This window comes from Oryx dammah, unplaced genomic scaffold, assembly GCF_014754425.2.
Source record: "Oryx dammah isolate SB20612 unplaced genomic scaffold, SCBI_Odam_1.1 HiC_scaffold_13, whole genome shotgun sequence".
Classification (NCBI taxonomy): Eukaryota; Metazoa; Chordata; class Mammalia; order Artiodactyla; family Bovidae; genus Oryx; species Oryx dammah.
In genome coordinates, this window is record NW_024070197.1 from 19,933,744 (window position 1) to 20,064,157 (window position 130,414).

Consider the following 130,414-nt stretch of genomic DNA (forward strand, 5'->3'; position numbering starts at 1 on the left):
TTGGCAAAACTCTATTAGTCTCTGCCCTGCTTCATTCCACATTCCAACGCCAAATTTGCCTGTTACTCCAGGTGTTTCTTTTTTTTTTTTTAAGATTTATTTATTTATTTTGGTGGCTGTGCTGGGTCTTCGTTGCGGTGCTTAGTCGCCCCGTGGCATGTGGGATCTTCCTGAACCAGGAATTGAACCAGTGTCCCCTGCGTTGCAAGGCGGACTCCTAACCACTGGACCAGCAGGGAAGCCCACTCCAGGTGTTTCTTGACTTCTTACTTTTGCATTCCAGTCCCTATAATGAAAAGGACATCTTTTGGGGGTGTTAGTTCTAAAAGGTCTTGTAGGTCTTCATAAAACCGTTCAACTTCAGTTTCTTCAGTGTTACTGGTTGGGGCATAGACTTGGATAACTGTGATACTGAATGGTGTGCCTTGGAAACGAACAGAGATCATTCTGTCATTTTTGAGATTGCATCCAAGTACTGCATTTCAGACTCTTTTGTTGACCATGATGGCTACTCCATTTCTTCTGAGGTATTCCTGCCCGCAGTAGTAGATATAATGGTCATCTGAGTTAGATTCACCCATTCCAGTCCATTTTAGTTTGCCGATTTCTAGAATGTCAATGTTCACTGTTGCCATCTCTTGTTTGACCACTTCCAATTTGCCTTGATTCATGGACCTGACATTCAAGGTTCCTATGCAATATTGCTCTTTACAGCATTGGATCTTGCTTCTATCACCAGTCACATCCACAGCTGGGTATTGTTTTTGCTTTGGCTCCATCCCTTCATTCTTTCTGGAGTTATTTCTCCACTGATCTTCAGTAGCATATTGGGCACCTACTGACCTGGGGAGTTCCTCTTTCAGTATCCTATCATTTTGCCTTTTCATACTGTTCATGGCATTCTCAAGGCATGAATACTGAAGTGGCTTGCCATTCCCTTCTCCAGTAGACCACATTCTGTCAGATATGCTACTGGAGATCAGTGGAGAAATAACTCCAGAAAGAATGAAGAAATAGAGCCAAAGCAAAAACAACACCCAGTTGTGGATGTGACTGGTGATGGAAGCAAGTTCTGATCCTGTAAGAGCAATATTGCATAGGAACCTGGAATGTTAGGTCTATGAATCAAGGCAAAATGGAAGTGGTCAGACAGGAGATGGCAAGAGTGAGTGTCAACATTTTAGGAATCAGCGAACTGAAATGGATTGGAATGGGTGGAATTTAACTGAGATGACCATTATATCTACTACTGTGGGCAAGAATACCTTTGAAGAAATGGAGTAGCCATCATGGTCAACAGAAGAGTCCAAAATGCAGTACTTGGATGTAATCTCAAAAACGACAGAATGATCTCTGTGCATTTCCAAGGCAAGCCATTCAATATCACAGTAATCCAAGTCTATGCCCCAACCAATAATGCTAGAGAAGCTGAACAGTTCTATGAAGACCTACAATACCTTCTAGAACTAACACACAAAAAATATGTCCTTTGCATTACAGGGGACTGGAATGTAAAAGTAGGAAGTCAAGAAACACCTGGAGTAACAGGCAAATTTGTCCTTGGAGTACATAATGAAGCAGGGCAAAAGCTAATAGAGTTTTGCCAAGAGAACGCACTGGTCATAGCAAACACCTCCTTCCAACAACACAAGAGAAGACTTTACACATGGACATCACCAGTTCGTCAACACCAAAATCAGACTGATTATATTCTTTGCAGCCAAAGATGGAAAAGCTCTATACAGTCAGCAAAAACAAGACTGAGAGCTGACTGCAGCTCAGATCATGAACTACTTATTGCCACATTCAGACTTAAACTGAAGATAGTAGGGAACACCACTAGAACATTCAGGTATGACCTATATAAAATCCCTTACGATTTACAGTGGAAGTGAGAAAAAGATTCAAGGGACTAGATCTGATACACAGAGTGCCTGAAGAACTATGGAATGAGGTTCATGACATTGTACAGGAGACAGGGATCAAGATCATCCCCAAGAAAAATAAATGCAAAAAAGCAAAATGGCTGTCTGAGGAGGCCTTACAAATAGCTGTGATAAGAAGAGAAGCAAAAAGAAAAGGAGAAAAGGAAAAATATACCCATTTGAATGCAGAGTTCCAAAGAATAGCAAGGAGACATAAGAAAGCCTTCCTCGGTGATCAGTGCAAAGAAATAGAGGAAAACAATAGAATGGGAAAGATTAGAGATCTCTTCAAGAAAACTAGAGATACCAAGGGAACATTTCATGCAAAAAATGGACATAATAAAGGACAGAAATGGTACAGACCTAACAGAAGCAGAAGATATTAAGAAGAAGTGGCAAGAATACACAGAACTATACAAAAGAGATCTTCACAATCCAAATAACCATGATGGTGTGATCACTGGACTAGAGCCAGACATCCTTGAATGCAAAGTCAAGTGGGCCTTAGGAAGCATCACTGTGAACAAAGCTCGTGGAGGTGAGGGAATTCCAGTTGAGCTATTTCAAATCCTAACAGATGATGCTGTAAAAGTGCTACACGCAATATGCCAGCAAATTTGGAAAACTCAGCAGTGGCCACAGGACTGGAAAAGGTCAGTTTTCATTCCAACCCCAAAGAAAAGCAATGCCAAAGAATTCTTAAACTACTGCACAGTTGCACTCATCTCACATGCTAGTGTTGTAGCCATGCGTTCCTGGCCAATGCACCAAATGTTGTAGCCACGTGTTCCGGGAAACAAACTCACTCAGAAGGACAAAGCAGATAGCGGAGTGCAGTTTATTATACAGGTGGGCCCATGGCAGAGTCTCCTCTTAGCCAAGGACCCCGACCGGTTTTTATGAAAACATTATACACCCTAAGTGTACGTGCTCAAACCCACCTCCGCAAATTCTCTGAAACTAGTCTGAGCAAAGGAAAAGAAAGATACAATCAAAGTTAAACTATGATTCGTATGCCTTAAACCTGTGATTCATATGCCTTAAGCCCAGGTAGTTAACAGTGGACAATTATCAATAGGCCTGTGGTCATACCCTAATAAGCATAATAGAATTTATGATTCTATTTGGTTACACAGATAATTGAGGTATTCTTTTAGGCAACAGAGAGTCTAGGTATGAGTCCTGGGGCTCTTCCATGGGCGGGGGTGGTGGGGTGGAGTCTGGTTTTCCAGTTGGTATGTCGTTTCCATAGATAGGGGCATAAAGTTCAAGGTCCACAGTCTGGCCCAACATGGAGTCTTGCTATCAAGATGGAGATCTTGTCTGTTTCTGTTCTGTTTCCACCATTTCCCTCTCTGATGCTCTTAACTCGTAGTATGAGCATCAGTCCTAGGGATATATTACACCCTGGCTCTCCAACCACCAATGTGGGAGAACGACACCAACTTTTGGGTTACAAAGTTCATAATACATTGTAAAATGCAGGGTCCACAAAGCAGAACTATCAAGGCAACTGTAACAATGGTAAATATAGTTTTCCACCAATCACCCTTCACCCAAGATAGGACCGAAGTCCAGAAAGGAATGTTTTCACTTGACATTGCTTTTACCTGGTTTTTCATGTCATCTAAAACAGCTGATACATTGCCAGATAAATCAGGAATATATACACAATATTCAACCTTAATTATAACATGGGTCCCCCCCTTGAGCAGCTGTGAGCATGTCCAAAGTCATTCTATTCTGAATTGCTGCTTTTCTCATTGAGATTTGTTCTTCATTTAAGGCTTGGATGGCTTTAGCACCATCTAGGAGGGCCTATTTTGTGAAATTAGTCAATGCCTCTACTTTAATCATTATATCTCTTGTCCCTATAGAAGGGTACGAATAAGGCAGCAGAAAAAGTTGGCTTAAAGCTCAACATTCAGAAAATGAAGATCATGGCATCCGGTCCCATCACTTCATGGGAAATAGATGAGGAAACAGTGGAAACAGTGTCAGACTTTATTTTGGGGGGCTCCAAAATCACTGCAGATGGTGATTGCAGCCATGAAATTAAAAGACACTTACTCCTTGGAAGGAAAGTTATGACCAACCTAGATAGCATATTCAAAAGCAGGGACATTACTTTGCCGACTAAGGTCCGTCTACTCAAGGCTATTGTTTTTCCTGTGGTCATGTATGGATGTGAGAGTTGGACAGTGAAGAAGGCTGAGCGTGAAAGAATTGATGCTTTTGAACTGTGGTGTTGGAGAAGACTCTTGAGAGTCCCTTGGACTGCAAGGACATCCAACCAGCCCATTCTGAGGGAGATCAGTCCTGAGTGTTCTTTGGAAGGAATGATGCTAAAGCTGAAACTCCAGTATTTTGGCCACCTCATGCGAAGAGCTGACTCATTGGAAAAGACTCTGATGCTGTGAGGGATTGGGGGCAGGAGGAGAAGGGGACGACAGAGGATGAGATGGCTGGATGGCATCACGGACTCGATGGACATGAGTCTGAGTGAACTCCGGGAGATGGTGATGGACACAGAGGCCTGGCGTGCTGCAATTCACGGGGTCGCAAAGAGTCGGACACGACTGAGCGACTGAACTGAACTGAATACTCATACCATTGAAACACAGACCTTGTCCAACTAGCATGTAAATAAGGTAGATTTACCATGGCTTGTTGCAGGTTAGGCTTTATGGTGCCATGGGCAAAAGTGAATCCCAGTGTGCAGCGGCCTACCCAGCTGATTGGTAGCCAAGGCCAAAGTTTAGGCCCACAAATCTATTGGGTTCCATTGGGTGCTATCCAGAGGATTCCAGGGTTATATTTCCGATCAGAGCCTGGTCAACTGATAGACTGGTTGGGGTGGTATGTGACCTCAAATGTTCATTTACATTGTTTGGGGGACAGGTACCCCATATATTTTAGTTCTTTTCAGTCTAATGGATGGTCACCAAACCTTACCCTTTGTTCTTTTTGTACCCAGCATATAGTGGTGGGAGTAATTACTTGACCCTTTTATGGGGTCATCTAGAAATATTCATCCCAGACTTGGTAGAATTGTTCAACATAACTACAGGCATGTCGTCCCTTGCTGGACAGGGAGCTTTTTTCCTTTAGTTCTTTAAATATGAGGTATAGGCTTTTGGAACCTGGAATGTTAGGTCCATGAATCAAGGCAAATTGGAAGTGGTCAAACAGGAGATGGCAAGAGTGAACGTCGACATTCTAGGAATCAGCAAACTAAAATGGACTGGAATGGGTGAATTTAACTCAGATGACCATTATATCTACTATTGCAGGCAGGAATCCCTTAGAAGAAATGGAGTAGCCATCATGGTCAACAAAAAAGTCCAAAACAGTACTTGGATGCAATCTCAAAAGCGACAGAATGATCTCTGTTCGTTTCCAATGCAAACCATTCAATACCACAGTTATCAGAGTCTATGCCCCAACCAGTAACGCTGAAGAAGCTGAAGTTGAACGGTTCTATGAAGATCTACAATACCTTCTAGAACTAACACCCCAAAAAAGATGTCCTTTGCATTATAGGGGACTGGAATGCAAAAGTAGGAAGTCAAGAAACACCTGGAGTAACAGGTAAATTTGCCCTTGGAATACGGAATGAAGCAGGGCAAAGGCTAATAGAGTTTTGCCAAGAGAACGCACTGGTCATAGCAAACACATTCTTCCAACAACACAAGAGAAGACTCTACACGTGGACATCACCATATGGTCAACACCGAAATCAGATTGATTATATTCTTTGCAGCCAAAGATGGAGAAGCTCTATACAGTTAGCAAAAACAAGACCGGGAGCTGACTGTGGCTCAGATCATGAACAAATTCAGACTTAAATTGAAGAGTAGGGAAAACCACTAGACCATTCAGGTATGACCTAAATCAAATCCCTTATAATTATACAGTGGAAGTGAGAAATAGATTTAAGGGCCTGGATCTGATAGATAGAGTGCCTGATGAACTATGGACAGAGGTTTGTGACATTGTACAGGAGACAGGGATCAAGAACATTCCCATGGAAAAGAAATGCAAAAAAAACAAAATGGCTGTCTGGGGAAGCCTTACAAATAGCTGTGAAAAGAAGAGAAGCCAAAAGCAAAGGAGAGAAGGAAAGATATAAGCATCTGAATGCAGAGTTCCAAAGAATAGCAAGAAGAGATAAGAAAGCCTTCCTCAGCAATCAGTGCAAACAAATAGAGGAAAACAACAGAATGGGAAAGACTGGAGATCTCTTCAAGAAAATTAGAGATACCAAGGGAACATTTCATGCAAAGATGTGCTTGATAAAGGACAGAAATGGTATGGACCTAACAGAAGCAGAAGATAATAAGAAGAGGTGGCAAGAATTCACAGAATAACTGTACAAAAAAGATCTTCAAGACCAAGATAATCACAATAGTGTGATCACTCACCCAGAGCCAGACATCCTGGAATGTGAAGTCAAGTGGGCCTTAGAAAGCATCACTACGAACAAAGCTCCTGGAGGTGATGGAAATCCAGTTGAGCTATTTCAAATCCTGAAAGATGATGTTGTGAAAGTGCTGCACTCAATATGCCAGCAAATTTGGAAAACTCAGTGGCCACAGGACTGGCAAAGGTCAGTTTTCATTCCAATTCCAAAGAAAGGCAATGCCAAAGAATGCTCAAACTACCACACAATTCCACTCATCTCACACACTAGTAAAGTAATGCTCAAAATTCTCCAAGCCAGGCTTCAGCAATACGTGAACCGTGAACTTCCAGATGTTCAAGCTGGTTTTAGAAAAGGCAGAGGAACCAGAGATGAAATTGCCAACATCTGCTGGGTCATTGAAAAGGCAAGAGGGTTCCAGAAAAACATCTATTTCTGCTTTATTGACTATGCCAAAGCCTTTGACTGTGTGGATCACAATAAACTGTGGAAAATTCTGAAAGGGATGGGCATACCAGACCACCTAACCTGCCTCTTGAGAAACCTATATGCAGGTCAGGAAGCAATAGTTAGAACTGGACATGGAACAGACTGGTTCCAAATAGGAAAAGGAGTACATCAAGGCTGTATATTGTCACCCTGCTTATTTAACTTCTATGCAGAGTACATCATGAGAAACACTGGGCTGGAAGAAGCCCACGCTGTTATCAAGATTGCTGGGAGAAATATCAATAACCTCAGGTATGCAGATGACACCACCCTTATGGCAGAAAGTGAAGAGGGAGTAAAAAGCCTCTTGATGAAAGTGAAAGAGGAGAGTGAAAAAGTTGGCTTAAAGTTTAACATTCAGAAAACGAAGGTCATGGCATCTTGTCCCATCACTTCATGGGAAATAGATGGGGAAACAGTGGAAACCGTGTCAGACTTTATTTTGGGGGGCTCCAAAATCACTGCAGATGCTGACTGCAGCCATGAAATTAAAAGACGCTTACTCCTTGGAAGGAAAGTTATGACCAACCTAGACAGCATATTCAAAAGCAGACACATTACCTTGCCAACGAAGTTCCATCTAGTCAAGGCTATGGTTTTTCCACTAGTCATGTATGGATGTGAGATTTGGACTGTGAAGAAAGCTGAGCACCAAAGAATTGATGCTTTTGAACTGTGGTGTTGGAGAAGACTCCTGAGAGTCCCCTGGACTGCAAGGAGATCCAACCAGTCCATTCTAAAGGAGATCAGTCCTGGGTGTTCTTTGGAAGGAATGATGCTAAAGCTGAGACTCCAGTACTTTGGCCACCTCATGCAGAGAGTTGACTCATTGGAAAAGACTCTGATGCTGGGAGGTATTGGGGTCAGGAGGAGAAGGGTACAACAGAGGATGAGATGGCTGGAGGGACGTATGTTTGAGTGAACTCAGGGAGTTGGTGATAGACAGGGTGGCCTGGCGTGCTGCGCTTCGTGGCATTGCAGAGTCGGACATGACTGAGTGACTGAACTGAACTGATAGGCTTTTGTTACTCCTATGAAACTGGTGTTTACATCAAATGTAACCCCACGACTCGAGTCTATTGACTGTAGGTCTTTCTTAGACCAAGAGAGCAGGGAGAGATTATGATGGACAAGAGAAAGGAAAGTCTCTTTTTGTCATTCCAGAAAAGAGCAGAGTGGTTTAAAATCTCCTTGGCAGAGCAGTGACACCCACCATGGAAGTCCATCCATCACAGACAGAGGCATAGCCCCATATACCCAGCAGCTGGAGTGTGGAAGTCCACGTAGGAATGTGCCCATGAGGTGAAAACATTGTCCTGAGTTGAAACAGAAGTTAAATTCAAAATCACGTTGATGAGGCCAAGCAGCAGGAGTTGATTATGTGGCTTCATCCTGAAGGGGCTTGTCTGGGATCTTCTTTTCCTTCTTCTTCTTAAGGATGATCTTAGTATCTCGAGGGTCAGTGAGGTCCCTCTTCGCAGTCCACTCAGCAGTTTCTGGGTCTGCATGGTATGTTCTCTTTATCCTCATGTGGTGGATCCAAGGAGTGACACCTGCAACTTTAACTGCTGTAAGGGTGGTTAGAACAACAGTATATGGACCCTTCCAATCCAGGGCCAATGAGTCATGTTTCCAGTCCTTGACCCACAACTGATCCCCAGGCACAAATTCGTGAATCTGTTCCCCAAGGGGGAACGACACCGTTTCTTGTACAAACTTAGTTACCTGATTTATTACCTTACCCAGTTGTTCCATCTGCTGTGAAATGTCATCTCCCTTACCTGAGGCAAATTTGTTGACATCAGTTTTATTATGGGAGGGGGCCTCCCATACACAATTTCATACAGAGAATAGCCATGGGACTGTGGGGTCATCCTGAGTCTGAGCAGAGCCATCGGAAACAAGCCCACCCAGGAACAGTCAATCTCTATGATCCACTTGGAGAGTGTCTCTTTTAAGCATCCAGTTGGTTCCTTCCACCATCCCAGAACTCTGGGGCCTATATACTGTATGTAATTTCCACTTGATGTTTAAAGTTTTGCTTACTTGTTATACTAAATCAGCTATGAAAGCCAGGCCATTGTCCAATCCAATGCTGGCAGGAAATCCAAATCTGGGAACTCCTCCCTAAGCAGGCACCGGGCTACTTTTAATGCTCTTTCAGTCTGGGTAGGAGAAGCTTCTACTCATCCCGAGAACATACATACCATGACCAGCAGGTAATGGTACTGTCGGTGAGGTTTCATTTCAGTGAAGTCCACTTCAAGGTGTTCAAAGGGCAGCGTGCCTTTTAGCAGAATCCCTGGAGGTTTCTATCTGTGCCGAGAGGCAGCATTGACCTGTGAGCAGGCAGTGCAGTGCTTAGATTTTGTCCTGCATAGGGAAGTGAGGCGGGGAACCAAGAAATATTTTCAAATTAGTTCTTCCAATTTATTATGGCCTAGGTGGGTCGCTAGATGTGTTTGGGTTACCAGAGTGGGTGCCAGCTCCTTGGTACCAATAATTTGCCACTTGGCAATTCCCACCATCCTTTTTCAGTCTTGATGGCCCCTTCTGCTTTGGCTAGTTGGTTTGGGGCTTCAGTATATTTTGGAGAGTCCAGCATTAGCTCAGGCAGCTCCACCAATATGAGAGCTTTAATAGGGGCTTCACTTGTCACCCCCAAGCCCTCGGGTGCTTGTTTAGTGGTCTTATCTGCCAGTCTGTTCCTCAAGCCCGGGGGGTATCCTCTTTTTGACGTCCTCAGCAGTGTATGACTGCAACCCTTTCTGGTTCCCAGGCAGCATCTAATAGGGTCTTAATTTCTTCCTTATTTTTAATATCTTTTTCACTAGTTGTCAAAAGACCTCTCTCCTTATACAAACCCTGTGTACATGTAGTGTGGCAAAAACATACCTGGAGTCCGTGTAAATGTTTGTCTTCTTACCTTTTGAGAGCTGGAGGGCCTGGATTACAGCATATAGTTCGGCCTGTTGAGCAGACCAGTTCTTCCATAACTACTGCATATCCTGACAGTCATTGTCTTTGTTTCACCAGGCTGGTGCCATTGGTGTACAGGACTAAATCTGGGTCTAGGATTGGCTGGTCTCTCAAGTCAGGTCTGCTGACATATTTCCTTGCAATTATGTGAGAGCCCACCTTCTCCCAAAGGAAGGAGAGTGGCCGGATTCAGGGCCTGATAAGGCTCAATAGTAACATGGGGATTCTCACATAATAGTCCCTGGTATTGAGTAATCCAGGATGTTGACAGCCATTTATGGGGTTCCCCTCGCAGGAGAGTGTTGACTTCATGCAGGACTTTTACAATCAAATCTTGGCCAAAAGTCACCTTGGTTGCCTCCTGGACCAGTAGGGCAACTACAACAACTGTCCATAAGCATCCCAGCCACCCAGTGGCAACACTGTCCAGTGGTTTTGGGAGATGAGCCATGGGTCTGTCCCATGTCCCCATAGTCTGGGACAACACTCCCATAGCCACCTTGTCCTTTTCAGTCACGTAAAGAATTAACGGCTTAGCAAGGTCTGGAAGGCCCAAGGCAGTGCTGACAATTGTACTGAGTTTGAGTTCTATTACCAGTGGGACTTGTTTTGCACGCCTGGGGGGTATTGCCTTCCGCCCAGACCTCAGGGACTTACTGAGTTAACTCTCTCTCTCCACTGTGTAGCCTGCCCAGGTTTCCCTTCCAGGAGATTGTGCAACCTCCATTCATCTTGAGGGGTTACCGAGAGGAAGAATAAGTAGGTGGTTGAGCGCACTCAAAGAATGGGTCTTTCATGGGGGGAAAGGCCATTGGTGCCCCCAAGTTAGACAGCAAGTCTCTTCCCAACAAAGGTACTGGGCATTCAGGGATGTATAAAAATTCATGAGTCACTTGGTGTCCCCCATCTGACATTTTTGAGGTAGGCTTGAGACACAAAGGCTGCATTTACCACCATCTGAGACCCAGCAGCCTCTGGATCTATTGGTGTATAAAGTCTGTAGGCTTCACACAGTCTTTCAGTGAACTCAGAGGGTGATTTGGTTTCCCTTTGAATCACTTCAGAGGGTTTTTCCATACTCATAGACTTTCAGACCCTCCTCTTAAGGCCTTGTCAAATAGCCCCCTGATATCTCTTCAGGTGGCCCCTCCCTTCGTCTGTGTTACAGTCCAATTGGGCCTCTAACCGGGGGTGGCTAGTTCTGCCCACCACTGCAGTACCCTCAGGTGACATTTCTCTTAACCATTTTCTGGCCTCAATTAGGATCCCATGTCTTTTCTCAGTGCTGAAAAGGGAGACTAGTACTTGGATTATGTCATCCCATGTAGGGTGATGGGTTCAAAAAATGGTCTCCATTAGCCTAATCATGGCTTGTGGCTCCCCCAAGTATGGTGGAGTATGTCTCTGCCAGTTTAATATATATCCGTAGAGGAAAATGGCTGGTAATAATAGGCTAGAGGAGGCTGATGGTAGTGCCCACATGCGTCCTGAACCGGAGGCTGTGGTAGCTCTCTGAGAGACATCTGTAGTGGGGTTCTTTCCGCTGTTCCTTGGTGGAGCACAGCCTTTGTCTAATTCCTGTTTTCTTCCCCCTTCCCATCACTACTCACCTGGAGAGGTGGATAAAATCTAGGAGGTCTGGCTGAGGTGGAATTCTGGGGGTGTTGACCAGAGGTCTCCATTGCTGGGGTCGGGGCCTGCTGAAACGGGGGCTCTACAATCTCTGGGAGAGCTGGCAAAGAGCAGCGGCTGCTGCAGGAACTTCACTTGGCCCTGGATCGGGCATTAAGGCAGCCTCTGATCCTGGTGGAGCACTGGGAAGCAGGCGCGTCATTATCCAGTATGGGGGAGGGGTCAGGTCATCCCCGTCCAAATCCTGTAGAATTTCTTTTTTTATCATCAGTCTATTTTTGTGCTATTAATATTTTTCCCTTTTCCTTCTGGATACAGAAGCTTGTCCAAGTAGGAGGGTGTTGAGCTAACCCTAGCCATGAGTCAATATATAGATTTTGATCCGGGTGTCCTGGCTCTCCTGTGACTACTGTATACATTGCTTTCACTAATTTTAAGTTCATGGTGTCCTCTGGTGGCCATCCTACTCCCATAGGGGGCCATTCGACCTCACAGAGTATGTAGGGGTGGTTAGGCATGATGTTCACCTCATAGTCTCCTCCAAATCCCTTCTTTAAATGTTTAATCATGCATTCCAATAGAGTTGCCTTAGATTCACTGCCCCCTATCTTGCTTACCTTCTCAGACCTTCTTAAACTTTTCCTTTTCTGTCTAAGAAATTCTCAGTACCCTATGTACTTTTGATATTTCCATTCAGTGAAACATTTAGATTGCCATTCCACCTCTTTCCTAATCAGGGTGAGAAGAGCTTTACCTGCCAGACCCCAGAGGGAGAAGGGGAATCGGCGTGTCTTCACCTGCTGTCAGCACAGCCAAACCAGAACACCACGTGGTCCAAGACTGTTTCTCCCTTAACTTTTAAAGTCCATTCTGCCTTGGTGGGCTTGATCAGGTGTGGATGAAAACACAAATGGGTTAAATATCCCACATGCCAGGCCATCTCAGGAAAAGCCAATTTGTACTCACTTATGTATCCCCCTCCTTCTAGCCTGACAATTCCAAGGGGGTCAAGAATTTCACAGCAGATGGGACACCTTCTTGGGAAGGGCAGAATACGAGCACCCAAAGACCAAGTTTCTTCTCCTAAAAATCCCCTGGCGATTGCTTGGTAATAATTTTCCCCAAGATGGCGTGGACACCACCTCCTAAATGACCTTCACAAATTTCCTTCCTAAGCCCTAACATGCTCGTCAACCTGTGTACCAAGCAAACGCTGCCACCTGCCTATTCCAGGCTCGTGTGGGTCCTTCTAGTCCCTTCCAGGGGGGTGATCAGGACCCCTCTTCCACCCTGTCAGGTGGGTTCCTCCTCACCTGAGCACTCAGTTCCCCTGCTGCCATCCACTACCTGCTAAAGTGAAAAGTCCAAGCATTGAGAAGCAGAATCCTTCCAGAAGGGCAAGGCATCTTCCCCCCTCTAGAAGATTCAAGCTGCAAGGCCTCAGAGTAGTCCCAACTGGGACTTGTCTCCTCAAAGTGAGTTTCCTGGCCAATGCACCAAATGTTGTAGCCACATGTTCTGGGAAACAAACTCACTCAGAAGGACAATGCAGATAGTGGAGTGCAGTTTATTACACTGGCAGGCCCAAGGCAGAGTCTCCTCTTAGCTAAGGACCCTGACCAGTTTTTATGAAAACTTTATATACCCTAAAGTGTACGTGCTCAAACCCACTCCCCAAATTCTCTGAAACTAGTCTGAACAAAGGAAAAGAAAGATCCAATCAAAGTTAACCCATGATTCATATGCCTTAAGCCTAGGCAGTTAACAGTGGACTGTTAGGACCAAACTGAAGCCAGGACAGGCACAAAGGGGCAAGCTAGGCCTGAAAAAAAGCTGAGGCTCTGGGAACTCCTGCAGGCAGTGTAACTCGACCAATCAGTATACTCCCTGTAGCCTGGTCCAAGCTTATCAGGACAAGGACGAAAACACCCCCCCTCCACCCCTGAGAAAGCCCGCACGCACGAAAATCTAGCCAATTAGCAGATGCTAAGGAACCCTTGCAACCAATCCGCCCCCTGCCAACTCCCTGTCTTTGTCTTAACCCTATAAATACTGTTGTGATTCAGGGCTCGGGGCCTTTGTTCCACTCCACTGCGTTGGATGAAACTTGGGTCCTGGCTCGAGCTAGCAATAAATTCCCTTTTTGCGTTTGCATTGCTGTGGACGTCTTATTCTCTCAGTTTTAGGGACTCGGACTCTGGGCATAACATGGACAATTATCAATAGGCCTGTGGTCATACCCCAATAAGCATAATAGAATTTATGATTCTATTTGGTTACACAGATAATTAGGGTATTCTTGTAGGTGATGGAGAGTCTAGGTATGAGCCCTGGGGCTCTTCCATGGTGGATGGGGGGTGGGTTCTGGTTTTCCACTTGGTATGTTGTTTCCATAGATACTGGGCATACAGCTCAAAGTCCACAGTCTGGCCCAAGATGGAGTCCTGCTTTCAAGATGGAGTCTGTTCTGTTTCCTCCTTCACTAGTAAAGTAACGCTTAAAATTCTCCAAGCTAGACTTCAACAATACATGAACCATGAAATTCCAGATATTCAAGCTGGATTTAGAAAAGGCAGAGGAACCAGAGATCAAACTGCTAACATCCACTGGATCACTGAAAAAGCAAAAGAACTCCGAGAGGGAGTTAGTTTTCTATTGCTCTGAGAGGGAGCAATAGAAAAACATCTACTTCTGCTTTATTGACTATGCCAAAGCCTTTGACTGTGTGGATTGCAGGGGTCCGGCCCCCACAGGATCCAGGGGAAGCCGAAGGAGAAACGGCATTGGTGAATGAATGAATGAGAGAGGAATAGAGAAAGAGGCTGATATTCCTTGGTTTACACAGAAAGCCAATAAAGCCCTGAGACAAGGAGCTTGCTCTGTTCACAGAGGCCACAGGAGCCCTCCCAGTCTCCCCAGGGAGTAAAGATGCAGAACGTCTTCCCGTTCAGGTCTTAGAAACCCAGGCAGATAAGTGAACACAGAGAGCCTCTATGCTCCAAGGGGTCAACCTGAAAAAGAGTAAGAGAGAGAAAAAAAGAAAAAAAAAAGACACAGGGTGACGAAGCTTCTTCGGTGAGCGAGGCCCATTACTTTAATTTCAAAAGGGACTTTTATACCTTAATTTGTACATAGAGGGAAATGAAAGATACAAGGTCATACAGAGTCAGCCCAAACATTCCAGCAGTTTTGCCCTTATTGAAACCAGGATTTTTTCTGCATACCTTTCCCACAAATAATGTTGTGTACATTATCTTCTGGCCTTGGAGGCCTGTGAACATTTTATGACCCTCTTTTGATAAAGGCTGTTCAACCAGAAAACTTATTTTCCCTCAAAGTGTTTTTTCTTTATATTTCTAATCTATGTCAGCCTCAGAAAATGCTAAACAGTTACATTTCTCACAGAGCAAAGGTGCAGTGAGTTACAAGAAAGAACCAATTAGCTCAAAGGTCTGATGTGGTTAATTTCAAGGCTACACTTGTTTTTCTTACATTGCAACTATGTTAACTAATGCACTCCCAGGTGCACAGTGGATAAGAGATATGGGAACTTAGCAACAAACATTGGCCCAATAATGAAATCCTACACCAGCACTACTCTAATAGCTTTTAACTCTTTGAAAGGCTGTATGTTTTAGGCTTCCCTTGCCTCTCACAGCTGGGAGGCTGTGAACAATCATATGCGTAGCTGCAAGAGTCTGGATAAAGCTGCCAAGCAAGCTAGAATGCTAACGGCGGGGGGTGGGGGGTGGGGTTGATTTGAAATATTCCTCTCATGTCCAGGAGACTTATTAGCTAGAGCCCTAAGTTGATTTTTCCAGAGAAAGGTGGTCGGGGATAACCCCGTGTTAATGTCAGAAGAGTTGGTGAAAGGCACAAAATAGTAAGACAGACAGATTCTGGTTTTGGGGTAGATGCTCGAGCAGGTCTAGGGAGCCCCTCGAGTCCTGAAACCTTGCTTAACAGTTCTCTTCCACAGGATCTCCCGTGCTGGCTCCCGGCAGTGGATCACCACAAATGTGGAAAATATTGAAAGAAATGGGAATACCAGACCACCTGACCTGCCTCTTGAGAAATGTGTATGCAGATCAGGAAGCAACAATTAGAACTGGACATGGAACAACAGATTGGTTCCAAATTGGGAAAGGAGTATGTCAAGGCTGTATATTGTCAATATTGTCACCCTGCTTATTTAAATTATATGCAGAGTACATCATGGCAAATGTTGGGCTGGATGAAGCACAAGCTGGAATCAAGATTGCCAGGAGAAATATCAATAACCTCAGACATGCAGATGACACCACCCTTATGGCAGAAAGTGAAGAAGAACTGAAGAGCCTCTTGATGAAAGTGAAAGAGGAGAGTGAAAAAGTTGACTTAAAGCTCAACATTCAGAAAACGAAGATCATGGCATCTGGTCCCATCACTTCATGGCAAATAGATGGGGAAACAGTAAAAACAGTGGCAGACTTTATTTTGGGGGACTCCAAAATCACTGTAGATGGTGACAGCAGCCATGAAATTAGAAGACACTTACTCCTTGGAAGAACAATTATGATCAACCTAGACAGCATATTCAAAAGCAGAGACATTACTTTGCCAACAAAGATCCACCTTGTCAAGGCTATGGTTTTTCCAGTAGTCATGTATGGATGTGAGAGTTGAACCATAAAGAAACCTGAGCTCCGAAGAATTGATGCTTTTGAACTGTGGTGTTGGAGAAGACTCTTGAGAGTCCCTTGGGCTGCAAGGAGATCCTACCAGTCCATCCTAAAGATCAATCCTGAATATTCATTGGAAGGATTGATGTTGAAGCTGAAACTCCAATTCTTTGGCCACCTGATTCGAAGAACTGACTCATTTGACAAGACCTGATGCTGGGAAAGATTCAAGGTGGGAGGAGAATGGGACAACAGAGGATGAGATGGTTGGATAATGAGAGGGTAATAGGCAGGAAGGCCAGGGGTCTCCAAACGGATGAAACAGGCTGCAAGGGTCAGACATTTTTTTATCTTTTAAGCGGCAGGAGAAAACAAACTAGTGTTAGATTTTTTTTTCCCCTTCTATATACAAATTTTAAAAGAGGTTTCTCTTAAAATTCTGTGTTGCCATAACAGACACCTGATTCCATCTGAACTTAACTTTTCTCAAACCTTGAGCTAACTGATGCATTTTTCTTATGGAAATGTTTGTCTTAAGCTATGTTAATGTACTAGGCATTTACCCTAGACTCTATCTTCAAGTCGGTTCCAGTTCCGCCTAAAAGCTCAGGTTTAGGCTCAGAATTAACTTGACAAACCAGTATGTTATACTCATACATTGTTCTCCTAATCTATGTTAATGAAACCATATATTTGTATGGAAATCTGCCTTTCTTCAAGATTCATGTCAATTGTTTTACGGCCTGGGATGATTCACCTGGTGCCATTCTCTGAGTTTTGAGACATTTCCTTTCTTTAATTAGCAGATTGCTAGTAGCTATATAACATCTAGCTAAAGACTAGCAGGGGGCTACTCTTTCTGCCCCCTTCTGATGTCTATGTCAGAAGCTTTCTCTATCTCTTTTGTACTGTAATGAAACTTTATTACACAAAAGCTCTGAGCAATCAAGCCTCATCTCTAGCCCCGGATTGAATTCTTCCCCTCTGGAGGCCAAGAATCCCGGTGTCTTTCGTGGTTTAGCAACAACCTTTCAATGGCATCACAAACTAAATGGACATGAGTTTGAGTAAACTCCCTAAGCTGTCCATAGGGTCTCAAAGAGTCGGACACAACTGAGCAACTGAACTGAACTGACCTAAACTGAATAAAGACACAGGCTCTATGAGAACAAATGTATATACACCAAGGCAGGGTGGGATGAATTGGGAGATTCATTGACATAAATTACACTACTGATACTATGTATACAATGGATAACTAATAAGAACCTACTGGGTAGCACAGGGAACTCTACTCAAGGCTCTGTTGTGACCTAAATGTGAAGGAAATAAAAAAATGTAGGGGATACATGTAAATATCCCCTGATATTTACAGGGGATAAAATCAGATACCTGATTCACTTTGCTGTATAGCAGAAACTAACACAGCATTGTAAAGCAACTATACCTCAATAAATAAAAAATGACACTCTCTCCTGGCACTGCTAAGGATTTCTCTTGATGCCCAGAAGGCTGGCTAATATCCCACCCAAGCAACCTCATGTTTGCTGGCTTTGCTGGCACAGTCCAGTCTAGGTATTACCAGAGGATTGCCCTTTTACCTTCCAAGGAGATCTCTGAGGGTCCTTTGCTTTGGCCATGTCTCTTAGGTCCCTCCAGCCAGAGCCATCCTTGAGACAAGTACAGCAGAAAGCAACACAAGCAGCAGCGGTGGCCACCCAGTGTACTGAGGCCAGCATCCACGCTGACCTACTCCACGCCAACAGCTGGGGGCTCACACACTGCAGCTTCTGCTCCCTGAGAGTCCGCCTGCCAGTCAGCTCTAGGCAGGAGACAGGATTCCTACTGGTAATTTCAGTATCTACTTACAGAGGGTCTTTTCACTGTGTCCCATATTACATCTTACACACTTTTTCTTTTTTTTTTTACATTTTTTGTCTCTCTGCTTTTATATGGTATTTTAGCTAAATTGCATTTACTAATTTTCCTGATCTTAAATGTAGTATGTGAAAACTTTAAGAGAATCCACTGTGAAAGTATTGAAGGAGGAAACAGAACAGGCTCCATCTTGAAAGCAGGACTCCATCTTGGGCCAGACTGTGGACTTTGAGCTATATGCCCAGTATCTATGAAAACGACATACCAACTGGAAAACCAGACCCCCCATCACCCCCCACCCCCACCATGGAAGAGCCCCAGGGCTCACACCTAGACTGTCTGTCACCTACAAGAATACCCTAATTATCTGTGTAACCAAATAGAATCATAAATCCTATTATGCTTATTGGGGTGTGACCACAGACCTATTGATAATTGTTCACTGTTAACTACCTAGGCTTAAGGCATATGAATCACGGGTTAACTTTGACTGGATCTTTCTTTTCCTTTGTTCAGACTAGTTTCAGAGAATTTGGGGAGGTGGGTTTGAGCACGTTCACTTAGTGTATACAAGGTTTTCACAAAAACTGGTCGGGGTCCTTAGCTAACAGGAGACTCTGCCTTGGGCCCACCAGTTTAATAAACTGCACTCCATTATCTGCACTGTCCTTCTGAGTAAGTTTTTTTCCCAGAACACGTGGCTACAACAGTATAAAATTCTCTATATATTAGGGATAAAGATACAGATATAGAGAGGTATGGATACATATTCTCAGACTGACAATTCTCCTTGTACTCCTTTCCGCTAGTACAGTTTTAGATTTCCATCTTGTACCACATCTGTCCCTCCTGCAGGCATTCCTATAGTGCGGGTATGCTAGTGATTAATCCTTTAAGCTTTTGTATATGTGGAAGTTTCTTTTTCCTTTATTTCTAAAAGATCGTTTCATCAGGTGGAGAATTAGAGATTCATAATATTTTTTCTTCTAATACCTTCAATACTTCACTAAACTGCATTGTTTCCCAAGAGCAGTGTGCTGTCATTCTTATCCTTATTCCTCTGTTCCTCTTACTACTTTGAAGATTTCCTCTTTATCACATTTAAGAAAGCTGATTACAATGTGCCTAGTACAGTTTTCTTTGTGTTTCTTGTGTTTCTTAAAGTTAACTAAGTGTTGTTCATGATTTTTATCAAATATGGGAAGTCTGCATATTATTAGTTAATGGTTAATAACCATTAATTAATGGTTCCTCGTTATTCCTTAAGAGATTCCATTAATTATGTATTACCCCTCCCCCAGGTTGTCTCATAGCTCACTGATCTGCTTTTGATCATTTATCTGTTTTTCATTTCATTTCATTTTCATTTTTAGTTTCAGTCATTGTCTACTTCAAACTCATCAATGTTTTCTTTAACAGTGCCTAGTCATTGTTAATTCCAGCCAGTGGAACATATTTTTTAACTATTCAAGTTTAATTTGGGTTTTCTAAATATATCTATGCTACCAGCTTACATGTCTAAGTGGTCCCCTCCCTTCTTAAACATTTGGAATAGTTTTACTAACAGTAACATTATGTCTATCAACTGTATCATGTATGTATTTTCTGGGTTTTATATTTTTTTTAATATTGATTTCTGCAGTTTATATTGATTCTATTCCTCAATTGTTTATATTGCTATCTTTGTTTATATTGATTACTTCTGATAACAGTTCATATTTTTCTGCTGCTTTGCATGGCTGATAGTTTTTGAAAGTCAAATATTCTAAAATTTAAATTGTTAGGTGTTAGATACCTCTGTAGTTCTATAGATATTCTTGAGCTTTGTTTCTTTTATTTGGAAATAAGTTGATTCATTTGAAGCTTCTTTGAAGCATTATTAAGATGGCACAATGTGGCTCAGTGGTAAAGAAATCTACCTGCAATGCAGGAGATATGGGTTTGATCAGTGGGTCAGAAAGATCCCCTATAGAAGGAAATGGGAATGACTCCAGTATTCTTGCCTGGAAAATCCCATGGAAAGGAGAGCCTGGCAGGCTGAAATCCATAGGGTCACAAAGAGTTAGTGACTAAACAATAACAACAAAATGATACAAAAGCATCCATATGAAAAGGCAAATTTTATAACCACTGCTAAGATACCTTTCTGAATAAACTACTTGTCTTCCCACAAATAACCACATATTCCTCTAAGGCTGTTAGAAATACAAACCATTTCCAGATCTGTGTAAATTTCAGATATTGTTTCCTCTGTCCCTTTCAGATCGTTATTTCCTCACTTTGGGCAGTTTTCTTACATGCATACACTGAGCAGTATATAGCGAAGACTTGATGGGGACTTTTTTGCAGAACCCTGGAGTCTTACTTCTGTGCAACTCTTTCCTCTCCAGTATTCTGCCTTGCAAATGTAACCACACTGGCTACCTGGGACTCCCAACTCTTTCTCATGAACTCGGAGAGACTGCTCTTTTCCCTTCTCTAACTCCTACCTCCCGCTGTGCCATCTGGGTACTCTGTCCAGGAGTAAAGCGGGACAATCATAGAACACATCTTCATTTCCCCTTTCCCAGAGACCACTCCCCTGTGCTACCTGAAGTTCAATTTTTAAATATCATTCTTTGCTATATTTTGTCGAGTTTTAGTTGTTTCAGGTGGAAGGGTAAATCCATTTCCTGCCCAGAACACAGTAATATTGTTTTTTGTCTTAATAGCTTAGGATATTCCATTGACTACAGTTTGGGAAAGGCATTGCTTTTAATATAAATGCCACACTGAAGTACACAGAACATTACGGAACATAGATTAAGAGTGTCTCTGGTAAACTTCCCTGGTAGTACAGTGGTTAAGAAACTACCTGCCAATGCAAGGGACATGTGATGGATCCCTGGTCTGGGAAGATTCCGCATGTCTTGAAGGAACAAAGCCCAGGTGCCACAACTATTAAGCCTGCATGCTATAACTATTGAAGCCTGCATGTTTTAGGGCCCACAAGCCACAATGACGGAGCCCACATGCTGCAGCTACTGCAGTCTTTATGCCTAGAGTCTGTGTTCTGCAACAAGAGAACCCACCACAATGAGAAGCCCCTGTAATACAACAAAGAGTAGCCTCTGCTTGCCACAGCAGAGAAAGCCCACATGCAACAATGAAGACCCACTGCAGCCAAAAATAAATAAACAAGCAAACAAACAAACAAAGAGTATCTATGAGACTTGGGGGAGAGGAGATAAAAGATAAGTAATTTCCAAATATAGAATATTTCTTTAATGACTAAAATTTCATCTATCTAACTTACATATGATAGTGGTAGAAAAACAATAAATAAGAAAGCTTGGTAAATATATAGCACATTAAAAGAGAAACTAAAGGAAAGAGACAGGAAATGCAGAGGACGGGGTGGGGAGGGGGAGGAAGAGATGTGTTGGAATTCAAACAGAATGAGTGAAGACTCAATGAAGTAACATTTGAGTGATGTCCTGAAAAAAGTGTATGCAGTGCATTTTGCCACACAGTAACATTTTATTTTTTATGCAGTCAAAATTATCACTCTGGTTTTCTTTCATCTTTAGAAAGGCCTTCTTTACCCTGAAGTTAAAACAGATTCTCTCATAATTATTTTCTAAGAATTTTATGACATTTTCTATCCCAGTCTTTGTGTAAACCTTTAACTTATCTGCAATTACTACTGAAGGCAGCTGTGAGACACAGATGCAACATTTTTATTTCCACAAATGTTCAGTTAGTTATTCAGCACCATTTCATCTATGAAGTCGAGCAGATTTCCTGACTGGGAAATTACCTTTATCATAAAATGATTTATATCTATTTCTGGCATTCCTTTAACAGCCGATTTATCTGCCGATGATAAAAGTGTGTGTGTTTCAGCATCTCCTGGGTTTCCTGGCCCTAATTACTTAACATATTTTTTGCAGCTATTCTTGCTTAGTTTTCCAAATATGGTACAATAAATAGCATATAAATAAACCATATGATTGTAGTCTTTAAGTTCCGATTCTTTCACTCATCATAATATGCTTGAGAATCACCCATGTTGCTGCATGTGCCAATGGTTCTTTCATTTTCATTGCTAAAGTAGAATTCAGTTGTAGAAGTGTAACATACTTTGTTTTACCTTCAGTACTTGAGGGACACATAGGTAGTTTCCCAGTTTTAATAAACTTATCTGAACAAAGCTGTTATAAACATCAGTGGGCAGGTTTTTATATGAATGCAAATTTTCATTTCTTTTGAGTATAAACCTAGAAAAGGGATTTCTAGATCATATGACAACTGTAAGATCAATTTTATAAAAATAAAAAAAAAACATATAATATAAGAAATGAATCGCCAGCCAGTCCAGGTTTGATGGCAGGATACAGGATGCTTGGGGCTGGTGCACTGGGATGACCCAGAGGGATGGGATGGGGAGGGAGGTGGGAGGGGGATTCAAGGTGGGGAACACGTGTACACCAGTGGCAGATTCATGTTGATGTATGGCAAAACCAATACAATATTGCAAAGTAATTAGCCTCCAATTAAAATAAATAAATTTAAATTTTTTAAAAAAGAGGGAGAGAGAAAAAAAAAAAGAATAAAGTACCTTTCAAAAAAAATCCTGGGACTTCTCTGGTGATCCAGTACTTAATACTCCAATTCTGCATGCCATGCAGTGAGACCAAAAAAATAAATAAATAAATGACATGCAAAGACAAACAAAGACTCTCATATGAAACACTTTCAAAAAAAATCCTGTTGTTATTTTATTGGGATTACATTAAACTAACTGCTATTTGTTTGTTCCTTTTGGCCACATGGCATGCAGGATCTTATTTTCCCCATCAGGCATTGACTATGTGTCCCCCTGTAGTGGAAGCTTGGAGTCTGAAACACTAGACCATCAGGGAAGTCCCAAATTAACTGCTATTCATAAAGAAAAACAACATTATTATTTTGTCAAAAATTTCCTTTGAATAGCTTCTTCATTTAAATTCATGATAATTTTATAATTTAAAGAAACATTAATTAAACAAATATTAAGTGAGGCTCAATTTGGTCCTTTTCAATGTTTTAGTACTGGGGCTGGAGATTTAAATTTGAAAGTTATAAATGAAGTTAAAATGAAGATGGATACTATCACTAACAGTGAACATATATACAGAAGGAAAAACATACATAGAGAATGGTCCTTGGCATAGGAATCAACCAGAAAGGACTGAAAAGGATCTTCCAGTAGAGCTGGAGAAAAACAAGAAACTATGATGCCATGACAGTCACACTCAAAGACTGTGGAGAGACAGAGGAGAAATGAGTTGAGACAAATGAATAATTAAACATTAGAACTACAGCAATTAAATGACTACTCCTTATAAATCCACAGAAAAAGGCTTGGCAGATCCATCTAGACTCTTAACGTTTGGTCATTTTTCTCTATGCTATTTTTTTTTAAATCTACTCCTTTTTCATAATTCAGTGAACTGTTATTGTTACATTTTAAACTATCTTTGACTTTATCTATGGCTTTTCTCTTCTGTCACAATGACCATGTATTTATTCCTCCACTAAAACTAGACCTTCTATGGAGTCTAATACTCCTGTTGTAATCCCTGGTGACAACAATCCTCCTTAGAGTTCCTCTGTGTTTCAATTTTCTTGGTGGATCTGAAGAATTTAGTTTGGGGGGAGGGTAAACTTTAAGTCAATCCTCATTAGAATAAAGATTTATTTATTCAGGGAGTGGACAGAGTTTCAGGAAGGAAGAGACATACGTATACTTATGGCTGATTAACATTGCTGTATGGCTGAAACCAACACATATTGTAAAACAATTATTTTCTCATTTAAGAAAAAAAAGATTTATTTGGATGGATTTGGGAATACTTGACATTTTTAAAATGTCAATTCATCTCATACAAACACTTAACCCTTCAGTTCAGTTCAGTTGCTCAGTCGTGTCTGACTCTTTGCGACCCCATGAATTGCAGCACGCCAGGCCTCCAATACACCCAATTTTATTTGTACTTTCGAACGAAAGTTGAGACCTCTTTACTATGACCTGAACACTTAACACTAAGACTGGTAGAGCATGCAGAACATGTTAGACATAAAACCGAGATGTAGAAATAGCAAATGGATGAATTTAAATCCTTAAGCCAGGAGGTCAAAGAAGGGCCAGGACTCAAGGTCCTGGCCACTTAACTCCAAGTTCCAAGTTCAGCCTTTATTATGTGATCATATTACTTTCCTGACCAGAAGGTAGATTTTACCAGTTCTGCCACTTTTTCCATGAGTCATGCTGACTGTAGTCTGACATTGTCCTAGAACCTAAGAAAATGGGATATAACCTAGTCCCTTCCTTGTAGCTTCACAAGCCTCCTATGGTAATGCAACTACCCATTTCACGCCTTTACAAGTAAGCTGGAGGGTTCCAGACATATGCTCAAGTGACATATTCTGCAGTTCACACTTCACAGCATGAGCTGTTTCCATGGAAAAAACATTCCCACTGGGGTAGCTTCTACTATTCACTCCCTTCCTCCTGGTCTAAGACATCATGGAGGTCCAGGTCCCTCTGGCAGGAGCAAAAACAGCACTGGTATTTAGTGTCCCTGGAAGTCATCCACTTAAGAAGCAGAAAATGGTGAATGCCACTGGGAGGAGACGGGACCTGTGATGAGCCTGCTCAGGTCATCACCTGAGGCACCTATCAGTAACCAGAGGGACATTTAAAGGCATAGACGGTCTGCCACTGTGGGAAAGGCCAGAGCAGGAGATAAGTTATCTGTGCCCACAAACAGTTTTATCCTGCCAGGTTGGTGAAATCCAGAGTTACCTATAAGTTATTGGCTTAATCTTGGCACACAATCCCCCTTAGTAGATGACTTAAGAAAGTTACAACAAACTTTCCCAAGTTCCCATAGCTTGCCAGGGACAGGGACTAGTTTTCCCCTTGTCTTATGTGCCTCCGGACCCCATGCTCCCGATGACCATATGTGTCACTTCTCCTCACCATCACGCAAAACCTCCTGCCTCACATCCTCCCCAGAGCACACAGACATTGGGCACACTGAGCATGATGCAGTTATTTTATTAGAGTCAGCCTGATAGAGACCATACCAGGTGGAACAGATGTCTGGATTCCAGCTTCAATTGAGAGAACAGGGTAGGAAGCTTGAGCACAGACCAGGCATCCCTGGCTAAGATTAGCTCACTAAAGAGGGCAGAATGGAAAAGAATCCTCTAATAGTATTCAACAACGTGGACACTCTATAGCCAGTGCAATCCTTACTGAAGATCACGAGAATCTGGAAGGACATAGCGGGAGAGACAGGATCTGAGTCCACAGCCAGGCTATCCCGTCTCCCCAGGATCACCTCACACCTCACCCTCGGGATTAAGCCCCATGCCCAGCAAGAACCTCTGCCCACAGACCCACCACTGGAGAAGGGGCTGCCATCAGGCAGCAGGAGGAGGACGGTTCTCTAACAGCCCAGGCACAGGTATCAGGAGGGAGATAGAGCCACCGGCCATACCAGGGAGGAGAGGAGACGAAGGGTCAGAAGGGCACAGTTGGGACTGGTCCTGAGGGAGGAGCAAGGCGCTGGAGTCTGGGTGTGGGTCACACATTCTGCACCTGAGCCTCTTCTGCCAGGCGCGCTGGGTGCACAGGATGTGCAGGCAGGTGTCATAAACTAGCCCTGGGGCCCTGTGTGCTTCTGTTAGTACTAGAAACTTTGGTTCTTGGAAATCCTCTCATTTTGAACAATCAACAATTTAGGGAAAATGTGCTAAGACAGACTATTTAAGATCTCCAATATTGTATCAAGAGAAACAACAAAAACAAAAAAAGATGGTTCTTCAAGAGATACATTTCTAGCCCAGGTGAGCAGCTGCAGGTACCTAGAAGGTACCTCAGGCATCAAAATACCACAGTGGAAATTCTGGCTTGTAGGCACTGAGGCCATGTAGGTGGAAATGGGGCTCTGAGCCAGAGTGGGAACAAGAGGAGGTGATGTGACCACAGGCCAGAAACCTTACATAGCCAGGGAGTCCCATGCTGAAAAGAGACTCTAAAGGCAGGGCCTCCTTTTCAGTATTCCTAAAGTAGAACTGACGCGAATCCTACAGGTAGGTAAGCTGAATGCTGCATTTCCTGCCAAAGATTAAAGTGCTACTCCTTCAATGCTAGTTCCTCTCATGGAGGGGAAAAAAAAATCACACGACAATACATTTGGGATATTGCATTGATATTAGTTCTCTATTCTGTGTGAGTTAATGGACATGATATGGACATATTCTGTAACCAGAGGCTGGAAGTGCAGGTGGACTGCACTTGCATATTATAGGTACTGCAGGTTGGAGCGAAGGTTTATATGCTTCTTTGTTTAGAGCTCTTCTCTGTAATACATGATGTATTACCATGTGGCATATTGCACTGTGCTGCATGTGAGTTCTCAGAGTGGGTGTGGGTAAAGTTAAATTACCTTAAATATAAGATGATTAACCCTATTCTGATGTCCTACTTCAATGAAGCAATCCTGGATTTTTCCAAAGGCTGCTTTTTCTTCATCTGTAGCACTGACCGAATCAAAGGTTTCATTTAATGCTGCCCTTGGTAGTACAAAGTTCACAATGATCTGCATTTCATAAAAAACAGGGCAGGCTTCCACTGAAAGCAAGACAGAAAAACCATATCAAAATTCAATCCGAGTAGGAGGTTTTCCCACCACTTTATAGGAACTCACACATCCAAAGCTTCCGGACTCATCTCCCACAGAGACACGCCCTCTCCCAGGACTGTTTACATCCCAGACAGAAATCCTTCCCGATGAGGCACTCCCAGGAGAGGGAGCAGCAAGAGGGACTTTGCCTGGAGACCCCTCTGCCCTTGACCACTGCCCCAGGCATATCAGCCTCCTTCCCTTTTTCCAATGAACATGAGTATCCACAACAACATCCCAGGGTGTGCACAGTTAATGACCCTTCCAGCTCTACACAACCCTCTCCATTCAAAGACTGAAAGCCTCAAGGGGTTTGTGCAGGACTCCTGGGCACTGATCTGCCAGCTGCCCTCAGAATCTGCCCCTTGAAGCAGCTTGGACCGGACAGGGAAGGATACAGTGAGACAACATGGGGCAAGGATCATGAGGGTCATCTGGACCCTCCTTCCTACCCTCATGTGTCTCAAAGGTCAGCTCTCTGGTCACCAGCAAGGCCAGCACAAGCAGTGCTCCCTTCATCGTGGCGGTGGCTGGAGTGATCTGCTCAGGGCAGGGATTCTGTCACTTTATAAACAACTAGCTCCCCGAGCTCAGCTCATGGTGCTCCCTAGAGTTCCACAGGTCTGTGGCCAGCCACCTGGCACAGATGGCTCCCTAGGTCCTTGGGGTGTTTACAGTGGAAGCCCTTCCTACTCTGAGAGCAGAGCCCTGGAGAACATGTGGGTGCATCTTTGCCAAAGATCAAGTGGAGCTGACATTTCTAAGTAACTCCATTTGGAGCCAAATGCTCTGTTTTCTGGGCCCCAACCATCATCTGTTTTCTGGGTCATCATTCCCCCAAAACTATCCTGGCTCTGAGGGCAGCACTCTCCCAAACTGAGTAGATGGACTCACAGGAAGGCCAAGGACAGGTCTACACCACTATCAGGTAGAAGAAACGTCTTCCAAAATCCTTCCTTTTTCCCCAAGTTTAAGTCATGGAGATAAGAACTGAGCACTGGACCTTACTGCGACCACTGTGGATGGGAGTTCTAAGGCCTAGGATGCTGGGTCCACCAGAGATGGTACGTGATGTGTGAAAACTCACTCAAGAGCCAAATTCAAACTTCCACACTAGGAAAGCAGTTTGTTGGCACAAACAAGATAAGATGGGCCTTAAATTCAAAGGAGAAAGCCTAAGAAGATCCCACTGGTCAAACTGGGAACAATTCAACACAAAATGAACAACAGAGTACTAGATGATAAGATAACCCAAAGTATAAACTAATCCACGTGAGTCCATATTGATATAAATAAATGATCAAATAAATACAGACTTCCCTAGTGGTCTAGTGGTTAAGAATCTACCTTCCAATACAGTGGACACAGATTCAATCATTGGTCAGGGAAATAAGATCCCACACGACCTGGGGCAAATAAAATGCTCAAACACCAACTAGAGAGAACATTCTTTGCAAAGAGAAGGTCTATGAACCACAACATAGAGCCAACGTGGCAAAATAAAACCCAGCAAACTTAAACAAAAATAATATGAGAGAAGAGACAACCATTCCTCACAGAAATATTCCAAATAACACATGTAGAGTATCCCCTCCAGGAGGGGGAATTTACTGCCCTGACCCCTATGAGCTTCCCTGATAGCTCAATTGGTAAAGAATCCGCCTGCAATGTAGGAGACCCTAGTTCAATTCCTGGGTCAGGAAGATCTGCTGGAAAAGGGATAGGCTACCCATTCCAGTACTCTTGGGCTTCCCTTGTGGCTCAGCTGGTAGAGAATCTGCCCACAATGTGGGAGACCAGGGTTCGATCCCTGAGTTGGGAAGATTCCCCTGGAGAAGGGAAAGGCTACACACTCCAGTATTCTGACCTGGAGAATTCCATGGACTGTATAGTCCAAGGGGTTCCAAAGAGTCAGACACAACTGAGCAACTTTCACTTTCACTTTCATTCTGAGTATGGGCTAGACTTAGTAACTCATTGCCAAAGAAAAGAGGAAGGGAAGAGGAAAACAGTGCAGAAACCTGGCAAACACAACATGATCAAGTACTTAAGACTGACGTTGTTGTTCAGTTGCTCAGTCGTGTCCGACTCTTTGTGACACCATGGACTGCAGCATGCCAGGCTTCTTTGTCCTTCACCATCTCCCAAAGCTTGTTCAAACTCATGTCCATTCAGTCAGTGACATACCCACTGGTAAGACACACTGTTGTCACTTGTTCCCTGATGTGAGGGCACAGGAAGGGCGTTTCACCTCTGTGGTGTCTTCCTCAAAATACAAAACCTGAAGCTCACTCGACATTATGAGAATAGTAGCAGACAAACTCAGCCTGGGGGCCTTCGACAATCCCTGGCCAGTCTTCTTCAAGACTGTCAAAGCCATGACAGACCAGGAGAAAATGAGTAATCCACAGAACAGAGGAAACTGGGGACACAGGACAATGAATGCAGTGAGTTATGGATTGGATCCTGGAATGCAAGAGACATTAGTGGACCACCTGGTGAAATCCAAATAAACTGTGAGGTTAAGTTAGTAGTAATGTTCAAATTACTACTAAGGGCAAAGGCGAAATGGAAAGATATAAGCATCTGAATGCACAGTTCCAAAGAATAGCAAGGAGAGATAAGAAAGCCTTCCTCAGTGATCAATGCAAAGAAATAGAGGAAAACAGGAAAGACTAGAGAGAGATCTCTTCAAGAAAATTAGAGATACTAAGGGAACATTTTATGCAAAGATGGGCACAATAAAGGACAGAAATGGTATATACCTAACAGAAGCAGAAGATATTAAGAAGAAGTGGCAAGAATACACAGAACTATACAAAAAAGATCTTCACAACCCAAATAACCATGATGGTGTGATCGCTGGCCAGACATCCTTGAATGCAAAGTCAAGTGGGCCTTAGGAAGCATCACTATGAACAAAGCTAGTAGAGGTGATAGAATTCCAGTTGAGCAACTGAACTGAACTGAACTGAATGTTCAAATGTTGTTTTTCAGTGTTGACAAATATTTGCAACTATTCTATACATCTAAAATTATTCCAAATTAAAATTTTATATAAAAAAACGTGATATAGATCAATGAGGTACTGTGTGACAACCTAGAAATGTGGGATGGGATTGGGGGCGTTCAAGAGAGAGAGGACACATGTATATCAATGATTAAGTCATGTTGCTCTATCACAGAAGTTAACACAATATTGTAAACTAATTCTATTCCAACTAAAAATACATTAAAAGAAAAACAACCCACATAAGGAAAGGGCTACGTCTCTTACATTCCACCAATGACCTTGCCCAGCTTTTCTCCCTGATGTCACCAAATGTCCCCACGATTCAGGGACATTTCAAAGGAACCAGTGGCACCCTTGGAAGTGTACTGGTACTCAGCACTCCAAGCCCTGGCTCCTCTCCTCACAGAGCTGCAGAGGGCATTGGGGGCAGCATCTTCAGAAGAACAGGAGACATGGGATCCATGGGAAGCAGTCCCACCACTTAGAGGTCCTGCTCCCACAGACAAAGAGCCAGCATGTGTAGCCTGGGCAATGTGGTGTTCACCTTACTTCCCAGGAACCTCTGAGGCACATCTGCAGCCACCTGAGGGCTCGTGGAGTGACCTTCAGAGAGATGGCCCCCAGGCAGCAGGAGCCATGGCTAGGAGCAGCTCCACTAAGCCAGTTCTCACTACAGCTCAGTACTTGGTGCCTCTTTGCCAAGAGCAGTTACCGGATATGAATCCTCTTTGGCACAGAGTTCTAACTATGATCACACCTTGTGTTCCAACTCAGCTCTGGCCTTCAGCAAACCTTAATATGCCACAGATGGCTCAGAAATGCTAGCCAGGTTCCTCCAGTGAAAACTCTTTGCTTCTGAATTATCCAATATTTTAAACCTTTACCTTATTCACTTAATTCCAGGCAATATTCATAAGCACATATATAGCAAATAGAATTTAAAATATTCTTGTTTATCAACTCCAGAGAAATGGAATCCTCCTGCCATTATTCTAACAAACACTGTGCAACATCTACTGAATGCAGGGCCCTCCCCTAGTCCTGAGATGCTGCAGTGCACAGCACAGCTCTTGCTCTCCTGCTGTCCTTCATCACCCAAGAGGAAGTGAAAGACAGTGACCCCACGGGAAGAAGCGCTCTGGTGCCAGGAGCCAGCACAAGGAATCCCGCCCATGGCAAAGGTCATGAGGAAGAGACCCGACAGGCAAAGGCGAGTCGGATCTCGAGGGAACCTCCCTGGACCTACTCAAGCATCTACCCCAAAACCAGAATCTGTCTGCCTTACTATATTATGCCTTTCACCAACTCCTCTAACATTAACAGAGGGCTGTCTCCCCACCATCTTTTTCTGGAAAAAGTTAATTTAGAGCTTTTAGATAATAAGTCTCCTGGGCATAATAAAAGCGTTTCAATCCAAAAACCCCTCTGATGGCTTTCTAGCCTGCCTGACAGGTTTATCCGGACTCTTACAGCTATGCATGTGATTGTTTACAGCCTCCCGACTTCCAGAGGCACAGGAAGCTTAAAACATCCTAGGAATGTAAGGCCCTCCAAGGAGTCAAAATCATTAGAATAGGACTGATTAAGGGTTTCATTGTTGAGCCAATGCTTGCTGCCAAGTTTTCATATCTTTTATTTGTTGATATAGTTGGTATGTAGAAAAAACAGGTAGTAGCCCTGGCATTAGCAACATTAGATCTTTGAGTTAAGTATTTTCTTTGTTATAACCCACTGCACCTTTGTTCCACAGGAATGTAACTTTATTTAGTACTTTGAGGGTGATGCAGATTTAAGAAAAAACACTTCAAGGGAAAATGAGTTTTCTGGTTGATAGATATTTATCTAGGAAAAGAGCCATAAAAATGTTAACAGGCCTCTTGGCCAGAAGATAATGTAAATCACCTGAGGCCTTTTGTATACAGGAAGGTATGCAAAAAGAAAGCCTGTTCTCAATAAGGGTCAGGACTGCCGCCCCTGCATAACTCTGCATATTCCATTATTTCTTTATGTACAACTTGGGGTATATAAGCTGCCTTTGAAAATAAAGTTATGGGTCTTGCACCGATGCTTGGTTCCCCCATGTCATTCTTTTCTTATTCTCCCTTTTCAGGCTGAATTCCCATCTGGAGCACAGAGCCTCGCCGTGTCTACTTATTTGCCTGGGCTTCTAAGACCCACGTGAGAGGGAGCCCAAGGTGGGGCACCCTCCGCTATTCAAGCGGGCGCCTGCGGCCTATGTAGATGGTGCAAGTCCCTTGTCTTGGGGCTTTATTGGCTTTCTATGTAAACCAAGGAATACAGCCTCTTTTCTCTCCTCTATTTTCTCCACTACACTATTCTTTCCTAATTTCTCTTTATATCTCTAAATAAATAAATCTCTCCTCGCTGACACCATCCCTGCTTCAAATTCCCTGGATCCACTGGGGCTGGACCCCAGCACTCTGGGCAAAGATGAAGCAGGGGGAGAAGACAGAGGGCCATGGTGGGAGGAGCGGAGGGCAGCGTGCTTTGATATAAGGGCTCAAGAGTCGGGGAAATCTGTGCCCTGTGATACTTGAAGACACCTGAGGATGAGGGAATGAATCATGCAACCACTGGAGGAGGGCACCACACAGAGAGGCCCTGCAGCATAAGCAAACTTGATCTAGTCAAGAAGCAGACAGGAGGCACTGAAGGAGGAAAGGCAGGGATAAGTCCACAGAGGCAGTGCGGGGCTGGTTGTGCAACTGGCCCAGAGATTGTGGCTAGAAAGGGCTTGGCTTTTCCTCTGGAGAGATGATGTTGGGAACAGAACAGACACTCAAGAGTAGAAAGAGGCTTCAGAAAATGGATGGACATAAAGATTGTCATACTGAGTGAAGCAAGTCAGACAGAGAAGCAGAAATACCTCATGACATCTGTTATACAGGGAATCGGAAAAAACATGATACAAAGGAACTAATTTACAAAACAGAAACAAACTCACAGACTTAAGAGGATAAAACTTTGCTTGCCCGGGTTGGATAGGGGGCAAGGATGGTCAGGCAGTTTCAGATGGACAGATGCACACTGTTAAATTTAAAACAGATTATCAACAAGTACCAACTTTAGAGCACAAGAAACTCTACTCAATGTTATGTGGCAGCCTAGATGGGAGGGGAATTTTGGAAAGAATAGATGCATGTATATATGTGTGTGTAGGTGTATGTGTGTATATATATATATATATATATTTTTTTTTTTTTTTATGGCTAAGTGCCTTTGTTGTTGACCTGAAACTATCATAACATTGTTAATTGGTTATACTCCAATACAAAAGAAAAAAATTAAAAGAAAAAAGAGGGACTTCCCTGGTGGTCCAGGGATTAAGAATCCACCTTGCAACACAAGGGACATGGGTTTGATCCCTGGTCAGGGAACTAAGATCCCACATGCAGCAGAGAAACTCAGCCTGCAGGTCATAACTACTGAGCCCATGCTCCACAACTAGAGAACCCATGTGCTGCAACGAAAGACCTCATATGACAAAAGGAAGATCCTATGTGACACAACTAAGACTCAACACAGCCAAATAATAAACAAATAAGTATTTTAAAAAGAGATTGCAGAAAATATTTCTGTGTAGAATGAAGTGCTATCAAAGTCACCAGCTGGCAGTTCTTGATCAAGAAAAAAACAGAAATTTCTGGGCCAGCAATAGATGACATTTCAGGGCTCCAGACAGGGATTGCTGGAAGGAGCCCAACAAAGGCCACTGACCAAGATCAAGGACACAGTGATAAGAGCAGGGCAGGAGCCACCAGAGACCCTGACCAGGGGCTCAGGGCTTGTGCTTTGCCCTGCCTGGAACTTACTCCATGTGAGACCATTCACTAAGCACTGAGCTTCCTGAAGACCGATAAAGTCCACACCAGCCAGTCTTCAAGGTCACAGTTGTTCTGATAGCCTGTCACAGGCCAGCATTCAGGCAGCATGATTTGGGAGCACTTTTGCCCTTTTTGGTCAACCTGGGGATTTTCAATTGTTAAGTTTCCTGAGTCAGCTGCCCCTCCCACAGAGCCCTCCAGCAGGGAGGAGGCTGAGCCAGTGCCCTCTGTGGACTCAAGGACTAGCATCTTGCCAACACACACAGCTCCTCCTGTGCAGCCCTGGGCAACTTCAGTCTGTAGCCTGGCAGAATCTTCTGAAAAAAGGAAGCATGCAACACAGTCCCCTGGGGTGAGGACAAGCACAGGTATAAAAGGGCTCCAGGTGAGTAGGGAGCACCTGCCACCGGCACCATGACGCGGGCTGGAGCTCTCCTGCTGCTCTGCGCTGCCTTGCTCCTAATCGTGGGTGGACGTGAGTGGCTGCGACCTGGGCTCCCCAAGGGATCTAACACCTTCCCAGGGCAGCACTGAGCCTCTTGGGAGTGGGAAGGGAATAGGGTGTTCTGATGAGTATCTTTCAGGGAGTGTCCCCTTATCTTTCTGTTTCAGAGTGTGATGACATCTGCCCAGCCTTGAGGGACATGGTTGACCTGTTCATATCGGGAAGACATGAGGCCTATATTGAACAAGTTGAAAAGTGTAACAAAACCTCTGATGTACTGGAAACTGCTGATACGCTACAGAGCTATGCTGATAAGAGTTTGACAGCCTAGGATAAGCAGGATGCTCTCAGTGCTCTGGTGGGTCAGGCTGTGTGTAGATGTGCCTGTGGGGCCTGTGTGGGGGTGGGGATGTCAGGGACCTGCTCGGGGCTCTGGGAAATGGAGAGATCATATCCTCTCCACCCTGGCCCTTCCCCAGGAAACTGAGAGCAAAAAGATCCTAATGAATGAGGAGGTAGAGAGGATGTGGCCGACACCCACAGTGTGAGAAAGGATCCTGCAGGAAAACAGTCCAGCCCTGGAGCTCTTGAGCTGGCCCTGACTGCTGAGCTCTGCCTGGTCACAGGCCTGGGACCCTCCAGGCCCTCCTGACTCTGTGGTGCCACCTGCTTTGGAGTTAGGCCCTCAGCACTGGCCTCCCTGACTCCAGCCTCTCCAGCACACGAACCTGAATCTGCTGCAATCCATTAGCATTGAGTCCTTCCCTTCTCCAAACATCAGTTCTTTCCCTTACTGTCTGAAAGCCTTCTCTATTCCACCTAAACCCAACATTTCTCCTTGTTCCCTGGACCCCAAAGGGGAATTTACGCCTCACATGCCCTAAGAGGAATCTTTTTCCAAAAGCTGCCTGCCTGCCCTCCCCAGGCCTGGGATGCCTCGAGGATCAGGGTCAATCCTCTAGAAATAGACAGCAGCCCCAGCTCACCACAAAGAGAGAAAGCCCATGGTCTGTGATGAAGACCCAGTACAGTCCAAAAAAAAAAAAAAAAAAGTGTCAACAGCTATCAAAATTAGGATCTCTAAAAAATCAAAACAGTTGAGAAACCTGTATCACTTTTCAAAAAAAGAAATAAGACGGGGCGGTCCTAAGATGGCGGAGGAATAGGATGAGGAGACCACTTTCTCCCCCAAAAATTCATCAAAAGAACATTTAAACGCTGAGTAAATTCCACAAAACAACTTCTGAACGCTGACAGAGGACATCAGGCACCCAGAAAAGCAGCCCATTGTCTTTAAAAGGAGAAAAAAAAATAAAAATAAAAAAATAAAGGTCACTGTAAATTAAAAAAAAAAGAAAGAAAGAAGACACAAATTACAATAAAGTAAAGAAGAGATGTCTTTATTGGTTCCACATACATAAAAATAAGGAGAAAACATTATGAACAAATTATGCCAATTAATTGGATGGCTTAGATGAAATGGACAACTTTCTTAAAGATAAAAATTATTAAAAGTGACTCAGTGCAAAAGGGAAGATAAATTTTAATTAAACCATCACAAATAAAAAGTTCTAGGCCCATAGATTTATAGTGGTGAATGTCATAAAATATTAAAGAAATAAAAACAATCCTCTATAAATGCTTTAAAAAATGAACGTCAAACAAACTTTCCTAACTCATCTGTTGAGGCCAATATTCTTTTCATCATATTTTCAGAAAAAAGATATTATAAGAAAAGTAGAAATTCATACCCTTTGTAAAAATATACTCACAAAATATTAGGAATTCAAATCCAGCAACATATAAGAGAAGTGGCACATAAAGACAGAGTACTATTTATCCAGGGAATACATGATTCATTTAACATTCAAAGTCAATCAAGGTAATCCACCATATTAACAGAATAAGGGAGAAGAGTCTTATGATCATCTCAATTGAAGCTGAAAATATGTTTGACATAGTCAAAATATTCATAATAAAACATATCCATAAACTAAGATAAAAAGAAAGTTCTTCAACATTATGAGCTGCACCTATGAAAGACATAATAATGCAGGGCACACAGGTGGGACCCCTGGTCCAGGAGGACTCCACATGCCATGGACAACTAAGCTCGTGTGCCACAATGACTGATCCCAAACTCCAGAGCCCACAAGCCACAACTAATGAGCCCATGCACCACAACTACTGAGGCCCACACACCCTACAATTGACATAAAAGTTAATGGTGAAATATTGAATGCCTTCCCCCTAAAACTGAGACAAAAGCTAAGATGCCCACTTTCATGAATTTTCTGGAACTGGCAGTACTGACCAATGAAGCAAAAAAATAAAAAAGAAACACACACTGAAAAGGTGGAGGTAGAAGTGTACAGAAAACATCACAACATGCAGGAAAAAAACTGATGGGCAGATTAATGGATAAGGAACTTGTGGTACATATACAAAATGGAATATTACTCAGCTATAAAAAGGAACACATTTAAATCAGTTCTAATGAGATGGATAAACCTGAAGCCTATTATACAGAGTGAAGTAAGTCAGGAAGAGAAAGACAAATACTTTATATTAACGCATATATATGGAATTTAGAAAGATGGTACCAACAATCCTACGTGCAGGGCAGCAAAGGAGACATAAACACAAAGAACAGACTTTGGGACCCAGTGGGACAAGGGGAGAGAACAGCATTGAAATATACACACTACCAAATGTAAAACAGATGACCACTGAGAATTTGATGCATGAAGCAAGGCACACAAAGCTGGTTCTCTGGGACAACCTAGAGAGATAGGATGGGGAAGGGGGAGGGAAAGGGGTTCAGGATGTGGGGGGACACATGTATACCTATGGCTGATTCATGTTGATGTATGGCAAAAAAAAGTTACAATATTATAAAGTAATTATCTTCCAGTTAAAATAAACGTATTAATTAAAAAATCAACATCATTAAGCCTTTCAGTACAACAGTAATAAAAGAAAATTTCCTCAATCTAATAAAAGGCATCAAAAATAACAAGGAAGACTTCAGCTAACATGGCATTTAATAAACAAAGACCAAATTTTTCCCCCAAGATTAAGAATAAGCAAAGATACTAACGCATATATATAAAATTTAGAAAGATGGTAACGATAACCCTATATGCGAGACAGCAAAAGAGACACAGATGAAAATAACAGTCTTTTGGACTCTGTGGGAGAGGGCGAGGGTGGGATGATTTGGGAGAATGGCATTGAAACATGTATATTATCATATGTGAAACGAATCACCAGTCCAGGTTCAATGCATGAGACAGGGTACTCGGGGCTGGTGCACTGGGATGACCCAGAGGGATGGGATGGGGAGGGAGGTGGGAGGAGGTTCAGGATGGGGAACACATGTACACCTGTGGCTGATTCATGTCAATGTATGGCAAAACCACTACAATATTGTAAAGTAATTAGCCTCCAGTTAAATAAATAAATTTATATTAAAAAAATAAGCAAAGAGGCCTGTTTTTCTATTTCTGTTCAACATTGGACTGGAAACTCTTACAACCGAAAAACAGCAAGAAAAAATGAAAAGAAAGTACAGTTGGAAGGGAAGAAATCAAACTCTCTTCATTCACAGAAAATATTAAATATACAGAGCAAATTATAATATACAGAGAAAATCCTAAAAATCTACAAAAACATCATTATCTATATAAGTGATTTGAAGATATTGCAAAATACAAGTTAAATGTACAAGCAAATACAAAAAATCAAAATACAAACAAAATAAAAATTAAGCACATTCGAAGAACAAGATGGCGGAGGAGTATGTGGACGTGGAGTACATCTCTCTCCACAGATACATCAGGAATACACCTTCAGACACAGAAGTGCTTGCAGATGCACCAGCTGAGAGCAGACAGGCGTACCTGAACCACTGGAAAAGAATATACAGAACCACGCAAAACTTGGTAGGATGAAGACTAGAGGGAAAGTTCTTTGGGAGATATATGCTAGCTCAGGTGAGCAGCCACAGGTAGCTAGAAGCCTCCACAGGAGCCTCAGGCACCAAAACACCACAAGGGAATTTCTGGCTTGTAGGCACTGAGACCATGTCAGTGGAAACGGAGCTCTGAGCCAGAGCAATGGCTTCAAAGTGTGATAAAAAGGAGGTGATGTGACCACAGGCCATAAATGTTATAAAGCCAGGGAGCCCCTTCCTGAGAAGAGACTCTAAAAACGGGCTTTTTTCCAAATTCCTTAAACAGAACTGACATGACTCCTAGAGGTGTGGGAGCTAGGAAATGCTGCCTTTCCTGCCAAAGATTAAAATTCTACTCCTCCAATGCTAGCTCCTCTCACTAAAAAAGCAATCACATAGGTTAAAACACTTGGCCTACTGCACTGATGCCAGTCCCCTATTGTGTGCAAGCTGACTGGCATGATATGGGTATATTCGGTAGCAGAAGAGGCTGGATGTGCAGGCGGACTGCACTTGCATGTTACAGGTGCTGTAGGCTGGAGCAAAGGTTCATGAGCTTCTTTGTTTATAGCTCTTGTCTGTCACATATCCCATGACTGCGTGATTTATTACCATGTGGCATACTGCACTATGCATGTGAGTGGGCAAGGCAGAGTGGGGGTCAGGGAAGTAATAATTACCAAGAATTTCAGAACCAAAAACTTGAAAGTAAGTCCCGCCTCACTGTAGCAATCCTATGGCAGCTTTTACTGAATCAGTAACACTGACCACATCCAGGAATAGGTCCAACAGTGTCCTGTTTCCAAAGGACATTGTGCTAAATAAACACACCATAAAACACAGGGCAGGCTTCTGCTAAAGGTAAAGACAGAAAACACCTTGTCAAAAGAATCACCAGGTCAGAAGGTTCATTTCCCACTGCTTGATAGGAACTCACACATCCAAAGCTTCCAGACTCACCTCCCACAGAGACCCGCCCTTTCCCAGGACTGCTTACATCCCAGACAGAAAACCTTCCCTATGAGGCACTCCCAGTAGGGAGAGTAGCAAAAAGGATGAGGCCTGGAGACCCCTCTGCCCTTGACCACCATCCCCAGGCATATCAGACTGCTTCCTCCCTTCCAATGAGCACCACTACACCCAACAAACTATCCCTCAAGGTGTGCACAGCTAATGACCCTTCCAACTCCACACCACCCTCTCCATTCAAAGACTGAAAGCCTCAGGAGTTTCTACAGGACTCCTGGGCACTGATCTGCCACCTGCCCTATGAATCTGCCCCTCAAAGCAGCTTGGACAGGACTGGGAAGGATGCAGTGAGACAGCATGGGGCAAGGATCAGGAGGGCCAACTGGACCCTCCTTCCTACCCTCACGCATCTCAAAGGTGAGCTCTCTAGTTACCATCAAGGCCAGCACAAGTAGTGCTCCCTTCATGGAGGCAGCAGACTAGAGTGCTCTGCTCAGAGCAGGGTTTCTGCCGCTTCATGAACCACTAGCTCCCTGACCCCAGCCCACATCCCTCCCAGGAGCTCCACAGGCCTGTCTGCACAGGTGGTTCTCTCAGCCCTTCATGTGTCTACTGTGGGAAGCCCTTCCTACTCTGAGAGCAGAACTCCTGGAGAACTTGTGGTAGTATCTTTTCCAAAGACCAAGTGGAGTTGACATTTCTAAGTGACTCCATTTGGAGCCAAGTGCTCTGTTGTCCCAGCCCCAACTGGGACACCTGTTTCCCTGGTCATCCTTCCCCCAACTTATCCTGGCTCCAAGGTCAGCACTCTCCCAGACTGAGCAGATGGAATCAGGAGGCCCAAGGACAGGTCTATACCACTACCAGGTAGAAAAAAGGTCATCTAGAATCCTTCCTTTTTCCCCAAGTTTAAGTCCTGGAGATAAGAATGCAGCACTGGGCGTTCCTGTAGCCCCCAAATATCTTAACATCTGCAGTCTCCAGACTGGACCCCAGGCACTAGTGGACAGCAGCCTTGGACTCCAAATCATTCCAACCTGGGAACTCTCAGGACTTGAGGCCATGTGGATTTTCTCAGGTGCTGCTAATTCTGTGACAACAGATCACACCACCAGCTTTTCTCAAACCCTTAAGGGAGCAAGTTCCTGGTACATTCTTGATGCCCAGTGTCTCCAGTCTTGGCATTTTTCTTGGTTGTCCCACCCTCCTCCATAAGTGAACCTAGTCTGAAGAAGTGCTTGGACTGTAGTCTATCCAGAAACTCAGAGAGAAGCTGTAAAGTTGTGGTGTTTGCCTCCTGTGTCAGAGACTCTGAGGTCCACAGCTCTAGAGGACACTGGAGATAGGAGGTCTAAGGCCCAGAGGGCTGGGTCCACCAGAGGTGCCACTCTGTATGTGAAAACTCTCTCAAGAGCCAAAGTCAACCTTCCACACTAGGAAAACAGTTTGTTGGCACAAACAAGATAAGATGGACCTTGAAAACTCTAGGAGAAAGTTTAAGAAAGCTCCCAATTGCCAAATTGGAAACAGTTTGAAGACAAAATAAATAACAGAGAATTAGATGATAACCCAAAGTATAAAGTAATATGTATGAGTCCATACTCATATAAATAAATGACTAAATAAACAAATGTGGGAGAAGAAACAACCATTCCTTAAAGAAACATCCTGAATAACACAGATAGATCATCCCTGCAAGGAGGGGGAAATTACTGCCATGATCACCTGATTGTGGGCTAGCCTTAGTAACTTATTTCCAAAGAGAAGAGGAGGGGAAGGGGAAAACAGTGCAGAAACTGGACAAACACAACATAATGAACTAATCAAAAGTGATATTCCCAGTGGTAAGACCCTCTGCTGTCACGTGTACCCTGAGGTAATGGGACAGGGTGATTCACCTCTGTGGTGTTTTCCTCAAGACCAAAAGTCTGAAGCCCACTCTACATTATGAGAACAGCAGCAGCCATATTCAGCTTGGAGGGCCTTCTACCATTCCTGGCCAGTGCTCCTCAGGACTGCCAAGGCCATAACAGACCAGGAGAGAATGAGTAACTCCACAGAGCAGAGGACATGGGGGACATATGACAGTGAATGCAGTGTGTATAGGTTGTGGATTAGATCCTGGAACTCAAAGTGATATTAATGGACAACCTCGTTAAAACCAAAAATAGTGTGAGGTTTATTCAATTCAGTCACTCAGTCGTGTCCGACTCTTTGCGACCCCATGAATTGCAGCACACCAGGCCTCCCTGTCCATCACCAACTCCCAGAGTTCACTCAAACTCATGTCCATTGAGTCAGTGATGCCATCCAGCCATCTCATCCTCTGTCGTCCCCTTCTCCTCCTGCCCCCAATCCCTCCCAGCATCAGAGTCTTTTCCAATGAGTCAACTCTTCGTATGAGGTGGACAAAGTACTGGAGTTTCAGCTTTAGCATAAGTCCTTCCAAAGAAAACCCAGGACTGATCTCCTTTAGAATGGACTGGTTGGATCTCCTTGCAGTCCAAGGGACTCTCAAGAGTCTTCTCCAACACCACAGTTCAAAAGCATCAATTCTTCGGCACTCAGCCTTCTTCACAGTCCAACTCTCACATCCATATATGACCACTAGAAAAACCATAGCCTTGACTAGATGGACCTTTGTTGGCAAAGTAATGTCCCTGCTTTTCAATATGCTATCTAGGTTGGTCATAACTTTTCTTCCAAGGAGTAAGCGTCTTTTAATTTCATGGCTGCAATCACCATCTGCAGTGATTTTGGAGCCCCCCAAAATAAAGTCTGACACTGTTTCCACTGTTTCCCCATCTATTTCCCATGAAGTGATGGGACCAGATGCCATGATCTTAGTTTTCTGAATGTTGAGCTTTAAGCCAACTTTTTCACTCTCCTCTTGCACTTTCGTCAAGAGGCTTTTTAGCTCCTCTTCACTTTCTACCATAAGGGTGGTGTCTTAGTAATCATCTAATATTGTTTCTCAGTTTTGATAAATATTTGTAACTTTTCAATAAATCAAAAATTATCCCAAATTAAAATTTTATTTTATAAACAGCTTGCATAAGAAAAGGGCTACATGTGCTACATTCCTCCACTGAACCTGACCAGCTCTTCACCCTGATGTCACTAAATGTCCCCACAGTCCAGGGACGTCTCAGATGATCCTGTGGCGCCCTTGGAAGGGCACTGGGCTGGATCCATAGCAGCCACCTGTGTTACTCAGCATTCCAGGCCCTGGCTCCTCTCCTCACAGCACTGCAGAGAGCATTGGAGGCAGTGTCATCTGAAGGACAGGAAGCACGGGATACATGGGCAAGGGTCCCATCACACAGAAGTCCTGCTGCCACAGACAAAGAGCCAGCATGTGCAGCCTGGGCCTTGTGGTATTCACCTTCCTGCCCAAGAACCTCTGAGACACATCTGCAGCCACCTGAGCCCCTCGTGGGGTGACCTTCAGGGAGGTGGCCCCCAGGCAGCAGAAGCCATGATGAGAAGAGGCTCCATGGAAGTCAGCTGACACTGCAGCTCAGTACTTGGTGCCTCTTTGCCAAAAGCAGGTACTGGATGTGAATCTTTTTTGGTAAAGGGTCTGACTGTGATCATGCCTTGTGTCCCAACTCAGTTCTGGCCCTCAGCAAACCTTATTTTGCCACAGGTGACCCAGAGAAAGTTCAGTGAGATGCTTCCAGAGAAAAACTACCTGATTCTGCTAGCCAGAAAGTCATGGAGAGATGGAAGCAAGCTTTGGGCACCAAGACAGAAATAACAGGGTGGAGCCAGGCCCCAAAGGAAAGGCCCCAGATCTAGCAACAGCAGAAGTCATCGACGCAATGGAGAGCTCACGGGTAAATGCACTGCCTTAGTGTTCCCATCATAACCAGGAAGCTTTTTCACAATTTCTTACAAAATAATGCATAACAGTGACTACTAGTCCAAAGGTATTCAGTTCAGTTCAGTCAGTTCAGTTCAGTTCAGTTCAGTCGCTCAGTCCTGTCCGACTCTTTGCGACCCCATGAATCGCAGCACGCCAGGCCTCCCTGTCAATCACCATCTCCCAGAGTTGACTCAGACTCATGTCCATCGAGTCCATGATGCCATCCAGCCATCTCATCTTCGGTCGTCCCTTTCTCCTCCTGCCCACAATCCCTCCCAGCATCAGAGTCTTTTCCAATGAGTCAACTCTTCGCATGAGGTGGCCAAAGTACTGAAGTTTCAGCTTTAGCATCATTCCTCCCAAAGAAATCCCAGGGTTGATCTTCTTCAGAATGGACTGGTTGGATCTACTTGCGGTCAAGTAGACTCTCAAGAGTCTTCTCCAACACGACAGTTTAAAAGCATCAATTCTTCAGCGTTCAGCCTTCTTCACAGTCCAACTCTCACATCCATACATGACTACTGGAAAAACCATAGCCTTGACTAGACGGACCTTAGTCGGCAAAGTAATGTCTCTGCTTTTGCATATGCTATCTAGGTTGGTCATAACTTTTCTTCCAAGGAGTAAGCGTCTTTTAATTTCATGGCTGCAATCACCATCTGTGGTGATTTTGGAGCCCAAAAAAATAAAGTCTGACACTGTTTCCACTGTTTCCCCGTCTATTTCCCATGAATACATTTATAATCATCCTTAAGCTGGCCATGCTCATGGAATCAGAACACAGGATAACCAGCTGGGGTTTCAAACACAGGCTTCTGAAGGAGTCCACATGGAATGGGAAAATGTTCTTTTATGTGCCCCAAGGGGGTAACCCCAGAAAGCTACAGGACTCAGAAGATCCTGAGGAGCACTCAAAAGACAAAAGAGTTGACAGAAACACAGCTTACAAGCTGAAAGAAAGCAAAGAAAACACACACATGGATTTATCATGTCCATTCCCAGATTACTGAGGTAACTGCAAACTCACTACTTTGGATAAACAAATATGCCCTACTTGTAAAGCCTGCAAAACTGCACACAGCCCCCTGTATCTGGGAAGTTGGGGCACAGAAACTACCATGGTCAACACAAGACAGCCAGGTGAAGAGGCCCTGTTGATGACAGCAGGGCAAGGGCAAGCCCGGATACCAGGACATCACCACTGCCTCCACCACAAAGGCAGCTCTGAGCAGACACACAGGACTGGCCCAGGTTCAGGAGCATCTTCCACACTCAATCCATGAGGAAACAGCCCATCCTACATTCTTTCAGGAGAGGCACAGAAGGAATAATAATAAATCAGAGAAATACCAAAATGATTTTGGCCTAGCTGTTCAAGGGAAAATATTAGAGCAAATCCCTAAAAGATTTCTGAGGAAGCTCAGAACTAACAGCAACCCTGATGAGACTTCCCTAGTGGTCCAGTGGTAAAGAATCCATCTTCCAATACAGGAGACACTGGCTGGATCTCTGGGTGGGAAATTAAGATGCCACATGTCATAATGTAACAAAGACTCATGTGCCACAACTAAAGAGAAGCCTGAGCGCTGCAACAAAAGATCACACATGCTGCCACTACAAAGATCCTGTGCACCACAACGAAGCCCCAGCAGAGCTGAGCACAAATAAATGACCAGATTTACAGAAGACGGAGACAGTGACAGTGCTTGCTTCAGCAGCACATATACTAAAACTGCAACAACACAGAGAGGATAGCATGGCCCCTGCACAAGAATGACATCCAAATTTGTGAAGCATTCAATATTTTCTCATGTGTATAATAGACAACCAGCAAGAAGCTGCTATATAGCACAGAGAGCCCAGCCTAGCTCTCTGACACTCTAAAGGATTGGAGTTCAGGAGGAGAGGTGCAAGAGGGAGATGATATATATAAATGTATAAAAGATCTTCACGACCAAAATAATCACAATGGTGTGATCACTCACCTAGAGCCAGACATCCTGGAATGTGAAGTCAAGTGGGCCTTAGAAAGCATCACTACGAACAAAGCTAGTGGAGGTGATGGAATTCCAGTTGAGCTATTTCAAATCCTGAAAGATGATGCTGTGGAAGTGCTGCACTCAATATGCCAGCACATTTGGAAAACTCAGCAGTGGCCACAAGACTGGAAAAGGTCAGTTTTCATTCCAATCTCAAAGAAAGGCAATGCTAAAGAATGCTCAAACTACCACACAATTGCACTCATCTCACACGCTAGTAATGTTCAAAATACTCCAAGCCAGGCTTAAGCAATACATGAACCATGAACTTCCAGATGTTCAAGCTGGTTTTAGAAAAGGCAGAGGAACCAGAAATCAAATTGCCAACATCTGCTGGATCATTGAAAAAACAAGAGGGTTCCAGAAAAACATCTATTTCTGCTTTATCGGCTATGCCAAAGCCTTTGACTGTGTACAATAAACTGTGGAAATTCTGAAAGAGATGGGAATACCAGACCACCTAACCTGCCTCTTGAGAAATCTGTATGCAGGTCAGGAAGCAACAGTTAGAAGTGGACATGGAACAAGATACTGGTTCCAAATAGGAAAAGGAGTACGTCAAGGCTGTATATTGCCACCCTGCTTATTTAACTTATATGCAGAGCACATCATGAGACACGCAGGGCTGGAAGAAGCACAAGCTGGAATCAAGATTGCTGGGAGAAATATCAATAACCTCAGATATGCAGATGACACCACCCTTATGGCAGAAAGTGAAGAGGAGCTAAAAAGCCTCTTGACGAAAGTGCAAGAGGAGAGTGAAAAAGTTGGCTTAAAGCTTAACATTCAGAAAACTAAGATCATGGCATCTGGTCCCATCACTTCATGGGAAATAGATGGGGAAACAGTGATAACAGTGTCAGACTTTATTTTGGGGGGCTCCAAAATCACTGCAGATGGTGATTGCAGCCATGAAATTAAAAGACGCTTACTCCTTGGAAGGAAAGTTATGACCAACCTAGATAGTATATTGAAAAGCAGACATTACTTTGCCAACAAAGGTCCATCTAATCAGGCTATGGTTTTTCCAGTAGTCATGTATGGATGTGAGATTTGGACTGTGAAGAAAGCTGAGCACTGAAGAATTGATGCTTTTGACTGTGGTGTTGGAGAAGACTCTTGAGAGTCCCTTGGACTGCAAGGAGATCCAGCCAGTCCATTCTAAAGGAGATCAGTCCTGGGTTTTCTTTGGAAGGACTTATGCTAAAGCTGAAACTCCAGTACTTTGGCCACCTCATGCAAAGAGTTGACTCATTGGAAAAGACTCTGATGCTGGGAAGGATTGGGGGCAGGAGGAGAAGGGGATGACAGAGGATGAGATGGCTGGATGGCATCACTGACTCAATGGACATGAGTTTGAGTGAACTCTGGGAGTTGGTGATGGACAGGGAGGCCTGGCGTGCTGCAATTCATAGGGTCACCAAGAGTCGGACACGACTGAGTGATTGAACTGAACTGATGATCATATTACTGCTTTTTTAACTGTTTTGGGTTTATTTTCTTTAGGTCTTTTCCTTCTCTTGTGTTTCTTGCCTAGAGAGTCCCTTTCACATTTATTGTAAAACCTCTTTGGTGGTGGTGAATTCTCTTAACTTTTGCTTGTCTGGAAAACTTTTGATTTCTCCATCAAATCTGAGGGAGAGTCTTGCTGGGTAGAGTATTTTTGGTTGTAGGTTCTTCATCACTTTAAATATATTATGCCATTCTCTACTGGCTTGTAGACTTTATATTGAGAAATCTTCTGATAGCCTGATGGAATTCCCTTATATGTTGTCATTTTTCCCTTGTTGCTTTTAATATTTTGCCTTTAATTTTTGTCAGTTTTATAACTATGTGTCTTGGTGTGTTCCTCCTTGGGTTTATCCTGCCTGGGTCTCTCTATGCTTCCAGGACTTGGTTGACTATTTCCCTTCCCATATTAGGGAAGTTTTCAGCTATTATCTCTTCAAATATTTTCTCAGATGCTTTCTCTCTTCCTCTTCCTTCTGGGACCTCTATAATGCGAATGTTGGTGTGTTTAATGATGTGCCAGATGTCTCTTATGCTGTCTTCATTTCTTTTCATGTTATTTTTTATATTACATTGTGTGACAGTGATTTTCAGCATTCTGTCTTCCATATCATTTATCCATTCTTCTTCCTCAATTATTCTGCTATTGATCCCATCTAGTGCATTGTTCATCTCTGTTCTTTAGTTCTAGTTCTTCTAGGTTTTGGTAAACATTTCTTACATCTTCTCCATTGATTCCCCAAGATCCTTGATCATTTTCACTATCATTATTCTGAATTCTCTTTCTGGAAGGTTGCCTATCTCCACTTCAATTAGCTATTTTTCTGGGGTTTTATCTTGTCCCTTCATCTGGGACATAACTTTCTGCTTTTTCATCCTGGTTAACTTTCTGTAACATGTTTTTTTTTTTTCTTTTTCCTTTTTAAAATAGAATTTTACAAAAATAAAATTATCTAAAATTAATCCCGTGATTGAACTTAAATATCCAGTTCCACTTTCCAGGTTAGGAAAATACAATCCTGGTTGAAATTTCAATGCTTCCATAACTTCAGAATAAATGCTAGGTGCTGACAAGTGTATGTTGCCATGCTTCCAGGCTAAGTCTTTGTATCCATTGTTAGGTAGCCTTCCAAACAGTAATCTCCATGATCAATTGCTGTGAAGGCCTGCTCCACTCTTTCAGTGCAGATACTCTGGGTTTCTTTTAAGTTATCAATTAAGTCAGCATTATCTTCCCAACTCCCAGCTTCTCCCATGATAGCATTCAAATCAAACCATAAATTTTAAACTGTAATAAAATTAGCAGAAATAGCTTCCAGTAATGCAGTGTGGTTTCTTTTCCTTTTAATATTGCACTTGATTTCCAAAAATAAATTAATCCTGTTGCTGCAGAAAGGAGGAGGCTTTCAGGGGGCTCAATAAAGCTTTAATCCAATTATCTGCTTATGGGTGGGATTGTGCTCCCTCCCAGGTAGTTGTTTGGCCTGAGGTGACCCAGTCCTGGCATCTATGGGCTCTATGGTAGGGTTAATGGCCATCTCCAAGAGGGCTTATGCCAAGGAGGGCCTTCCCAGATTGCTGCTACCAGTGCCCTTGTGGTGAGCCCCTGCTGATCCACACCTCCAGAGGAGGCCCTCCAACAATAGAAAGTAGTTTTGGTTCAGTCTCCTGTGGGGTAAGTGCTCTTTTGCTCTGGGTCTTGGCATGTGCAAGATTTTGTTTGTGCCCTCCAAGACTGGAGTCTGTTTCTTCCAGTCTTCTGGAAGTCCTGTAATCAAACCCCATTGGCCTTCAAGGTCAGATTCCCTGGGGATTCCCAGTCTCACTGTCAGATCCCAAGGATGGGAAGACTGACATGGGGTTCAAAACCTTCACAACAGTGGGAGAATTTCTTTGGTATTATTGTTCTCCAGTTTGTGGGTAACCCATCTGGTGGGTATGGGATTTGATTTTATCGTGACCGTGCCCCTTCTACAATCTTGTTGTGGCTTCCTCTTTGTCTCTGGACATGCAGTATCTTTTATTGGTGTGTTCCAGCATCTTCCTGTAGATGGTTGTTCAATAGCTAGTTGCAATTTTGATGCTATTGCAGGAAGAGATGAGTGCATGTCCTTCTACTCTGCCATCTTAAACTAGAAGCCTGGAGAAATGTCTTTTAATTTCATAGCTTCAGTCAACCTCCATAGGGATTTTGGAGCACAAGAAAATAAAATCTGCCACTGTTTTCACTTTTCCCCATCTGTTTGCCATGAAGTGATGGGAGCAGTTGTCAATACCTTAGTTTTTTTGAATGTTCAGTTTTAAGCCAGCTTTTTCACTCTCCTCTTTCACCTTCATCAAGAGGCTCTTTAATTCCTCTTCACTTTCTGCCATTAGAGTGATAACTTCTGCATATCTGAGACTGTTATTTCTCCCCACAATTTTAAATGCTGAGTAGCATTCAACAGTAGGAATGTGGCAAGCTTTGTGTATCTATTCACTGGCTGAAGGACAGTTTTGATAAACAGAGCTGAATAAAGCTGCAAGAAACATCAGTGGGCAGGATTTTTATTTGAACTTATTTAAATTTTCATTTCTTTTGAGTGTAAACCTAAAGAGGAGATTTCTGAATCATGTGATAACTGTAATACCAATTATATAAGAATAAAATACCTTGAAAAATCCTGTAGTGATTTTCACTGCTGCTGCTGCTAAATCACTTCAATCGTGTCCGATTCTGTGCGACCCCATAGAAGGCAGCCCACCAGGCTCCCCATCTCTGGGAGTCTCCAGGCAAGAATACTGGAGTGGGTTGCCATTTCCTTCTCTAGTGCATAAAGTGAAAAGTCAAAGTGAAGTCGCTCAGTCATGTCCGACTCTTAGCGACCTCATGGACTGCAGCCTACCAGGCTCTTCCGTCCATGGGATTTTCCAGGCAAGAGTACTGGAGTGGGGTGCCATTTGTAAGAGAAAAATTACACTTTTATTTGGTTGAAAATTCCCTTTGAATAGTCTACTCATTTACTTAATGTTATTTGCACCTCACAAAAATTTTAGAGCTTTTTTAAAAAATATTCATTAACAAATATTAAGTGAGAGACACATTTGTATGTTGCAATAAAAGTGGGCATGGAGATTACTGTCAAAAACTATAAACAAAGTTAAAATGAAGCTGGATGATATCATTAAGTAAGTGAACATACTTAAGAAAGGAAAGACACTGAAAGAAGATGCTCTCTGCTATAGGATACAACCCTAAAGATCTTGTAACAGGAGGGAAAGGGGCAGGGCACAACTTTTGAAAGAATGACATAGCCCAAGGACACAACATAAAACTACTGGAATCAAATGGAACCAAGATGGCAGACAAGATTAGACCTTGGTCCTCAATCAACAAGTGAAATGACACAACCAGAGGTGCCATGACAGTGCCATGACACTATTAAAAGACCAAGGAGTGGGCAGTGGCCCAAATCCTGGAAATCTCTGCCCGTTCCCAAAAACAGTTGGAATAATCCTTGCACTCATTAGCATATGAAATTATCCAGCCGAAGAAACACCATGCCAAATTTCAGGGTGGCATTCGCCCTCTAAAGCATCTGCCAAAAATGCAGGACACCTGGGTTCTATCCCTGGGTTGGGAAGATCCCCTGGAGAAGGAAATGGCAACCCACTCCAGTATTCTTGCCTGGAGAATCCCATGGACAGAGGAGCCTGGTGGGCTACAATCCACTGGGTCACAAAGCAGACATGACTGAGTGACTTCACTTTCATTTTTTGCTCTCTACGATCGCCCACACTGTGTCTGTGGAGTATGCTTCTCTCTGTATCTTAATAAATCCACTTCTTATCTATCACTTTGTCTCTCACTGAATTCTTTCTGCGATGAGACATCAAGAACCTGAGCTTATTAGGTCCTGAAACCAGGTACTGTCGGTTTTGCCTGGGTTCAAGTCCCAGCCAGGTAGGTTCAAGTCCCAATCTGTGGTAAACAGTTTCAATCTGAGAGGGATCTTCAAGTAAAACAAGAGAAAAACAATAAAACTGTGATGTCATGAAAGTCAAACTAAAAGAGTAACTGGGGGTGGGGGTGGAGGAGAATGAGTTGTGACAAATGAATAATTAAACATTAGAACTATGGCAATTAAATCATTGTGCTTAGACGCTCAGTCAAGTCCAATTCTTTGTGACCCTGTGGACTGCCGTTCATCAGGCTCCTCTGTCCATGGGGAATCTCCAGACAAGGACACTGGAGTAGATCTTCCCAACCCAGGGATCAAACCCAGGTCTCTCGCATTGCAGACAGATTCTTTACTGACTGAGCCACCAGGGCAGCCCAGGAATACTGCATTGGGGAGCCTCTTCCTTCTCCAGGGGATCTTCGCGACCCAGGAATTGAACAAGGGTCTCCTGCATTGTAGGGGGATTCTTTAACAGCTGAACTACCAAGGAAGCCCCAGTAATCATTATTCCACATAAATCCACAGGAAAAGGCTTGGCAAATCCATCTAGATTATTTTAATGTTTGGTCACTTTTCTCATTTGCCATTTTTTTAAATATCCGTTCCTTCTTCATGATTCAATAAAACTGTTATTATTATATCTTAAACTACCTTTGACTCTATCTTTGTCTTTTCTGTTACCAAGAGCAGGTACCTATTCCTCCATTAAAACTAGACTGTTTATGGAGATATAAATTTCTGTTGCAACACCTGGTGAGAACAAATCCTCCTTAAAGTTCCTGTTTTGCTCAAATTCCTTCACTGATGTCAAGAAAGTAGTTTGGGGTGGGGGTGGAGGGTAAACTTAAGTCAATCTACATTACAAAATTTACATGGGTTTGGGAATAGTTGACATTTATACAATGTCAATAAATCTCATACAAGAATATGATTTAGCCCTTAATCTGTCCAAATTTTATTTTGTACTTTTCAACAAAAGTTTAGACCTCTTTAATGGCACCCCACTCCAGTACTCTTGCCTGGCAAATCCCATGGATGGAGGAGCCTGGAAGGCTGCAGTCCATGGGGTCGCTAGGAGTCAGACACGACTGAGCGAATTCACTTTCACTTTTCACTTTCATGCATTGAAGGAAATGGCAACCCACTCCAGTGTTCTTGCCTGGAGAATCCCAGGGACAGGGGAGCCTGGTAGGCTGCCGTCTATGGGGTCGCACAGAGTCGGACACGTCTGAAGCGACTTAGCAGCAGCAGCAGCAGTATAACTTGAACACTTAATATGAAGTCTAGCAGATACCAATGTGACCTTATGCCTGCCTGGCTACAAGGTAGAATGATTTTACCACTTATGCCACTCTTCATGTGGGTCACGCTGAATACAGTCTGACTACAGACTGACAGGAAACAGAGATAAAAGCTAATGCTTTCCATGTAGCCTCACAAGTCTCCTACTAGTAATACAACTACCCATTCATGCTTTTAAATGTAGGCTAGAGGGCTCAGGACATGTGCCCATGTGGTACATCCTGCAATTCACAGTTCACAGCATGAGCTGTTTCCACAGTAACAACATTCCCACTGGGGTAGCTTCTTCCATCCACTCCCATCTTACTGTTCTAAGACTTAATGGAGGTCCTGGCCCCCACGGTAGGACCACAAACAGCAGTGGTACTTAGTGTGCCCAGTGAAATGTCAGAATCCTCAGAAGACATCCACCTAAGAAGCAAAAAAAAATGGCAAATGCCACTGGGAGAAAGAGAGGATCTGTGACAGGCCTGCTTAAGTCATGTCCTGAGTCACCCATCAATAACCAGAGAAATATTAAAAGGACTAGAGGATGTGTCACTGTGCTAAAGGCCAGAATGGGAGACATGCTATCAGTGCCCGCAGACAACACTTTTATCCCTCCAATGTTAAAAACAATACATTCATTTAACCCTAACTGGAAGTCAGGAGTAATATGTTACTCTGCTTAATCTTGACACACAATCCAAGTTTAGCAGATGACAGAATGACTTGAGAAAGTTACAGCAAAATTGTCCACAGTCCCAGGTTTTTCCTCGTTCTGTCTGACCCGGGTCCCCATGCTCTCAATGACCATGTGTCACTTCTCCTCACCATCTCCCAAGATCTCCTGCCTCACATTGTTCCCACAGCACACACACACTGGGCACACTGAGCAAAGCTGCAGTTATTTTATTAGAGTCAGCCTGACAGAGACCATATTATGTGAAACAGGTGTCTGGATTCCAGCTTTAGTTGAGAAGGAGAATAAGGCAGGTAGATCAAGCGCCGACCAGGCATCCCTGGCAGAGATTATCTCGCCAAAGATGTCACACTGAAAATTAATCCTAAAACAGTATCCACCACCGAGGACAATACATAGTTGTTGCAATCCTCACTCAAGATGATGGAAATCTAGGAGAGAGAAGGAGGAAAGATAGGACCTGAGCCCACAGCTGGGCTATCCTGTCTCCCCAGGATCACCTCACGCCTCACCCTCAGAGATTCAGCCCCATCCCCAGCAAAAACCTCTGCCCACAGACCCACCACTGGAGAGGGGGCTGCCAGCAGACACCAGGGGGAGAATGGCTCCCTAATAGCCCAGGCACAGGTGTCAGGAGGGAGACAGAGCCACCAACCATGCCAGGGAGGGGAGGAGATAACAAGGGTCAGGAGGGCACAGCAGGGGCTGGTCCTGAGGAGGAGCAAGGTGCTAGGGTCTGGGTTTGGGTCACACCTCCTGCACCTGATCCTCTTCTTTCAGGTGTGCTGGGTGGACGGACTGTGCGTGCAGGTGTTGTAAACAACCCCATGTGCCCTGTGTGCTCATATTAGTGCATGAAACTCTGTTCCTGGAAAACCTCTCATTTCAAAAAATCAACAACTTGAGGAAAATATGCTGAGACAGACTATTTAAAATCTCCAAAACTTATGAAAAGAACAAAGAGGGGAAAAGAGAATACTTCAGGGGATACATTGCTAGCTCAGGTGAGCAGCCACAAAGACCTAGAAGGCTCCTCAGTAGTTTCAGGCACCAAAATACCACAGTGGAAAATCAGGCTTGTAGGCACTGAGTCCATCTCAGTGGAAATGGCGTTCTGGGCCAGAGCAATGGCCACCAGAGTGGGAAAAAGATGAAGTGGTGGTAAGTCATAAACCTTTCAAACCTAGAGAATCTCATCCTGGAAAGAGACTCTTAAGGTAGGGGCTCCTTTACAATATTCCCAAGAGGAAGCTGATATTACTTCTTCAGGTGTGGGAGCTGAATGCTTCCTTTCCTGCCAAGAATAAAATGCTACTCCTCCAATGCTAGCTCCTCACACTAAGGAAAAAAAAAACATGAATTATCACACTTGACCTACTGCACTGACGCCAGTCCCTTATTGTGTGCGAGCTGACTGACATAACACAGGCATATTCGGTAGCAGAAGAGGCTGGACATGCAGGTGGACTGTCCATGCATATTACAGGTGCTGCAGGGTGGAGCAAAGGCTTATGTGCTTCTTTGTCTGCCACATATCCCATGACTGCATGATCTATTACCATGTGGCACACTGCACTATGCATGTGAGTGGGCAGGGCAGGGTAGGGGCGAAGGGAGTAAATTACCATGCTTTTTATATTCAACAGTTTGTCATCAAATCCCGCCTCATTGAAGCAATCCTGGATTCTTCCTATAGTGTCATTTTCTGCATCAGTAGCATCGACCAAACTGAGCGTTGAGTTCAACAATGTTTTGCTTCCAAGGGCCATTGAGCTAAATGCTGCGCTAAACATAGGGCAGGCTTTGGCTGAAGGCACAGACAAAAAAACACCTCATCAAAAGAATAACCAGAGTAGGAGGTTCCTGTTTCCCACCACTTGATAGGAAGTCACACCTCCAAAGCTTCCAGACCCGCCCTCACCCAGGACTGCTTATATCCCAGACAGAAAACCTTCCATATGAGGCACTCCCAGCAGAGGGAGCAGCAAGAGGGGTGAGGTCTAGAGACTCCTCTGCCCTTGACCACCATCCCCAGGCATATCAGCCAGCTTCCACCCTTCCAGTGAGCACCACTACACCCAACAAACCATCCCCCAGGGTGTGCACCAGCTAATGACCCTTCCAACTCCACACCACCCTCTCCATTCAAAGAGTGAAAGCCTCAAGAAGTTTGTGCAGGACTCCTGGGAACTGATCAGCAGCTACCCTCAGAATCTGCCCCTAAAAGCGGCTTGAACAGGACTGGGACGGATGCAGTAAGATGGAACTGGGCAAGGATCAGGAGGACCATCTGGACCCTCCTTCCTACCCTCATGTGTCTCAAAGGTCAGCTCTCTGATCACCAGCAAGGCCAGCACAAGCAGTGCTCCCTTCATCATGGTGGTGGCTGGAGTGTTCTGCTCAGGGCAGGGTTTCTGTCACTTTATAAACAACTAGCTCCCTAAGCCCAGCCCGTGCCCCTCCCAGGAGAAAGGGGCATGTGGCAAGGTTCCTGGCACAGGTGGCTCCCTAGGCCCTTGGGGTGTTTATGGTAGAAGCCCTTCCTACTCTGAGAACAGAGCTCCTGGAGAAGATGTGGTAGCATCTTTGCCAAAGATCAAGTGGAGCTGACATTTCTAAGTGACTCCATTTGGAGCCAAGTGCGTTGATGTCCCAGCCCCAACCATCACGTTTTCCTGGTCATCCTTCCCTCAGCCCATCCTGGTTCCCAAGGGCAGCACTCTCCCAGACTGAGCAGATGGAATCACAGGAAGGTCAAAGACAGGTCTACACCACTGTTGGCTAGAAAAAAGGTCATCCAGAATCCTTCCTTTTCCCCCCAAGTCCTGGAGATAAGAATGAAGACCTGGGCCTTCCTGCAGCCTCCAAATATCTTAACAGCTGCAGTCTCTACACTGGTCCCTGAGTACTGGTAGACAGTACTGGTAGACAGTACCAGTACTGGAGCCTTGGGCTCCAAATCATTTCAACCTGGGAACTCATAACCTGAAGACATGTGGGTTTTTCCCGGCGCTGGTAATTCTGTAATATTGGATAACTCCACCAGCTTTCATCTGGGCATTAAGAGAGCAAGTCCTGGCACGTTCTGGACCTCTAGTGGCTCCAGCTTTGCCCCTTCTCCTGGCTGTCCTCTTCCATCTGTGAACCTGGTCTCAAGAGGTGTTTGGACTGCAGTCTATCCAGAAACATCAGTGAGCAGCTGTGGGGTTGTACGGTTTGTCTCCTGTATCTGAGACTCTATGAGGTTCACAGCCCTACAGGACACAGGGGATGGGAGCTCTAAGGGCCAGACTGCTGAATCCACCAGAGGTGGAACTCCACGTGTGAAAACTCTCAAGAGCTAAACTCAACCTTCCAGGCTAGGAAAGCAGTTTGTTGGTACAAACAAAATGAGATTGATCTTGAAAACTCTTGAAGGAAGTCTGAGAATCTCCCAATGGCCAAACTGGCAACAATTTGACAGACAAAATAAATAAGAGTATTAGACGCTAACCCAAAGTATAAAGTAATACCTGTGAGTTCAACTGATATGAAGAAATGATTAAACAAATAAATAAGGATTTCCCTAGATGCCCTCCTGTGCAACTGGTTCAATCCCTGGTTGGGGAACTAAGATCCCACATGCCCTGGGGCAACTAGAAGCATCCCACTGCAACTAGAAAGCCTGTGATCTGCAAAGAAAAAGCCCACAAGTCCCAACCAAGACCTAGCACACTTAAACCATTAATAAACTAAAATAAGTGAAACTAAATAAATGTGGGAGAGGAGACAAAAATTCCATACAGAAACATCCTGAATATCACAGGTAGATTATCCCCTCTAGGAGGCAAACTTAACTGTTCTGCCCCCTCAAGTGTGGGCTAAATTTATTAACTCACCTCCAAAGGAAACAGGAGGGGAAGGGGGAAAACAGTGCAGAAGCCAGACAAACACAATATTAGTCAATTAATCAAGGCTGATATTCCCATTGGTAAGACACACAGCTGTCATGGGTACCCTGATGTGAGGTGACAGGAAAGGCACTTCACCTGCGTGGTGTCTTCCTCAAACCACAAAGTCTGAACCCCACGGGACATTATGAGAACAGCAGCAGACAAACTCAGCTTGGAGGCCTCCTACCATCCCTGGCCAATCCTCCTCACAACTGTCAAGGCCATGACAGACTAGGAGAGAATGAGTAATCCACAGAGCAGAGGACACTGGGGACACATCACAATGAATGCAGTGAGTATAGGTTGTGGATTTTATCCTGAAATGCAGGAGACATTAATGGACAACCAGGTGAAATCCAAATAAAGTATGAGTTTAGTTAGTAGTAATTCTCTCTTTTTTTTTTTTTAAATTTATTTATTTATTTTTAATTTTTACTTTACAATTCTGTATTGGTTTTGGCATAGATTGACATGAATCTCTTTTTTTTTAATTTAAATTTATTTATTTAAATTGGAGGCTAATTACTTTACAATATTGTATTGGTTTTGCCATAGTAATTTTCTAATGTTGTTTCTCAGTTTTGAGAAATATTTGCAACTTTTCAATAAATAAAAAGTTCTCAAATTAAAAATTAATTTTAAAAAAACTTGCACAAGTAAAGGGCAACTTCAGTGGCATTCCTCCATTGACCCTGACCAGCTCTTCACCCTGATGTCGTCAAATGTCCCCATGATCGGGGGACGTCTCAGAGGATCCTGTGGCACCCTTGGAAGGGCACTGGGCTGGATCCGTAGCAGCCACCTGTGTTACTCAGCACTCCAGGCCCTGGCTCCTCTCCTCACAGAGTTGGGGAGGGCACTGGGGGCAGTGTCTTCTGAAGGACAGGAGGCACGGGATGCATGGGCAGGGTCCCACAACATGGAAGTCCTGCTGCCACAGATAAAGGGCCAACATGTGCAGCCTGGGCCTTGTGGTGTTCACCTTCCTGCCCAGGAACCTCTGAGGCATATCTGCAGCCACCTGAGTAGCTCATGGGGTGACCTTCAGAGGGATGGTCCTCCAGCAGCAGGAGCCATGGCGAGGAGGGGCTGCACGGAAGTCAGCTGACACTGCAGCTCAGTACTTGGTGCCTCTTTGCCAAGAGCAGTTACCGGATGTGAATCCTATTTGGCATAGGGTTCTAAGTGTGGTCACACCTTTGTGTACAAAATTCAGATCAGGCATTCAGGAAACCTTAATCCGCCACAGGTGACTCAGGCAAAGGCCAGTCAGATGCCTCCAGCAAAAAACTACTTGATTATGACTCATCAAACATTTTAAACCTTTACCATATATAATTATTTCCAGGCAATATTCATAAAGGCATCTAGAGTAAGTAGAATTAAAGATATTCTTGCTTATCACCTCAAGAAATGGAATATTCTTGCCATTATTCTAACAAACACTGTGCAACATCTACCGAATGCGGGGCCCTCCCCTAGTCCTGGGGTGCTGCAGCACACAGCGCAGCTCTCACTCTCCTGCAGCCCTTCATCACCCAAGAGGGAGTGAAAGACAGTGACCCCACGGGAAGAGGCACTCTGGGGGAAGATGAGGCAGGGGGAGAAGACAGAGGGCTGTAGGGGGAGGATGGAGGCAGGACACTTTGATAGGCGGGCTCAAAAGTCTGGGGAAATCTGCCCTGTGATACTTGAAGACACCTGAGGATGACGGAATGAATCATGCAGCCACTGGAGGAAGAGCCTTCCAGGCCGGGAGGGCTCCCCGTGCAGAGTCCCTGCTGCAGGAGAACACTTAGTCAGGTCAAGAAGTGGACAGGAGGCACTGAGGGAGGAGAGAAAGGCAGGGATAAGTTCACAGAGGCATCAGCAACTGGCCCAGAGATTGTGGCCTAGAGTGGGCCTGGCTTTTCCTCAAGTGGGAGCTCTAGAGAGGAGAAGGGGGTAACAGTACAGAGACACTCAAGAGTAGGAAGAGTTGCAGAAAATGGATGGACCTAAAGACCGTCATACTAAGTAAAGAATGTGAGACTAAGAAGGAGAAATATCTTACAATATCTTTTATATTAGGAATCTAAAATAACATGATACAGATGAACTAACTTACAAAACAGGAACAGATTGACAGAGAATGAACTTATGGTTGCCTTGAGTAAGGACGAGGGGAAGTGATAATTAGGAATTTCAGTATGGACAGGTCCACAATGCTATATATAAAATGGATTATCAATAAGGACCAATTGTACAGCACAGGGAACTTTGCTCAATGTTATGCAGCAGCCTGGATGGGAGGGCAGTTTGGGAAAGAATAGATACATGTGTGTATATATATGGGTGAGTCTCTTTGTTGTCTACCTGAAACTACCATAAAACAGTTAATCCGCTAAACTTCAATACAAAAGAAAAAGTTAAATTTAAAAAAAAGACATTGTAAAGAATAATCCTGTATACAATGATGTTCTATCAAAGTCACCAGTTGGCAGGACTGGTCAAGAGAAAACTAGAAATTTCTGGGCCAGCACATAGAAGAGCTTTCCAGGTTCCAGATACTTATTCAGGGAAGTGGCCCAACAAAGGCCACTGACAAGACCAAGGACACGGTGACAGCAGCAGGGCAGGAGACACCAGAGAGCCTGACCAGGGGCTCGGGGCTTTGCCTGGAACTTACTCCCTGTGAGACCATTCACTAAGCACTGAGCTTTGTGAGGACCCATAACGTCCACAACAGCCTCTCTTCAAGGTCTCAGTTGTTCTGACAACCTGTCACTGGCCAGCATTCCGGAGGCATGATTTGGGAGCACTTTTGCCCTTTTTGTCAACCTGGGGATTTTCAGTTGTTAAGCTTCCTGAGTCAGCTGCCCCTCCCACAGAGCCCTCCAGCGGGGAGGAGGCTGAGCCAGTGCCCTCTGTGGACTCAAGCACTAGCATCTTGCCAACACACACAGCTCCTCCTGTGCAGCCCCAGGCACCTTCACTGTGGCCTGGCAGAATCTCCTGAAAAAAGGAAGCATGCGACACAGTCCCCTGGGGTGAGGACAAGCACAGGCATAAAAGGGCTCCAGGAGCATAGGGAGCACCTGCCACCGGCACCATGACGCGGGCTGGAGCTCTCCTGCTGCTCTGCGCTGCCTTGCTCCTCGTCACGGGCGGAAGTGAGTGGCTGTGACCTGGGCTCCCCCAAGGGATCCGACACCTTCCCAGGGCAGCACTGAGCATGTCGGGAGCAGGAAGGGAATAGGGCATTCCAATGAGTGCCTTACAGGGAGTGTCCCCATATCCTTCTGTTTCAGAGTGTGATGACATCTGCCCAGCCTTGAGGGACACGGTTGACCTGTTCATATCAGGAAGCCATGAGGCCTATATTGAACAAATTGAAAAGTATAACCAAAACCCTGATGTACTGGAAACTGCCGATACCCTGAAGAGCTGTGTTGATGAGAGGTTGACACCACAGGATAAGCAGGATGCTCTCAGTGCTCTGGTGGGTCAGGCTGTCTGTGAATGTGCCTGTGGGGCCTATGGCGGGGGGTGGGCAGAGAGGGATGTGTCAGGGGTCTGCTCAGGGCACTGGAAAGTGGGGGAGATCATTTCCTCTCTACCCTGGCCCTTCCCTGGGGACCTGGGAGCAGAAAGAACCTCATAAATGAGGAGGTAGAGAGGAAGTGGCCAACAACCACAGTGTGGGAAAGGATCCTGCAGGAAGACTCAATCCAGCCTGGAGTTCTTGAGCTGGCCCTGACTGCTCAGCTCTGCCTGGTCACAGGCCTGGGACCCTCCAGGCCCTCCTGACTCTGGGACACCACCTATCTTTGGAGTTAGGCCCTCAGCACTAGCCTCCCTGACTCCAGCCTCTCCAGCACAGACAACTGAATCTGCCGCAGTCCATTCCCATTGAGTCCTTCCTCTCTCCAAACATCAGGTGCTTCAAGTCCCTACTCCGTCTCACCTAAACCCCACATTTGTCTTTGTTTCCTGAATGCCAGAGGGCCATTATGCCAACATGCCCTAAGAGGAGGCTGCTTCCAAAAGCTGCCCTCCTACCCTCCCCAGGCCTGGGATGCCCAGAGTCGAGGATCAGGGTGAATCCTTTCTCTGCTGCCCTAGAGGTGGTGGGACAAGCAGCTATTTCAGCTCTAAGTCTCCAAGGGCCAGAGGGAAGAAGCAGACTGGGATCCAGAGCCCTGTCAGATGGTCCTCAGCAATGTTCCCCTTTCTATCGCAGAAGACTGCCCACAGCCCTGCAGGGAGACCCCACAACCTCTGTTCCATTGGAGGAAGCCTCACTGGAATGTAGCCACCCTTACTTGCTCATAGCCAGAGGCCTCCCTCCAAACAAGCCACCAGGCCCCTGAGTTCAGTGCAGTTAACTGCCATGTCCACCCGAGGCCTCACCAGGCTTCTGTACCTTCTTTTACAGAATAAGATATACTCAAGTTCTCTCTGCTGATGGAACTGTCCCTGCCAGGAACCCAAGGAAGCTTCTTGCCTGATCCCTAAGTCATGTCAGCAACCTGCCACATCCAGGTGTCTATTAAAGGATTCCAGCAATAAAAAGCCTTGCAATTCACAAGAGAGTGCTTACTCAATGGATATTGGGCTTTGGGTGTGGGGGGAGGGAGGAAGTGACCACAGTGGAGACCACCAGTGTGCCTTCCCACTGCAGCTGGATTTCAGTGCTGTCAGAGGCTTCTCCACAAATTCAGGACATGGGGGTAGGGTTGGTGATCATTATATCAGTCGGAGTGTCTGATCACTTCCGTCACCAGGACCCAGGTCATGAGCATCATCCACCAAATGTAGGCCTCCCAGCAACCTTGAGGGGTAGGAGTAATCATGATCATCTTAAAGGGAAAATCTGAAGCTCAGAGCGGGTGAAGCATCTGCTAAAAAAGACACAGCTTCCCCCACCCGTCCACCCTGGGGAGACAAGCTCGGCTAACTCACCCTGTGACTGTGCACATATTCCAGCCCTTCTTTGGGCCTCTGGTTCTCATTAACAAAATCAAACTAACTCCATTCTCCAAGGCTGGAGTGAGACCAAAGTAAAATAATGGGTGAGAAAGAGCCCTATCCTAAGCACCTGACAGGAGAGGAAGAACAAAGGGTCAAGGTTCACGTGCTGAACTCCATCACTCCCTGGGCCTCAGTTTATCCTAAATCCAACCCACCAGTTGTTGACTCAGCTGCTTCCACATAAACACACTGAGTTGGGTCTCACACTCAGAGTGGATGTCCAGGGGCCTGGGTTTTCTTGCTCCTCCTGTTTCTCTGCTGCCTGCCCACGAACTGGGCCGCATGCTCACCCTGTCTGATTCTTCTTCACCTGACCCCACCCTCTCTGTAAGAGCTTCTTCCCACCCAACTGCTCCCCTCCAAAAAAGTCTTCTGGGCTTACCCCACAGGGCTTGGTCTAGGACAGGGAATCTCTAAGGTTCTCATGGTGAGGAGGCTTAGGACAGATCCCCAAGGTGATCCAGAGTAGCTGCTTCTCCCTGTGGAGGTGACCCTGGGCAACACGGGGGAGGTCTCCTTGTCTCTGCCCACCACTCCACCCCAGCTCTTCTAAGATGGAGACCTGCCTCTGTGGGAACTAAGGTGAGTTGAGAGGGTGTGAGCATGTCCTGGGGCAGGGACCCTTCTCCTCATCTGACCCAGGATGTGTATTCCACCCCACCCCCAACCCAACCGACCTAAAAGCTCCACGCCTTCTGAAAGGACAGTTGCCCCCCAGATGAGTTGAGTGCATCTTACAATATCTTGGATAAAGACAGACCTTGCTCTGTAGTGAGTGTACAGGTTGAGGGGAACCCGTACAAGGATGTGGCGAATACAAGTAAGGGGCAGTTGGTCCTCCTGGGACAGACACAAACCATCTCTTGGCTTGTGCTCAGCTGCAGAGAATTCCCTGAGGCTGCTGGGGAGACACTTCCATACTGTCCACCTGCCCCTCCCCTCTCCATGCCTACCTCTGATCCACAGCACCCTTATCTAATTTGGAGTTCGAAGAAAAGGCAGCATCTGATTTCCCCCAAATCCTTTTCTGTCTGACATCCCAGACCTCAAATGGGTGGGAAGGTAACTGTCAAAAACCTGTAGCTTTTGATCTCTGATTCTCACATGAATCTCCCTCTGAGATCATAGAAGCCCCACCTCACCGCCACCTAGGCCAACCTGAGTTCACCTGCAGCTGTGGGATAATCCCCCAGTGCAGACGCACCCCTCCTCAAGCATCTGCAACTCCCCTACCTGCTTGGTGGATTTCTCCAGCACCTGGGAGCTTGCTGAACCACTGGTAGGCTCAGTGGAAAGTGTGGGGATTCATGCCCACAGGGCAACCCTCAGATATTACAGACCCCAGCTTCCTTGACTGCTGGTGGGTCTCCTCAGAGGTGAGCTCCACACTCTCTCTCAAGGCACCCAGTGGCCTAGGGCCCCACCTGCCCACTTCCTTGGCCTTCCTCACTTTGGTGTTCACTGTCCTTAGTTCCTCTCTTAAGCACCTGATATCACCTCCCTAATTACCTACTTGCCCCCAAGTTCCTGTGTATGGGTCTCTGTTGGGAACACAAAGTCTCCTAGTGTCCTAGGTCCATCTGCCTGATCAGGAAGGACAAGAATTCAAGAGGAGGATGCTCAGTGAAGGCAGCAGGAGGAAGGCAGAGGGATACCATAGTTGACCCTTCAGAGGCATCACCACCCTACACAGAGAACAAGAACCTGGGTCTGGGAGGGGGATGTTCTTTGTCCATGTATTTCTCTATGGACCTTGCACTGAGATATTCCCAAACTGTCCTGACAAGGTGTTTTGAGGGTGCACCCCTATCCTAGCCCAAGGGAATCCATGTGGGAATCCAGGCAGAAGCTCACATTGCCCCACTGATTAAGTCCTGGGAGCCAGAAAGTCAGAGAGAGATGGGAGCAAGCTCTGGGTGCCAGGATAGAAATAATAGGACTGAGACAAGCTCCCAACAAGGAAAAGCCTCAAATCAAGCAATAGTGGAGGACACGAATGCAATGAAGCTGCATGGATAAACGCCTGTTTCACTGTTACCATCTAACCTGGAAGTTTATATTCAATTCCTTTTTTAAAATATTGTATAACACTGACTGCTCTTCTAAAGCTATGACATATCTACTCTCATCCTCAGGCTGGCCATGCTCATGGACTCAGAACACAGGATATCCAGCCAGTGCTTGAAATCCAGGCATCTGAAGGGGTTCACATCTGGAAGGCTCAGATGTTCTATGTGCCCCAGGAGGGTACCTGAGGAAGGCACACAGCTCAGCAGATCCTGAGGGATGCTCAGCACAGCAAAGAGTTGACAGAAACACAATTTCCACTGTGAAGGACAGCACAGGAAGCACACACATGGATGCATCATGTCCATTCCCAGATTACTGAGCTAAATGCAAATTGACTACCTGGCTAGACAAATGGGCCCCACTTGTAAAGTCTGCAGGGATGCACATAGCCCCATGTATTTGGGCAGCAGGGGCACAGAAACTGGCCTGGGCAACATAACACAGTCAGGTGAAGAGGCCCTGCTGATGATAGCAGGACAAGCCCAGATTCATATTATCACTGCTTCTACCACAAAAGCAGCTCTGAGGAGACACACAGGGCTGGCCCAGACTCAGGAGCATCTTCCACACCCAATCCGTGAGGAGCTAGCCCATTCTGCACTGTTTCAGAAGAGGCATGGAAGGAATAATAATAAATCAGAGAGATAGAATAATAAATCAGAGAGATACCTGAATCATTTTGGTCTAGTTGTCCAAGGGAAAAAAATGAGAGGAAAGCCCAAGATTACTGAGGAAGCCTCAAACTAAGAGAGATCCTGAGGAAAGGCCAGGAATATTAAATCAAGGCAGACTTCTCGCTGGTTAAATGTCCAGGGAAACTTTGCACAATGGTGCAATATGGTACACAGCTGTGTGGTATGCAATACAGGCTTACAAAACATTCTACCTGCATACTGACTGAACGCTTCAATTTTGGAAAAAATGTGAAAAATAAATATCTAGTTCCTCTTTCCATCTCAAAACACTGAAAAAGACAGTATTAGGAATTTAAAAATATAATTTTAAATATAAAAGTAAGAATTTAAAAGTATAATTCTACTAAGACAAAGAGAACAATATGGGGTTATCACCAGATGACTAAATATAACACATCTTCAGAGAACAGAAAGCAGAGAAAGATGTGGTGAGTGCAGGCAGAGAAAGCTGTATCTAACAAATCAGACAGAGCCAATTTTTCTTTAATTTCAAAGAGCTTTACACTTCGGAGGCACTGGGCAGTGCAGTGGGTAAGAGTAAATAAAGTTGCAGAGCTGATAAGAGGTCACTGGTGTGAAAGTTCTATGTGGAATCACTGCAATCTCTAATCCTCTGCCCCACCTCTTTTATTCATAGAACACCTGCATCCTTCAAGAAACAAACTAGAGAGGCAGCATGATGTAATGGTAAGATTAGGGACCCTGGAGGATTTCATGGTTCAAAAGTGGCTGTATTCAAAAGGTAAGTAATTTGAATGGCACAAATGTAAGCTAGGGGCTTCCCTGGTGGCTCAGCAGTAAAGAATCTGTCTGCCAAAGCAGGAGATACAGGTTCGATCCCTGGAGAAGGAAACAGCAATCTACTCCAGTCTTCTTGCCTGGGAAATCCATGGACAGAGGAGCCTGGCAGGCTATAGACCACAGGGCTGCAAACAGTCAAATATGACTTAGCAACTAAACAACAACAATGAAGAGAAAAATAAAAAATCAATTATAAGACAAACCCCATAAAGGCTATTAGCTGATATCTCTCCAGAAACTTTGCAGTCTGAAGGCAGTAGCCTGATACATTTAAAGTCCTGAAAGGGAGAAACCTACAGCCTAAGATACTGTGCCCAGCAAGATTATCATTTAGAATAGAAGGAGAGATAAAGAATTTCTCAAACAAGCAAAAACTAAAAGAATTCAGCAATACTAAACTTACACTGAAACGAAGACAAACTATCTACAAATAGAAAAGAGGCTAGAATTTCCAGGAAATGGAAAATCTCAATAGGAAAGGCAAATACACAAAAGGACTGACAATCACTTACACAAGCCAGTAAAATTCATCACTTTCACTGCCATGGCCTGGGTTCAATCACTGGTTGGGGAAATAAGATCTCACAAGCTGCAGGGCCAAAAAAAAAAAAAAAAATCAAAAATTCATAAGTGATTATAACTGTAATCTATAGTAAAAGGGTAAGCATGAAGATGTAAAATAGAACATAAAAGACAAAAAATATGGGGAAGGGGAAAATAAAAATGTAGATCTTTTAGAGTATGTTTGACCTTATAGGACTATCAGTTTAAAGCAAGTGGATATAGCTATGGGTCAACATACTTGAATTCCATGGTAACTGCAAATCAAAAACATACAGCAGATTCACAAAACCAAAAAGAAAGGAACTCAAGCATATAACAAAAGATCATCATCAAATCACACAAGAAAAAAGAAAAAAGGAGAAATGAACAAAGAAGAACTACAAAAAAATCTGGAAAACAGTTTTAAAATGGCAATAAGTACATGTTCATCAATAACTGCTTTAAACATCAATGGTCTAAATGTTCCAATCAAAAGACATAGAATGTCGGACTGAATTAAAAAACAAGAACCTATAATATGCCGTCTACAAGAGACTCAATGCAGGGGAAAGACACACAAGGACTTAAACTAAGGGAATGAAAAAGATACTTCATACAAATGAAACTGATGAGAAAGCAAAGGTACTCATAGAAGACAAAATAAATTTTAACACAATGGCCATTAAAAAAAAAAGACAAAGGACATTGTAGAATGATAAAGGGATCAATACAAGAAGAGGGTATTGTACTTGTTGATGTACACGCACCCAGTATAGGAGTACCTAAATATACAAAACAAACACTAACATAAACAAAGGCAACAGAAATCCTCAACGACACAACAGACCAGTTGGACTTAATTGATATCTACAAGACACTATATCCAAAAGATGCCAAAGGTGCCAAAGTACACATTCTCCTCAAGTATGGAACATTCCCTAGGTCACATACTAGTTCACATACTAGTCACATACTAGTTCACAAAACTAGCCTCAACAAATTTTAAAGGATAGGAATTATGTCAGGCATCTTTTCTAACCACAACAGTATGAACACTGTGGCAGTTGTAGCAGTTCTAAGGCAGAAGTTCACAGTAATCAAGTTGTCCTAAACAAACAAGAAAAGTCTGAAGTAAACAACCTACCACCTAAAAGCATTAGACAAATAAGAGCAAACAAAACCTAAAGTCAACATAAAGATGAAAATAATAAAGATCAGAGAGGAAACAAATAAAATAGAAATTTTTTTAAAAATAGAAAAGGTTAATAAAACCCAGAGTTGTTTTTTTGAAAAGATAAACAAAATCAACAAATCTCTAGCCAGGATCATCAAGAAGAAAAGAGAAAGGATCCAAATACACAAAATAAGGAATGAAAGAGGAAAAAAAAAAAACTGATACCACAGAAATACAAAAAATCATGAGACTACTATATGCCAACGAATTGGACAACCTGGAAGAAATGGACAAGTTTCTAGGAGCATACAGCCTGCCAAGAGTGGGTCAAGAAGAAACTGACAATTTGAACAGATCAATCAGCAGAAGTAAAATAGAATCTCTAATTTAAAAAAAAAAAGAAGTCCCTGCAAACAAAAGGCCAGGACTGGATGGATTTTCTGGGGAAATCTACCAAACATTACAAAAATAACTTATACTCATTCTTCTCAAACTATTCCAAAATGCTGAAGAGGAGGGAAATTTATCCAAATTCCAAATTTATCCTCTGAAGTCACCATCACTCTAATACCAAAACCAGACAAAGACACTATGGAAAAAGAAAATTACAGGCCAGTATCTTTGATGAGTATAGATGTAAAAATCCTCAACAAAATATTAGCAAACTGAATCCAATGATACATTTTAAAAAAAAAAAAAAGGTCATATACCACAATCAAGTTTGATTCATTCTAGGATCACAAAGAAAGTCAACATATGCAAATCAGGACTTCCTTGGTGGATAAGAAGATAGCGGATAAGAATCTGTCTGCCAACACAGGGGAACCAGGTTCAATTCCTGGTCCGGGAAGATTCCCCACATGCCACGAAGCAGCTCTTTAGTTTAGAGCCTATGTGCTCTAACTACTGAACTTGTGCCCTAGAGCCCAAAAGCCACAACTACTGAGCTCATGTGCTGCAACTACTGAAACCTGCACACCTAGAGTCTGTGCTCTGCAACTAGAGAAGCCACCACAATGAGAAGCCTGCACACTGCAACAAAGAGTAGCCCCCACTTGCTACAACTACGAAAACCTGCATGTAGTAATGAAGATGCGGAACAGCCAAAAATAAACAAATAACTTTTTAAAGTCAACACATGCAAATCAATCAATATATCATAGTAAGGAAAGACAAAAACATTATAATCTCAGTAGACAGAAAGTATGTGACAAAATTCAACATCCATTCACAATTAAAAAAAAAAAAAAAACCTCAGTCAGACATGACTTAGCAACTAAACAACAAAAAGTGGGTATAAAGGTAACAGCCCAACAATAATAAAAACCATTTATAACAAATCAACACCCAACATAATAATCAATGTTGAAAAGCTGAAAGCACTAAATTCAGGTCCAGTCTCACCACTTTAATTCAGCATAGTATTGGAAGTCTTAGCCACAGCAAACAGACAAGAAAAATAAATAAAAGGTATACAAATTAGGTTGGTAGCTCAGTCAGTAAAGACTCTGCCTGCAATGTAGGAAACCTGGGTTTGATCCTTAGGTCAAGAAGATCCTCTGGAGAAGGAAATGGCAACCCACTCCAGTACTCTTAGGGGGTTCCCAGGTGGCACAGTGGTAAAGAATCTGCCTGCCAATGCAGGAGACACAGGACATGCAGTTTCAATCCCTGGGTTGGTTAAGATCCCCTGGAGGAAGAAATGGCAACCCACCCCAGTTATCCTTGCCTGGAAAACCCCATCAGAGGAGCCTGGTGGGCTGCAGTCCATGGGGTTACAAAGAATCAGACATGACTAAGCAACTAACACACACACACAGAGATCCTACAGAGGCAGCAAAGCAAGAGAAGAAATAATCTATGCAGATTGGAAAGGAAAAAACAAACAGGTATTAGATATATTTATATAAGTCCAAAAGAATCTACAGATAAGATATTTTAATATAAAATAGTTAAAATTTTTGGTTGTGCTGGGTCTTCGTTGTGATACCCGGGCTTTCTATAGTTGCAGAGCATGGGCTCTGGAGCTCATGCAGTCAGTAACTGCAGCATGTGGGCTTAGCTGCCCTGCGACATGTGGGATCTTAATTCCCTGACCAGGGATAGAACCCATGTCCCCTGCATTGGAAGGCAGATTCTTTTTTTTATTTTTAATTATTTATTTTTAATTGGAGGACAATTGCTTTACAATATTATGTTAATTTCTACCATACATGAATCAGCCATAGTTATACATATGTCCCCTCCCTCCTAAACCTTTCTCCCACCTCCCACCCCATCCCACTCCTCTAGGTTGTCAGAGATTACCAGTTTGAGCTCAGAGTCATTCAGCAAATTCCCATTGGTTATTACATATGGTAATGTATGTTTCCATGCTACTCTTTCAATTTGTCTTACCCTCTCCTTCCCCTACCGTGTCCACAAGTCTGTTTTCCATGTTTGTGTCTCCACTGCTGCCCTGCAAATACGTTCATCGGTACTGTCTTTCTATATTCCATATATGTGTGTTAATGTATGATACTTGTTTTTCTCTTTTTGACACTTCACTCTGTGTAACAGGCTCTAGGTTCATCCAACTCATTAGAACTCACTCAAATGTATTCCTTTTTATGTTGAGTAGTATTCCATTGTGTATATGTACCACAACTTCTTTATCCATTCATCTGTCAATGGACATCTAGGTTGCTTCCATGTCCTGGCTATGGTAAATAGTGCTGCAATGAACACTGGAGTACATGTGTATTTTTCAGTTATGGTTTCCTCACAATACATGCCTAGTAGTGGGGTTGCTGGGTCATTTGGTAGACTTATTCTTGGTTTTGTAAGGAATCTCTATACTGTTCTCCATAGTGGCTGAATCAATTTACATTCCCACCAACACTGCAAGAGGGTTCCCTTTTCTCCACACCCTCTCCAGCATTTATTGTTTACAGATTTTTTTTTGATGATAGCCCTTCTGACCAGAATGAGGTGATAGCTCATTGTAGTTTTGATTCGCATTTCTCTAATGAGCAATGTTGAGCATATTTTCATGTTTTATTAGCCATCTGGATGTCTTCATTGGAGAAATGTCTGTTTAGGTATTCTGCCTGCTCACCTTTTTTTTTTTTAACCTGGGGTACAAATTTTATTGTCGAAATGGTTTCTGAAAAGTTATTATAGATATTTGAATTAGAAATAATAAAAACGAGCTGAAAATCAAAACTAGCCTAAAATAAGAATATCAGTTTGAGTAAGAAAAAGGCCATTCAGTTGTGTGACAGAAACAATTCAGACATCCTTATGGGACTTTAGTAAAAGCTGCTTTTCAAAATTTACATCCAATATTCTCCCTGTGTCTTAGGAGGACAGAGAAAAACTGATGGTAGCAGAGAGGATCAGCGAGGGGAGTGGCAGTGTTTTCTGCCCACTTTTTGACTGGGTTGTTTTTCTGATATTGAGCTGCATGAGCTCTTTGTGTATTCTGGAGATTAATCTTCTGTCAGTTGTTTCATTTGCTATTATTTTCCCCCATTCTGAAGGTCGTCTATTCACCTTGTTTATAGTTTCCTTTGCTATGCAAAAGCTTTGGAGTTTAAGTCCCACTTATTTTTGTTTTTTGATCAATGCCTCCTGTATAATGTCATGAACCTCCGTCCATAGTTCTTCAGGCACTCCGTCTATTGGATCGAATCCCTTGAATCTATTTCTCACTTCCACTGTATAATCATTAGGGATTTGATTTAGGTCATACCTGAATGGTCTAGTGGTTTTCCCTACTTTCTTCAATTTAAGTCTGAATTTGGCAATAAGGAGTTCATGATCTGAGCCACAGTCAGCTCTTGGTCTTGTTTTTGCTGACTGTATAGAACTTCTCCATCTTTGGCTACAAAGAATATAATCAATCTGATTTAAGTGTTGACCATCTGGTGATATCCATGTGTAGAGTCTTCTCTTGTGTTGTTGGAAGAGGGTGTATGCTATGACGAGTGCGTTCTTTTGGCAAAACTGGTAAACTTTACCCTGCTTCATTTTGTCCTCCAAGACCAAATGTGCCTATTACTCCAGGTATCTCTTGACTTCCTGCTTTTGCATTCCAGTCCCCTATGATGAAAAGGAAAAGTTTTCCGGGCGTTAGTTCTAGAAGGTCTCGTAGGTCTTCATAGAACCATTCAACTTCAGCTTCTTCAGCATTACTTGCTGGAGCATAGACTTGGATTACTGTGATGTTGAATGATTTGCCTTGGAAACAAACCAAGACCATTCTGCCCTTTTTGAGACTGCACCCAAGTACTGCATTTCAGACTCCTCTGGTGACTATGAGCAGTACTCCATTTCTTCTAAACGATTCTTGCCCACAGTAGTAAATATAATGGTCATCTGAATTAAATTCACCCATCCAGTCCATTTTAGTTAAAACTCAACATTCAAAAAACAAAGATCATGGCACCCGGTCCCATCGCTCCATGGCAAATCGATGGGCAAACAGTGGAAACAGTGACAGACTTTATTTGGGGGGGGGGGGGCTCCAAAATCACTGCAGATGGTGACTGCAGCCATGAAATTAAAAGACGCTTGCTCCATGGAAGAAAAGCTATAACCAACCTAGATAGCATATTAAGAAGTAGAGACATTACTTTGCTGACAAAGGTCCATCTAGTCAAAGCTATGGTTTCTCCCAGTAGTCATGTATGGATGTGAGAGTTGGACTATAAAGAAAGCTGAGCACTGAAGAATTGATGCTTTTGAACTGTGGTGTTGGAGAAGACTCTTGAGAGTCCCTTGGACTGCAAGGAGATCAAATCAGTTAATCCTAAAGGAAATCAGTCCTGAATATTCATTGGAAGGACTGATGCTAAAGCTGAAACTCCAATACTTTGGCCACCTGATGTGAAGAACTGACTCACTGGAAAAGACCCTTATGTTGGGCAAGATTGAAGGCAGGAGAAGAATGGGATGACAGAGGATGAGATGGTTGGATGGTATCAGCGACTCGATGGACATGAGTTTGAGCAAGCTTCGGGAGTTGGTGACGAACAGGGAAGCCTGGCATGCTGCAGTCCATGTGGTTGCAAAGAGTTGGACATGACTGAGTGACTGAACTGAACTGATTTTTGTTTTTATTTCCATTACTCTAGAAGGTGGGTCACAGAGGATCTTCCTATGATATATGTCAAAGAGTGTTCTGCCTAGGTTTTCCTCTAAGAGTTTTATAATTTCTGATCTTACATTTAGGTCTTTAATCCATTTTGAGTTTATCTTTGTTAATGGTGTTAGGAAGTGTTCTAATTTCCTTCTTTTACACGTAGCAGTCCAGTTTTCCCAGCACCACTTATTGAAGAGACTATCTTTTCTCCAGTGTATATTCTTGCCTCCTGTGTCAAAGATAAAGTGCCCATAGGTGCGTGGGTTTATCTCTGGGCTTTCTATCTTGTTCCATTGGTCTATATTTCTGTTTTGTAACAATACCATACTCTCTTGATGACTGTAGCTTTGTAGTAGTATAGTCTGAAGTTGAAGAAGGCAATGGCAACCTACTCCAGTACTCTTGCCTGGAAAACCCCACGGACGGAGGAGCCTGTGGGCTGCAGTCCATGGGGTCGCTAAGAGTCGGACACAACTGAGCGACTTCACTTTGACTTTTCACTTTCATGCATTGGAGAAGGAAATGGCAACCCACTCCAGTGTTCTTGCCTGGAAAATCCCAGGGGCGGAGGAGTCTGGTGGGCTGCCATCTATGGGGTCGTGCAGAGTTGGACACAACTGAAGCAACTTAGCAGCAGCAGCAGTCTGAAGTCAAGAAGGTTGATTCCTCCAGCTCTATTCTTCTTTCTCAAGATTGCTTTAGCTATTCAGGGTCTTTTTTGTTTCTATACAAACTGAATTTTTTTTTTCTAGTTCTGTGATAAATGGAAAGGCAGATTCTTAACCACTCTACCACAAGAGAAGTCCCAGCACTCTCATTTTTGACAAAGACAGCACTTGAAAAGCAGTGGGAAAGTGATAAAATTTTCCTACTGGTACCAGGAAAAGATATCTACATGAAAAAGTAATTGGACTCCTACCTCACAACCACACACAAAATTTAATACTATATGTATTATAGACCTCAATGGGAAAGGTAAAACAATTAAAGTCTTTAGAAACGATATAAAAGAATATTTTTATAACTTTGGGAATAACAAGATTTTTAAAACAAAACACACAAACATACACACAACCCTGACCTTAAGGGATAGCCATGATAAATTCAATTATATTAAATTTTAAACTTGGGTTTATTAAAATACCATTAAGAAAGTAAAAAAGGTAATTCATTGTGTTAGGAAAGATATTTTCAACAAATAATCAACCAAGGTCTCTTATCCAGAATATAAAAAGAACAACTGGTTCTAATTATTCAAGTAGAGGGGGGGAAGTAAGAAAATACATAAATGGCGAAAATACTTCCACTCGTATTTCACAAAATTATCGATAAATGTATGAAGTGTTCAATACATCAGTAAAAGCAAATTGAAAGCACAATGAGATATCTTTGTACATCTCCCTACCAGTGACTAATATCACAAAGAGTTATAATACCAGCTATTTATTGGTGCTATAGAGCAAGCAGGAATTAACACACTGCTACTAGGGATGTACACTGATGCAATAACTTTTCTATTTTAAAGTTAAAAATGTTTTTCTAGAAGATCACACAAAAGTTGGGAAGGGAAGGAAGAATGTCAACTCGCCTACATCAAATTCTGGGCTGAGAAGGGATAAAGAGCTGGTTACGGAAACTAGCAGCTGGAGCAAACCACAGAGATCAAGATAGTACCCAGCCAACAGACCAGCAGCCTGGATCCACCAACTTTATGATCACTGGTGGAGTTCAGCAGGGATGACAGAGGTGCTGGCTCCAGCTTTTCTGGAAGGGAAAAGCTGCAGTTGACTCTTTAACAGGTTCCTGGTGGTCTTGTGCTCCTCTCAGTCACTGCCATAGAATTCCTCATGACCATATTCTGCCTGGTGTCCTCATCCAGGCAGGGTTTGAGCTGGGTAAGAGCCTTTGACATGACATCTCTTAAAGAAGGTATGCTTTGTGTGTTGAACTTGTATGTGTATGTGATTACACTCTTGGATCCTCTCAGGAGTCTGAAGCAAGAAGCTGGAACAAAAGTCCCTATTCTGCTGCTTTGCAAATGCTGTAGATACAGTCAAAGACTGGCAAGATGGCTGAGGCCCAAACTTCAAAACAAACTGCTCCCAGGGCAGCCTCTTCAGTTTCACCAGGGTCCCCATCCATCCCACCCCCTTGGCAGGGGGAGGGGGAGGGTCACGGGGGTGCGGGATTGGATTCCTGTACTATTGTGCCCATTCCTTGGTCAGCAGGCACCAGTCTCAGACTGAGGTCTCTGCCTGACAGTCTCTATCCAACTCCTGCCCCAGAATCCCTCAAAGTCCATATGACTCCCCACCCTGGGGGCCACAGAAAGGCAAAGGAAGTGAGCTGTGTGAGGAATGCATTGTTTGGGGACAAGGCTCTTTTCCATAGCCCAGTCTGGCCACAGGACCAACAATCCCTGGCTGAAAAATCACACAGCTCCCGTAAACAGAGGGTGCTCAGTCACCTTACCAGGCTCATGTGGGAGCCAGTCTGGCTGGAGAGGCAGGAAGCCTGGCTGAGGAAACCCAGAAATACCACTAGCACTGTTGGCTCAGCTGGAAGACCATCCAGTTCCCAAAATGACCTGGCTGAGAGGCAGGGAGATCAATGCCAGAACTCACACTCTACTCCACCACTAACTCCCATACTCAGCATCAAGATCCAGGTATTGCAGTAATCACAACGGACCCTACTGCAGTCAGTCTACCCCACATTTCCTCTGGCCCCTGCAGCCCTCCTTCTCTGCTCTGCTACAGTTGAATACAACTACGCACCACTCTGATGTATTTCACTGTGTCGTGTCCTGTTGTGTTCCACTGTGGTGTGAAACCTCCCTATCCAGGTACCTCTAAGGCCTCAACTATGAGAAGCCCCCAGGCCCTACTTGGCCCTCAGGAAAGGCTTGTTTCCTCTATGCCTCTGTTCCCTGGCTCACTCTGCTTGGTCCTCATGCTGACCCCTCTGCTGCTCACCTACCACTGATCATCCCCCTCTCTGAAGCTAGCTCACAGTGGAGATCTCCCCAAGTGTTCCCTCCCCTCCATCCTCCAGCTCAGACATCTCTAACAGCAACCAGATGTCAGATTAACTCCTGACTCAATACACCCCCAGGCCTCAGGGCCACCTTCTGCTCAGATACTTGGCATAGAGAATGGTTCACACTTGCTCTTGAGTATGCTCACCTGGTGGCCTCTTTGCTATAGCACATGCTGCCCCTCTGGCCCTGGGTTTGTTCTGGACCTCTCTTTGCTGCTGGGCACAGGCAGGAATAAAAACTCACCACCCTTCCCCAACAATCTCAGTTCTGACACCAGCTATGGTGGTACAGGGGAGACCAAGCTTTGTTTCTTTTCTTGGCATCCTCATTCCCCACCATACACTTTTACCTGGAGAAAGCTGGAGGGAATTATAAAAGAAAACCTACCCTGTTACCCAGCTACAGAGAGCCGTACCCCAAGCAGTGCTGGTATGCCTTTCCTAGCCCATCCTCATCACCGTATTCCCAGGTGTCCTCCCTCAGCCTAGAGACTTTCAGGGCCAACCCGCTGTGGTTCAGTCTCTTGACCCCAAACTTTACCTGAGTTCTCACTGCCAGTCTGAACTACCCTTTCCAAACCCCTCAAAGCCCATGTCTTCTTTCTCTATAACTCAGGTTGCTATCAGCAAACTACCCCCTAGCCTCTTCTCAGAATGTTCCCTTCACTCTCTTTTGATAAGTGAACTTGCCATATTAAGGCAGGTATGTTCACACAAAGATGTGCATAATCAAAATAAGGAAGAAATACTCATAACTATTACAGTCTTTATTTCTGCAACTGTTCATGTGATCATCAGTTCAGTTCAGTCGCTCAGTCATGTCCGACTCTTTGCGACCACATGGACTGCAGCACACGGCTTCCCTGTCCATCACCAACTCCCGGAGTTTGCTCAAACTCATGTCCATCGAGTTGCTGATGCCATCCAACCATCTCATCCTCTGTCGTCCCTTTCTCCTCCACCTTCAATCTCTCCCAGCATCAGGATCTTTTCCGATGAGTCAGTTCTTCACATCAGGTGGCCAAAGTATTGGAGTTTCAGCTTCAGCGTCAGTGGCCCGCCGCCGGGGCAGGGGCTCTGGGTGCAGCAGACCTGGGTATGGCATAAGCCCTTTTAGAGGAGGTCGCCATCAACCCCACCAGAGAGCCGCCAGAACTTCCACAGGACGGGGGAAACAGACTGCTGGAGGGCACAAACAGAACCTTGTACGCACCAGGACCCAGGAGAAAGGAGCAGTGACCCCACAAGAGACTGACCCAGAATCTCCGGCAGAGGCGTGTGCTGGCAGCGCCCTGTTGCAGGGTCGGGGGCAATGAGTGAGGCAGTGCAGGCACAGGACCTTTTGAAGGAGGTCGCCATTGTCTTCATTACTTCCACCATAGTTTGGCCTCAGGTCAAACAACAGGGAGGGAACACAGCCCCACCCATCAATAGAAAACTGGATTAAAGATTTACTGAGCATGGCCCCGCCCACCAGAACAAGACCCAGTTTCCCCCTCAGTCAGTCTCTCCCATCAGGAAGCTTCCATAAGCCTCTTATCCTGATCCATCAGAAGGCAGACAGACTGAAAACCACAATCACAGAAAACTAACCAAACTGATCACGTGGACCACAGCTTTGTCTAACTCAATGTAACTATGAGCCATGCCTTGTAAGGCCACTCAAGATGGACGGGTCATGGTGGAGAGTTCTGACAAAATATGGTCCACTGGAGAAGGGAATGGCAAACCACTTCAATATTCTTGCCTTGAGAATTCCATGACAGCATGAAAAGGCAAAAAGATAGGACATGAAACATGAACTCCCCAGGTTGGTAGGTGCCCAATATGCTATGGGAGATCAGTGGAGAGAGAAATAACTCCAGAAAGAATGAAGAGAAGGAACCAAATCAAAAACAACAGCCAGTTGTAAATGTGACTGGTGATGGAAGTAAAGTCTGATGCTGTAAAGAGCAATACTGCATAGGAACCTGGAATGTTAGGTTCATGAATCAAAGCAAAATATAAGTGATCAAACAGGAGATGGCAAGAGTGAACATTGACATTTTAGGAATCAGTGAACTAAAATGGACTGGGATGGGTGAATTTAACTCAGATGACCATTGTATCTACTACTGTGGACAGGAATCCCTTAGAAGAAAAGGAGTAGCCATCATAGTAAACAAGAGAGTCTGAAATGCAGTACTTGGATGCAATCTCAAAAACAACACAGTGATCTCTGTTTGTTTCCAAGGCAAACCATGTGATCATAGCTAGTATTTATAATTCTAACTACATTTCCACTACCCTACTCTATATGCCTTTTGCTCTCAGAAAACACCTTGGCCTGTCATTCTTCTTTCCCTGCAGAGTGACACAGACTTTCATTTCTGAAGGGTCTGGCACATTAGTAGTTCTGTCTATAGTGGGGAGTTGTAGTTTTTCATTAATTTTACCATATATGTAAGGTATACTAATACAATAATATACAATATAAGGGAGCACCAAGAGACGCCACAGGAGATCTCCTGTGTTCCAGACATACTTCTCCTCACTCTCATTACATAATAGGAACAGACTTTTCCCTCTGTAATTAAAACCAATCACCCCAGTCACCGCAATAACCTCTTCTTGGCCTGGTCAGTGGGATCGGAGACCACATTGGCCAAGAAGCAGTCTCAAACTAGTTCTGTGTCCCCCAGTGAAAGTATTCCTCCCTTGAGAACTAAAACTTCCAAATCCCAAAGTTTCAGGGACAGAAAGCAAAAAAAAAAAAAATTGTTGCTATTGGATCACTAGGGCTAATAGAGAAGACAACCCTCAATTGTCAAGACTCATGAATCCAGGTTGCATGGGAAAAAACCTGCAAGAAGACCCAAGAAGTGGTGATATGCCTCCTCCAGTCAGGGGATGGGTTATTCAGACACTGATTGCTGACTGAGAGCACACATCGCATCCTGGAGGACACTGCGCCAGCCCCACAGGGTGTTCTTACCCAGCCAGCACCATGTATGTCCGAGTCTTCAAAAGGCTATGCAAAATACTCTCAACTGCTTCTGGTTGAGGGGAAACATGGAAATACCAGTAATGTCAATGAGCATGAGACAACTAGCACACTACATCTGCTGTAAAGTGAGTCCTTGGTCAGAGGGGATGCTGGCTAGGACACCACTGATGTCAAGTAAAGCACTTCCTAACCTAAGATGGTCTAAACCTTCATGCAGCCGGTAGTCCCAGCAGTGGCCAGAGTAACAGGTGAGGCTGACATGATTCAAAGTGGCGCACAAAGTGGACACCATGGGGAAGGGGCAGGTGTGACCAACTGAGAGAGTAGCACTGAAACATATATCTTACCATATGTAAAACAGATAGCCAGTGAGAATTAGCTGTATGACTCAGGGAGCTCAAATCCAGGGCTCTGTGACAAACTAGAGGGGTGGGATAGGGTGGAAGGTGGGAGGGAGGTTCAAGAGAGAGGAGACATATGCATACCTACGACTGATTCTTGCTGATGTATGGCAGAAATCAACATAGCATAGTAAAGCAATTATCCTCCAATTAAAATTAAAAAATAAAACAAAGTGGCATATGAGAGATGTTTGGTACCCACCTTTTTCTCTTTCCTCTTTTCTTCCCCAGATCATCTCATGGATATTATGAAGCTGAAACACTGTCTTTATGGTATGAACTCTCAAGTTTGTACCCTCAGTCTAGGAGTTCCAAACTCCTAACTGCCTATTTGAAATCTCCCATTGGATGTTTTCAATACTTCTAATCTATTAATAGTTTGTCCAAAGTCCAAAACGTAACTCTTAATTTCCCCAAAAATAACCTGTATCTTCCTAACCATGAGAAAGTCTTCTTCATCTCAATAAATAGTATCCCAGAACCTAGATTTCCCCCTTTCCCTCACCATTCACATCAAATCCACCAGATTTCCTATAAAATCTGTGTCTAAAGCCTATCTTGTCTCTGTTGTCTTCTCTCAGGATACTCCACCATGACCTTGGTGGAGAAATCTCTCCCCAGAGGAGGACAAGGCAACACCCATCTGCATGACCTCCCCAATAACCACTTCAGCGCAGATGTGGGAACAAAAGCCAAGTGGTGAAGCTTGAGGACCAAGGGGGAAGATGTGGAAGTGGAGACAGAGTAGTCAAGTCTTACAGGGAGTTTTGCTGTGAAGGGAAATAAGGTCAGTACAATTGCCACCCCCACCCCAGGGGTGGGGTGGCATCAGCATCCCACTCTGCTCTCAGGGTCGCTGAGACTGTTCCCAGTCAAAGTTAGCCGTCAGTCTCATCATCCCTACACAAAATATCCCAACACCCTCAATCACACCGTCTCCCACAAGTCAAGGCAGCTTTTCTCCTCAGGGTCAGCATGACTCTTCCACACTAGGACTAGAGAACAGGCAAAGAAGTGGAGGTGTGAAAGGGGAGCCTGACATAGCAGGGCACAGAGAGGAAGTTGTGAATGGAGGGATGAGGGTATCGTTTCTGAATGAGGAAATTTCCATGCCCTGGTCTGGCCTCAAGGATAATGGTTCCTGGAGGAGACCCACACAGCTCAGGAATAAGGCCAACACTCAGGCCCCACAACAGGCTCAGACTGAGAATGGGACTGGGTCCAAAGAGGGAGGAAGCCTGGCTGGGAATTTGGAATGCCTTATTCACTCTCCTGGCTCAACTCAGAGGTCATCAGGTTCCGTGGGATAAAAGGCAGGTAAGGCAAATATCTCAAGCAGGGTGATGTCCCTGGCCTCCCACCACCACCACTCCTGCAGTGTCCTCAGGGCTGAGGTACAATCCTTCCCCTGGGCCAGGCACTGTCATAGGAAAGTGTTTTACCTGTCTGCGTCATCGAAGTGAAGTTATGTGTGTGGCTGTTAATCTCAGGCGTGTATGGTGAGGTTCATGAGGCCATCATGCAGCCTGTTGTAGGGCAGGCCTGTGACAGATGCCTGAGACACTGGAGGTCCAGCCCCTGCACAGCAGTCACGCACAAGCATGCGTACTGGGTATGGGGTGATGGGTGAGGGGTTGGACAAACAGGTGAAGGTGGCAGGTACACAAACACCACCCCTGAGCACGTCCCTCTGAGCTGCCAGAGTGTGTCAGGGCCACAATCACCCAGTTGGACAGTCCAGAGTGGCCTCACATCCTCAGGGAGTGCACCCAGCCCTCTCTGCCCTGCAGAGTGATCCTCCTGCTTCAAAAGGACCCTCCAGATGTCACCGCCCCCTCAGCTGAGGGAGGGCAGTGCAGCAGAGCACTCAGGGCCAGAGAAGGAAGGAAGATGGAAGGGGAAAACCAGAGGTCCAGTTCCTGGGCCCACATCTATCAGCTGCCGTCATCCTTGTGTCTCTGTCTCTAGGAAGAAACTCTCCTAAAAGAGCACTCTGGCCTTAGGTCCAGTATTCCTGCCTGGAGAATCCCCATGGACAGAAGAGCCTGGCGGGATACAGTCCACAGGGGCGCAAAGAGTCTGACACGACTGAGCAACTAAGCACAGCATACAGCACAGCCCTCAGACCTTGCTCTGTTACCCCAGCAGTCTGTTCACAGTGCATTTCCCTTGAGCCTCCAGCCCATCCCACAGCCCCCACACCATGTCTCTCAGACACATGGGGCAGAGTCAGCTGGACATACCCCATCACAACCCCATGCCGCTAAGTCGCTTCAGTTGTGTCCCTGATTCTGTGTGACCCCATAAATGGCAGCCCACCAGTCTCCCCCGTCCCTGGGATTCTCCAGACAAGAACACTGGAGTGGGTTACCATTTCCTTCTCCAACGCATGAAACTGAAAAGTGAAAGGGAAGTTGCTAAGTCGTGTCTGACTCTTAGTGACCCCATGGACTGCAGCCCACCAGGCTCTCCGTCCATGGGATTGTCCAGGCAAGAGTGCTGGAGTGGGGTGCCATTGCCTTCTCCATAGTCATGTGCATATAATCACATGCACCCTGTCACCCACACATGATCTCAAACACACTTGTAGACACACACACATGATCTCAAACACATTTGTAGACACACACACAAATTCTGAGACAGATGGGCTCTTGCAGTCACATAGTCACACACATTCCAAGTCTCATATGCCCCCACAAACACACACTCCCATACTCCCAACAGAGGATTCAACACACACACACACAATTAAATTCTCACATCTCAAGCTTATGTCTGTCACATGAGACCCATGCACTCTACCAGTCAGAAGCCCCACTGCAGACAGAACACACACTAACATCTGTAGATACACACACCCCAACATAACGTCCCTTTCATTCACTATACTCCCTAGACACTTAGGGCATCAGTCTGCAATGCCCTTCCCTCTCCCATTCTTAGTGGCCTGAATTCCTTAGTGGCCCCTGAGACACTGGGAGCATGGGGAGAGGAATCTCCAAGCCTGGCCAGCAGGACCCCCAAACCCACAATTCAGGCCCAACACCCGCTGCGGGTAGCTCAGGTCATGCTCCCAGCCAAGTCCCAGGACCAGGAATTTAAGGAACACACCACCCACAGGCGAGAGGAGTTTGCAGGTCCCCAGATGGACCCTGTGACCTGCAGCCCTCATTGGAGGGGGCACACCCAGCTGCCATGCTCCTTCCTCCCCTCAGAGGCCATCTAAAACTCTCACCAAGCCATGGATGTCAGGAACAAATTTCTCACCAAGGGCATGGACAACTACATGCAGCCTGCTGGTGAAAACGGCCAATGGAGCTGGAGGTCAGCATAGCCTCACAAGTCCAGGACTGTGGGGCCAGCACAGCCCGTTTAACTCAAACAATCATCCATCTCTCATCAAGAAGTGTCAGGGTAGATGCATAGCTGCCCAGGATGGTGACCATGGGGTGCTAAGTGTCTTAGTCTTGCTTAGCCTTCCCTCTCTGATACCCCTATATTCCTTGCTTTCCTTCCTGTAAGATCCCTCCCATAAGCTTCCCATCCCTTCCCTCAGGTACACATCAATGACATGGGCTCCAACTAGAACTCTGGTTGCTGCCCAGGCTGCCTATCCAGACTGGCAAGTGTCTGCATTGGCCCCCGGGCAGCCCCAGTCCTTCTCTGGCTGCTGCTCCCTTACTGCAGGCTGTGCCAATTCAAGGCCAGGCCCAGTGACTCACTGACTGCTCCCCGCCTCCCCCCACCAAGACCTATATCTCTGCAGGGCAAGGCTGGCTGACACACTTTGCATGCCATTCATCAAACTTTGGCTTGTGTGTTTTAGTTAAAGTGGGAAGTGGTGGGTACTAACCTCAGAAGGAAAGGTGGGAACGACCAGCCTACTGTCAAGACAGACATCCGGCAGTCTGATCTGCTGCCCCCAACCCCACCTCCCTCCTTCTGTAACTTGACCTTCTATCCCCATCTTCAGCATTGGCCCTGACATCCGGAATGGATAAAAGGCCACAATGGTGCAACTACAGAAGTTAGGGAGAACCAGCAAGGCACTATCCCTTGAGTCCTGTTCTATAAGAGCAACCGTCATGACTCAGGTTCGTGAGCCACACAAGACCAAGGATGCCCCTGCCTCTCTTTAAAGTCTTTATTTTTGCAACAATTAACATCTCAGAAAAAAAGTATTTAAATTAAATGTAATGTTTTCCCATAATTTTTATATTAAACAAGTTATCCTGAAATCATATGCATGCCAGAACTTCACATATCTATGCAGTTCTTGTCAAATGTAGGTAGATGATAAACACAATGCATAAAACATTCTTGAATTTGGAGTAGGTTTCTTCTTATCTTATTTACCTTATTAAAGTGCAGCTCTGGGTTCATCATGAAATCAACAGCCAAAACCAGATTGACAGTGAAGGCAAAACCTGACCTGCCTCCACAGCCTTCCCATGCAAACCAGGAGAAAAGCAAACAAACCATCACCCCATTATTGTTTATCGTTCTGGAGTTCTAACCAATAAAACAGGGTCAGAAAAAGAAGTGAAGTAAGATCCAAACCATAAAGGATTAGTGATATCAAATAGTTTTCATAAATGACAAATATTAACTGCATTCTAGAAGGAATTACTAGGGATTAAAAGGATTAAAATTATTCCAAGAGTAATTTAACATTGGAAAGTATTTCAAACCAAAATTCTTATACTTTTTTTTTCTCTTTTGAGACAGCATATTAAAAAGCAGAGACATCACTTTGTCAACAAAAGTCCATCTAGCCAAGGCTATAGGTTTCCCAGTGGTCATGTATGGATGTGAGAGTTGGACTACAAAGAGAGCTGAGTGCCAAAGAATTGAGGCTTTTGAACTGTGGTGTTGGAGAAGACTCTTAAGAGTCCCTTGGACTGCAAGGAGATCCAACCAGTCCATCCTAAAGGAGATCAGTCCTGGGTGTTCATTGGAAGGACTGATGTTGAAGCTGAAACTCCAATACTTTGGCCACCTGATGCAAAGAGTTGACTCATTTGAAAAGACCCTGATGTTGGGAAAGATTGAGGGCAGGAGGAGAAGGGGATGACAGAGGATGAGATGGTTGGATGGCATCACCAACTCGATGGACATAGGTTTGGATGGACTCCGGGAGTTGGTGATGGACAGGGAGGCCTGGCATGCTGCAGTTCATGGAGTTGCAAAGAGTCAGACATAACTGAGCGACTGAACTGAACTGAACTGAATGTGATGGACAGATTTTGAAAGTTCTTCAAGAGTAAATGCTTAAGAGGAGTTTCCAGGTGGCTCAGTGTTACATACAGAATCCTCCCCCTGTCAATGTGGGAGATAAAGGAAATGTGGGTTTGATCCCTGGGTCAGGAAGATCCCTGGTGGAAGGAAATGACAACCCACTCCAGTATTCCTGTCTGGGAAATTCCATGGACAGAGAAGCCTAGCAGGCTATCATCCATGAGGTCACAAAGAGTCAGACACGACTTAGTGACTAAACACCACCAACACCACCACCCAGGGATATGGAAATGACAACAGGCGCAAATGATCTGGCAGGTAAGGTGGCAGTGTGCATCAAATCGTCACAAACCTGAAAACTCTTCAAACTACCATTTCCACCTTTAGGACTTTATCCCAGAGAAATAATTAAGACTAGAAACAAACCTTAGGTTCCATATCATTTATTACTACTGATTTACAAAACAATGTTTTAAATGCCCAGTAGAAAAGCAGACAGTGTTTTTATAAGAAGTAAATTATTTAAATTTTCCTAATGGGCTGCATAAATACATGTTACTTTGTACTTGGTGGGCCAAAAAGTTCATTCAGGTTTTTTTCATAAGATGTCATGGAAAAACCCCAAGAAACTTTCTGACTAATCTGATAGGAAGACAATCATAAAGTAAGAATCCTATTTAATTGTTTTAAAAAGTATGCCAAGGTCCTTACTTGGAAAAAGTTTGGGAACCACTTTTGGGAATCGCCAGAGTGTCGATTTTATAGAAGCATTTCTCTAGATGATACGCCACTGTAACTGGAAGTACAAGGGTATGTGCTGGGGCAGTACATACTCCTATTCAGTCCAGATCTTCAGGACCCTCAGGAATTGTCAGTCCTGGAAGGGGGGAGGGGTGGGTTTCACTTACTGTTTCCCGGGCTGAGCTTCTTGTCTCCACAGTGCCAGGCAACAACTCTCAGAGTCAGTCATCCTGGATTCATCTCCAAGGTCCTGGCCACACCAGGCCAATAGGAAGGCAGCCCAAAATGGAAACATGCACATACAAAGGCACCCATGGCAGCATGTCAACACACAGAGCTCTAAAAGCAAAATCATATAGACTTCCAGTTACAGATGATGGGCTGAACACCTTCATTCATGTTCTCTCCCACCAGTGACCAAACCAGAGGATAAAGGAATACTAAAACTGACAACCTCACAATAGCAAAGACAATGCGAAGGCGTTCATTACAGGACTTGAAATTTCAACAAAATGGTGAAGAGTGGGAGGAGGATGTTGAAGGGAAAGTTTATTATTGTTTAGTCACTAAGTGGTGTCTGACTCTTTGCAACTCCATAGATTGTAACCCATGAGGCTCCTCTGTCCATGGGATCTCCCAGACAAGAATACTGGAGTGGGTTGCCATTTCCTTCTTCAGGGGGTCTTCCTGATCCAGTGACTGAACCCACATCTCCTGCATTGGCAGGCAGATTCTTTACCACTGAGCCACCAGGGAAGGCCTGGGGGAGCTTAGCATGACTCAAAAAAGATAAAGTGCTCCAAACATGGGGAAGGACAGGGACATAGCTGATCTGCCCCCACAGACTGCCACAGGGGATGAGTGTGTTATAAATGTGGGATCTTTAAGGATCATTTCAACAAGGCTGCAAAAATTATACTCAAAGAGGCATATCAAATCAAAGGATTTATTAATATTGTACTCATAGGTCTCAGAGTGAGAACAGCACACCTCCTAGGGGGCCACATGGGAGGAGCACCAGGAGAACAGGTTCCACCAAGCATGACCGAGGACCAATGGTTAAGTGCCATAAATGAGGGTCAGGGAAGAGTACACAAGTGAAAGGTTTGAGCAGATTTCAGTGATGCATTTGAATGTTTCTAGGTTACAGTCATGGAAGGGCAGGAAGGGAAACTTATGGAGCAGACCAGCCTTACCATTCTATAGTCTGCTTGTGAGGATGCTGAGCATCAGGGAAATATGAAATTTTAAAATATTATAACACAATAAACCCTGTTATGCCTCAGCATCAACTACACTAAACAAATGGATGAAAGCTTTCACTTGAGTTGTGGAGATATTAAAAGTGAAGGGGACAGTTTGACTTAACCACCAAAGTCAAATTTGTTAAGGTGACAACCAGGAAGAGTTCTATTAAGCAAATTATAAGAATTTAGAATCATCACATACAAGGGAAACCACATAAGGCTATCAGCAGGCCAGGAGAGACCGGAATAATGTATTTAAATTGCTGGAAGGAAAAATAACCAACAAAATGGACAAATTCCTAGTAACATACAACCTACCAAAACTGAATTATGAAGAAAGAGAAAATATAAATAGCTAAGGAGATTGAATAAGTAATCAAAAATCTTTCCAACACAGAAAAGCCAAGGATCAGCTAGATTCATTGGTGAATTCTACCAAACATTTAAAGAATTAACACTAATCCTTCTCAGATTCTTCTCAAAAATTGAAGTGGAGGGAACGCTTCCAAAAACACTCTACAGGCCAACATTACCCTTATAAAGACACAAGAAAACTACAGGCCAATACCCCTGACATAGATGCAAAATTTTCAATAAAATATTAACAAGCCAAATTCAACAGTACATTAAGTGAATTATATGCCATAAATTGTGGTATTTATCTCTAGGATACAAGGATGATTCAATATAATGCAAATGATTTCCCCAATTAATAAAAGATAAAAATCATATGATCATCTCAATAGATGCAAAAGAGGATTTGATGAACTTCAATATCCTTTCATGATTAAAAACTCTCAACAAATTAAGTATACAGAAAGGGTATCTTATCATAATAAAGGCCGTACATGACAAGCCCACAGTTACCATCAACTCAATGGTGAAAAAAATGAAAGCTTTTCCACTAAGACCAGGAATACAACAAGTTGCTTAGACATACCACTCCTATTCAACACAGTACTGGAAATACTAACTAGAGCAATGACGTCAGAAAAAAACACATCCAATTTAGAAAGGAAGAAGTAAAACTGTCTCTCTTGGCAGATGATATGATCTTATCTATAGAAAATCCTTAAGACTCCATCAAAAAGCTGTTGAAGTAATCAATTCAGTAAAGCTGCAAAGTAAAAAAACAACATACAAAATCAGTTGCATTTCTACATACTAACAATGACCTATCTGAAAACAAAAGCACACGATCCCATTTATAATAGCACTGAAAACACAATAATTAGGAATAAAATCTAACCAATGAAATGAAATACTATAAGCCATTGATTAAATAAATTGAAGACACAAATAAACAGACATTTTGTGTTCATGGGTCAGAAGAATTAATACTGTTAAAATGTCCATATCACCCAAAGCTAACTATAAATTTAATCCCAATCTCTATCAAAATTCCAATGGCATTTCTCACAAAAAACAGAAAAAGTAACCCTAAAATTCATATGGAGCCACAAAAGATCAAGAAGAGCCAATGCAATCTTGAGAAAGAGGGAAAAAATTGGAAGCATCTCACTTCCTGATTTCAAACTATACTACCAAGCTATAGCCACCAAAAACACTATGGTACTGGCATAGAAACAGACACACAGACTAATGGAATAGAATCAAGAGCCCAGAAACAAACCTATGCACATAAGATCAACTAACACTTGGCAAAGAAGTCATGAATACTCAATGAGGAAACGATAGATACTTCTATTATTATAGATGGTCTTAGAAAAACTGGATATTTATATGCAAAAGAATGAAATCAGACACCTATCTTATACCAGTCACAAAAATTAACTCAAAAGGGGTTACAGACTTAAAGGTAAGGCCTAAAACTGTAAAACTTCCAGAAAAAAACATAAGATATTATAGAACACTTGATCCGTGGCATAGAAGAGAGAAAAGAGGTTAAGTAAAAATGCTGTAGTCCTGAATTTGAATTGGAAGTATCAGCATGATTGACACATGCAATCACGTGATTGTATATATAATATGGATTAGATGTAATATGGGAGAAATAGAAGTAAAAATGCTGTAATCTTAAAATTTGGATTGGATGGAAATTATTACAACCACCATTTTGAAAAATGATTTCACAAGATCTAGAAAAGTGAACTATTACATATACTCTAGGATTCATTGGTATATATCCTAGAGAGACTCTTGACTATATTAAACAAGATAATAATGTATAATAACATGCATATATATGTTCTCTACAAAACAGAAACTAACCAAAATACCCATCAACAATACTATGGTTAAATCACTTATGTTATCTTCATCAATGGAATATTACCCAGCAATTAAAACCAGTGACTACACCGACACATAATCCTGGACGAATCCGTAAAATGCAAGGTTGAGCAGAGGAAGTAAACACAGAAGAAAACATTTAGATGAGTCAACTAATATAAAACCCCAAAGCATTCAATACTTAACAGTAAATTGTTTAAGGATACATAAATAGGTGGTAGAACTACACAGAGAAGTAAAGGAGGGATCAACATGATTTAGCATGAGAGGGTAACTAAAGGGGGTGTGTTCAGAGCAGGGCACATGGAGGGTGGTGCTGGTTATGTTTCATCTCTCCAGCTAGTGAGAGGGTAAGAGGCAGGAAGGCCAGAGGTCCCCAAGCGGCAGGAGGAAATAAACTGCAAGTAGCAAACGTTTTTTTTCTTTCTCTACACAAAATTAGAGAGACTTCTTTTAATTCTGTGTTGACGGCATCTGGTTCTGCCTTGAGCTAACCAACACATTTTTCTTATGGAAATGTTTTTCTTAAGCTATGTTGATGAAACTATGTATTTACCTTGGAATCTGCCTTTCTTCAAAATGGTTCCACCTGAGACTAACTTATTCTTTTCTCAAAACTTGGGCTGATAATGGCTCAACAAACCAGTATTCCTGTCAATTGTTTGATGGCCAGGAGATGACACACCTTGTGCCATCCCACCTCAAAAATGCATATTGTGGGACAGGAGCCTGGTAAAACTCCCTCAGCTTTGCGGTGTCTCTCTTATCCAATTAATAGCTTTCCAACAGACAGAAAACACTGTTAAAAATTAGCAAGCAGACCCACTTCCTGTCCCCTTATGTCTATGTCAGACGCTTTCCCTATCTCTATTATACTTTTATAAAACTTTGCTACACAAAAAGTTCCAAGTAGTCAAGTCTTGTCCCTGATCCCAGATCAAAATCCTCTTCTCCGGAGGTCACAAACCCCACACACATAACACAGTCACGTAACACACGGCTCACAGCAGCAAACTTTCATCTTCGGGGCTCGTCTGAGATCTTTAAGACAAGGTAAGGACGCCTGGAGTTCTAGTTCTTTGCTCTCCTAGTAAACACATTTTCTGCTGTACTTTACTAACTCTACGGTGTGCCTATGTGCATGAAAGCAGCATGAGAGAGATGTGGATTTAGCCATGAAGCAAGTATTGAGCCCTGCTCTGTGGTTTCATGGTGCCTCATAATGACTGAAGGCAGCCCCAAAAAGGGGAGCCTTGTCGGGGGTTTATATTGACCTGCCAATGCCAAGAGGCACCCAACATTCCTGCGAGGGAAGCGGCCAGAAATGGGTGAAGCCTGGGGACCAAACATTCCCTTCTCGGTTACCTTTTCCTGGTCTTTTTGACCATTTTGTAACTTCCTGAGGAATTAGAACTACTGCCAAACCTGCTGGATCACAGACTTGCAAGGGACTTGCAGTCCACAATGTTGGTTGTTGTATTGCGCACTACAGACAAGAGCACGTTCGGAAGCTGGATGGAGCTCCATCTCCCAGAATGTCTCTCAGGCTAGAAGTTGTCTCTTAGCTGCCTGTCTCAGAGGGCAGCAACCTGAAAGTGAGTCTTTATCATGGCTGTGCCTTCGATCTATATGGATAGTAGCACCGCTGGTGACCATGAGGTTTTTGAGGACATAGATCAGGAATCCCAGGATCTGGTCAGATTGGAAGTGCAATGGGCTTCTTCCTTTGGTAAAGCTAGCTCTTATCAGGCCAGAGAAGGCTCGTTGGTGGCTTTGGAAGGATTGGCTTAATAGCTCGAGGACAAAAATCAATTTATCCTCGCTAGCTAGCCCTTCACCACCTCTTCTGCTATCACACATACCGGTGTATTGACACTCAGAAGGGACACCTTTTATTTTTTTTTTTTCCCTATCATGTAACTATTTTTTTTTTTTTTACAATATTGTATTGGTTTTGCCATACATTGACATGAATCTGCCACGGGTGTACATGAGTTCCCAATCCTGAACCCCCCTCCCACCACCCTCCCCATATCATCTCTCTGGGTCATCCCAGTGCACCAGCCCCAAGAATCCTGTATTCTGCATCAAACCTAGACTGGCGATTCGTTTCTTACATGACAGTATACATGTTTCAATGTCATTCTCCCAAATCATCCCACCCTCTCCCTCTCCCACAGAGTCCAAAAGTCTGTTCTATACATCTGTGTCTCTTTTGCTGTCTCACATACAGGGTTATCACTACTATCTTTCTAAATTCCATATATATGTGTTAGTATACTGTATTGGTGTTTTTCTTTCTGGCTTACTTACACTCTGTATAATCGGCTCCAGTTTCATTCACCTCATTAGAACTGATTCAAATGTATTCTTTTTAATGGCTGAGTAATACTCCATTGTGTATATGTACCACAGCTTTCTTATCCATTCATCTGCTGATGAACATCTAGGTTGCTCCCATGTCCGGGCTATTATAGACACCTTTGACTTTATGTTCATCCTCTAGGATCATATGCAAAGGGCAGTCAGAAAGGCTGAAGAACAGCCACACAAGCTGTTGCCTCTCCATGAAACACCCACTGGGAAAAATAACCCATCTATAAGAGTTAATAAGCCCTTTTCTTATCAAGAAATACGAAGAATCAAGGAAGATCTGGGAGACTATTTGGAGGACCCAGAAAAATATATTAGAGCCTTAAGGGTGTTACTCTGCTTTATGATCTTATTTGGAAGGATGTGATGTATCAATTCAGTTCAGTCACTCAGTCGTGTCTGACTCTTTGCAACCCCATGGACCACAGCACACCAGGCCTCCCTGTCTATTACCAAATCAGAGAGTCCACCCAAACTCATGTCCCCTGAGTTGGTGATGCCATCCAACCATCTCATCCTTTGTTGTCCCCTTCTCCTCCTGCCCTCAATCTTTCCCAGCATCAGGGTCTTTTCAAATGAGTCAGTTCTTCAAGACAGGTGGCCAAAGTACTGGAGTTTCAGCTTTAGCATCAGTCCTTCCAATGAACACTCAGGACTGATCTCCTTTAGGATGGACTGGCTGGATCTCCTTGCAGTCCAAGGGACGCTCATGAGTCTTCTCCAACAACACAGTTCAAAAACATCAACTCTTCAGAGTTCAGCTTTCTTTATAGTCCAAATCTCACATCCATACATGACTACTGGAAAAATCACAGCCTTAACTAGACAGACCTTTGTTGGCAAAGTAATGTCTCTGCTTTTTAATATGCTATCTAGGTTGGTCATAACTTTTCTTCCAAGGAGTAAGCATTTTTTAATTCCATGGCTGCAATCACCATCTGCAGTGATTTTGGAGCCCAAGAAAATAAAGTTTGTCACTGTTTCCATTGTTTCTCCACCTATTTGCTATAAAGTAATGGGACAAGATGCCATGATCATAGTTTTCTGAATGTTGAGCTTTAAGCCAACTTTTTCACTCTCCTCTTTCACTTTCATCAAGAGGCTCTTTAGTTTGTCTTCACTCTCTGACATAAAGGTGGTGTCATCTGCATACCTGAGGTTATTGATATTTCTCCTGGCAATCTTGATTCCAGCTTGTGCTTCATCCAGCCCAGCATTTCTCATAATGTCAGGAAGCAACAGTTAGAACTGGACATGGAACAACAGACTGGTTCCAAATAGGAAAAGGAATACATCAAGGCTGTATATTGTCACCCTGCTTATTTAAGTTATGTGCAGAGTACATCATGAGAAACGCTGGACTGGAAGAAACACAAGCTGGAATCAAGATTACCAAGAGAAATATCAATAACCTCAGATATGCAGATGACACTACCCTTATGGCAAGAAAGTGAAGAGGAGCTAAAAAGCCTCTTGATGAAAGTGCAAGAGGAGAGTGAAAAAGTTGGCTTAAAGCTCAACATTCAGAAAACGAAGATCATGGCATCCGGTCCCATCACTTCATGGGAAATAGATGGGGAAACAGTGGAATCAGTGTCAGACTTCATTTTTTTGGGCTCCAAAATCACTGCAGATGGTGACTGCAGCCATGAAATTAAAAGATGCTTACTCCTTGGAAGAAAAGTTATGACCAACCTGGATAGTATATTCAAAAGCAGAGATATTACTTTGCCAACTAAGGTCCGTCTAGTCAAGGCTATGGTTTTTCCAGTGATCATGTATGGATGTGAGAGTTGGGACTGTGAAGAAATCTGTGCACCAAAGAATTGATCCTTTTGAACTGTGGTGTTGGAGAAGACTCTTGAGAGTCTCTTGGACTGCAAGGAGATCCAACCAGTCCATCCTAAAGATCAGTCCTGGGTGTTCATTGGAGGGACTGATGTTGAAGCTGAAACTCCAATACTTTGGCCACCTGATGCAAAGAGCTAACTCATTTGAAAAGACCCTGATGCTGGAAAAGATTGAGGGCAGGAGGAGAAGGGGACAACAGAGTCTGAGATGGTTGGATGGCATCACCAACACAAAGGACATGAGTTTGGGTGGACTCCAGGAGTTGGTGATGGACAAGGAGGCCTGATGTGCTGTGGTTCATGGGTAGCAAAGAGTCAGACACGACTGAGTGACTGAATTGAACTGAACTCTGCCTATAAGTTAAATAAGCAGGGTGACAATATACAGCCTTGATGTACTCCTTTTCCTATTTGGAACCAGTCTGTTGTTCCATGTCCAGTTCTAACTGTTGCTTCCTGACCTACATACAGATTTCTCAAGAGGCAGGTCAGGAGGTCTGCTATTCCTATCTCTTTCAGAATTTTCCACAGTTTATTGTGATCCACACAGTCATATCCTGGGGCAAATGCTAACTCCTGACTCAAAAACTCCAGTTTTGGGGAAAGCTATTGCCTGTAGAGATGAATGGCTTGGTAATGAATCAGCAGGAAAGAGGGAGGACAAGATAGCCACCCTCCCTATTGGGAATCCGGCAGTCTCAACTAAAGAACCAGACTGGGACTATAGCACAGCTAAAGGAAGATGGAATCAGAGTCATTTTGTCAGATGTATTCTTGAAGGACTCAGACGAGTACATGCTAAGACTTTAAATTATGCCAAGGTGGCAAACATAGAAGAGGAAAAGAAGAAAGCACCCAGTAAATTTCTAGACAGTGAGAAGCCCTTCACAGATTCACGGAGATTGATCCCAAAAGTAAAGAGTGACGAATTATCTTAAAGGATAGATTTCTCACTCAGTTGGCTCCTAATGTCCACTATAAGCTACTAAAACAGGCATATGAACCAAATCAGTCTTTAGATAATCTGTTACAACTGGCTTAAACAGTTTATTATATGGAAATAAGGAATATTCATAAGGAATATGAGGAGAGGAAGGAAAGACAGAGAAAGACCAAGGAACAGACTGAAGCCCTAATAATGGTGGTCAGAACCATTCTGAGACAGCCTGAGAAAAGTGCCCAGAGGGACCCAGGTGGAAAGGGACAGATTTGTGATTGCTGTGAAAAGGGGTACCTCAAGTAGGATTGCGCTCAGGCTTCTAAGTTGCCCCCAGGTCCATGTCCGATCTGCAAAAAACCACACTGGAGGAGAGACTGCCCCCAGAGACGTAGGACCCAGGAGTTGGACTATCAAGACAATCAGGACTAAAGGTGCCCAGGGGTCCCCACACAAGCTCCCATTCTAATTACACCCGAGAAACCCAAGGTATTAATGACTGTGGGGGGCCAATCAGTTGATTTTCATTTGAACACCAGGGCAACTTACTCTGTGCTCACTGAAGCCCCTGGCCCACTTTCTCCCCAGTCCACTAAAGTAACTGCAATGTCTGCACAAACCAAACGTTATTATTTCAGTTGTCCTCTAAGCTACAACTAGGACTCTGTGCTATTTTTACATGAGTTTCTGATCATGCCAGAGTCTCCTCACCCCTTTTGGGGATAGATATACTGAGCAAGGTCCATGCCTCTGTTTTCATGAATATGGAGCCTCTTCTTCTTCCCCATTAATTGAATAAAATATAAATCCTAGAGTGTGGGCTGATGGAAAAACTGTGGGTCAAGCACAAAATGCTGTTCCTGTCACTGTCAAGCTCAAAGACCCACACGTTTCTGCACATCAAAAGCAGTATCCTCTAAAATCCGAGGTTAAGTAAGGGTTAAAAGATATCATTGAAAATTTAAAGAAGCAAGGGGCTATTAATTCCCTCATACAGTCCACGTAACACTCCTACTTTGGGTGTGAAAAAGTCAAATGATACACGGTGACTAGTTCAAGATTTATGAATAATAAATGAGGCTGTGGTTCCTTTACACCCAATGGTACCTAATCCTTATACTCTATATTGTCTGAAATTCCTGAAGAGCTAAATATTTTTCAGTAATTGATTTAAAAGATGCCTTCAATTCTATACCATTAGCAGAAGAAAGTCAATTTTTATTTGCCTTTGAAGACCCTACCCAGCCAGCTTCTCAGTCAACCTGGACAGTTTTGCCCCAGGGGTTTCATGCCAGCCCTCACTTACTCGGACAGAGTTTGTCACGGGACCTACAAAACTTTAATAGCCCTGAGGCAGTGGGGCTACTGGTGTTACAATACGTAGACAATATTCTGCTCTGTTCTGAGACAGAGGAAGCTTGCTCATAAGCCTCAGAAGGCTTCCTAAACCTTTTGGCTGGCTGTGGTTATAAGGCATCAAGGGAAAAGGCTCAGCTTTGTCAACAATGTGTTAAATATCTGGGCCTCATCATATCCAAAGGGACGGAGGCCACAGGCCCTGAGAGAATTAAGCCTATACTAAATCATCCCCTGCCTATGACTTAAGACATCTAAGAGGATTTGGGGGCATCACAGGCTACTGCCGCATTTGGATTCCAGGTTATGGGGAACTTGCCCAGCCTTTATACAAACTCGTAACTGAAACTCAGCAAGCCCAAACCGACAAACTGGTTTGGTCTCAAAAGGCTTTGAAGGCTCTACAAACTGCTCTCCTGCAAGCTCCTGCTTTGAGCTTGCCCACAGAGTCAGAGTTTAATTTGTTTGTCAGTCATTGTTGTTAGAACCAATAACTAAGTTTAAAGTTTGTGGCAGATTTCAGCTTTTCAACAGGCATCACAAGAACTCCAGGAGGTGACACATGACCCAGCCTTTGAGTCAAACAAGCCATGGTTTAAGCCAGGAACCAAAGTCCTGATAAAAACACTGGGACCTGGCAGGGGGGTTGGGGGGGGGGGGCATCTCTTGAGGCCCTCTGGGAAGGTCCTAACCAGGTTATTCTTTCTTCTCCCACAACTGTCAAGGTGCCAGGAATTGATTCGTGGGTGCACCACACGAGTTAAAAAGTGGCATCCTGACCCCTCAGGCTAAGCCAATCATTTTATCTTTATTCTCTATGTTTTTACCTTTTCACTTTTCAAATGGGCCCAATAATCTATATATGGGTCTGCTTCTGCTGACTCCAAAATCCTGATTCTGCTGTTTAACTCTCAAGATAATGCCTTCCTGTCCTGGGCTCATTCCTAAGCCATATTCCACAATCAAATTGCTGGATCTGCAGAGCATGCCCCTCCTCATCAGTGGAAGACTTCCTGTGGTGGGCGTCTCCACTTCAAGGAAAGGACTTTCTCCTAGTCTGCGACTACCTTCGACAACAATCACATGTGACGCCTCTTCTTAATCTGATGACATCTAACAATCCTAAAATGGACTGGTGTTAACACTTCGCACCTTAACCACGCACATGTGACTTTTAATTTGTATTGTTTTAACTTGGTTTAATGATGATTTAGCTGCACCTAAAAAGACAAATGGGTCTAGATCTGATGGATTTTTGCCTCATATTTATAAAATATGGAATGAGGTCATATGGCTAACTCCTGAAAAGGGACGCCTAATGTCTAGTGCTCTCATATGCTGGGAACAAATAGAGCCATCCCTGAAAGTTAGAACAACTATAATGACTGCAAACAATTGGGGTTTCCGCCTCAGGAAATACATATGTAATCATTCCTGTGTTTTCCAACCCCAGTAAAGGTCCTCCTTTTTCCTGGCCAGGCATTGATTGAGACTGGATCCCTCAGTCACACTGGTTTGCACCAAGTGGGACCTCATGGATATGTGGCTCTTACCTATGGGCATTGCTTGCCCCTGGCTGGATAAGGAGAAGCACCCTAGGTCTAGCTTTTACTCATGGCTTCATATTTTCAGAGCTTCCAGAGAAGCCTGCTAATCTGCCACACCTTAGAATCGTTGGACAAGGTCTGTATTTCATTGGTATGATTATTTGGCAGCAATATTCGTTCCCTCTCTGGGAACTATAGACATTATGCTATGAGTTGATGCTCTAACTTGACTCAACAAGCCAAGATTCTCAAAAAGCTATTTCAGCCCTTAATGCTGAACAACAGATTGGCCTTAGATATTCTAACAGTCACACGAGGAGAAACTTGTGCCAATATTTACAATAAGCACTAATATCACTCACTTTATTAAATACATGAACAAGATGATTCAGGCTATGGGTACTCTGAAGCCTCAGTTGCTTCACTTTGGGAGATGTTAACTAGTTACCCATGGTGGAAAACTATCTTACTTGTAATTCTGACCCTTCTGTTTTTGCTGTTTGCTCCCTGCATCTGCAACTGTGTAGCTGGATTTGTTTCTAGCCGCATGAAGGCTTTTAAGTTACAAATGTTGTCCAAACTCCTATGAGTGCCACAGCTTCCTCCAACTACTACTTGGGGCCTCTGGATCAGAGATCCTTAATAGGAAGGTTAGGACAATGTGCTGCCTCACCAATTTAGGGACGATGCCCCTTGTCAGCTCAGAAGCAGTTAAGGAATGAGAACGGCACCCCTATCCCTAAGCAATATAATTCTCCTAAAAGAAAAGGGGGCAATAAGAGGGTAACAGGCAGGAAGGGCCAGAGGTTCCCAAGTGACAAGAGGAAATAAATCACAAGTGGCAAACTTTTTTTTTTCCTTCTCTATCAAAATTAAGAGAGGCTTCCACCTGGTTCTGCAGCAGACCAATGTGTTTTTCTTACGGAAACATTTTTCCTAAGCTATGCTGATGAAACTATGTATTTACTTTGGAATCTGCCTTTCTTCAAAATGGTTCCACCTGAGACTTTTTCTTTCCTCAAACCTTGGGCTAATGACTCAACAAACCAGTATTCTATCAATTGTTTGATGACCAAGGGATGACACACCTTGTGCCACCCCACCTCAAAAATGCATATTGTGGGACAGGGGCCTGGTAAAACGCCCTCAGCTTTGAGGTGTCTCTCTTATCTGATTAATAGCCTTCTAAGAGACATAAAACACCTTGCTAAAAACTAGCAAGGGGGCACTCTTTCTGTCCCCTTCTGATGCCTATATCAGAAGCTTTCCCTAGCTCTATATTTTAATAAAACTTTGCTATACAAAAAGCTCCAAGTTGTCAAGCCAGATATGGCACCCCACTCCACTACTCTTGCCTGGAAAATCCCATGGACGGAGGAGCCTGGAAGACTGCAATCCATGGGGTCACTGAGGGTCAGACACGACTGAGCAACTTCACTTTCACTTTCATGCATTGGAGAAGGAAATGGCAACCCACTCCAGCGTTCTTGCTTGGAGAATCACAGGGATGGGGAGCCTGGTGGACTGCCGTCTATGGGGTCCCACAGAATCGGACACCACTGAAGTGACTTAGCAGCAGCAGCAGTCAAGCCTTGTCTCAGACCCTGGGATGAAATCCTCTCCTCCAGAGGTCACGAATCCTGACAAAACTCACGGCTCACAGCAGCAACCTTTCACTAGGAAACAGATCTACTGCCGCATGTTCTTTCCTTCAAATTGAACATGTTTTCTAGCTTCACTGTACATATATGTCTTGATATAAAATATTTAAAAGGAGAAGAAAAGGAAAGGGCTCTAGGTCTAGGGAGCATCTTTAGGGTGGGGACAGCATGAACAAGCTTTCAAGCCATGCTCCCTATGACCCTGGCAAGGAGGTGGCCAGGGCTGCTGCAGGCCAATGAGTTTCCATTGGAGGAGGAGGAACTGAGCCCACACTTCCTCTTGATGAAGGGTGGGGGAGGGTCATACCCAGCCCTGAGCAGAGTGGGAAGGGAGAATACTGGAAAAGGCAAGGAGGCTCAGAGCAGCACTGTAGGGTGAGATGAGGCCCAAAAGCAGAAAAAGGAGGGGGAAAAGACTCAAAATGGCCACATGACTCCGGGTGGGGAATAGTATCCAACACCATTTCCTATCGCTAACACAGAGCAGAGTGGCCATTCAGTACTAGAACCTAGTACCAAGAGAGACATGTTACAGTACAAACTTTCAATCACATCATATGGTGATGAGACAAAGCTTACATGTTGTCATTTTCTCACATTACCCAACTGTGTAGCTTACACATTTCATCATCTCAGTGGAGATAAAACTCTCTCTTTCATATTTTGAGTACAGGAAGTTGAGAGAGATAAAATCCAGTGACAATACACCAATCTCAATTCAACTGAGGCTTAAAAAAAAAATACAAGCAAACTTAAACTGGACACTTTGAAGATAACAGTTTGAAAAGGAAGGCATGGGGTTACGAGCCAAAATTATGACATGGGCTGGTCACTATACATGGCCTGTTGTAATTCTGGAAACTATCAATGGATATTTTAAAGCAAGAGTGGCTTTTCCTGTATCTTTTCTTTTTTTGTACTGTAAACATGTGCTGTTTGATATGACCTGAATTTATTTTTTGACCTGAATTTAATTTACAACTTTTTTTGCAAACAAAACAAAAAATTTACATCTTTAAAGCAAGTTATCTTCATAAGAAAAAAAATGAGTTCGTTTATTATGAAACTGTGAGGATACCCAAACAAGGCCCTAGTTAACATTCAACAGTATGAACTTGAGTTTCCGTCCACTGTTCCTCAGAGCTGAACTGGGTTTGACAGAATTGGAGCCACCACTGCCTCCTCTGTCTTCCATCTTTCCCTCTCACATCCAGCCTGTAAGGAAGTCCTCTTTCTCAGCCTCTTCTGCGAACTGCTGCACACAGCCCAGGAAACCTGCTGTTCCAGATAAAACACAGACCCCAGACCAGTGTATCAGCAGCTCCTTACATTTGTCTGAGACTTCAGACTCCACAGGGAACACGCCAAAACCTCTAAAACTTCAAACCCATTCTATTGGCCAGGGCGCTGGTAGCAACACCGTCCAGCTCCCAGCAGGATTCAGCTTGTTTCATTCCCCAGGAATATAAGGCATCTGGTTTTCTATACCCTTCAGCTCATCATCGCCTTCCAGCTGTCACTGTTTAAGTTCAGTGTGTTCCCTCTGATACTGAGCTTCCCCTGGTCTAGTCTCAGCTTCAGCCTGGACACACTCAAGATATCCTGCCACTATCTTGAAGTTCTTTTCTTTCAGCTCCTGATCAGCCTCTCCTCCCCCAAAGCCAGTTCCTTTAGCTCCCTGTGTAGCTGTTCACCATCATCTTCATTCACTTGCTCTGAGATCTCCAGGGTTTGCAGCTCTATCACTTGTCTTCAGGGAGATGCAGCTGAGTGTCCACCTGGCCTAAAACAGAGTCTGTGCCTCGCTCACCCACTGATGAGCCACAACTGCTTGCCCCAACAGGAAGTCAGAAAGCCTCCAGTGATTTTACTTTTTAGCTAATGTTCTCCCTGGGGCTGTGTCAGACACCTCCCAATCAGAGTGAAGCTGCTGGCACTTTCCACAGACATCAACCAGGCTGGGGGATGAATGTGTGAGACACATCCTGATGGGGGTTGATAAATGGCTCCTCTCCTGAGTTAGTCCCTTCCTACTTCTCTCCTGGCTTGACCTGGGCTGGGGGTAGTGATGGAGCAGTAGATTCCTGGATGGACACACTCCAGTTTCAGGGGCTGGCTACAGTGCTGACACACAAAGCTGGCCTGCATGGTGCCACTGGGCATCTCTAACTGTTCCATCCCTCAGGATCTGGAGCAAGACCTCCAGAACCACTCCGTCTTCAGTTGCTTCCTGGTCTGCAGCCAACAGTCATGCACTTTTCAGTTCAGTTCAGTTCAATCGCTCAGTTGTGTCCGACTCTTTTTGATTAATCACAGCACGCCAAGCCGCCCTGTCCATCACCAACTCCCGGAGTTCACTCAAACTCATGTCCATTGAGTCGGTGATGCCATCCAGCCATCTCATCCTCGGTCGTCCCCTTTTCCTCCTGCCCCCAATCCCTCCCAGCATCAGGGTCTTTTCCAATGAGTCAACTCTTCGCATGAGATGGCCAAAGTACTGGAGTTTCAGCTTCAGCATCAGTCCTTCCAATGAACACCCAGGATTTATCTTCTTTAGGATGGACTGGTTGGATCCCCCTGCAGTCCAAGGGACTCTCAGGAGTCTTCTCCAAGACCACAGTTCAAAAGCATCAATTGTTTGGCACTCAGCTTTCTTCACAGTCCAACTCTCATATCCATACATGACCACTGGAAAAACCATATCCTTGACTATTTGAACCTTTGTTGGCAAAGTAATGTCTCTGCTCTTTAATATGCTATGCACTTTTACTATTTATTACTCACCTGTTAGCATCCTGAGTGCTTTACAAGTATTGGCCCTTAACCAACATTTACCAGCACGTTAGGAGCTGGATGCTGGGCTCCTAGTGGACACAGCTGTGACCAGTGCAGTTACAGACCCTGCCCCCATGTGGACCAGGGTCCGGTGGGGAAGATAACCCTGGGAATGCCCACATGGAGTGTACATGCTTTTAAGAGATGTGGGCAGGGAGCCTCCAACAGGCCTCAACATCCTATAAGAACTCACCCTGACCCAACTCCGCCCACTGCTGCACCTCTGCCCCAAATACCTGGGGGTGCTGGCTGCCTTGTTCCTTCCCTTTCTTCATCTCTAGGAGCTCAGATCTATGTCTCCCCGACTGCAGCTCTGAAACATCTTTGTTCAAGGTCTGAACACCTTCAGCAGCCTCCTGTCCTCCTCTCTCTGCCCTTTTCCCCCCAGCTTCTCTGATGCCACCTTCAACCACTCCTTCACCATGCCCACCCACATCACTAGCAACCCCTGCTCTATCCCCTTTACTGCGGGAAAAATGAGCCCAGAGCTCAGATTTGGGCCTCCTCTTCCTTTCTGATCTCAGCCTCCCTCCACATGATCTCATCCACAACTTCAAATATCCCTATAAACGCATAATTACAAAATGTATATCTCCTGCCCTGACTTCATCTTCCCTGAGCTCCAAACTCCACCAGCTTGCTCCACACAGCAGACATCTCTAAAGAGTAAAACAGAATTTTCTCTTTACATTCCCACACAAGCCTGTCCTAACCTTTAGGAAAATGGAAAACATACACCCAGTTGCTCAGTCCCAAAGCCAACAAGGTATTTTTTCTCCAATCAGATGAAGTATAATAAAGTCTTTAAATATTTTTTTAAAAAGAAGGGAGGAAGAAAAGAGATGAAGGGAGGGTGGGTCAGTCCACATGAGCTAAATGCAATCTTCCCACTGACATGTTGCAGTGAGATACCCCGACCCCCACCCAGGGCTCCATGATCTTCCCTTAGGACTTTCCTCACCCACATGAGGCTCCTAACCCTGCAAGAGACAGGGTCCCAGTCTGCATGGTACAGGCCTCCTCAGTTTGATTTCCTCCATCATGGACACAGCCCTCTGCCTCTTTGAAGACTCCCCCCAGTCTGGCAATAGGACTCCCTTCATCTCCATGAAAGCTTGTTCCCACACTGGAGGGAGCCCTTCTCACCAGGGTCAGTGATTCCCCCCATTTCCAGGACCAGAGGTGACTCAGGTGTTGCAGGGGACCAGAATATGCATATGTGAAAGGAGAGAGCTGAGCCAAGCTGGGCAGGGAGACAAGGAGGGGTGGCTTGGGAACAGGTTAAGCCTCAAAAGGCCCTACATGTCTGCAAGGATAACAGCCCCTGGCTGAGACCCACACAGCTCAGGAACATGGCCACACCAGACCACAGGGCAGGCAGAGCCCAGCTGAAGAGGCCTGGAAATCCTCTAGTACTATTGCTCAGATGGGAAAGGAAGTTCCCAAAGCAATCTGGGGTTGAAGGAGGGTGAGTAAACATCAGGCCAGTGAAATGCCTCTTCCTGGGTTTGAGCCCCACCATTGGTGTCCACAAGGCCAACCGTGGGTGGAGCACTGATGGCCCAGACACTATCACAGAGGAGTGAGTCAGCTGGGTCACACAGGTGCCAGTGACAAGTGTGTGGCAAGTAACTTCAGGAAGATAAGGTAGAGTTTGTGGGACCATCATGTAACCAGTGGGCAGCACAGGTGTGTGTGAGACATGAGCAGGTACACCTGCACAGCACAGGTGGAGGAGGGTATGCACTAGTGTAGGATGTTGGAGCAACAGGTGAGCAGACAGTGACAGACAAATGTGTATGTGACAGGCACACCAACACCAGTGCTGAGTGCTTCCCATCTAAGTGCGAGACGTTTCAGGGCCATAGTCTCTGCAGCCCAGGGAGACCTGAGGGCCCTGGTGTCCCTGGGGAGACACTCAGGCCTGCTCTGCCCTCTGCAGTGACCCTCATTGCAGGACAGCAAAGGGCCCACCTGTGACACACTCCCCCAGGGTTAGAGAAGGAAGCCCAGCTGCGTCCTCAAGACCAGAGCAGGAAGATGGGAGGAGGAAGCATCTGCCACTCCAGCTGTGTTCCCCCAGTTCTCCAAGCTCCCAGACACTTCATGGGCTCTGTCTCCAGGAACCAGGGACCTCATAAGCACTTGTAGCCTCAGACCAGTCTGCTACTCCAGGACACGGTGCCACACAGAATTACTCCTGGGATAACTGAAGAAGAGCCTCCTCCTGTGCACCCCAGGTCATGTGCACCCTTCCATTTCAGCACCCCCAACCCAGGCCTGCTCCCAGTAGTCACTGAGTCCTCAGAGCATGCACACCCCTCTCCCAGCCAGGTACCCACATACCCACTTCAGGCCCGAAGTCCACACACCACACAGGGGCAGGTCCTCCAGACCTGCTGGCTGGAAGGTCATCAACAACATGGGCGCTGCCCCTACCCCAAGACCTGTGCTCAGATCCAAACCCAAGGCCCTCCTGAAGCCCCCCAAGGCTGAGTCTACTCTCACCTTTTTGCCATCCTCCCAGGGGGCATCAGCTATAGAAGATCAGCCTTAGGAATGGGAGTTGAGGCGGTAGGAGAGGGTGGTTGAGCACAGCCCCACTTATCACCCCACTCAACTGTCCATCACCACCAGGATCGACCCACTGACTCCAAGTCATTCCTCCTCCCAGCTTGCACTCCAGACCTCTGCCACTGTAGATTCCTATGCCAGATCCTCCCAGGCCCCATAAATAATTACCCCAACTGCCTATTATTTGCTTCTAGGCCCCTCCAGGACAAGCCTACAGGAGGCACTCAAAAGTTTATCTACAGTTCAGCAAGCTCTCATCTTTGTTTCCTGGCCAAAAAGAGGCAGGGAGCACTGACCAGGAGGAGTGAGCACCATTTACTCCTATTCTGCCATGTAGGCACCCCATGGTCAAAACTCACCTCCAAGAAACCACCCCAGCCCAACATCACGTACACACACACCACAGCCTTTGTCACTTAGAGAAGGTGAATCTATTTGTGGGCCAAGTCATCCAAATATTTCCAAATCACCAGGCCCTAGGGAACCCCTGCCTTGTGGGAGAAAGACCCTAGGTTCTGTTCACCTCAGTTAAATCAATCTCTCCCCGCTCTGGCTCACTCCATCTCTCAATGTCTTTCTCAATCTTTCTCTCCACCATTCTCTCATCCTCTCAAGACAGTGAACCTCCCTGTCAAACTCTCACAATGTTCCTCTCTCACCATCTCTCTGTCACTCTCAAACATTCAATCTCTTTCACAATGTATTCTCAACATCTCTGTCCCTCACAGTATCCAGTTCTCTCAGTCTCTCTCACAATCTCACGCCCCCCTCTCTTATCTCACTCCCAATCTCCATGTCTTCCTCTCCTCTCCCTTCCTCCCCTTCTCACTCACCTCAACCAACCTCCCTACCTCTCTGTCTCACACACACACACAGCAGTGGACCAAGCACTCAAGAGTCTCCAGCCACAAAGACACAAGTGTGTGTGTACTTCCTAGGACGCACACTTGATGTGCAGCATGTATAGTATTTGTGGAAACCTGTTTTTGTGCTGTTATCCCACCTGTGACTCATTCATCTGGCAACTCAGGTTGTACTTGGTGCAACTCAGTGAGGGAGAAAGGTCCTAAATTGAGGCTCTAAAGGACAGGACAGGGTCTGGCTCAAGGTGCAGTAACCACAGGCCAGGCACTGTGAAGGTAAGAGTAAACAACTCAGCAAGAACCTGGCCTGGAGAGTGTCTCTACCCTCTAGTAAGGAGATGTACCATCAAGAGAATTCTTATTCTCTCGGTACATGAAAGTTCAGCAGTTAACAACAGCACAGTTAGAGGTGTCACCAGGTGTCAACATCAGGGGAGACATTCTAAGGACAGGCGGGTTTGGCACCCTGCCTTATGTGATCATGGGTGATCTACCTGCCTCAGAGTCTGACTCTCACACTGCTTCCTCAGTTCCACAGCCATCAGGTCTGCATAATTCCTCACAATGAACTAGAAGATGCTTCTCCCTAAAAAGAGCTTACAGACCAGGGCCCTAAACTCTGGGTGCTTGGTGAAATGTTAATACCTGGGAGGCTGGCTTATTTGTGTAGCTGAGATTGGAAGGTTCTGATCAGGAATTAAAGTTATAGGCAGGGAATGGGTCCAGGCAGAGTGACCTGCATATGCAAAGGCTCTGGGGCTAGAAGGATGGTGGCAGTCACCAGCCATAGGAAAAGCCAATACAGGGCTTCTGTATTTGGAGCCCAAAGAGAAAGAGCAGCCCGAGATGCATTCCCTTGGCTCTGACTTTTGTTAAGTCTGGCACATGAACTCGAAGAGGGCTCCATGCTGTGATGACTTGGTTCATCTGTGTGGGGGACCAGAGTAACCAGGATAGAGCAGGTGACGAAAGCAATGGTGGGGGTCGCCTCCACAGCAGACACAAAGGAAGAGAAAAGATACAAGCTGGACTTGCAATAAGGAGAGACCCAGGGCAAAGCAGCTTTGACACTGGAAGTCGTCAGAAAAAAAGCTTTGCAATAAGGGGCTAGAAAGCAAAGCAGCCCAGCTCAGAAGTAAGAGAAAGCCAGAAACAGCCACCCGTCCCAGGAATTTACTCTCACCTGCCCCACTGGGATCGGCTCCTCCAAGAAGCCACTTTGATCCTTCTGAAGCCCCTTCCTCAGGAGACACACGGTTTCCCCATCTCGGGACCACCTCTGCGTTAAAGTAACAATCCCCAAACTCAACATGTACTTGCGCCCTCCGCCCACTAGGGGGCGTCCCGGTTCCAGTTCTCAGACTAGCTGGACCCTGATGGCTGCCACTTCCCCTCCTACCTATCCCCAAGGACACTCCTGACAACCTTCACTTCCTACAGCCGGGCTCCCCCAGACGAATAATCCTACAAGAGAGATCCCACATCTCACACATGGACAAGAACAGTAGTCAAGAGAAGGTGGTTCAGTTCTCATAGGAACAAGTGGACTTAAGTATTCCATGAAAATCACTGTGATGGTTATCCTGATTAGGGGGTCTCTCAGCCGCAGGGGCCTGCCCGGGCCACCCACCAGTGCAAATCCAACATTAGGAATGAATGAGAAGTCCAAGCTTCCCAATGCTGATGTGTCTTTCAGAGGGAAAAAGAAAAATCTACATTTCCACATACCACATTTCATTAGATCACCGCTTTCAAGACACTGACACAAACAAAACCCCACGCTAGTCAAAAGCCTGAGATTTCAGAGGAATTTATACAAAAACATAGTCACACTACAATGCTTTTTTACCACTTGAACACTAGCTGTATGCTACACAAATTAGACATTTTTGAGCTTGTGATTCTAAGAAATAACAACCGTGGACCAAGGTTTTAAAAGAAAACTATATTCTTTTAAAGAAAATGAAAATATTCTCAAAGGAAAAACTTAATTTAAGTCAACTCATATGCTTTTTGTCGTGGAGCCTAATACACAGTGCTTTCCTGCAACAAGTGGGCAGGGCGCCCCCTCGCGGTCTCTCTTGACCGAGACCTGTGACTGGAATTCTGAGTGAGAAGGCGTTATTTTAGCGAGGCTGAGGATTGGAGGGTTTGGGGAGGAGCCCAGGGCGAGATGACGGCTGAAAACACCCATCGGAATCCGGGTGACCAAAACCCGCAGTGACCAAAGGCCAAAGGCAGGGGTCCTTCACAGGCCCCATTCCCTGAGGGGGGGGTCATTCCTCACCCCCTCCAGTGACCCCACCCAAACAATGAACCCTTCCCACCCAACCAGCGCAGGCAAGGCGCTTGAGAGAGAAATACACGTGCCCTTCCCCAAATCCCCGCCTGCCAAGCCACACCCAGCCCCAGGGCGCTCTAGAAGGGGATCCCAGACCCCTTCGCTTCAAGGAAACTGGCTCCTGCCCCAAGGCCAGTCGTAGGACAGCGGCCGTGTATCCCGCACCTCTGCACGTGGTAATGGCCATCTTCAGCTACGCGACCCAGAGCCGGTCTGGGAGCCTCCCCCGCCACGAGGCTACCGGGCACAGGGGGTCCCGAAAGGGAAAGCCGCTGGTGGGGGGAAGGGCGGGAAGCAGGCAGGGCCTGGAAGAAAAAAAGCGGCTTGAGGAGGCACAGACGGTGAATAAATATTAATAGCTTCGCCGCGGGGCCGGCCCCTCGGACAGCAGCTCGGTGGCTGGTGGGGATAAGGGTGGGGTAGGAGCCCGCCGCCGCGCCCACCCTGACACAAAGCTCTGGCACTGACCTGGGTCGCGCGTCGCCAGCGCACACGCAAAAACGCGCCTACGCAGAAAAACACGCGCGAACGCAGAAAACACGCGCCTGCGCAAAAAAACATGCGCGCTTCAACGCAAAACCACGCACGCATGGGCACGCACGCCAAAACTCGCGCACGCACAAACACAACCCCAGGGTCGGGCTCTCAGCCCCGGCTCAGAGCTCCGTGACATGCACAGCAGGTGAGGGGAGTGGCCCAGGCCGGAGGCGCCGCAGGTGACATCGGCGACACAGCAGGTGGCCCTCCAGGGGGTAGCAGCGGCGTCCGTCCTCCCCGCTGAGCTGCAGCCCGCAGTCCTAGAGGAGAACACAGCCCCGGCTCCAGGGTAAGCAAGGGAGAGTGCATCTGCGGTCTGTAGGACCCTGCCCACCCTCCAGAGGACTTGGGCCTTTACTCTTTTGGGAGAGAGGCGGTCAGGAGCCCCGTGTTGGGACACCCCGACTTGGAGAACCTCCTGCACATCCAGAGGAGCCAGCCAGGAGGGAGGGAGGGAGACACTAGCCTAGAGTCTGGGAGTCAGGGCTGGGCAGTAAATGCGGGCATCAGCATAAAGATGTGACCGTTCTTACAAAGCCACAGGAGTTTCCCACAGGGAGTGCAGATAACTAGGAAAGGGAAGAGAACAGCTGAGCTGTAGAGCTCCAACTTTGAGAGGGAAGAAGAGGACCAGTGCCCAGATTTCAGGGGAGAATAGAAGAGGCAAACCAAAAACAGCCTGTCCTAAGGGCACAGTGAAGAGGGCGACTAGGAGAAGGGAGAGCCTAGGACAGTTACTCCAAGCTTAGGGCAGGGACAACTGAGAATCGTCTCCTGGATCCCCACATGGGGGTCATTGGTGACCTTGGGAAATGGGGAAGGTCAAATGGCTGACCTGAGTGGCCTTAAGAGATAATGGAACAGAACTGAAAACATCAAGTAAACAAGGAGTTTTGTTTTATGTCCTTTATCTGACCGTTTTACCACTGCAGGATATATTATGGGCTAATTTTCTCTGTTTAACAAGCTACGTGATTCGTGTTTAAATAAATAACAGACAGGAAATGTGAAGGTCAGACATGGAAGATAGTGTGCTGTGAGCTACAGTGAGGCACCAGGTGAACAACTTTTTCCTTCCTTTTGTCCCCTACCCCAAGGAGGCCCCTTTGGTCACACTCACTGCACTCAGGGCTGAACTCCAGCCTGTCAGGTTTGACACTTGTTACCCAAAGGCCCTGAGACTAATACCTGCCCCAACCCCCACAGATTACAAAGCTGGACTGCTGCCATGGAGCCTCATGTCCCAAACAGCTCAGATCCCAGATGTCCTCCGTGTCCTGTCTGGCCACAGCCCCCTGACTGGGCCTGCTACTAACCACCACACACCAGAGAGAGGGGACAAGAAGGGGGCCTGGAGACCCCAGTTCCCATCCAGGGGTCTCCCCAGAGGGACAGCAGCACCACATCTCCCAGCCCTGAGGCATTGGCTGTGATCTGCCCACAGCTTAACCTGCTCCTGGACTCTGAGTATCAGGCTTCCCCTAGGGACTGTCCTTAGCAATCCCAAGGGGACCCAGCAAGTCCCCAGACAGCAGAGCAGGATGCCCTCCTACTGCTGCTAGAAGATCGGGGGCCCTCCGCAGGCCATGCCTGCTCCCAGTCCACCTTCCTTGATCCTCCCAACAGGATTCCTACTCCCTTTGGGCCACTTGGCCCCACCAACACAACCTGGTTCCAAATGGACCCTAGATTCCTACAGATTTCTCACTGACACACCTGCTCTTCCCTGGGACTCTGAAGCCCAACACTTGGTTTTTCTCCTACCTCTCTGGTCAGATCAGGTCACTCATTCTAGGCCTCCTGTGTGGCTGTATGCATCCCTGGAATGTTGGGAGCTCCCTGGGCCATCCTGAGCCCCAACTCCTTCCTCTACAGTTCTCCCTGGAAGACCATTTATTCCCCTGGCTCCAATAGCCATGTACCTGACCATGATGGAACTGATGGGACTCTCGCTTCTGGCCCTGACAGTAGCAAAGACCAGAATTCCCATTCTGCCTTTAACAATGAAAAAGGCTGGGCAAAAAAACAATGATTCTCAGACTCAGAACACCAAGCAAGGCAGGCCAGTGATGGAAGGGAAACTAATAAAGCAAGCCCCACAACTGCCCCAAGTTACTGTACTACTTGGAAAGATTTTCCAGAGTACTCAAAGAGAGCCTACTGGCCTCCTTTAATTGAGAATTTGGGGAGGTAAATGCAACTAGAAACCACAGGACAGAGTATCAGAGAGGAAAGAGCTATATATGCCAATGACTCCCAAACTCCTACCCCTGTACCAGAGTCCTCATACTCCAGCACATCCGCCTGCTTCCTGGATATCTCCGTTCAGATGTCTCTAGCTACCAAAAGCGAGAACATCTTATGCCTTCTTCTCACCTTCACTCATTCTCTTGGGGTCTTCACTCTTACCTTCCAACCCCCAAATTCCCACATCCAGTCACTGACCAAATCCAGTCCCTTGTACTATCTAACCAACACTCCATCTACTTCCCAGAACCCAGGGTCACAACCTTCACTCCACCAGCGTCCTCAGGGAACCCCAGCTCCTTCCCCCTCCTTCTCCATTCATTCTCTGCATGGCAAGGTGAGTGCCCTTCCTAAAATCCCAATGACATCATGTCATCCGTTTTCGATCCTTCTCTACTGTCCTCAGGATAACTGCAGGCTCCTCAGGCCTTTCATCATCCTGCCAACTTCTCCAGTGACACAAAACAACACACCTTCACACTTAGCAATTCTGCTTCCATTCCCTGGAAATGCCCTTCTCCCTGCCTCCTTGGCTAGCTCTGATTCGTCTTTCAAATCTTAGCTTGAGTGTCACCTCCCCCAGAAAGTCTTCCTTGATTTTCCAAGGCATCCTAGGTGCTCTATTAAATACTGCCTGAGTACTTGTCTCTCTGGCGGGTACAGACTGTCTTTATTCTCTACATCCACAACACCCTGATACTGTACATCCTGAGGAAATAATTTGATTGACTGAGAATTGAGCTGAGAGAAACTATATCCTGGGCGGGGTTGGGGGGATCGGGCGGCGGGGGGGGCAGTGGGCGCGGTGCAGAGGGAGAGAGCTCACTAAGGGGAGGATAGGCATATGAGGTCGCTTGCTTGGGGAATCCCAGGGACGGGGGAGCCTGGTGGGCTGCCGTCTATGGGGTCGCACAGAGTCGGACATGACTGAAGCAGCTTAGCAGCAGCAGCAGCAGCAGGCATCATGGAGTAGAACCATAAAAGAGAAGTGGGGGATTTCCCTGGTGGTCCAGTGGCTAAGACTCTGGTCCCAATGCAGGGGGCCTGACCCTTGTTCAGGGAACTACACATTGCTGCAGCTAAGACCCAGTGCAGCCAAAGAAATATTAAAAAGACGTAGGCCCATAGAACACCTAGGGAGGACGAGGTCTATATAGGAGGGGGGCTGCCCCAGACACCAGCCCTCTGGGGGACCCGGGCTCACCTCGCAGTGGTAGCACTCCACGTGGTAATCTCTGTCCATGGACACCACACGGATGGTTGTCTCACAGCCCTGGAAGAAGAAACAGGGTGTGAGGCGAACTGTGTGGTAGGCACACACCTACACGTGCTCCTGTCACGGGGGCTGTGCATTCACACCTGTGTGAGCACTGACACAGGTGCTTCCGTGGGGCCGGAACAGGCACTGGTGGGTGCACACAGATGGCTGTGCGTGTGCCGTAGGCCTCCTCCCACACCTGCAGCTGACAGCATACACGCTTGCTGCTGAGAGACACCGCATGGGCATCAGTTTTTTGGAGTCAAGAAAGACCACTCCCAGTCCTGCTTCCCCAGACACAGTAGGCTGGGACAGAGCCAGCACGTGAGGAAAACCCAGTGCCGAGAGCTGCACCCCCAAAGGTTGTTTCCTGCACAGACTGCACCCTTCTCTTCATCTGCTCTGCCCACCATCTCAGCTGGGAGCTCATGGATTTGGGGGACAGTCCTGATATGGATGGCCAATGGAGTTGAGGGGGCAGGGGAGCAGCTGAGAAGCTGGGGCCACCATGTCCCTCTAACTCATGCAGAACACTTGCACCCTGTGCGCCCTGGGTGGTCCCCCTCCTATACACATCCTTCTGCCCAGAGGGCAATGGGGCAGGAGCACCTGCTTGTCCCTCCCACTGGGGCCCAAGACCTGGGGCCCACCCAGGCAGGACCAGCAGGGCCAGGCACCTGATCATCTCCGGGTGAGTGGTTCCTACCTGTGCAGGGAGGATAGGACGGGCACAGGAGGCACATTTTGGTGCAAACACCCTGGAGGAATAAAGGAAACCAGAAGTGACCAGCTGAATGACTAGAGGTCAAGGGCACGAGGACAGGTCCACCCACAGTAGCCCATGATGTGGCCCAAACAGCAAGCCTTCTCTCCTTGTGTGGACAGAGTGAGGTAGGAGCATTCTCTGCCATGCTTTCTCAGCACTGGCCTTTTCTGTGGCTCCCCAATTCACCTCCACCCCATCACCTCCTCCAGATGTCTTCTGCCCTGGCCTCTCCCTCATGCTTCCTGAGTTTTTGCCCCCTAATGTCCAGGTTTGGGTCTCTCCTAGCTGAGATCCTGCAAAGCCTGGCTCCACACTGAGTACCAGGAACCAATGCCTAGCACCACCCCCATGCAAGGCAGCAGCACAGGACCAGAGGTCTGAGAGCAAAGCCTGGAGCCACAGCAAGGAAGAATGGATTGCCTAGTCACATGGGTACCAGACAGGCAGGAAAAGACTCTGCAGAGACCCCAAGTTCCCATTCCAGGCAGAAAAGTCCTGACCTGGTCACTGGAGCAGAGAGACACGAGGTGGGGCATCTGAGAAGGGGCTGTAGGCAAAGGCAAGGGGAGGAGAGGACCGAGACATACAGCTCCAGGCAGAGATCCGTGCCTCACCTCAACCACTGAGCACACAGTGGAGGCAGGAAGGGAACAGGCCAAGAATGAAGAACACAGAAAGGCAGGCTGGAAAAATGCTCCCAGGGGAGGCAGAGGAACCACGGGAGTCACACTGCTCCACAGCACCAGCTACTCACGTGTGATAATCTCTGACACAGTAGATGTTGTTCTCCACGTCCACAGTGAAGGGCACCCCATCCAGGCACTCATTGCATACCGAGCATCGGAAGCAGCCTGGGTGGTAGGACTTCCCAAGGGCCTGCAGGATCTGGGGGCAGGAGGCACTGAAGGGTCAGTGCAGGTGGAAGGTTCAGCACAGCCCCCAGAAGACACGCTGGCTCTGAGCCCCTGGCAGGTCTCCAACAGGTGAAAGGGTGGGGTCCTCAGACTCCACGCATGTCAGAGGGGCTCCAGGAGCCTGGGGGAAGTTCTCACCATCTCCATGATGAGGTGTCCACACACGCTACACTTGTCAGCCGTTTGCTGGAACCCGGAGTACTGGGAGAGGGACACAGGATCCAGGATGTTATATGACAAAGGGGCACTCACTGCCCAGCCAGCCTCTGCTTCCTGGCCTCAGGTCTCCATGAGACTCAGGAGGGTCCCTGCCCCTGCTCCCACCCACAGCACCAGCCAGGGCACAGCTTTGACTCACCAGGAAGTCCTCCTGGCAGTACACTTTCTCACCCACGTTGTAGAATGCCTTCCCACGAAGTCGTCTCCCTGCAAGGATGAGGGTAAAGAAGGCGGTCCCTGGACCACTGGAACCAGGGATGATGCCTCTGCTGCCATTTCTCAGCACCCTCCTCCAACAGATGAGAAATGGACTGCAGACAAATTTTTAAATTTCCCTCTAATGTTATGTTATTATCATTACAGTAATTAATAGTTTTTAAAAATTAAGAATATGTTGTTGACAAAACTGTCATAAGAAGTTGTCGTAACAAATATATGAAGACCTGTTTATCAAATGTAAATTGAAGTTCTGATAATTTTAAAAAACATTTGCTTTAAGTTCAGTTGAATTCAAGAGCAGACTTCGCAGAATGAATTTCTTAATCTAAAAACATTAGAAGTACAACTCTCACCAGGTAAAGGAGCCCAATATATTAAAAAAAGGTATCCTTTATTGCAAGGGTGCCAGGATAGTTCAGCATTCACAAATCAGTCAGTGTGATACATCATATTAACAAAATAAAGGATAAAAATCCTGTGATCATCTCAATAGATACAGAAAAAGCATCTGATGGAATTTAAGATCCTTTCATAACAAGAACTCCCAATAAAATGGGTACAGAGGGAACATACCTCAACATAATAAAGGACATACATAAGAAGCCCATGCTAATGTCATATACAATGGTGAAAAGTAAAAAGTTTTTTCTCTAGGATCAAAAACAAGACAAGGATGTCCACTTTTACCACTTTAATTCAACACATTATTGGAAGTCCTAGCCCGGCCAATTAGGCAAGAAAAAGAAAGAAAAGGCATCCAAATTGGAAAGGACGAAGTAAAACTATCACTATTTGCAGATGAAATATACAAAAAATCCTAAAGACTCCATCAAAAACTGTTAGAATAAATGAATTCAGTAAAGTTGCAGAATACCAAATCAATACATAACAATGTGTTGTTCGTGTTGCTTTAACTAATAATGAACTATCAGGAAGAGAAAAGAAAACAGTCCACTTACAATTGTATCAAAAAGAACAAAATATCTAGGAATAAACTTAACCAAGGAGGTAAAAGATCTGTATATTGAAAACTATAAGATATTAATAAAAGAAACTGCTGCTAAGTCACTTCAGTCGTGTCCGACTCTGTGCGACCCCATAGACGGCAGCCCACCAGGCTCCCCCATCCCTGGGATTCTCCAAGCAAGAACACTGGAGTGGGTTGCCATTTCCTTCTCCAGTGCATGAAGATGAAAAATGAAAGTGAAGTCGCTCAGTCGTGTCTGACTCTTTGTGACCCCATGGACTGCAGCCTACCAGGCTCTTCCATCCATGGAATTTTCCAGGCAAGAGTACTGGAGTGGGTTGCCATTGCCTTCTCCAAAAGAAACTGAAGAAGACACAAACAAATGGAAAGATATTCCATGCTCATGGATTGCAAGATCAGTATTATTAAAATGTCCATACTACCCAGAGCAATCTATCAATTCAATGCAATACCTATCAAAATTCCAATGGCATTTTCCACAGAAATAGAACAAATAATCCTAAACTTATATGGAAACAGAAAAGATCCCAAATAGGCAAAGCAACCTTGAGAAAAAAGAACAGAGCTAGAGGTATCATGCTCCCTGATTTCAAGCTGTATTACAAAGCTACAGTAATTAAAAAGTATGCTATTGGCATAAAAAGTCACAGTGATCAATGAATCAGAATAGCAAGCCCAAAAATAAACACACATATATATAGTTGATCAATTTACAACAAAGGACCTCACATCCGTTAGAATGGCTATTATCAATAAGACAAGAAATAACAAGTGTTGGTTAATATGTAGAAAAAAGAAAACTCTTACACACTGTTGGTGGGAATGTAATGTAAATTGGTACAACCACTGTGGAAAACAATATGGAGGTTCCTCAAAAAATTAAAAATAGAACTAACATATGATCCAGCAATTCCCCTTCTGGGAATTTATCTAAAGAAAATGAAAACTAATTCAAAAAGATATCTGCATCTCTATGTTCACTACAGCATTATTTACAATAACTAAGATATTGAACACAATCTAAGCATCCACTGATGGATGCAATGGATAAAGAAATTGTCACACACACACACACAATAGAATATTATTATTCAGCCATGACAAAGGATGAAAATGAAATTTTGTCATCTGCAACAACATGGATGCACTTGGAAGGTATCATATACTAAGTGAAATTAAGTCAGACAAAGAAACACAAATACACTATGGCCTCTCTTATATAGGGAATCTTTAAAACACACACACACAACAACATAGATACAGAGAAAAGTTTGGCTGTTCCAAGATGCAGGGGGTTGGGGATGAGAAAAATGAGTGATGTGGTATTTTTTTTAGTTTAAATAAACTGAAAAAAAAAAACTTTAAAAGAAAAAGGCACACTTGTCAAATCCAAACCACAGCCCCAACAGACCTGCCAGCAGCTATGAGAGGCATTCTCATTAGTCAGGAGATAACAGCCCCTAACCAGGAACAAGAGGGAACTTCCTCCACTTGATGAAGCACATCTAGGAAAGCCCCATAGCTAACATCAGACGTTAATAGTTAAATTTTTTTTTTTTCACTTTTACCCTTAGGATTCAACAGTATACTAAAAGTGGTAGACAGTGAACTCTCCTTTTTGAATTTGAACTCTGGAGTTATAGTTATATTTGAACTCCTCTATGGTGTAGGGGAGGGGTTAGGGATTTTCTTTTTGTTTGTTTTTGCATTAGGATGCTCTGATCTGCCTTTTCTGACAGGGACATAAAGTGCTAGATGCTCTTGTTGACTTTCAGCAAATGGGATGGGGGAAATATAGCAGTTCTTGGTAAATTCCTTTATAATAATGGTTTGATTTTTTATTTCAAGAGAAGCTTTTTTTCCAATGTATGCTTTTTCCTTTTTGCCCATTATCCTTATCATTTGCTATAGATGGCTTACTTTGCATTCCTGCTGATGATGCTGCAAGTCTGTTTCATCTAGTGAACTGAAAATTATTGCTTAAAAAAAAGTCTTTAAACACAGATGACAATTTTATTATATAGAAAATCATAAGAAATATACAAAAAAAAACTACTAAAACTAATCAGTGTGTTTAACAAAGTTGTAGTAAAGGTGGTCAGTATATGAAAACCAAAAAAATATTTTTATAATCTAGCAGCGATTGGAAAATAAACTTACAATTTTAAAAATACATTTATAATAACACCTGAAGAAAAACCATAAAATACTAAGGAATAAGTTTAACGAAGGCTTCCCTGGTGGCTCAGAGGTTAAAGCGTCTGCCTGCAATGCGGGAGACCTGGGTTCGATCCCTGGGTCGGGAAGATTCCCCTGGAGAAGGAAATGGCAACCCACTCCAGTATTCTTGCCTGGAGAATCCCATGGACGGAGGAGCCTGGTGGGCTACAGTCCACGGGGTCGCAAAGAGTCGGACACGACTGAGCGACTTCACTCGCTCACTTCACTCAAGTTTAACGAAAGATGTGTCTGATTTGACTCAATAAAACCAAAGTTAGCTGGAAAAAACTGTAAAAGAGCTAATAAATAGATAAACCACTGTTGGAAGACAGTTCTCCATTGGACCGATTCCATTCTTAACACATCTTTCAAACACAGGGCTGGTAGCTTTCATTCTGGATTATCTTTCCAAGGATATCTGTGGAGCAAACTGCTTAGAAGACAGAGACAGCATCTCCCTCTGAAGCAGAGGGCAAGTCTGTTTGCTGTTCAATCTAATAAAGATAATGGGCTTCTCTGGGAGAAGAATCTAGCAGGTTTGCTGGCAGCCCATTATAAAATCCTGGGGTTCCCTAAGCTCAGGGTTCCTCTGCCATGACATACAGACCCAGTGCACATGCAGCGCACACCTGGTACCCACATCACCACTGTGGGACTAAGGAGGGCACACAGAACCAATGCAAACGTGAAGCTCACACTGCTTGCAGCCCTGTGAGTATCTGCCCCGGGAGGGTCGTGTCTTCAGCCAGCACCCATGAAACACTGGCAGGCTAACTTGTCAGCTTGCACATGGGGAAAAATCTCAGATCCTGCACAGTTCCTGACAACCATCTTCATGCTTCAAATGTCCTCATACTGATTCTGCCCCATTTGCTCTGCACATTCAGTGTCACCAAATCAAGTTCCCAGCACTCTTTCTTTTGTGTAAATTGATGTTCCAATGTTTTAATTTATATAGAAATACAGAGAACCTAGAATAGCCAAAATAATCTTGGAAAAGATCAACAAAACAAGACTAACATTATCTATTTTAAGATTTACATTAGTCAAGACAGTGTAATATTCTGGTAAGGAGAGACAAAAAGATCAGTGGAACAGAATGGGGTCCAAAAATAGACCCATAAATATTTCAAGAAACATGCAAATGGGAAAGCAAAAGTCTTTCCAGTACATGGTGCTGAAACAACCAGACAGTCATATGGAAAGAAAAATAAGACTCAATTTCTTACCTCATACCATACAGAAGATGAAATAGTCATCAACCTAAACATAAAAATGAGAGACCTAAAACTTCTAGAAAAAAAACAAAGGAGACTATCTTCATGACTTAAAGGGAGACAGAAAAATTTAAGTCACAAAAATAATAACCATAAAACAAACAAAAAACCTGAAGAAAATATTCACAAAACATCTAAAAAGAAATTTTACCATATATATTCCTAGAACTAAACAATAAGAGACAACTCCCAATTTAAAAACTGAGCAAAAGAGGAACTTCCCTGGCAGTCCAGTGGTTGAGACTCCAAGCTTCTAGTGAAGGGGTTGCAGGTTCAATCCCTGGGTGGGGAACTAAGATCCTATATGGTACATGGCAAGGCCAAAGAATTTTTAAAAACAAAAAGGGAGTAAAAACAAAATTAAAAATTACTAAAAAAAAGGTGGGGGGGGCAAAAGACTTGAACAGACTTCACAAAAGAAGAAAAAAATGGCCAAGAAACAAAGGAAAAAAAGATGCTTAAACCTCACTAGTTCTCAGGGAAATACATATTAAAACCATAGAGAGCTACCACTTCACACCCATTAGAACAGCTAAAATTAAACAGACTAAAATACCAGCTGTTGGCTAATATGTAGAATGACCCAACTCTCTTACATTTCAAGTAGGAGTTTAAAATGATACAGCCCCTTTGGAAAATAGTTTGGCAGTCTCTTATGAAATTAAACATACACTTAGCCTATGACCCAGAAATTCCATTCCCTGGAATTTACCCAAGAGAAATGAAAACATTTGTCCACAAATGACCTGTACTAGAATGTTCATAGCTCAACCTAGTATCTACCAACAGTTAAATGGAAAAACAAAGTGTGGTATATATTCACACAACAGAATCTTAGTGATACAAAGGACGGAACTACTGATACATGTAACAACATGGATTTAAAACAAAACTGTTTAGCAAAAAAAAGGTGGGGGGAAACCACTGTAAAAAAAAAAGAAAATAGTACCTGTTAACTGCATTTAAATGAAGTTCTAGAACAGACAAAACTAATGTATGGTGGTAGAAATTAGAACATTGGTTGAAAGGATGTGATGGGGGAATCATATGGAGATCAACTGGAGAAAAGGGAAGACAGAAGTTTCTTGTGGTTTTTTTTCCTGTATCTTTATTAGGGGTATAAGTTGTATAAATGTACATATTTATGCAAAATCTTTGAACTATACACTTAAGATCTGTTTGCTAAGCAATATATAAATTGTACTCAATTAAAAATGAAAACAAAGATAAACCGAGTATATCTTATGCCAGAGTAAAGAAGTGTTCAAAGAACATAGTGGGTACCTGTCAAAATGGCATAGGAGCCAGCAGGAAGGGACTTCTCTGGCCAAATTTGAGACAATTTGTGCATCAAAAGAATTATGATGGACTGCAATACATTAAGCTAAGCTAAGCTAAGTCACTTCAGTCGTGTCCGACTCTGTGTGACCCCATAGATGGCAGCCCACCAGGCTCCCCTGCCCCTGGGATTCTCCAGGCAAGAACACTGGAGTGGGTTGCCATTTCCTTCTCCACTGCAATACATTACATGAATACAAATCCATAAGTAATAAGAATTCTCCGAAAATATATATTTGCCCCTGCTCATACATTTTCAAACACTCCTTAAGTTTTCTGGAAAACATCTTATAGTTTAGAACTATATCAACTTTACTGGAGAATTATTCCCTCATAAAATTTGTCCTATTGGTAAGTGGGAAAAAAAAAATTCCCTAGGAGAATGCACCTTCAACACACACCTCAATGAATTCCTACAGACAGACTTCCACGATCACAAACTAGAAAACCCTGATGGTCCAGTGTTTAAAACTGCTCTTTCACTACCTAGGGCCCAAGTTCAATCTCTGGCTGGGGTACTAAGATCCCAAAAGCCAAGAGGTGCAGCCAAAAAAGAAGAAAGTAATGAAGCAAGAATAGGTGAGGAAAAGAATTTACAACACATATAACCAACAAAAAACTTTTATCCAAGATGCATAAAGAACTCCCAGAAATCATTAATAAAAAGTCAAACAACCCAATTTAAAAATGGGCAAAAAGGGGCTTCCTTGGTTGCTCAGTGGTAAAGAATCCACTTCCCAATGCAGGAGACATGGGTTTGACCCCTGGTCCGGGAAAATCCAACACATCACGGAGCAATGAAGCCTGGGCACCACAGCTACTGAACCTGTGCTCTATAGCCCCAGAGCCGCAACTACTGAACCCAGATGTCCTAGAACCTGTGCTCCGCAACAAGAGAAGCCACTGCAATGAGAAGCCCGGTTTTTTAACTCTAACGTAGCCAATTTCGTCAATCCCTTCTTAAGTATGGTGATTTTTGTGAGTGGGAAAAAAAAAACTTTCTTAACCAAAATATTGATAGAGGTAATTTTCTATATTTATTTCTAAAATTATCATGTTTTTCTTTACACATTTTGGTATTTGATCCACTTGGATTTAATTTCATTATTTTATATGGATAACCACTTTTCCCAGAACCATCTGCAATGCCATCTCTATCATCAATTAAGTTTTCACACAGACATGGGTCCGTTTCTAAACTCTCCACTCTGTTCCAGTGGTCTATTTGTCTACCCTTGCCCCAGGACCACATGAAATTACTAATACAACTATACAGTATATACTGACACCTGGTAGTAGAAGCTTGCCCAACTTACTCTTTGTCAAGATCATCTTGACTATTCTTAGCCTTTTGCTCTTGCATTTAAATTACAGAATTAGCCTGGCAAATTCATGAAAACCTGCTTAAGTGGAATTACAATGCATTATAGATCAATTTAAAAAAACTGGCAGTGAATATACCCATGTTCAACAGTACATGAATATGGATATATTCATAAATATTTACATGAATACGGTATATTTATTTTCCTTAGTGCAATGACTAGGACTTTCAGTACAATGGTGAACAGAAGATATGGTTGCAGGCTTTGTCCTTTCCTCTTTTAAACATCCATTTTTCTTATATTTCACCACTGAGTATGATGTTTGCATAGATTTTTAGTAACCAACTCTCACCAGGTTGAGAAAGTTCCTTTTTATTTCTAACTTGCTAAAATCTGAATGTCAGGAATTTCCCTGGTGATCCAGTGGTTAAGAATCTGCCTTGCGATGCAGGGGACATGGGTTCAATCCCCGATAGGGGAACTAAGAGCTCACATGCCACAGAGTAGCTAAGCCCTCGAACCACAACTAGATAGTCCATGCACTGCCAACGAAAGACCTGCCTGCTGCAACTGAAACCTGATAAGTCAAAATAAAACAAATATACAAACTTTTAAAAAAAACTGAATGTCAGGGCTTCCCAGGTGGCTCAGTGCTGAAGAATCCACCTACCAATGCAGGAGACATGGGTTCTACCCCGATCCAGGAAGACCCCACAGGCCAAGAAGCAATTAAGCCTGTGTGCCACAACTACTAAGCCTGTGCGCCACAGGAACAGAAGCATCCACAATGAGAAGCCCAGGCTGCAACTAGAGAGTAGCCCCCACTTACCGCAACGAGAGCAACCACACAGCAATGAAACCCAGCACAGCCAAAAATAAACAAACAAAAATTATTTTTAAAAATGTGAATGTCAGATTTTACTGACCTCTTGTTCTACTCCTATTGAGAAGATTATAAAGTTTCTCTTCCTTGTTAATGAGGTGAATTACATTAATGAGTTTTCTACTGTATACTGTATAAGAATACTCAAGTATTCTTCAGCTAAGCTCAACTTGGTCATAATATATTATCTTGATTCATACACTGCTGAATTTAATTCAAGAGGGGGGGAAAAAAGGAGTAAATAAGATAAATAGTACAAGAAAAAGTTCGCAGAACTGAAGGGCAAGTCTCCAGTCTAATGGGACTCTGTGTGTGTGCCCAACACAACCAATGGCACAAAGCCGACACCAAACATAAACAAAGTATCCTAAGCTCAGTTGTTGCACTGCACAATTTCAAGAGCACCATTCCTGCTGTATCTACGTAAATGGCACTCCCTGGAACTATGCAGTTCACTGCCCTTTCCAGAGGCTATTAGAGCCAGAGCAGTGACAGCCATCTTCCTGAGACTCTCAAAAGGAAAAAACAGATCACACACACAAAAATAAGACTCAGAATGGCACCAAAATTTAGGAGCCATGGCTTCTGGAAGATCAATCTACAACTTACAAAATGCTTAGTGAGGGACCTCCATGGTGGTCCAGTGGTGAAGACCCCACACTTCCACCGCAGGGGGCCATGGACTCCACTCCTGGTGGAGGAATTAAGATCCTACATGTCATGTGGTGCAGCCAAAAGGAAAACACACACACACACACACACACACACACACACACTAAACAAAATGCTTAGTGAAAATTATTTCCAATTTGGAAGACTATTCTCGGTCAACTATAAATTGTGAGGGTAGAATAAAGGCATTTTAGACACACCAGAATTCGGAAAATGTACCTCTCACATGCCCTTTTTTAGAGAACGAAAGCAAAACGCTGGACACTCTTTGGGTGGTTTCAGAGCTTCGAGTCTTCCCTACTTATCCAAGTTGTGTTCAGTATCCAGCCTTACCTCAGGCAGCTTGCTGTGTTGAATTCACCCCCCTTATCCATGGGTGGGCCTGATTAGGATAAAGCTAAGTCTTCTTCCTTTATATTGGTTCTGATACTCAGGCAAGTAAAGTCAATCAAATCACAGCACTCCCCCCAGCCACACGGATTGGTTCAGGAATCCATGTGTGAGATGATCTGGCCAATGACATGCAAGAAGACTGTTGCTAGGTGTTTTCTGGAAAAGAAGTGTCTCCACCCCAAAAACATGACCAGAAGAAATGCCCACTTTTTCTTCAGACCAGTGGTGTGGCAATGCAAGTCTCAAGCTGCCTCAGACGTTTCATAAGAGAAGTTGCCCTAAGGATAAAGCCAAGCACGAGGGAAACCCAGCCAAGCTTTTCTTAAGGCCTAAGCCTCTAGATCCTTCTCAGCCTAAAGCTAGTCCCATCTCTGGGCTCCCAGTTCACTGAGTTAAGAAATATTCTTAAGAGTTCAAGCCTCCTCAGCAGTTTTCCTGTTACCTGCAGCTGAAAACTTTATGGAGACTGTAGATTCAATCCAAAGAGTATACATGGGAACGTGAAGGTACAGAATGAACACGCCACACGGGTTCAGAGGACTGCAGGCTCGGACTACAGAGACCCGGGACTCCCAAGAGGGGAACTCAAAAGAATGCCTGCTACTATAAACATCTAGGGGTAGGGGATGGGGAAAGACCTGAAGATAAAAGTCAAGACAATGCATGGAGAAAAAAAGTTTAAAGAAGAAAAAACTCCAGGAAAAGTAAATGACTACAGAACAAAGGAGATATAATCACAGTGTAATTCTTAGCTCTGCAATAAATAACATTTAAAAAGTCACATAATATAGTAATATAAATCTAGTTTATTGATTTAATCACAACTTATGATGACTATACTGAGAAGATGGAAGGAGAGAAGGGAGAACAGTCAGTATAAAAACAGCCCCTATTCTGAGGGCTTCCCTGGTGGCTCAGTGGTAAAGAATCCACCCGCCAATGCAGGAGACACAGGTTCGATCTCTGATCCAGAAAGATCCCTCATGCCACAGAGCAACTAAGCCTGTGCTCTAGAGCCTGGGAGTTCCTACTACTGAAGCCCACACGCCCTAGAGCTCAAGCTCCACAACAGGAGAAGTCATCACAATGAGAAGTCTGCACACTGCAACTAGAGAGTAGCCCCTACTTGCATCAACTAGAGATAAGCCCACGCAGCAGCAAAGACCCAGCACAGCCAAAAATAAAGAAATACATAAAATTATAAAAAAGAATCTATTCCTCATTTACCACAGCAAACTCAAGTAAACCATGGCTAAAAAGCTCAAGTAAATCATTTCTAAAACTGATACATCAAGAAACAGCAGTGTGCACTGTCAGAACCTGGAGGTGTCTACTAGAAGAAGTTGCTAAAAAATACCAAGTGAAAGACACCAGGGGTAGGAAGATAAATGCTTTTTTGCTATTGCAAAAATTGCTTCTCAGGACTATCTGACTTAATACTCGGCACATATTACACTTTCATACTATAAAATACTAAAATGTTTTGTGTAAATAAATAAAAGATGTCTGCACAGGGGCAAAGTAGGAAAGAACAATAAGAACATCAATAATGTAGATTTATTAGGTTGGTTGGATTATAGTTACTTTTTATAACTTTTTTAAGTTAACTGATGTTTATATTTTATACCATGTGTAAAATCAGGACAAAAAATAAGCTGCAGGGAAAAAAAATACTAGGCCCATATATAGGCAGGTAGAAGGCATACATCACTGGCTCCACAAGCCCCACCCAGGCAGCCAGGAGACATCAGTATACTGCTCAGGACAGAGGTTCCAAAGCCAAGGCTCAGGGACTTCCCTGGTGCTCCAGTGGTTAAGACTTCCCCTTCCATCACAGGAGATGTGGGTTCGATCCCTGGTTGGGGAGCTAAGATCTCACATGCATTGTGGTAAAAAAAAAAAAAAAACATAAAACAGAAGCAATATTGTAACAAATTCAATAAAGGCTTTAAAAACTGTCCACATCAAAAAAAAAAAAAAAATCTTAGGACATTGCTGGCAGTCCAGTGGTTAAGAATTCACCTTCCAATGCAGAGGACTCAAGTTCGATCCCTGGTCTGGAAACTAAGATCCCACACGCCTCGGGGCAAGTAAGCCCATGTGCTGCAACTACTGAGCCTGCTGCTCTGGAACCTGCAAGCCGCAACCAGAGAAGCGCATGCACCACATGCACCTCAACGAAGAGCCTACATGCTACAACTAAGAACTGAAGCAGCCAAAAATACTTCGTTGTTTAAAAAAGATAGTTCGATCCCGGGTTCCGGCACCAAAAAAAATATAAATAAAAATAAAAAAGACAGAAAACAAGGGTTAGAGGGGCAGCTTTTCCCAATGACCAGCAAAAGGCTCTTCCCTGGCCCCACATATCCCCACCCCCAGGGTCCAGCAGATCTCCCAGGAGCATAGGGCCCTCAAACAGACCAAGCCAGAAGGAAAGGCATCATGACTCAGCCTCCTCCACACTCCAGCCTAGGCCAGAGCTGGGTGATCCATCTGCCTGGAACTTGGGCACAAGGGGGTTCACAGTGCGAGAGGGCTGGAAACGGAGAATGTTACCTACCACAGGAGTTGCAGGTGAAGCAATCAGTATGATATAGGCTCCCCATCGCCTGGCACGCCTGCCTTGCTCCATAGATGCCAAGCCCACACTTGATGCAAATACCTATGGAAGAAGAGGCAGGAGATAGCAGCGGTTAGCGCCATGACTGTGGACTTGAACAGCTATGCATCTGACTCCCGGTCCCAGTGCTGCCCAGTCACGTGATCTTGGGCTAGGGAAATTCCAGGGTCCTCCGTGGCTCCGGTACTAATGGCTAACACGGGGATAGTAAGGGCACCACTAGGACTTCCCTGGCGGCTCAGATGGTGAAGAATCTGCTGCAGGGCAGGAGCCCCGATCAGGCCCTGGGCCGGGAAGATCCCCTGGAGAAGGGAATGGCGACCCACTCCAGCATTCTTGCCTGGAGGATCCCATGGACAGAGGAGCCTAGCAGGCTACAATCCATGGGTTCGCATAGAGTCAGACATGACTGAGCGACTCACACACACACACACGTACCACTACTTAGGGTTTGCTGCTGTTGTCTGAGGATTCATAGAGTTTAGCAGCGCACCTGGCAAGTCAGAGCTAAGTGACACTGTCTGTGCCATCAAAATTACAAGGACACATTTATGACTAGAAAGTTGTTCTAAGCCCCTTCATCTTGACCTGCTAACAGACTGGGGGAAATTCCTTTCTGCTGTCTATGAACCAAAAAGAATGAAGACCACACAGACACAAAGAGGGCAGAGCCCTGACCCTCCCAGCCACACCTCCCTCACTGAACGGTAATGTCAGTTTAATCTCTTGTTCAGTCCCCACATGGATACTGATGCCCCGCATAGTTTAGGTGCCAGAGATTCTGCAAGGCACCAAATTCCCACCCCCAAGGAGACTGTGGAGGGAGACAGACAGCAACAGGTAAGTCACAGCTCAGGTAGAAAAAAGTGCTATGGAGGAAAAGAAGGCTGATTAAGAGTATGTCTGGAGGCACCTCCCTGGCGGTCCAGTGGTTGGGACTTTGCCTTCCAGTGCAGGGGGGTGTGGATTCGATTCCTGGTGGGGGAAGCTAAGATCCCACATGCCTTGCGCCAAAAAAATAAAGCATAAACAAAAAATAAAACAGAAGCAACACTGTAACAATTTAATAAAGACTTTGAAAATGGTCCACATTAAAAAGAAAAAATATATATATACATATATATATATATATATATAGGGACTTCCCTGGCTGTCCAGTGGTTAAGACTGCACTTCTTATGCAGGGGGCATAGGTTTGATCCTCAGTCGATGTTTGATCCTCAGTCGATGTTTGATCCTCAGTCGATGAACTAAGATCCCATGTGTCTCACAGTGTGGCCAAAACAAACAGGAATACATCTGAGTGTGTGATTTTTAAAGTTTAAAGAGGGTGTCAGACAAGGCCCCAGTGATAAGGTGGTATCTGAGCAAAGATTTAAAGGAAAAAATGGAGGGAAGCTACTCTGCAGGGAAAACTAGGTGGACTTGGGGACCACCCCAGTGTGGGGTGCTAAGCAGGCAAGGGAGGGGTGGTAAAGAGAGGGCTGACCAGCAATGCCAGGGCCAAGGCCAGCATGAGCTTAAGGGACTCTCTGGCCAGCCTGCCTGGAGGCTTGGACTGAAGGTGGCCAACCCAGACACCAGAGCTTCTCTCTCAGACTCACCCAAGGTCTCCCAGGCCACAAAGGGCCTAAGATGGGCCCCCTGGACCCTAAGTCCTCTGGCAGTTTCAGGACACACTGCCCTCACCCCTTCCCCCCTGCTTTCCATCACATCTCTCTGCTTAACATTTAGCATGGCTGAGCCTCTCCCACCTTTTTCTAATGAAAAAACCTCCATCAGCCACCCCATTCTCCCTCTCCCTTTAGTTAAGAAAGCAAGCTCAGTCCACATCCCATCACCTCCTAAAGGTGAGCTCTATGGACTTCCTCTTCTGGTCTTGCCAGCAGGGGCCCTCCCCTCCTCTCGGATCCCCAGGATATGACCTACACCTGCCTGGCTTTCTGGTTCTCTCTTCCCAGCTCTACTGGGCATTCCCTTGCTCCATCCTGGACCTCCCATGCCTAAGTCTCCCCAGGAAAGGGCCAGTCAGTGCAGATGCTCTCAAACCAGGCAGGAATGTAAAAGTGGCTGATGAGGCCCCAGGTGATCAGAGGAGAGAGCCATGGCCAGGGGAGGTCACAGCCATTGGCTCCACTGACGGCTACCAGGTGGGAAGGCAGGGCCAGCCCTGCTAGAGAGTCTGATTTTTCCAGAAAAGCTAGAAATCTGGATTTATATATGAAAACTTTCCATGCAGAAATAAATCATCAACTTTCATGTTTTGAGAATTTGGAAGCCAAACACACCATGTCTGCAGGTCTCCACACGTGGCTTTACCCCGTCTCCCCGGGGAAGTCCCATCTGCTCCCAACTGCTCACTCCTATCGAGGCTCCTGGCACTCTGCCCAGCCCAGATTCCTTTCCCGAGCCACCGATCCACTTCCCAGACCACTGCAGGCCCAGAACAGAGTTCTGGGTTCCTGCTCAGGAAACAGCACTTTTGTGTAGCCAGGTTTAGGGAAGTATCCAGATCTACCCTATCTTTCTCACCTCCAACTCTGAATCCAGTTTCTGTGTTTCCCACTATAGACTTCATTCTCTCCCCTCGCTCCCACTGGTCTGACTCAGCATCATCAATTCTCATTCCACTTGCTGTTTCAACAGTCTCCTTACAGCATCCCATCCTGGCCCCCAATAATCCATCTCCAAAACTGCAGCCAGACTTATCTTTCTAAAGTGAAAATGACCCACCCTCACACCTTCATTCTTGTCCATCAACTCTGAAAACCTGACCTTGTTTTTGTCTAAGTTACTAAAATATACAGTGAAAGCGGACAGAAGTCAGCTGCCCCTGGGAAGCAAAACAGAAGGATGGGCAAGAGGGGAAATTATAACCTTATTATTATTTGCTTTTTGGTTCTGTTTTGATTTTTTACTAATATGAGCTTGCACCACTTTAATAAAAATACACTGAGGACAGAGACAGGCTGTTCAGGGACTAAAAGAGGGAGCTGACCAAGGCTTAGGGTGATAGGCGGTACCCTGAAGAGGTTGAAGACCACGACTCTGTTGCCTGGTACAGCAACTGAAAAGGGGGCCACAGCACTGACTTGGAGCCAGGGTTCTGCAGAGCAGAGATTAGAGGAATCAGAGGTACTGGTGAGATGCAGGCTGCAGTCAGAACTGAAGACAGCTGAGCTGAGGCAGATCCAGGTGTGGAGTAAACCCAGGATTTACCCTCAGGCAAATCCTGAAGCTGCTAGCTGGCTCGCGACAGCAGAACCTGGTTAGAAGAGATGCTCACGAAATACAGAGAAGGGCCAAGAGGTGAGTGGGTTCTAGGGCCAAGAAAAAGGGATAGACAGAGAGGAAGAAACACACTGAGGGTGAGGTTTATCAGAGGTCACTTGAGCTATGCTACCTGCAGACTTCCTGTTGTAAAATGTTACATTATTTTCATACAAGTGGACGTGTATGAAACTACCGCATTTATACCTCTAAAAGGTGGAATAAAGGCAGTAAGATACTAGCAGTTCAAGTAAATAGCTGCTCATATTTTTAAAAATCAGGAAAATGTAACCTAGATCTGACTTCTCTAAAAAAAAAGGAAGAGCAGGACTTCCCCAGCAGTCTAGTAGTAAAGACTCGGTGCTTCCAATGCAGAGGGTGTGCGTTCAATCTTTGGTCAGGGAATTAAGATTCCTCCATGCCATGTGGTGCAAAAAAAAAAAAAAAAAACCTAAAGATCTATATCATCAGTCACCTCCCACTCCCATGTGACAGCAGTTCCCCTCAGAAAGGACAACCCATTAGCCCCTTCACTTCTCCCACTACCTGCCCAGGCCTGGCCTCCTCAGTTTCACACAAAAACTCAGGAGTAATGTTCACCGCAGCACTGTTTCCAATAGCCAGGACCTGGAAGCTACCTAGACGTCCATGGACAGATGAATGGATAGACAACCGAGGTGCATATATACTATGGAATATTACTCAGTCATAAAAAGGAATGAATTTGAGCCAGTTCCAATGATAGACCTAGAGGCTGTTATATAGAGTAAGTCAAAAGAGAAAAACAAGTATCATGTATTAACGCATATACATGGAATCTAGAAAAATGGTACTGATGAACCTATCAGAAGGGCAGGAATAGAGACGCAGACACAGAGCACAGAACTATGGACCCAGTCAGGGAAGGAGAGGGTAGAACAAATTGAGAGTAGCACCGAAACATATACATTACTACATGTAGAACAAATAGATAATGGGAAGCTGCCATATAACACAGGGAGCTCAACCTGGTGCTCTGTGACAACCTAGAGGGACGCGAAGGTGTGGGGGCGGGAAGGAGGTTCAGGAGGAAGGGGGCGTGTATACCTATGGCTGACTCACACTGTTGTACGGCAAAAACCAACACAACACTGTTGTACGGCAAAAACCAACACAACACTGTAAAGCAATTATCCTCCAATTAAAAATAAAAAGATATAATTAAGAAATTGAAAAGCTCAGTAGTACCTTCAGAGGCCCAGAGAACACACCCCTGCCCAGGCCCTGCAGTGAGTGAGGACAGGAAAAGGGGTAGCTTCTGCGGTGGAGAGTGCTGGAAACTTGTTCTCTTCAGAAGACACTCAGCTTCTGCTCCTAGCACCTACCTGGTATGACAGTCAACAGCTTCCTAAGTCACCACCCTGCTCCCAGGCCGTGTGACAGCAGCCACGGGACCTACCCGACCACAAATTCTTAACCATGATGCTCAAAGATGAACAGGTCCCCTCTCAAAGGCAGAACACCCCTGTGGAGTACACACTCCCTTGACCACCTGACCCCTCCTGGGCTGCAACCCTGGGAGCTTAACTGAACCGTCCACTTCCTTACTTGCTTCCTTCTGCCCACATTCTTCCTTCTGGCTGGAATGCCCCTAGTCGTCTACAACCTCCTTCTCTCTCAAGATCCAGTTCAGGCCAGTCCGGAGCTGCCAGCTGGAATGAATGCATGAAAGACAAACCCCAGGAGGGGCCTCATTCCCAGACATGATAACCACCACCCCCTCCAAAGCCAGGTGCCTGCTTATGGTAAAGGAGGGACGGAAGCCCCTCCCCAAGCCTCCTCTCAGAACCTCAAGCCTAAGAGTCCCAAGAGTTGTCCAAAGGATGGGATCAAAGGGCCAAGGTCAGACTGGGCAAAGGAGGCTGTCAGAGATTGATGATCTTTGCCAATGATGCGAAGTAGGGTTCCCTTGGGGAACATGCCATATACACAGCCCAGCCCAGTGTGACCAGCTCAGTTCCCTCCCACTCAGGGTGGGCTTCCCGTCCCTCGGCCTCTACCTCCAGCCGCTACCATTATCAAAGCCTCAGGTCAGATGGGCCCCGGTGGTATCTGGCCGGCCGCCTCCCTCCCTGCCCTGTACCTCCCTGCCCTGTTCAGAGCCCGTACTGCTGAGGGAAGGAAGGCACCGGGACCGCGGGGCCCTAAAACAGCTCCAGCTGATCACAAAGCACCGAATACGATGAGCTGAAGTCAAGAACCAAGAGTTAAGAAGAAATTATTCGAAAATAGCTTATTCTGCTTATTAACCTGACGTTTTCTCTCAGGAGCAACGCATCCCCTAATGATGCCAGAACTCCGGGCCCGGAGACCCAGAGGCTAAGCCACTGTTCTGCACAAGCCCCAGAACTGGTGGTTCACACACACACACACGCTAACCCACTGTCCTACACAAGCCCCAGAACTGGTGGTTCACACATACATACACCCACGCACACATACACACACAAACACACACAGTCTGCGGGAACAAACGTCCCCGGCTCCCAGCCCCTCGGGAGGGAGACGCGCTTTTCGCATCCCGGCCCACCTCGCGCTCTCCTCGACCGAGCCGGCCGCCTACCCGGAGGCCGTCCTCGACCCCCGACGAGGAGAGCGGAGGCCCGGTGCCCAGGCGCGCGGGAGGCGCGGCCGAGCTCGCTCACCGAAGTAGTCCCGCGCCGTGCGCGCCTCCAGCGCCCGCTCCAGCTCTCGGGTCAGCGCCTCCAGCCGCCGCTCCGCCGCGCTCGGGCCGCCCTCCCGGCCCGGGGGCAGCTGGAGCGAAGGCAGAGCGAAAGGGGCCGGCCCGGCGGGCTCCGGGGAGCGAGCCGGCGCGGGGCAGGCGCCGGGCAGGAGCAGGTCCGGGTAGGCGCCAGCCGAGCCGCGGGAGCCGAGGCTGGACACACTGGAGCGGGCGCTGCCCACCGACGGCGGCCCGGGGCCCGCGCGCGGGTCCGAGCGGCCCGAGCGCGGGCTGCCGTGGCGCTGGTCGTAGCCGAGACTGATGCCGCTGGAGCGGGCGCTGCCGCTGCCCCCGCCGCCGTCGGAGCCCGCCAGGCTGGCCCGTGGGCTGCCCGCCGGCTGCGCGCTGAGCTCTGGGGCCGCCGCGCGCCGCGGGCCTCGCTCCCCGCGGCTCAGTCCGTCCACCCCGGCCTCGGGGCCACCGCCGCCGCCGCCCTGCCCCCTGCGGCCCAACGCCTGGGCCGTCTCGTCTGCCGGCCCGGGCCGCGGCCCCCGCCGACCCCGGCCCGGAGAGTCGCCGCCCGGCTCCAGCTCCCGCAGGGCCAGCCCGGCCAGGAGCAGAGCCGCCTCGTCCGCGGCCGCCCGGGAGCGCTGCATGGCCCGGCCCGCCGGCCCCGGCGCGTCACCTCCGCCTCCGC

At 45.0% G+C, this 130,414-nt stretch overlaps 3 protein-coding genes, 1 long non-coding RNA gene, 1 other non-coding gene and 1 pseudogene across 6 annotated transcripts; 2 read left to right on the forward strand and 4 right to left on the reverse strand.

Annotated features, from left to right (window-relative positions):
- Positions 1-25,051: 25,051 nt before the first annotated feature.
- Positions 25,052-27,268, reverse strand: LOC120872588 (major allergen I polypeptide chain 2-like). The gene is made up of 3 exons (XM_040253090.1): positions 27,157-27,268; positions 26,468-26,652; positions 25,052-25,288 (listed from the first exon to the last, which is right to left on the reverse strand). Exons 1-3 carry the CDS (start codon positions 27,221-27,223, stop codon positions 25,187-25,189), a joined length of 354 nt encoding a protein of 117 aa, XP_040109024.1. The 5' UTR covers positions 27,224-27,268; the 3' UTR covers positions 25,052-25,186.
- Positions 27,269-33,939: 6,671 nt separating this feature from the next.
- Positions 33,940-60,774, forward strand: LOC120872597 (major allergen I polypeptide chain 1-like). 2 transcript variants are annotated; one of them, XM_040253105.1, is made up of 3 exons: positions 33,940-34,037; positions 59,495-59,685; positions 60,622-60,774. In XM_040253105.1, exons 1-3 carry the CDS (start codon positions 33,977-33,979, stop codon positions 60,649-60,651), a joined length of 282 nt encoding a protein of 93 aa, XP_040109039.1. In that variant the 5' UTR covers positions 33,940-33,976; the 3' UTR covers positions 60,652-60,774. The 2 variants fall into 2 exon arrangements, with proteins under 2 accessions (XP_040109039.1, XP_040109038.1); XM_040253104.1 differs by lacking the exon at positions 33,940-34,037 and adding an exon at positions 59,245-59,356.
- LOC120873378 lies at positions 44,502-44,607 on the forward strand. Its single transcript, XR_005723452.1, has one exon. It is a non-coding gene; the product is annotated as a U6 spliceosomal RNA (small nuclear RNA).
- On the reverse strand, positions 52,462-54,181 carry LOC120872625. The gene is made up of 2 exons (XR_005723295.1): positions 53,898-54,181; positions 52,462-52,703 (listed from the first exon to the last, which is right to left on the reverse strand). It is a non-coding gene; the product is annotated as an uncharacterized LOC120872625 (long non-coding RNA).
- A 36,370-nt stretch (positions 60,775-97,144) lies between the features above and the next one.
- On the reverse strand, positions 97,145-99,538 carry LOC120872626 (annotated as a pseudogene).
- A 5,785-nt stretch (positions 99,539-105,323) lies between these two features.
- Positions 105,324-130,408, reverse strand: LOC120872627 (WT1 interacting protein). The gene is made up of 8 exons (XM_040253121.1): positions 129,701-130,408; positions 123,687-123,788; positions 111,951-112,018; positions 111,731-111,793; positions 111,433-111,563; positions 110,619-110,670; positions 109,859-109,927; positions 105,324-106,667 (listed from the first exon to the last, which is right to left on the reverse strand). Exons 1-8 carry the CDS (start codon positions 130,371-130,373, stop codon positions 106,527-106,529), a joined length of 1,299 nt encoding a protein of 432 aa, XP_040109055.1. The 5' UTR covers positions 130,374-130,408; the 3' UTR covers positions 105,324-106,526.
- Between the last annotated feature and the right edge of the window lie 6 nt (positions 130,409-130,414).

Coding starts and splice junctions, on each gene's coding strand:
- LOC120872588 (XM_040253090.1), bottom strand. CDS start 27,223: ATGAAGGGAGCACTGCTTGTGCTGGCCTTGCTGGTGACCAGAGAGCTG. Junction 26,653..27,156: donor GACCTTTGAGACACATGAGG/GTAGGAAGGAGG, acceptor TCTTGCTTTCAG/TGGAAGCCTGCCCTGTTTTT. Junction 25,289..26,467: donor TTAATCATCTTATATTTAAG/GTAATTTAACTT, acceptor ATGTCCTTCCAG/ATTCTCGTGATCTTCAGTAA.
- LOC120872597 (XM_040253105.1), top strand. CDS start 33,977: ATGACGCGGGCTGGAGCTCTCCTGCTGCTCTGCGCTGCCTTGCTCCTA. Junction 34,038..59,494: donor GCTCCTAATCGTGGGTGGAC/GTGAGTGGCTGC, acceptor CTTCTGTTTCAG/AGTGTGATGACATCTGCCCA. Junction 59,686..60,621: donor AGGATGCTCTCAGTGCTCTG/GTGGGTCAGGCT, acceptor CTTCTTTTACAG/AATAAGATATACTCAAGTTC.
- LOC120872627 (XM_040253121.1), bottom strand. CDS start 130,373: ATGCAGCGCTCCCGGGCGGCCGCGGACGAGGCGGCTCTGCTCCTGGCC. Junction 123,789..129,700: donor CACGGCGCGGGACTACTTCG/GTGAGCGAGCTC, acceptor CTTCTTCCATAG/GTATTTGCATCAAGTGTGGG. Junction 110,671..111,432: donor TGTGTCAGAGATTATCACAC/GTGAGTAGCTGG, acceptor TTATTCCTCCAG/GGTGTTTGCACCAAAATGTG.